The 144,179-nt window shown below is 39.4% G+C and overlaps 2 long non-coding RNA genes across 2 annotated transcripts; both read left to right on the top strand.

Annotated features, from left to right (window-relative positions):
• Positions 1–28,450: 28,450 nt before the first annotated feature.
• LOC145072902 (uncharacterized) lies at positions 28,451–29,335 on the top strand. Its single transcript, XR_013691190.1, has 4 exons — positions 28,451–28,591; positions 28,771–28,871; positions 29,062–29,182; positions 29,265–29,335. It is a non-coding gene; the product is annotated as an uncharacterized LOC145072902 (long non-coding RNA).
• A 48,399-nt stretch (positions 29,336–77,734) lies between these two features.
• On the top strand, positions 77,735–121,818 carry LOC145072896 (uncharacterized). Its single transcript, XR_013691189.1, has 4 exons — positions 77,735–77,957; positions 78,138–78,238; positions 78,429–78,549; positions 121,578–121,818. It is a non-coding gene; the product is annotated as an uncharacterized LOC145072896 (long non-coding RNA).
• Positions 121,819–144,179: the final 22,361 nt, after the last annotated feature.

The raw sequence follows: 144,179 nt of genomic DNA, 5'->3' as shown, positions 1-144,179 counted from the left end.
GAACAAGAAGTAAGGCGGAAAACACACATTTAACTATCTATTGGATATTAGTTTTATATATAAACATGGTGTATAAACTAAGGTGTTCTAGAGTTACTCACCTAAAGTCTCTAAAACTGTACTGGCTTAATAAGATGGATTAAGCCCTTATATGGGAAATCTCTAATTTTATATACCAAAAGTACTGACTTTGAAATGTAAGTTTTGTACTAGAAAAACTGTGTGTTGACTCTGTGTCCTATGACCTGATCCATACTTGGTACCCTTATGATGAGTTAATGTATACTAAACATATATATATATATATATATATATATATATATATATATATATATATATATATATATATATATATATATATATATATATATATTCGGGTAGATAATAGATTGGGTGACCTCATTCCAAGCCCACAATCCAACGAGAATAGGAAGTGAAGCGAAGAGCACACATCCTATTAGCTATCGGAATCTATTACCATATATGTGTCCTATAGTGTATACATTAAGGAATCATAAAGCTAGCATTATGATCCTAACATTTAATCGTAGCCTTCTACGAAGGCATCTTCTGTTCTGAGTTAAACCCGACTGTTCCTTTCTTAAATGTAAAAGTATATTCTCCTTAGTTTATAACTATCTTGACTAGAAAATAGATCAACTTTCAAGTGGTACTGACACTTTATGAAAGTAATGGGAAAAGTAAGTACACAAATGTCGTTTATAATGACATGTGGATGTACTAATAACCTAATAACATATTTGTTTTATTACGGTCATAATTTGAAATCTAGAACCCCTACTAAACCCTCTCAATGTAAAGATATTAAGGGAACCAAACGCGATCCCAACAATTTGTTACAAGCCGTGTAATTCACATTAAAGTTATATGATCATGTATACCCAATATAACTATCACTAATGCGTTAGTGATTCATTAGTATAATTAGATCTTGTTTGTGTGTTCTCATGCTATAGCAACCTAACTTGTCTGTTATGTTCTGTTATGGTATTGTTTGATTCTCTTCATTGTTTGTTCTGTTATGGTATTGTTTGATTCTCTTCACTGTTTGTTCTGTTATGGTATTGTTTCTTTGTGTGCTTCATTGTACTAGAAGTAATGAATAGCATTCTCCTAAACTATACCTATAATTGTTTACTAATGCTCTACTTGGACTGTTATTGAAATGAATCATTTCACTACTAAGTTATGCTTTTACTTTAATAACGGAGTTTTGTATAACTATAAAGTAACATAACTTTAAACGAGTTTTGAAATGTTTTGACAACTTATAAATAACATAAGTAACATTTTGAAAGATATTTAACAACAAACATTTACACAATTATCATTGTGTTCAACCTGTATCCCCCCCCCCCCCTTAAAAACAATTAAAATAGTTAAAGATTCATTACAGGGTATGAACTCACCTGATGTGGGTGATTCAAACGGGTATGCGTGTAAGGATGAGAAGTTCCACGAATGAAGTCCCGAGACACAATAAGTCCTAAATGACATATAAGGACACACATTGACATGAATATAGTGTTTATAAACAACTATATGAAAGATAACACCTTCCGGGACTAGGAAACACCTTGGTTAAGTGTTGGAATCACACGTGATTCAACAAAGGGAAGTGAAATGGTACTAATTGGTGTTTGAGGTTTTGTAACCAACTCCACTTGAGTTTATGGTTGTAAACCCATGAGTTTACGGTCGTAAACTCATGGTACCTTGACCATTTTGTGATTTGAAGTCCTAGAAGTCATTCTATGCATTCCTACTTCATGATTAAGCCTTAGGAAGTGATTTAGGGCATCAATTCAGTCCTTAATGGAATTTACGGCCCATGGACCATTTCTCCATGTGTTTGCTGCCATAAACTCCTAGGGACCATGGTATTTTGATTGTTTTGAGTACTAAACACATCAAGGTAAGGTGGTAGGCTAGTTTCTAGGCTTAAGGAAGGAATATGGGGCATCATAACCCTCTTTGGGGTGTTTACGATTATGGGAGCTCCCCAAACAGTAAACACATATACATGGGACATTTTTGTGGCTTTCATGTTCTAAACACATCAAAGGAAGGTTCTAGGTTTGTTTCCAAGGTTTGGCAAGAGAATAGGGACACTATAGGGACACTTTTGCACCCTTTTTAGGGTTTACGGTCCAAGAAGATTCTTGGGCCGTAAACACTTGTTCCTAGTGATCTTTGGGTGTTTTCTTGATGCTCCTAAGGTCTAAACATGTCAAGGATAGTTTCTATGTTTGGTTCCAAGGTTTATAGGGACATAAGGCACACTTTGGCCTCATTTTTAGTGTTCACCGTCCAAGAAGATCTTGGGCCGTGAACACCCTTTCCTTGGGGTATTTGGATGATTTCTTGATGTTTAACACTTGATCTAAACATATTAGGGCTAGAAACACTTACAAGTTGAAGATCTTGAAGAAAAATGGGATGATACTTGAGAGAGAAATTGCTCTAGTCTTGGAAATGTGAAAAAGTGAATAAAATATCTAATTCTCACTTATATAGTTTTTAGGGTTTACGGTCCCAATACCATTTTGGACAGTAAACTCCAAACTATTGAAGTTTTGGGCACTTATTGCTACATAATAAACCCTAGGGTATCCTCTCTCCTGATATCATCTGAAGCACTAACTTTAAACCACTCAAACTTATTCCAAAAAGCTTGAAAGTTTGCAGAATCAGTTTTGACTTCCATTGAAGTGGATGATTGTACAAAATGGAAATTTTTGGGTTGTCACATCTACACCATTCTTTATGAACATTCATGAACATATCCATGAATGTCGAGTTTGATGATGATGGTGGTAGGATTTCAACCAAAAACAACATGCATGTTGTTTAATGGTGAAATCCAAGGACCAAAACCTATGTCAAATCCTAAAATACGGATTTTTACAAGTTTTAAAGGTTCATATACCTTATGAATTCAAGTATCTCCTTTGAAAACATCACTATGACCAATATATGTCCATGCATGGTCTTCAAACCGTGATGCATGTGATGAACACAAGCTAAAGAGCTTGATGATCAAAGTACATTGTTCATAGTGCATGTAAATGATTTTATTTATAAAAAATCTAAAAATCCTCAGTTCGAAATAAAATTTCCCCAGATTCCTAGTAAGATGACATGAATATCTGGAAAATCCCAAGAGTTTTTTTTATCATTTCCTTGATTTATTAAAATTGTTACAAGAAAACAAGGGCTTAAATCATATAAAATACTTTCTGAGGTCTATAAATCCTAGATAAATTCGTGGATGACCCCTAAAATAATGATGGCACCTCATTAAGTTTCATCGATTTTTGTTACTATTTAGTATGACTTTTGATTTTCTTTTTGTTTAATCCCAATAAATAATAAAACCATTTTAGACAGTGTGAAAATGGTATCTAACAATTTTCTCAGCTCTTACCATAGTTGTAAAACTCAGAAAAATATTTTCTGAATTTTTCATAATGCATTCCTATTTTTCCCTGATTTTTGTATTTATAATGTACTAAAAACAAAAGAAATAGTTCTGCTCATCCAAAATTCATGAAAATTTACCAAAACACCTTATAATACATTAGGATACTGCATAAAACATGTTATGATTTTTCTATTTTGTATGCTATTTTTCTTCTATTTTCCCAAGATTAAATACACTTAAACCCACTTCTTGTTAGAATAAATGCACAAAAATCATAAAATTGGGTTAAATATCTTAGAAATCCGTTTTTATATTTTTCCCAGCTTAATAATGTTTAATAACAATAATACAAAAAGTTTGGTTAATTTTGGAAACTTTTTTCTATTTATTTCATTTATTATTAGAATAAATGCACAAAAATCATAAAATTGGGTTAAACAGTTTAGAAATCCATTTTTATATTTTTCTCAGCTTAATAATATTTAATAAAAACAATCCGAAATGTTTGGGTAATTTTGAAAACTGTTTTCTATTTATTATAATTTTTATTAAAATAAATGCACAAAAATCATAAAATTGGGTTAAACAATTTAGAATACCATTTTTATATTTTCCCCACCTCAAGTATGTCTAATGGCAGTATTATAAAAATGTTGGGAATTTTTATGCTTTTAATACTATTTTTCATGAATTTATGTTGTTATCAAGGCATAAAAGTTTAGAAAAATAGTTAATCACATCAAAAATTCAAGTAAAATTTTTTGGGAAACCTCTACTGTATTTAGAATGAAAATAATAGGTTTGAAAAAAATTTGGAAACTGCTTGATAATATTTTAAATTTTTAGGAGTTTAAAACACCTTTAAATGTGTTGAAATGCCCTCAATTATTATTACAAAAATCTAGAAAATTAATATCCAAATTTTTTTTTAATCACACGAGTTATAAAATTTCACCATTTCAGAAAAATTGTAACCAATTAATATAAAACCAATATTAGAACATAAATTTGGTATTTCTCTATACGTAGAGTTTAGTATATTAGCATTAGATTTCGACATAGAAACTCACTAGCATGTGTTGGATGTCATAGGATCCCGATAGTAAGGCGTTGGTGTATTCCGAGGCACCACTTGTACCTACTTGAAACATTGTGAGTATTCACGCACTCCCCTATTTTCGGTTTTTATGTTTTTGGGTGGAAAATGATGTCCGAAAAGCTACTTATTATTCATTGTATTTAAAAGTGAATTGTATCAAACTTGCTTGCTAAGTTGTGCTATATTATGCTATATATGTTTATGCATCTTGAAACATGAGGCCTTATCGTCTTAAGTCCCTTCCCTTATACTTTACTCCAACCATTAACTCTTTAAGCCAATGATCATTATGGATAGCGCTATTAGGAATTGACAACTCCTCACTCGCCTGATTGCTTGAGTGCATGATACCATATAATCTATGGAATGATAAGCATAGATCTTGATAGGACATCAATCATAGGCTTGGTTGAGAACTCATTGTTTGCTCATATACATACAAACTCGTTTATCAATCATCGCAATCAACTTAGTTTTCTCATTATAGTAATAAACTTTATTTCTACTTAAAGCAATGTACTTGTAATTATGGAAAGTCTTATACCAAATCTTGATTTTATAAACTTGTGAACTCACCAACTATTTTCATAGTTGACACTCATTTTACATGTTTTTTCAGGAAATAATTAGTAAGTGGATATAAAGATTCATCATCATAGAGCATGTTTCATCGTGTGGAAGTTATTTTACGAAGTTATCTTTTGAACAATGTCATTTTGGAAAATTTGTACTTTGTTTTGTTTAAATTATGTGTTGTAAACTTTTAACTATTACTATGTTGATGTATCTTTACCTTTTGCAATGAAACCTTTATCGTTGTCATATCTTGTGTTTCCGCCTTAGCGGGGTGTGACAGAAATGGTATCAGAGCTAAAGTTATAGAGAACATCAGTTTTCATTTAAGAAAACACAACCTATAACCAAAACTTATCAATATTCTTTCTACATCAAACATATTACTAATATAATTAGGTCGGGAGTTGTATCGTTGGACTTCAATTAAACATAGCCTGATCACCTATGTTTAATTAAGGAAAGATTTATACAAAGCTTGAGCTAATTATAATGGGAATATGTTCAACCAAATTTTTGAGAAAACTTTATTTCAAAAATTCAAAAAAATGGGTGACTTTTGGTGTGTGTAAGCATTGCATATTATAGGCATTCATTGTTATTTATTTCATATCTCATTGAAACTATGTCTCAGTCCACTATGTCGACATCGTCATCCTCTCGCGCTACCCCTCGGCTGATGAGTCCGAATATGTCACCGTTATCCCTCAACGTGAACCCCCGCCTCGGTGGAAGAAGACCCCTCGGAAGACATGGAAGACACGGGAGACTCGATGGAGATCAGCAACGACAATGCCCCGAGTCAGCAACGCGAGGCATCGCCCGCATTGGTATTACCACAACCACCACTTTATGGGCTTCGTATTCGTAGGACGGAAAGGAAGAGTGTTCCTATCTCGGGAAGCATAGCAACCAGTACAGCAGGACTTGGCACAGCAGGACCCAGTAGGGTAGGACCCATCATGCCAGGACCGAGAGCACCCCCACCACAGTAAGTTATAGGGATACCTATCAGGCAGTCAGGTATGACCCCGGAGGGGTCCCGAAGAATGCAGTGGATGGCAGCGGACCTACGTCACAGTCTCGCTGTGATAGCTGGGCATCAGGAGGTTTTGGATGAAGTGTTGACAGGGATGGACATCCTGTTTCAGCATTCGATGGAGGCTACTGATACTGCTAGTGCTGCTACACGAGAGGCAGGTCGTGCGATGACTGCATATTATGTGTTTGGATGGTTGTTACTGATTGTGGTGTGGATGTTTCTTGTTGGGATAGCGATTCGTATTTGTTCTGATTTTAGTATTTTATCATATCATGTAATGAAATCCCATGTAGGGTGTCTTTTGGGTGAAACATTAAAACTTTATTTTGGGATTGATGTATTGTTTTGGTTTTAAAACTATCTCAAATGGTAATGAAAAAGTTTATTTTTATGTTTGAAAACTTTTACTATGATGTCAAACCCTATAATTTATTTAGTCAATGGTTGAATAAAAATATTTTTCTTTTTCTTTCCTTTCTCAAATCTATATGCATAATATTGATGCAAACCATTAATTTGACAACACTTATGGTTTTCAAAATTAGTAGTGAACTAAATATTATACATTATTTTATATATTTATACGTATTTCTTCTCTTGTGTTTTAGAACCATGTCAGGAAGGCCTAATCGCGGGCGCCCACAAAACGAAACACCCGTTGGTTCTCAAGTTGTAGCACAACAACTTATGGCATCAATCCCAAACGTTGTTACTCAAGTAACTGCGGGTCTTAATGATAACAAAGGAACTAGAGGATCAAATCAGGGAAGCAATGAAAGAGAATGCAACTACAAGTCCTTTATGGCAAGTAAACCTAAGGAATTCCATGGAAAGGAAGGTGCGGTCGGGTTGTTGAAATGGATTGATAGTATCGAGTAGGTCCTTCACATTAGCAAATGTCCCGAACGCAACAAAGTGGACTACGCAACCTGTCTACTCCAGGATAGTGCATTGACCTGGTGGAATACCCTAGTGCAAACCCGAGGCCGTACAACGACATATCAGCTAACTTGGGAAGACCTGAAGAAGCTACTGGTAGAGGAGTATTGTCCCAAGGATGAAATTCAGAAGCTTGAATCTGAGTTTTGGAACCATTCTATGGTTGGAACACAAATAGAGAAGTACACAGTTCGATTTCATGAACTAGCAAAACTGGTACCTCACATGGTTACTCCTGAGAAGAAACGCATAGATTGCTACATCTGGGGTCTAGTCTTACGATGAGATTTTCAAAACAAATTTTTCATTTTTCAACCACCAAATTATATAAAAATATTCTCAAAAAGCATTCCACAATAGTTATCAATTCAAAACATATCCCAAGATCACAAAATCAAATCTCCTCTCTATGTGTACGGGTCACGCTGGTGCCTTTCCATGGTCCTCGCTAGTACCTGAAACACATAACACAACAATTGTAAGCATAAATGCTTAGGGAGTTCCCCAATATACCACATACAACACATACGCCACTCGAGGCTACTGTACGACCCTCTGGCCGATGTTTTTTAGCAGGACCCTCCAGTCCCGTAGCTCGTTGGACCCTCTGGCCCGGTCATATTTTGTTGGGCCCTCCGGCCCGATATGAATTGTTGGACCCTCCGGTCCGGTCTATTCAGTTATATATCATACTTACATCACATAGCAGATAATCTCATACATGGCACACAATCTCATACATAGAACATAAGACCTTCCGGTCAACTCATAATACCACTCTAGGTAACGTATAGTGAGAAGACTCACCTCGTGTAACTTAGTAACTCGGAAATCTCGGACTCCATGAAATAGGATCTAGCCTCTACCTAATCATACGAAATAAACACTCGGCATCAACACATTTCCCAAGGCTAGACCATTCCCTCTCTTAGCACTCTCAGGAGGGTAAAAGACCATTTTACCCCTCTCAAGGCTCAAATACTCTAAAGTTGACCAAACCCTAAAAGTCAACAAAAGTCAACGGTCAACCCTTTGACCAGACTCGCCGAGTGCATAATTGTGACTCGGCGAGTTCATTCATGAACTCACGTCCTCACAATCCCAAATGACTTACTGGGTCACTTCCCCAACTCAGCGAGTTACCATCTGCGTGATTTATGGGGAAAAACCATCCTACTCGCCGAGTCTGTTCTTGGAGTCGGCGAGTTAAAGCCATGCTCAAACTCAAATGACCTCTTGAGGTCAGATCCGTTCCTCTAACCCATATATCCTCCTTAAGCAAAATAAACACGTAAAGTTTGGATCTTGATGCCCATGCAAAGACCTAATGGCTCTATTTGAAGAAATGACCCCAATATGCCATCCCAAACTCTTATCTCCCAATGACACTCATAAAGATCGAGGAGTTAAGGTCTCTATACCACTTTGGATCCAGATCCAAAGTCTCAACCCCAAAAGGTACCGATTGCACCACAATCCATATGCTAAAGGGGCTAGAAACCCTAACTCTCAAAGATTAACACCAAACTAAAGTAGGATCGAAATATATACCTCAGTACGAAGTCCCTAGCCTCTGAAATCCACAAAATATCGCCCTATTTAGTTCCCTATTGCCTTGTCCACCTTCTTCTTGCAAAAACACCAACACAAAGATCAAAAATGACCTCTTCCTCCTTATAAACGCTCTGGATCTCTTAGGGTTCCTCTCAGGGGTCTGGTAGCCGCAAATGGTGGCTATAAGCCCCTTTAAATAGGTCCTAAACCCCGGGAATTAGGGTTTCATTAAACAACATCGACTCGCCGAGTCCACGAATGGACTCGCCGAGTCCGCCATTATATCAGTCCGACCATCCGCGATCCTACTCGGCGAGTCTGAGTGACTACTCGCCGAGTCTCTCTCCAAAAACTCAATATAAATGCATAAAATAAGATACCTAGGAATCTGGATGTTACATCTGGAACTAGAGATTCGGGGAATGGTTGCTTCAGCAAACCCAAATACCATTTAAAGTGCAGTAAGTCTAGCAAATTGACTAACCGATGATGTGATAAGAACGGGAGCCTCGACAAAGGAAAACTCTAGTAGCAAGAGGAAGCCAGTAGATCAAGGAGAGAAGAAGTATGGAGGCAAGTCAGGGAGGAAGCAGAAATTCTCAAGAAACTTTATGGTAAGAGCCCAGGAGCAAGAACCAGTTAAAACCCAGGAACAGAAAGTCGTGGAAATATAGGAGCGAAAGCATTACACAGGACCGCACCCGAAGTGCAATAAGTGTAACTTCCATCACAAGGGAGCTTGCCCTGTGTGCCAAAAGTGTAACCAGACAGGCCATTACCCGAAGTATTGTAAGCTGAATAAGGACGGGAAAAGGGCATGTTACTAGGCAAAATTTCCAAGGAAATCAAGGTGGGCGACCAAAAGGTGTAGCCTTTGTGATTGGTGCGGAAGAAGCTCCTCAGAACCCTGAAGTGATAACAGGTACATTTCTCCTGAACAATCATTTTGCATCAGTAATATTCGATGCGTGAGTAGATAGGAGTTTCGTTTTGTAACGCCCCAAAAAATACAGTCCAAAAATTTCTTTTAAAAAAAACATTACTAATTCACAGTTAAGTCGTTCAAACTTACAAAAAGGGTTTATATTACAAATCATAGTCTCCTTTCCAAACACTTGTTTAATTATCAAAGTAAAACATCCTAGGTTGACTTGTCATGGTGTGTGCACTGGAACCCTCCCGAGCTCCTTCTCTGAAAACTGGATACCTGAAACCAAAACTAAAAACCGTAAGCATGAAGCTTAGTGAGTTCCCCCATCGTACTACATGCCATACAATCATATCATATACATATTGCCAGGCATTTCTGGGGTGCCCGACCTACCCGGTATGGCCATTCTGGGGTGCCGACCTACCCGTACGGCCATTATGGGGTGCCAACCTACCCATGCGGCCATTCTGGGGTGCCATCCTACCCGTGTCTAGCCATTCTTGGGCATTGACCTACCCATGTCGAGCCATTTTGGGGCGCTAACTACCCTTCGGTCCTAACAACCGAACCTCGGGGACTATTTCACCCCTACTAGTAATATCACATATAACATGACATAAACATATTATCAGACATATCTGGGGTGCCTGAACCTAACAACCGAACTCGGGGACTGGTCCCCTCTTACTACCTCTATCGCATATAATGTAATAAGCCAGCATGCAAACATATCATCACATACTGTTAGACGTATCTGGGGTGTCTGACTACCCTTCGGTCCTAACAACCGAACTCTACTACTATCACATACAATATATCATGCTAGCATATAACATATCAGGTAGTAGAAAACCTAGATGATATCACAAAGACAATCATCTATCATACGTCTCCTACTGGTGAGCCGGCATTGTGGCCTTAGACCCACCGCTACGGGAAGGTAACTCACCTCGCACTGCTGAACTTTGCTGATAATCCTCTGGCTGCTGACCGACAACCCTGTGAACCGCTGCTCCACTAGCCCCACTAGCTGCTAGTATCAACATAACACTTAGTTCCAAACTGAACACCAGAGGTCAAACTAAGTCAACTCCTATCAAAGTCAAAGTCCTGGTCAAAGCCAACCTTCCAGGTCAACCCTACTCGCCGAGTCTGCCTACTGACTCGTCGAGTTTATATGCTCAGAGTCCTTCCATTCGCAACTCGACTCGCCGAGTCAACCCATGACTCGCCGAGTCCACCGATTTCCAAGTCTTGTCCTGTCCAACTCACTGAGTCTCCACTCGACTCACTGATTTGAGTTTTAACTTGAAGGGTTCAGGGTTTCGCGACCTGACTTGCTGAGTCCAAGAACAGACTCGCCGAGTCCAAGGAAAACTTCAACAGACTCGCCGAGTTGTTCTTCCAACTCGTCAAGTTCCTGCCCAAGTTCATCCAACTCATCGAGTTCACCCATGTGACTCGCCGAGTCGCTTCAGCTCTTAATCCATGCAGTGGATTTTCGAGCCAAACAAGGGATACAACTCATAGATCCACTCTCCTAAAGCCCATTCCCCACGTAAAGTTGCAACCTTTACATGTAACTAAGTAGATTTATGCTAAACACACCACAAACTAGGGTTTAAGACAACCATGCTTCACCTACACTCTCAAGGTTGATACTTTATGACTCTCTGGGCCAAGACACAACTGGAGCTGAAAGGATTCAGCTTGGGGACGTCCAAACCCGAAATGTATCATACTTGCTCCAAAATCTCATAAAGAGGGACATGAAATGATCAAACAATTATCAAGGCAAGGAAGGAACTTGATTGCCAAAATGAGTAACTAAAGAGATGAATCTTCTGGATCCACAACCTTCCTCTTGAACCCTCAACTCCTTCTTCTCCTTATAGACTTCAAGAACATTCCAACTCTTCAACAATGGCTCACACACTCAAAGAGAGCACTAGGGTTTCGTGGAATAGCTTCTGGACAATGGGGGCCACAAATGAGGCTGATAGAAGGAGAATGAGATGTTTAAATAGGGAACCAAGCCCAAAAATTAGGGTTTTCCAACCCAGACTTGACTCGCCGATTCGGTCCCTCCGACTCGCCGAGTCAGTCACTTAAACCCCGACACGGGTCCTGCTCCAACTCGCCGAGTTCACCCATGGACTCGACGAGTTGATCCCTTTAACTTAGGGTTTTCCTTTCCTTTCTTGGTCTTTCTGGTTCTGGGTGTTACACACTCCCCCACTTAAACTAGACTTTGTCCTCGAAGCCTGTCACGGCCAACTACCTTACCATCTGGTCGCCACTTACCGCAAGGTGCACACTCCCCCCTTTCGATCCAAACCTTGAAGATTCCATCTTCAGAATAACCTGTTACTTTCAACCTTCGAGTACAACACTTTATCCAACCGGTAATCATACCAATACTCCTAATACACCTACCCTTGATTCGCAAGGGGTTTACTCTTTCACCCTACACTGTCACTGGCCTTTCTAAGGCACTTTCCACAAGCAAAAATCTTCCCAATTTCCTTCGAGGACCAATCCTCTGCTAAAACCGCAATCCCGGCCACTCCCAGTGTCTTCCGTCAAACCAGTACTCAAGGAATAATCCCTATACAATGCTCTAACACTGAAAGCTTCACCAAATCGTTAGAATTCAGACAATCCTTCGGGTAGCAGATTCCTTTCTGCAATGTTTTGGGCTCAGCCAAGAACGGCTTCACCTAGCCAAATCCTTTACTCTGAGATCATTCGATCCCGCAATGAGCAGCTTAGCATCATCTAATCAGCTCACGGCTTTTCACACCGCATCCTTTACGATGATTCCTGTCTGTAGTCTTGTTGACTCCCATCTGCCTACCGGATGAACCGAGACCGCCCTAGTCCCAACTGGTCTACCATTACTCGGAATACCGGTTTCCCCCATGCTACCTCGGAGATACGGGCCCTCGCCCACACTCCACGAACTAAGCTACTAATCAATGCCACGGCTTACCTGCAGTCTTGTGCCGCTCTTGGTCTCCAATGACCTACCGTCTTCCAGACCCAAACATAATGCGGCCCGCTCACATCCGAACGGCTGCCCCGTCCTGAACTTATCAACCTAAAAACCCCGCCACTGAATCATACACCTGATACATCCACTCTAGCGAATAGGGACCGACGAATGTTATGGGCCACCCCCGTAATCCTACAACATTTCTACGCTGCCAGCCAACCAAAGCTACGGGCCACCCCGCAGTCTTGCTAAACCAGTGCTACGGGCCACACCGTAGCCTAACCATACTCATATATGATTGCTACGGGCCACACCGCAGTCTTACTAATCTAATGCTATGGGCCACACTACAGTCTTACTAACTATCCTCACATACGATTGCTACAGACCACACCGCAGTCTTACCACACTACTATTACTATCTGACCACTGGTGAATGCTACGGCCATCCGATAGTCTAACAACACTTTCCCACACCGGCTAACTGGTAGTGAATGCTACAACTAACCCATAGTCGATCATACAAGCACAATCTAGTACCCCCAAGTGGTACTCATTTCCCAAATGGAACTCCCAACCGATTCCTCTGTAATCTGCGACCAGACATTTCGAGAATGAGGTCTCACAATTGGCAAGTTTTCCCAACTTCCAATTCACACTGTCCTCATTTCATACAACCACCTGGGCCTTCTTTCTTCCTGATAGGAGAGCGAAACATATCCTAGTTTCAAAACCCCTTCTACTCCCATAACCTGATTGTTTCTCCCCCACTTAGCTTCAGCTAAGTCTTTACTGCACGTGAAAACCCAAAGATTTCCATTCCTTCCTTCCTTACACGATAGGCATGATAACCACCATCGCCCTATTCTTGCTAGCGATCCGTCTCTAGCCCAATCCAAATACCGAATGATTACTGAATACTAGATGAACACCTCCCGCATCCCTGATATTGAAAATCCCCTGAGCTCCGACTAATATCCTTATGGTCCGAATAACTACTGCCCAGAGCAAACTCCTCAGCGATAAGCCACTTCCTTTGATGCTTCCAACAGCTATCCCAAACGCCAAGACTAGAACCATTAAACCCTGATGATGGTGGTTGACTACTCCCTGGACCGTTTTCAGTCGTAACTGAGATGATACTGGACACTTCGCACCCGAAGTGAAAGATGACCTACACTAGCTACTAATAACTCCTGGTATGCACTTGGCAAAACGATTCCAAATACAATCCGAATACAAGCAGAGAGACAACACATTCATACTATCCCCTGAGTCCGGGGTAAGAACTTCCCTAATTCATACAAAAGTGAAAATAGCCATAGATACGTACTTGCAACATTCCCTGTTGTAATCCAAATCTCCCTCATCTGTCACTGCAAGGTCCTACCCTCTTGCCCATCCGTAATCCTCATAATCGTCAGGGCAGACGCACTCCTTGCTCCTCCCCTCATCGTCGGGTAGTCGGTCCTCTTGTGTCCCACCTGATTGTAGTGAAAAGATAATGGGCTTTCCTCCCTGTGGGTAGTCCCTGCTAACGTGACCATCACTGCCACACTTGTAGCAGCCTGAACCCCTGGAACGACACACTCCCTCGTGCGGTTTCCTGCACGTGCTGCACTGACTTCGGCCCTGCCGACCTACTAATTACTGATCTGAAGTCTTGGGTCTCTTCCTGGGACCCTCCAAAGTGTATGTCTGATCTGACCTCCTCTTCGCAATATGCTCCAAATCGATCTCCCTTGCGAGCTCTGGCAATCATAGAGCCTAGGGTCGGGCATGCCGAGAAGCTGACATGCTCCCAAATATCCGCTCCCAACATGTCATGATAGCGGGTCCTCTGCATCTCATCATCCCCTGCATACTGAGGCACTAATAAGGCCCTCTCCCGAGACTTGGCGGTAATCTCCGCCACTGACTCTGTCGTCTGTCTCATGTCTAGGAACTCTCTGGCGAGCTGCTGAAGCTCCATTGCCAGTGCAAACTCCGCCCTAAACCTGGTCACAAAGTCTGACCAGGTCATAGCCTCGACGACCAAGGCTCCCAATGAGTCACCAACTAACTACCACCAATCTCTAGCTCTGTCTCTCAAACCTCCCGCCACAAAGCGGACCTTCGACCCCTGCGGGTAGAAGCTCGTCAACTGTGCAGACTCAATGTCTGCGATCCATCTTCTGGCAGCAATGGTGTCCTTCACCCCGTGAAAATCCGGCGCACCACTACCTCTGAAGTCGTTGAAGGACAGTGTGCGCGTACTCGCCTGGCCAGACGCTACATCACTCCTTAAAGCTCGGAGGCGACCCGAAAATGATCGGGGTCGCCTCAAGTATGCCTCTCGTAATCTCAGACGCGATGGACTCGCATAACCCAACATCAACTTTCTCGGATCCCGCGCCCGAACCTGATCCTGATCCTCCTGCTCCGTGTCGCGTGGTCGCCATGCTCAAAATACATGCGTAAATGTCAGGATCATACATATTCCCGAGAGGTCTAACACACTCTCCAAGGTTCCCGGTCTCATCTTGGCCTTTATCGAATCGATTACGGATCCTCTGCTTTCAGTAGTATGGGCCCATACTACCTTCCATATCTATCCGTACTTTCCTCAAGAACTGCTTCGACTCCACCAGGTCCCTCTCTTTACTACTACAGCTCTCAGCATTATCTCATCCTAGGCTTACCCTAGGAAAACCTCTTACTCAACCCAAACTAGTCCTCAGCTGTTGATGGCCTCCTTGTGATGCCAATTAGCCATCACCTGAATACCATCACATGTGACGAGGCTCAGAGAATCCTTCGAGTAAAAGACTCGTCCCTGCAATGGTTAGACTCAGACGAGAGCTGCACAATCGGGCCAAATCCAATACTCTGAGATTATTCAACCCTGACCAAATGTGACGTGACGTATTCACCTATTGGCTAACTCCCATCACTCAGAATCCCACAATGCAGAAAGCAAGCAGCATTCAGACAAGGGAAAATCCAACCACATAATCCAATCATATTGCTCTATCCTCTACTCAGGAATCTATTCTAGCATGCATCTCATAAAGCTCATACACATAAAACAGGCACATAAGGCATCATCCTAGATCCTTAGTCCTAATCTAGCATGCAGTTCTAATAATCATATCATAACATAACTTGTATGGGTATCTTGGGATACTTACTTGAGCTCGGCTGATTGCATGTACCACACCCTTTTCTTTTTCCAAAGTTTATTTTTGCTTTTTCTAAAACCCTTTTCTTTCCTCAAAAACCCTTTTATAATTATGGTCTTTCTTTTTGAAAAATTTATACCACTTCCTCAGTTTGAGTTCAGACACACCCGAGAGTGTGCCCGAATCCCTCAAACTAAGGCTCTGATACCAACTTGTAACGCCCCAAAAAATACGGTCCAAAAATTTCTTTTAAAAAACATTATTAATTCACAGTTAAGTCGTTCAAACTTACAAAAAGGGTTTATATTACAAATCATAGTCTCCTTTCCAAACACTTGTTTAATTATCAGAGTAAAACATCCCAGGTTGACTTGTCATGGTGTGTGCATTGGAACCCTCCCGAGCTCCTTCTCTGAAAACTGGATACCCGAAACCAAAACTGAAAACCGTAAGCACGAAGCTTCGTGAGTTCCCCCATCGTACCACATACCATACAATCATATCACATACATATTGCCAAACATTTATGGGGTGCCCGAACTAGCCGGTACGACCATTCTGGGGTGCCAACCTACCCGTATGGCCATTCTGGGGTGCCTACCTACCCATGCGGCCATTCTGGGGTGCCATCCTACCCGTGTCTAGCCATTCTGGGGCGCTGACCTACCCATGTCGAGCCATTCTGGGGCGCTGACTACCCTATCGTCCTAACAACCGAACCTCGGGGACTATTTCACCCCTACTACTAATATCACATATAACATGACATAAACATATTATCATACATATCTGGGGTGCCTGAACTACCCTTTGGTCCTAATAACCGAACTCGGGGACTGGTCCCCTCCTACTACCTCTATCCCATATAACGTATCAAGCCAACATGCAAACATATCATCACATACTGTCAGACGTATCCGGGGTGTCTGACTACCCTTCGGTCCTAACAACCGAATTGTACTACTATCACATACAACATATCATGCTAGCATATAACATATCAGGTAATAGCAAACCTAGATGATATCACAAAGACAATCATCTATCATACGTCTCCTACTGGTCCATTTGGTGAGAGGAGGAAATTTTGGATGATCTCTGGTCCATTTGGTGAGAGGAGGAAATTTTGGACCATAGGATGGATCCAATTCAACATTTACCATTTCTTCCAACTCTGATTGAATGTCATCATCATAGAGCATATCGGAATTCTCCCCCTCGACAGATGATGAGCCAAGAAATCTTTCTTCAACAGGGCTTTCGGGTTGATCCACACTTTCGGTTGTTACTAGACTTTCGGGTGTTACTGGACTTTCGGGTGCATAGGGGCTTTCGGGTGCAACAGGACTTTTGGGTGCAGAGGGGCTTTCGGGTGTGTCAAAAATTGGATTCTCCTCCTGAATATGTGAGTCCTGCTCATTTGAAGAGGATAGATTCTCCCCCTCAACCGAAGTACTACTATGGGGAGGTTCTTTTCGAACTGGTTCTTCCGCTCCTATTTGTTTGGCTGCATCTTCGACGATCTTCTTAAGGTGATCAATCTTGTTGTCTGCTGCCTTGGCTTCAGAGTGAGCTGCTTTCTCAGGTTCATCAAATAGATCCATGAACTGGTCAAAGAGATTGGCGATACAGGCTGTGACTTGACCTGTTTGAGAGAAAATCTCTCCTATTGCTTCTTCAGTGGACTTCAACTTCTTGACGTAATTGTCATCGAACGTCACATAATAGGTTTCTTCAATTCTTTTAGAACACTTATTCAAAACCCTATAAGCCTTTGAAGTAAGAGAATATCCCAGAAAGATACCTTCATCAGCTTTGACATCAAACTTGTTGCGATGTTCTTTGGAGTTGAAGATGAAGCACCTGGAACCGAACACGTGGAAGAATTTGACATTCGGCTTCCTGTTGTTGATTATCTCATAAGGAGTGAGAGAGAAACGCTTGTTAAGATAAGACTTGTTCTGAGTAAAACATGATGCAGCAATGGCATCAGCCCAGAAATATAAAGGAAGAGAAGCAAAGCTTAGCATGGTTCGGGCCGCCTCACACAAGGATCGGTTTCGTCTTTCGACAATTCCATTCTGTTGAGGTGTATAAGGGGATGAGAAGTTGTGACTGGTCCCCTTTTCTGCCAAGAAGTCTTTGAATTCTTTGTTCTTCAATTCCAGTCCATTGTCGCTTCTAATATTTCAAACGACTTTCCTCAGTTGCACTTCGACCTGCTTGATAAATATCTTTAGTTTGGGAGTCGCCTCAGATTTGTGCTTTAGAAAACATACCCAAGTAAATCGTGAGAAGTCATCAACAATAACAAGAATGTACTTGTTACCACCAATGCTTTCGATTGATGATGGACCACATAAGTCGATGTAAAGTAACTCAAGTGGTTCAACAACTTTCGTGTTTATAATCGATGGGTGACTTTGGCGACTTTGTTTCCCCATTTCACATACAGCGCACAAGTGTTCACGATCGAACTTGAGCAATGGAAGACCTCGAACATGACCGCCGATGACAAGCTTGTTGATGTCTTTAAAGTTGAGATGTGAAAGCCTTCGATGCCATAACCAACTTTCGTCTGAGTGAGCTTTGGATAAAAGACATAGTGCTGGATTCCCTTTGATTGGTCTGAGATTTAGAGGAAACATTTCACCTTTTCGATCTGATTTGAGAATGACTTTGTTGGATTTCTTCTCTATAATTTTTGAACCTTCATCATCGAACGAGACTTTGAGACCGGTTCCTCCCACCAGTTGAGACACACTGATGAGGTTCTGATGCGACCCCTCTACATACGCCACATTTCTGATTGTAAAATCTCCATTTGTTATCATCTCATAACCTTTTATCGTTCCATAAGAGTTGTTACAGAACTTGACATTGCCACCATTTTGAAGAGACCAAAACTCCCTTAGCTCTTCCTTCCTTCCTGTCATGTGATGCGATCAGCCACTGTCTATGTACCATTCTTCGTCAAACTGCTCGTCACTTATAACCTGCAAAAATTAAGCAGATTTAGGAACCCAAAGTTTCTTGGGTCCTCATGAGCCTTTTATAGAAACAGGAATAGTAAGAGAAACATCAACGAGATATGTTCGTTTTATTAAGGTTGTTTAATCTTTTATTTTAATAGTAAATACTTTGATTTTATTAGAATTAGATGCAGGTGTTTTGGATTTAGGTTCTGGTGTTTGAACTTTAGCCTACTTTCGGTCTTCATCAGCTGAGGAAATTTTCCTTTTTCCTTTCAGATCCTTTGATGATCTTGAATTTGGTGTAGGACCAGAATTAGGCTTAGAGGAAGATTGAGAACGAGACGAATTAGAGGAAAAGAAATTCGAATGAGAATCTTTCCTGACTTGAGGTTTGGAATGACCCTTTCATTTGTTGTCATTTGAGGGACCGAACCTAGACTTTCGGTTGCTGATTGATGATGAACCGAAGCTTGATTTTCGGGTGTTGTAGGTTGGTGGCCCGAAACTGCGGTTTTTATTGTAAAAGCTTGACGGGCTGAAATCTGGTCTTTGCTTGTTGTTGTTTGGTGGACCGAAACTAGCTCTTCGGTTGCTGTTGCTTTCGGGACTGAACCTATCCTTTCGGTTTTGTTGTTCCTGTGGCCCGAAAGTCTTCCTCTAGTTCTTTTGAATCGGTGATTCGAAATCCCTTTTACTCCTGTTTTCTTCTCCTTTTGACTTAGAATGTTTGTCAAAGAGAGTGTAGTGAGGATTTTGGGAGTGCCAAAACTGCTTTCGCTCTGAGAGATTTTTCTTGTATCTCAAGTTTCTCTGCTGCTTTTGATTTTTCACCTGTTTCGGTTGTCTGTGGATATTTGCCTTTTGTTTCGGCTTCTTAGCAACAGGTTCACTCTTCATGGAAGAGGTTTCGCTAGTTGAGGTGACTTCTTCCACTGGAATCTCTTTTGTGCCACTGGAACTTGGTACATATCTTCCTTTGGCCTTCCATGATGTTCGCTCCGACAAACCGACTGTTTCATCTGCGTTGTCTATTGGTGCAGACCAGAAAAACTCATCACATCCATCTGCATTATCTTCATTCACTATGGCAGTGAGTTCGGATGTATGATGTTCGGTTACTCCCGTGACCTTATAAACCTGATTGGGAGTTTTTCTAACCTTTTGAAGCACAACAACCTTTTCTTTAAGGATTGGGGACTTAGTTTTGGACAAACGAGCGAATTCCATAGAATTTTTAGAAATCAGATTTTTGTGGTTTTCAGGTTTGCTCCTAATGAACTCAGAACAGTCAACAACATCCTCTACAGAAATTTCACTCATGTCATCATCCTCATTAAGTTCAGATGCATTTTCAACATCAATTTTATTTTCTGAACTCAATTTGGTACTCAATGAGTCAAATTTTTGTATGGTTTCGGCCCTGAGTTTCAACTTATCATTTTCATCCAAAAGATTTTTAAGCATGTCCTTATGGTCTTTGGACTTTATAAAAGATTCAATTTTGTCCAGACCATACATATAAGTAGGATTGACATCATCAAAAGATACAACACTTTCACAGTTGTATGCTTCGGCATCGATTTCATCCTCCTTAAACTCAAGGAAGGGTAAAATCATGCGATGTATCTTCTGTCCTACTTCACAGTTTAAATGCAGTTGAGTAATGTTAGCATAAAGCCTTTTGGCAATTAAACAAAAAACATTCCTCTGTTTTAATAATTTGAGATTGTCTCTTTGCAAATAAATGTTCTCATCCCTAGACTTAACCAGATCCAACTCTTTCTGCTCTATCCAAATCCTTCGCTCCTCACTCTTGGATGACACCCTGCTTATTTGGTCAGTTAGATTAGAATTCGTGACCCGTGTTTGAGTTAAACAACTATCTAGATTCGAAATTCTTGAATCCAAGTTATTTAATTCTTTTTCATATGATTTTTGTGGAATTTTAAATGAAACAAAAATAGATTGTACCTTCTTGATCAGTTCATCCAGCTCACTGATCTGCACACTGAGAGGTTTCACTGTAAAGCACAAATCATCTCGCTCCTTAGCCTCTTCGTTTCCACCATCAGTGTTGTATCCCCTCATCTGAGATACATCTGTCACCATCAGACATCTTCCATCAGCTTCACCACTCTTTGCTACATAAGCCTTTCCATGAGAGGGCTTTCTCACTTCATCATCTTCTGAGTCAATCGACCACACTTGCACGCCACCGAACTCATCATCATCTACCGAACCCTGCACAATAAGAGCATTCATAGAGGGATTAGTGGTAGCTTTCTTCCTCTTTATTTCTTCTAGTCTTTTCATAAGACTTGCTTCTTCATCTTTCTCCTCATCTTTCTCTGCCATCTTCTTCAGCACGCAATCTTTTGCGTAGTGATTTTTCCCACCACAGTAGAAGCAACTGACACCAGAGTCAGCTTCACCTTTCGTTTCCTTCTTTGATTCTTCAACTTTCGGCACCTCTTTCACTTTCTCAGAGCTGTAGCTTCCCTACCAATTTCGATTCTTGTTGGTAGGGAACTTCTTCTTAATGAACCTTCTGGGATTTGATACCATCATAGCATAGTCTTCAGCCGTTAAATCGTAATCTCCCAGATTCAAATCTTCTTATTCTTCTTCTACATTCTTACCTTTGGACAAGAGCGCCAAAGACCCCAAGCTTGAAACCACGCTTTTCTCTTGCAACATAATCTTTTCTTGGGATTTCAGAATCCCCACCAGTTTTGCCAAGGAATATGATTTAAACTGCTCATGCGCTTTAACCGTTGACACAACAGCCCTCCATTCGGGTCTCAAACCATTTAAGAATGTGACCTTCTGTTCGATAAGCTTTCTTTCAATGTCATGCTTGATCATCTTGCTGAGAAGATGATTGAACCGATCAAATGTTTGTGTAACAACCTCATCCGACATCTGCTTGAATTCTCCAAATTCTGAGAGAAGTAGGGTCTGAATCGAATGTTCCAGATCTTCATCTGTGGAGTACAGCTCTCGCAGCCGATCCCAGATTTCTTTTGCTGTACTACAAGAACTAACCAATCGAAACGTGTCGGAATGAAGAGCGAATCGAATTAGTCTCAATGCCTTAATGTTGCATTGGAACTTCTCCTTTTTCATCCTGAATGACGTCTTTCACATCTTTTAATAGATCATTATACTCCTTTTGAGTTTTAATGATCCTGGACGTGCTTGAGTGAGCGAAAGGGACAGAAGTGATAGCTTCCCATATCAGATACTCGTTATCTTCAGATCCAATAATGTAATCTTCAAAGTGGTGCGTCCATACTTCATAGTCTTGAGTATAGAGAATTGGAATCTTGGTGGTTGATCTGATGCTGTTTGAAATGTTGATGGGATTGGACTAAGAATCGTCCATGCTTGATCGTGTAACCTGTTATAAGATCATACTTTGTAATACGTAATATTAGGGCAAGATGAATAATTAATGAGATACGTCAATTATGGAGTGACGGCTCAATGAATATCAATGAATGCAGAATAAACCCTAATCGCTTCTTTCACAGAAGAGATGTGTACGAATTACACAGTCTCCTGCTCTGATACCAATTGATAAGTTAAATAATTCTTTGATCATTTAGATCTTTAAACAAGTTAATCATGAAAACGTAAAACAGAAATATCAAGCACAAGAGTGAATCAAAATATGTCGAATGATTCAATAGATTCAAGCCTCAGAAGAGCTCGACAAAGAACCTCCGTTGTAGAGGCTATTAGGGTTACAAACGATAAAGATAATATCTATGAATGATTGACTTCAAATCTTACGTACTAAGATGCATGCAAGCATCTATATATACTAAAACCTAGAACATAAAATCACGGATGTACAGGCCCAATCCGGATACAAAATTGGACTAAAGAACGAGCCCAAGACGCAACACCTAACGGACCCTACAATTATGATATGCGGTTGTTTTCTAAGTGGTATTTGTCTATCATTTTTATGCTTCATCATAAAATGAATGATTGACCCATTTAGGGTTTGTATTTTTATGTGCAACTTTATGAACTCACTCAGCAGGGGCTGATACTTGTATCTTTTCTCTTTTGTGCCTTGATTGGTGCATGTAGTTTAAAAGATTGGCTTTGGTGAGAGGGGTTCTTATGGGTAGTAGATTTATATTAACGATACCACTCTTGGACACGTTTTGATTCTTTACTTTAAAGTACTTTGTTTACTTTTAAACGAGATAGAATCATGATTTTGATTTTGGAGGTAATGTTGTGATTTGAAAATGTTTTAAAAACTAAGTCTTCCGCTAACGTATTCTGTTAAATAAATGTTTTAAAAAGAAAAAAAAAATTATGGTGAAAATCACGATGTTACAATTGAACAAGTTGACAATCAAGAATCGATATCCTCTTCCTGGAATTGATGACTTGTTCCAGAAGTTTTAGGGTGCTTCATACTTCTCAAAGATCCACCTCCAATCAGGATATCATCAACTAAGAGCTCACGAAGAAGACATTCATCAAATAGCGTTTAGAACCCGTTAGGGACATTATGAGTTCTTAGTCATGCCTTTTGGACTAACGAACGTGCCAACTGTTTTCATGGATTTGATGAACAGGGCCTCTAGACCATACCTGGACAAGTTCGTAATCGTATTTATTGATGACATACTTGTTTACTTGCAAACCAAGGAAGATCATGAACAACATCTGAAGCTAATGTTGGAACTATTGAAGGATAAAAAATTGTATGCCAAGTTCACTAAGTGTGAATTTTGGATTTGGTAAGTACATTTCCTTGGCCATGTAATCGGCGAAAAAGGAATCCATGTAGACCCAACTAAGATTGAGGAAATCAAGAAATGGGAAAACTCCAATTACCCCAAGATTTAAGCGCCATTCACGACACATTCCTTGTCTCCAATCGTAAGAAATGTTTAGTTGACGAAGCATTGATAGTACCTCCGGAGGAAATTAAGATCAATGATAAGCTAAACTTTGTTGAGGAACCGATAGAAATCCTTGACAGCGAGGTGAAACAACTTAAGCGGAGTAGGATTCCGATTGTGAAATTTAGATGGAACTCAAAGCACGGGCCGAAGTACACCTGGGAGTGTGAGGACTTCATGAAAGAAAAGTATCCACAACTTTTTCCAAACTATGAAAAATGATGACATAGAATGAATTTCAGGACGAAATTCTTTTTGAGTGGGTGAGACTGTGACAACTGTCAAGTTCAGGTCATTCTCGGACTCATGCATCTTTTTATAAAAAAACCATATATGCACAACATGCCATGGCCTAGTAGTATAAATTAGGTCAAAATCTTGCATAAACTAGGATCCAACTAAAATCTAGGACTAATATACTTGACTCTTATGATTCTAGTAAGTTGTTTAGCTACTGTAGGAAATGCCAATACCTGAGTTAGAATAAACTTCAAACTTTCTTACAATGGAAAAACGGTATAAAACCCTAAAAATAAATTAAAATATTCTAATTTCATTTCAATATGATGCTGAATATCAAACAATGTTCCAAAAATCCTAAAGAGCCCAAAAATCCAAATTTATAAACTTTAGAACCTAAAAACTCTATAAGATTTGCTATGAACCTCCTAATATCAAATTTAAATAATCAAATTATGGGATATAATCAAATACATAAAAATTTAAATTATCAAATATTAATCATAATTTATTAGTTAAAAATTAGGATTTTAAAAAAATTGAAGAGGGAATGCATATAATTTAAATTTTAAGAGAGAGGGAGCCTCTCTCACTCATAAAGTCGGCCACCTCCTCCAAGGCACCCATATTCCCCAAAAAAACTCAATCATTTTATTCTTCTCTTACACTTCAACTTCCCCTTCATTCTGTCTCTCACACTCCACTCTTTACAACACTCAAACTCTCTCTTCCTCTCTCCAAACCCACGAAATCCTCCAGCCATGAACACCTCTCAACCTTCAAATCTTCGTCTTCTAAGGTTGTTCTTCAAGGTAATCACAAAAATCCTTCATTTTCTTTCATTTTTCTTTCTTGTTTTAAATGTTTTTCTTGTACTTCTCATTCTTCTACACCATTCTTTATGAACATTCATGAACATATCCATGAATGTCGAGTTTGATGATGATGGTGGTAGGGTTTCACCCAAAAACAACATGCATGTTGTTTAATGGTGAAATCCAAGGACCAAAACCTATGTCAAATCCTAAAATACGGATTTTTACAAGTTTTAAAGGTTCATATACCTTATGCATTCAAGTATCTCCTTTGAAAACATCACTATGACCAACATATGTCCATGCATGGTCTTCAAACCGTGATGCATGTGATGAACTCAAGCTAAAGAGCTTGATGATCAAAGTACATTGTTAATAGTGCATGTAAATGATTTTATTTATAAAAAAATCTAAAAATCCTCAATTCGAAATAAAATTTCCCCAGATTCCTAGTAAGATGACATGAATATATGGTAAATCCGAAGAGTTTTTTTTATCATTTCCTTGATTTATTAAAATTGTTACAAGAAAACAAGGGCTTAAATCATATAAAATACTTTCTGAGGTCTATAAATCCTAGATAAATTCGTGGATGACCCTTAAAATAATGATGGCACCTCATTAAGTTTCATCGATTTTTGTTACTGTTTAGTATGACTTTTGATTTTCTTTTTGTTTAGTCCCAATAAATCTCAAAGCCACTTTAGAGAGTGTGAAAATGGTATCTAACAATTTTCGCAGCTCTTACTAGAGGTGGAAGACTCAGAAAAATATTTTCAGAATTTTTGATAATGTGTTCTATTTTTCACAGATTTTTGTATTTATAATGGACTAAAAACAAAAGAAATAGTTCTGCTCATCCGAAATTCATGAAAATTTACCAGAACACCTTATAATACATTAGGATGCTACATAAAAATTTTTATGATTTTTCTATTCTGTATGCTATTTTTCTTCCTGTTTTGCCACGGAGCTTTCTTCTTTTCATTCAAACCCACACCACTTCACTTCACCTACTTTACTCACCTGGGTTGCAATCCATGAATTAGAAGATTGATCGACGGTGGTAAGATGTTTGCGCACCACCACTAGGTACTTCGTTCTACACCCCTCTACAAATTTACATTTGTCTCCTTCAATTACATCGGTCTCAAAAAGATAAAAGAAACCCACTTTGTTTCTATGTTTTGATTTCTGCTCCATCGCTCCCTTTTTCATCTTATCCTGTTTCCATTATCATAGGGTTGTGTTCAGTACGATCTTTAGCCTTTCTTCATAAGATCCTAAGAACGGGGGAAGAGCTCAAAGCCGAGGAGAGCCCTGTGTCCTGTTGATAGAATGCTCTTGCCATACCTTTCACTCACTCACTTGAGTCGGGGGAAGAGCTCAAAGTCGAGGAGAGCCCTGTGTCCTGCTGATAGAATGCTCTTGCCATGCCTTTCTCTCACTCGCTTGAGTCGGGGAAAGAGCTCAAAGCTGAGGAGAGCCCTGTGTCCCGTTGATAGAATGCTCTTGCCACGCCTTTCACTCACTAGCTTGAGTCGGACTCAATCTCTTAGCGGTCTCTGTTTCTTCTTTAGGTATGTGTTGTAATTCCTCTTATAGAATCTCATGTTGGCAGTTTTCTCGCCTTCTAGATACTTCCAATCCATTAAAGGTATGATTTTGTTACTTCAAACTATATTTCATTTGGCACGCCAGATGTTTGATCTAATGTTCGATTAATATCAATTTTAAACTTGAAGAATGTTGTAGCTGGAAAAAAAATTGTGACGACGCTTTGACGAGAAACACATCTGATGCTACCGGTCGGTCATGTATCTATCATTCTTATATGTAGAGCACAATTCATGCAGGGAAGGTAGGAATCGAGGGGCTTATGCTCCATAATTCGACCAGTTACCTGATTATATGATGGTAATAATTGCAACACACAAGTTAATGGGTCTGTTGATAATTTGATGATCGGTGCATGTTAGGGTGGAGCTACGGTGGTTCAGCTAGCTCTGCATATTAGTGAGGCTGTTGAACATCAGGTTAGTTGCAGCAGAAAACTTGGCTATTGAACATGAGGTTAATTGCAGCAGAGAAGTCGGTTCTTTTTATTCCCTTTTATAACATACAAACATCGAAGTGTTCCTTCTTTCTGATATGATAAATCAGGGAAGAATACATAGATTCATGGACAGATCTAAACGAAAGGCTTTGTTAAATGAGAGCCATGATGATTGTTTTGAAGTTGTGAATAACGACCCTTTATTGTTTCAACTTTGTATTGATTTTTTTTTCTTTAGTAGATTGATTTCAACATATGGGTTCTCATTCAACCATAGATTGAAGATTGAAGCATGTAGAGGCTTCATTTGGTCATGAAAGGAAGGAAGTAGGTATTTTGTTTACTTTTCTTCATTTTTATAGCAAAGGTTTTTTTAAATCGATTTTACCGCTTCCTCAGTTCGTCTCTACAGTGAAGTCAACTGGCTCATAGCAGCAAAAATGTCAACCCAATTTGTCAACCTTATCTTCACTCATATCGGAAGGATCAGCGTAAAGTTTTGTTTTTCTTTTCTCTACTCAATTTTTGATTGGGGACAACAGTGGCGGAGCCAGGGTCAACGTAAAGGGGTATCCCAAACCAATGGGTTTGGTTTCTTAGCTTTTCAATTTTCCAAACTCGGTTTCGGGTTTAAACCCAAACCCATTCAAAGGTTTAACTTGTTGAGAATTGAGATTCTTGTGTTGCTTATATAACAGATGTATAGTGGCTATGTTTCATTTTATGGCCGATGTGGGACAATTTTAGAATTATAAGAAATAAGAAAAAAGTTGAAGGGATATAGGATAGAAACTGATAAACAAAAAAAAATTAACATATGTCAAACCCAAGATTCGAACTTCCAACCTCCGGAAAAACACCATGTCGTCATAACCAACTGAACCAACTAGAGCTTTTGTTATTTTTTCGCAAAACACATTTATATTAAGGAACGCAAAATAAACGAAATTTTTCGGAAAATTTATACTACTAAATTTTTTTTGAGGGGCATCCCGGGATACACCGGAATCCAATGTAGATCTGCCAGTGGGGGACAAATATTTTGCTGCTTTGGTTCTTAATTTTAGGGATGGTAAGTTTGATTAAATGTTGACTGGTTTGCCTAGCAGGTGAAAAAACTCTCCAGCCCCATCACTAAGAAGCAATACAATCTAAACAAAAAAAACTCATTCTTATTTTACACTTATTAGCCCAAAAAGGAAACAAAAATAAAGAAAAAGGAAAAAAAACTTATATGCGTCGAACCGTTTTTGAACCGGCTTTTTCTGAACCGGTTTCAGTAAAACCGAACCGGTTTATATAAGTTCGGATTTTTTTGGGGTTGGACCGCTTTGGAACCGAACCGATTTCCGGGTAAACCGGTTTTGACTTAATAATTATAGACTATTCATACATTTTTGTTTCCAACGTTCTTAACATCTTCATTATGTTCATCACCATGAGAATGAGGAAAACCATAAAGTGGCTAGACGTCGGATTGAACGTGAAAAAGGCAGCATGTGGTTCAATATTCCTCTATGTATCTAATATTTTCCGCCCAGGTTGTCTCTATCGTCGGCCCAGCCTAAGGCATGGTCGACCTGCCCAACGGATCAAGGAGTTGTTGATAAGAATTGATATTCAGTTTGATGCAGTTCATCGCTTGTGAACTTATTTGCATTTTAGGTTTTCCGACTGCATAACAGTTTCAGTGAATTTGCTAGACCTAATTATCTTTTTATTTTTGTATTTTTTTTTTTTGTGAATGTGACTTATCCTGTTGTCTTCCTTGTGGGCAGATATATGGATTCTCATGTATCAACAAATATATTCAGCAAAGTCCAAATTCTGTCTAGGTTTGATTCTTCACTGTACACCATAAAGAAAACATTTTTGACTCAGTTATCAAAATTTTCATAAGCTTCTATTAAAGGTTTCCCTTAAATGTTGATGTCTCATGCATTCCATTACTCAAAATTAAAAATTCTATAGAGAAAGCTAATATCCATTCCTTACATAACTTAGGTTACTACAGAGCTATCATAGCAACTACAAGGTGCAATAGAGAATTCCCTAAAGATAACTATGCCACTGAAGAAATTTGTTTCAAAATTAAGGATTACAAGTGTCGATGAGGTAACTTTATAATTTTTGTAACTTTTTTAATTATAAGTAAACGTAAGTATTTTTTGGTTAATTTTAGCATCTTTAAACTATTTTTAAGTAGCACCATACTTTACAGCTAAAAAATTGTATTTGCAAGTATTTTCTTCTATGTGTAAAGTAACATAAATGGACTAACTTTTCTTCCTAACCATATAAAAAGAGGATAGTCAAAATGGGCAGATGGTTAAAGATTTTGAAAAGGAGGGGCATAACTGGAAAGTTGTGGTTTAAGTTCAAGATAAGCAAAAATTCAAGAGTTGGTGTACATTAAAGTCAAAATGGTAAAGTCTCAACTTTCACATCTTAAATTTATTTATTTATTTATTTATTTTATAAATGATCTACTTTCTTGCATATGCCAAGATAACTGCTGAATGTGATGACAAAGTTCAGATTGTTGGAGATTATCTTTTGGCCACTAACCCAACGGTAAGTTTTCCAAAAGTCAATTTGAAGTTTTGTGAAGGGCAAAATCATTATTTTAAAATATTTAACGATCCATAGACCACCAAGGGGGCCCAAAAGATTAGTGTACCAAAATGACCAAATTTAATGTTCTTTTTGGGGGGTTGGTGAAGGGCAGAGTCGTGTTTTTTGAAAAAAAGTCGGTTAGGTAGTTAGATTTTAAGGGACCTTATGATTTACTCTTTAAACTATCAAAATTCCTATTTTACCCTTCTTGGATATTTTGTTTACAGACCTTTATTGTTGTAGACCATCTCTAGAAAAAGGAAGAGAAGCACAAAATCTAGTGAAGGTATCGTTTATAATTTCATAATTCAATCCACCATTAAATTGTTTTTAAATAATGTCGTTTTTTTTATAAATTTATTTAGGTATACTTGGTGAATTTGAGACTCAAAGGAGTTGAGACGGATGTAGTTATTACTGCATACGAGCCTTTCTTCAAAAAGTATATCTTCTTCTTTAGAATTGAAACATGATGTGAGCCAGGTAAATGGAATCTGTTTGTGGAAGGAATGGAATCTGTTATAGGAATCAGAATATACAAAAGTTGTAATATGTCATATGTTACTTTGGTTGGTAGGAAATGGAACGGAATGGAGTTCAATCTCATTCCTTTGCTATGATTGAGCCAATGAACAAACATGTTTGAGTTTTAATTTGTATTATGACAAATTTGTCTTTTATTAAAAAATAAAGTGAATTTTGTTTCTTACAACCCACCTTTTTTTGTTAATAAAATTTTTGGTATGAATTTATTGGCTAACATTTTCCTTTCTTCTTTTCAGCAAAGAAGAAGAAGAAGAAAGTTAACATGCCAAATGGTAGAGCTCCGGTTACTGTTATATACCTTTAGTAGCTTCTCAATTGTTCATATGGGGTCTTTTGTTGACATTTTTTATATTTTCAACAACATAAATACAGTGGAGGCCATTTCAGGACTTTGTAGCTGAAAACTATATGATGCTGCCAGGTCCTTCCCCTTACAACCCTTACTAGAATGGGATGCAGCCTGGAATGGATTCATTTATGGGGCCATATGGTAGCAGCATGTCGCCATACATGGGTGGTGGTTATGGATTTGGGCTAATGGATGTCCCCTTTGGAGGCATGTTTCCCCAAGACCCTTTTGGTGCATGAGGCCTTATGATGCCTCCTCTTTATATATATATATATATATATATATATATATATATATATATATATATATATATATATATATATATATATATATATATATATATATATATATATATATATATATATATATAGTTTCTCTTAATAAGCCCATATATTCATATCTAATATCAGATTTAAAATTATTCTGTTTTTTTGTTTGATGGATTTCATTATTTCCATGGCAAATTCTGATTCCTTTAAATACGCATTTAATCCCCAAAAGCTATAAAATTGATTTCGAAGAATCTTTAACTTCAAAATGATTTTGGAGAATATTTTTAAAAGAGAAAAGCCAAATGAGATTATGTAAATGGCCATTGAAAATGCAGCTCTTTTCCAACCGAGATATTATACGACTGATTTAGTGATTTAAGTATGTATAAATTCTAGATTTTGTTGTGTAATGATTTGGGTGTTTGCATTTTTTAGGTTTTGTTGGTTTGTTTTCGATGAAGTCAAAGAAAGACAAGATGGGTATTATGTTGTTGTTGGAGGAATTATTCCAACACCTCTTGGAGAAGGCAAGTCTACTACTAATGTTTGTAAACAATTTCAATCTTTTTTAATTCATGACATTTTTGGACTTTTCTAATTGTTTCAATTTCCAAGAGAAAGCAATATTAACATCACAAATCATTAGGAAAACCAAATTTGGATTGCAGTTGAAAGAAACTATAAAATAACAGAAATGCCCTTGCTACAACATCATTAACCTGTACAGTCAAGAACAGTTTAAAAACCTTTTATTTCTTCTCCTTTTGATCTTCTTATTCCAAAAAAAAACCTTCCCATCAGATGTTAAGTTGATCAAAATAGTAATCTCCTTCTTTAAACCACAAAAGACCAAATTGCCCTTTAGCAATTTTACTGTGCCAATCCCAGGTAAAACCAACCCACAATCTTATACTTTCATGTCTAACATTATTTTTAGCCTCCAGAAAAATCAACATAAAACCGCAGATCATAAGACACACAAATAGACCAAAATGCCCTGTTTTCTTCTCCTGCACATCTTTTGCTAATGTACTTGTCTGATGTGATCATCTTTTGCTAATATAACCTTCGCTATGTAACCCATTTCAACCTCCGTTTCATATATGTAATGCCATTTCATCAATATTATAATATGGTTGGTTATGTACTACAATTTCAGATTACCAAACAAAACAATGTACACAGCGCCAACGGCGCATCTAATTCCCTCTAGTTAGAATAAATGCACAAAAATCATAAAATTAGGTTAAATAGTTTAGAAATCCTTTTTTATATTTTTCCCAGCTTAATATTGTTTAATAACAACAATACAAAAAGTTTGGGTAATTTTGGAAACTGTTTTCTATTTATTTCATTTCTTATTAGAATAAATTCACAAAAATCATAAAATTGGGTTAAACAGTTTAGAAATCCATTTTTACATTTTTCCCAGCTTAAATGTTGAATAACAATAATACAAAATGTTTGGGTAATTTTGGAAACTGTTTTCTATTTATTTCAATTTTTATTAGAATAAATGCACAAAAATCATAAAATTGGGTTAAACAATTTAGAAGACCATTTTTATATTTTTCCCAGCTCAAGTATGTCTAATGGCAGTATTATAAAAAGTTTGGGCATTTTTATGCTTTTAATGTTGTTTTTCATGAATTTATGTTGTTATGAAGGCTTACAAATTTAGAAAAATAGTTAATCACATCAAAAATTCAAGGAAAATTTTATGGGAAACCTCTACTGTATTTAGAATGAAAATACAAGGTTTGACAAATTTTGGAAACTGTTTGATAATATTTAAAATTTTTAGGAGTTTAAAATACCTTTAAATGTGTTGAAATACCCTCAATTAATATTACAAAAATCTGGAAAGTTAATATCCAAAAATTTTCTTAATCACATGAGTTATAAAATTTCACCATTTCAGAAAAATTGTAACCAATTAATATAAAACCAATATTAGAACATAAATTTGGCATTTCTCTATATGTAGAGTTTAGTATATTAGCATTTGTGACACCCCGAAACCGAAGGCAGAAACGTTCCGGGGCGGAGGACGTCATGTAAAGTATCACAACCAATGTACATAGCAAGCATAGTAAACACAACCATTACATTACATAAGAATATTTACATTTGTTTGAAAGAAAAGTAATACATGTTATATATATACATCAATATAACAAAAGTAAAGACGTGACTTCTATACGCTCCGTCTTCTCCAAAAGAACGCGAGATACCTGTCTAACGGGAACCTGAGAATACAAGTAGTTTTAAAAATATCAGCATAAAGCTGGTGAGTTCATAAGCACGTTTGAAAGGAAAACCGGTTATTTAATCTTGTGATAAATACTTCATTTCCTTTGATAAAGATTTCTGTAATATCGAAAACCATTCTTACTGAGATATGAAATACATAAGCATGTTTTCCCAGAAAATCCCATATTTTCTAACATGTAAGTCGATTTCCATAAGATGAGAAAGACCCTGACTAATCACCAGCAAGTTAAGAAAACCATAAGTTAAGATCCCTGGAATACCCTCCAGTACGATAGTAGGTAGTTCTAATACATAAAACTATAGATTAAGAACTCTAGAATACCCTCCAGTACGAAAGTAGGTAGTTTTAATATATAAAACTATAGATTAAGAACTCTGGAATACTCTCCAGTACGAAGTTAGGTAGTTCTAATACATAAAAATATAGATAAAGAATTCTGGAATACCCTCCAGTACGAAAGTAGGTAGTTTTAATATATAAAACTATAGATTAAGAACTCTGGAATACTCTCCAGTACGAAGTTAGGTAGTCTTATTACATAAATAAGACTATAGAAGAAAGAAAGAAAGAAATCCGCGAATAAAACTAATTTGTTTAATACGTATTGTGAGTCGTATAACCATACTAATTTGACCCGTGACCTCCTTGACGTTCTTCAGGCGTCGTTCGATTCCAAAATTTGTCACCCCAGGCGTGCCTGCCTAACTGTAGCTAGCAGTTAAGGTGTGGGATTGTCAGTCCTGAATAGATCTATCCACAAATTTCATGTTCTCCCTCCAGGAGACTCTGGTTATACATCCGGAGAGGATTTACTGGTACCCCGAAGGGTATAACGAAGACAAGTCTCACAAGCTAGTATTAACTGATTCACGGAATATTAGACCATTCTCGAGTTTCGAAATTATTTGGAACAAAGTAGAGTATAAATAATCAAATACGAGATAATTTTTTAACAAGATACTCTAGATTAAACATGGATAAACTAAATCAGACATAGTTTATATTGACTTTGCATGAATCTGAATCCGTAAAATAAGTAATAAAGATCCCAAATTATTCCCATAATAATTTAAATGATTTGATAAGTTCCCACACTGTTTTGAAAACTATGTAATTATATTCAGAAAATGTCCCTTATGCTCCGCATATTACAAAAGGGATAAAGTATCTAATGTTTGTCAGAATTCGTATAATTACATCAGTTTTAAGTTTCGAAAACCTTTATGATTTGCTTGTATTCCCCCCTGAAAACATGAAAAACTCAGAAAAGTGTAGGGGTATGAACTCACCAGACGAGAAATGTGCCGGATTAGGATGCTAAGTATCAGTTTAAGGCTTGAACACGCGCGAGGTTCCTATGTAACATAAGAAGATACATAATTGTATCTAATTAGACTTTGAACTACTAATTTTGTAAGATGATTCACATCGAGGCGCGAAAACACTTTATCTCAAGTGTTAGGAATGATCCTGGTTGCATCTAAGGGGGTGTAAGGCCTAGATATGGAGTTTGCTCTTCAGGAGTAAACTCTTAGGGGAGATTGCAGCCCATAGACCATATCCCCATGAGTTTACGGTCGTAAACTCATGGGTGGTGTGTTCTTGGATGCTCAAAGGCCTTATAACACTTGGGAAATTAAGTTAGGTTCAATTCTAGGGCATAGGAAGCGATTAAACCATCAATTGGACCATTTTAAGGAGTTTATGGCTGTAAACTCTCACATGCACTTTCCTTTTGTGTTTTGATGGTCATAGTGTAAGTCCCTAATTTTCCCATGTATCAATCAGATCCGTTTGATGGTGCGGAATCCCAATCAAACCGATGATGTCAGATCAAATAGAAGAGAAGGAGAAGAAGAATATGTTGAATATTGAATGTATTGATGATATGAATTAAGTTCCTTACAAAAGATTCACACACACACGTTTCTCTCTCTCTAGGCCGTAAACTCTCTAATGTTCATTAATTAATACTCCTTACCCTAACACCTATATTTATACAAGGGGAACATGAGCTTGGTGAACATGGGCCGTAAATGGGTTTACGGCTGTAAGGTGTTTACGACCGTAAACTCAACCGTAAACATGACCGTAAACTCCAAAAATATTACAGAAAAATACAATTGGCCAGAAAAGCAAAGTATAAACCATATTTTGACCCAACAATCTCCCCCTTGGTTTATAGTTTTATTTTCTTAATTGTAAGTCCCTAATCTGCCTGTGTATCAATCAGATCCGTTTGATGGTGCGGAATCCCAATCAAACGGATGATGTCAGATCAAATAATGCTCCAAATCTGACAAAATTGACTGATACAACCAAGCTCTGATACCAATTGTAAGTCCCTAATTTGCCCGTATATCAATCATATCCGTTTGATGGTGCGGAATCCCAATCAAACGGATGATGTCATATCAAATAGAAGAGAAGGAGAAGAATAATATGTTGAATCTTGAATGTATTGATGATATGAATTAAGTTCCTTACAAAAGCTTCACACACACACGTTTCTCTCTCTCTCTAGGCCGTAAACTCTCTAATGTTCATCAATCAATACTCCTCACCCTAACGCCTATATTTATACAAGGGGAACATGGGCTTGGTGAACATGGGCCGTAAATGGGTTTACGGCCGTAAGGTGTTTACGGCCATAAACTCAACCGTAAACATGATCGTAAACTCCAAAAATATTACAGAAAAATACAATTGCCCAGAAAAGCAAAGTATAAAACATATTTTGACCCAACAATCTCCCCCTTGGTTTATAGTTTTCTTTTCTTAATTGACCCAACAAGCTCCCCTAAAAAGTAGCTGGCTTTTCTTGTTAATCTTCATCGAGAGCTTGGCTTCAGCATTTATCTTCAATGAATGACTTCATCTTGAGCAGTTGGGCTTTTCTTCAGAATTTGGCATTAAACGCACATTGGGTGAGGATGCTTGATGTATTGATTCTTGAAAGATGGCGCTTTCAGCTTGAGAGTCTTCAGAGTGAACAAATCTTCTGGATCACTTCAGCAGGTACAACGATAGCAGCAGACTGATTGAGGAGGCTTCAATGCAATCCGTCACATAATCTTCAAATTCTGCTTCACCTTGCTTCTAGGGTTGAAGGATTGAATGTTGACAAAATAATCTTCATTTCTTGCTCCTTTGAATGAGAATTCTTCGATGCTCACGGAGGAAGCCTTTAGCTCAGAAATCTTCGACACAAACTCCATGAGTCTTATCTATACCTGAAATCACTTTTCAAGACAAAACAAAACTAAAAGAAACTTAGCACACAAATTAAAACAAAAAAAATATATTTTTTTTGGATTTTTTTTTGATTTTTCTGAACAAGAAATAAAACAGAAATAACACTATTTTTTTTTAATTTTTAATTTTCTGAAGTTTTTTTATTTCTCCCCTAATATTTAAATTAGAAGAACAATATGAACAAACTTAACAAAAAAAAACCAAAGTAATAGCTAACTTTAAGAGTGATTTGGGATCAAAGTTGTTGGACAGCCTTATTCCATTTGTCGGTACCCTTTGCTTCACATCTTCGTCTGATCGATCGTCAGTATTGTGGTCCACCTAAACACGAAAAATTTGTGACAATATTTTGGACAATTTACCAATGACATGATACATGCATATATCTAATTGTAACTTTATTATCATGATTGGCCCTAATTCTTAAATAAATTTTTCTTATGACCATTTAACTGACTACAACCAGGGATATTGTTGTCCATCTAAATCGAGCAGCGAGATCTATAGACAATCTATATGTGTTCAGTTTTAAGTGTACTAGAACGTGTTTCCCGCTTCCTGATATGCCCCATCCATCAAGAACTTCCAGAGTACTCCTAACACCGAGTGAGCAGACAACCATTCAGAGAGAGGATAGATTCAGAATTCTATTACTTATTGTTTCAGAGGGGTTGAGAAGTAGAAGGTTGCATATGCTGTGTACCAGGTCGGATTAGAAGTCACGCAAAGGAGACAACATATGGCTAACAGATGAGAGGAATTTCATATATATAGCCTGCAGAGAAATAGAGTTGCATATGTTGTGTACCAGGTCGGATTTGAAGTCACACAAAGGAGACAACATATGGCTAACAGACGGAAAGAAAGAAAATGATATTCTACAGACCTAATTTATCGGAATTTACCAGTCGCCCCATCCAACCGAAATTAAGGACATAATCCGCACTTCGAGGAAAAGTGAATCCATAGTTCTAGATACGGGTTATTTAATGTGACCGGTAGATTCCCATGTATATCTCCCAACTCAACCTGTCCGAGCGTCATGACATCAGGTTAAATGGATCTAACTAGGTCAAAGTTTGTCAAGTCCTTAAATTCATTCGGTTCAACTCTCCTTAGTCAAGTCCATTTAAAAATCTTTCGTGCCTACCAGCGCATCGAACACAGAGCGTAGAAGATTCAACTTAGGCACGTTACACCGATTCAGATTGCCGTTATCACTTGCTAATTTCATTTCCCAAAACATCTCCTGCAAGAACATTCCATTAACACCACATTTTTGATTTTCTGATTTTCTAATGTTTTTGGATTTTTTAAAATTTTAAAATTTTTTTTTTGTTTTTTTTTTATTTCTCCCCCTAAATTTGTGCATAGGAGAGAAACGAAAGTAAATGCGCAAATTTAAACTATCCTAAAAAAAATTAGTCTTTAAAGCGAATCAGCTTAAGAAAAACTTAGGAATATAGAGAAGAAAACGCAAACCGTAATTCATCGATTGAATATGCATTTAGAAGGTCTGAGAACAGCATGTGTAATCTCAGAACAGATCCGAAAATTCTTTACGTCATTTAGCACTAACCCCATGAGTGATCCCTTCCTTTCTTCCCTTCCCGCAAAGGACATATACTCTCAAATAATGTTCTGAGTGTTGTACAACTGAGAGATGTCCCCAATCATATGCCAGGAGCAGCCACTACCCACAAACCGAAGTCTACTGATATGCCTCCATAGCTGCTCCGACATAGAGCAGGATCAGTTGGTCTTTGGAACCCAGTCCATTTTGAAACTGGGTCGACCTTTGTCATCAACGCATGATACTCTCTCCCATGACATATCACAAACAGAAGATGTAGAAACGTTAGAAGCATTAGGAGATTTTGGAGTTTTCACCTTTGGTACCCATCTATATTCGGGTTTAACCCATTTCTTGTTCGATCCGATGGGTGCCACGACACTTGCTTTGGAACTTGAAGCCGATCTTCGAGATGACTTTGACTTAGCCGGTCTTTGTTTCACTAGAGCATCTCTTGGATTTGGCTTCTTGGCAGGCATTTCCTTCTTTCCATTAGGATTCAGATTCTTTTCCTTGTGGGTTTGATTCTTGGCCTTCTGCGCGTTCCAGTCAGCATTGTCTGAACGTGACCTGGAAGGGTTTCTTTTGAATTATCTCCCACTTGGTGCGTTTTTCCATCCTTGTGCGCAGTAGCAAACGTATGCGCGATTTGGACAGTTTTTGGCAATGTGTCCAGGTGTTTGTAAAGCCCGTGTTTCTAGGCTAGGCATTAATATTGACATAATGGTCTAGGTTAACCTTTGTAACACATTTAGAAGAAATGAAAAGGAATTATGTGAATTATGTGTTTTCTGGTTAATTATTAGGGCTTAATTAATTAAGAATAAAAATAAGCGTCAAAATTAAAGTGTGAGATAAGCCCGATATGTTTACATAAAGTCGTAGTGGTCGAAACAAGGATTTCAGGGATATAAAGAATACCAAAATCTGAGTTATAACGAAGAAGTTATGACCTGTGAAAGTTTCGCGACAAAACCGGTACGGTGCTGAATGTCGTAAAAAGTGAGTTTTTGATAAACTACTTTTTAGCATTAGTAATCTAAATGAAATTCGTAGTATTCATCAAACCGAGAAGTTCGATAAAAAGAAAGCCCAAATCTGACTTAGTATGAGGAAGTTATGATTTTTCGAAGTTTCAGCTTAGCAGTAGACAACTAAAAACTCGAATTTTAGATCGAGCGATTTTTAGCCGACACAACCTAAACAAGAATTGAAGGTCTCGTCATTAGGAGCACAACGGTAAAAAGTCCGACGAAAACGGACGTCGGATGAAGAAGTTATGAATTTTTAACGGATTTCCTGTCCCGGTCTGTTAAAAATAATAATATAAAATTTAAAGTCAAAATTAGCCGACGAAGTCTACACGGAAGTTATAGAGCGTAATTTTAGCTACACGTGCATATAAAGAACGTCAAAAACGGAGCTCGTATGCGGAAGTTATGAATTTTAGAATATTTTGGCACAAAATTCGAGAAATTTCGCATAGATAGGCTTCACCCGGAGTGCCACGTGTCCTCGCTTCGCATGTGCCACGTATCAGGAACCTGCTGAGTCAGCGAAGCCACCTGGCAAGACGTGTTGCCTTCCCTAGCATGCGAGACTGCCCCGTGTCGCCCCATGTCCTCTTCTGATTCGACCGAAGGGAGGCCCAATCCGAAGCTCGTAGCTGGACCGAGCCTCGCATCGCGTAGCCTCCGAACCTCGCATGTGCACTAGTAGACCGCGGTCCAATCAGAAGCTGCCACCGAGCCCCTCGCACGCGCAGCCCTCGTGCGAGCCTTCCCTGCGAACCCTCAGATCTGCGAGGCGTGGCTCCTTCTCAGCCGTCCGATCAGAAGCTCTTCCCTATAAATAGAAGGCTGCGAGCCTTCTCGGATATTTTTAAGAAATTGCCATATTTAACCCCTAAACCCATATTTTCTTCATCTTAACATCCCGCAAAGCCCCGGTATCGATTGTAAAGCCCGGAATACTCCACGAAGTGCCCGAGAAGCCCGGAAAATTTATCTTTTCGGTTTCGAAGCCCGACTTTTGCAAAGCCCGGTTTCTCAATAAAACTCCCGGTTTTATTAGAAACGATCGTTTTAGGAAACGAATTGTTGCCCGATTTTCATCAAATCATGTGAGTGTATAGTCACTTTCATTTTACACATAGAAATGAAGTATTTACCTTATAATACGTGCTATGTGTAGATATATTAATTGTTTATTTGAGGTGACTATTGAGTTAACGTTTTATACAAGTTTTAAACTGTATGAGTATTTTTATCTACAAATGTGTTGGGTAGAACATGGGTAGATAGTGATGTGTGATAAAATAAAATTAAGGAGAGGCCTCGATGTGTTTTGAGATCTAGTCATCTAGCGGAGTTTGGATGACGATCACGGACTTTCTAGACAGGCAGTGGGAAACATTAGCAGGTCCGCAACCTGTAGGTGTTAATGAACTGAGAGTGTTCATTCGATGTACTCCATCCCCCTCATGGTTACCTTTAGGACATGTATGGCTGGGGAAACCCCTTAGCAGTAGTGTCCATCCCGATGATATTCTTTAGGCTAGGTCCCTTTTCATAAGTGTTTAGGGACATAAAGTAAGGATAACGGGAACGGGTAATCAGGGTTATTGTTGATTGATGAACTTAGTAAGTTTATTATTATTGTGGGTTGAAAACCCTATATGCTCACCAGGCTCCCAAGCCTGACCCACTCAGCTTTTTATGTTACAAGTAGTGGACCCCGAGCATAGTCGGAGGACAATGAGGGATTTTTGGATTATAGACCAGTAGTTGTAAATAACTGTTGAAAGGCTTATAATGTCTTGTTTATGCATTTGATCTGTATCGGAACATGACATCTCGAGGTTTTGATATGAAATGAAACTATACATTTCTTAAAGTAGGTTTTGATAAACTTTTATCATGTTTTGTTTTGGGAACAAATTCCGCAACATCTTTTAAAAAGATTTCTCTGATTTTATTATAAAAATCATAAATTAAATCGGTCTTTTCTGGCCGAGAAATTAGGGGATGTCACAGTTGGTATCAGAGCATTAGTTTAAGCGAGGGAACTACAGTGGGACTCTTGGTCAAGCCAACCCACCGATAGTTAGACAAAACAACCAGGATAGAGGAGTTGATGGACGCGGATGCAAATACAAAGATTTCATGGCATCTAAACCGCCGTGTCTATCTGGAAGTCCGACACTGGTGGAAGTCATGAATTGGATCTTTGAAATGGAGACGAAGTTTGAAAGTTCTGAGTGCAGCAACAATGTAACGCCGAAAATTTCAAAGAAATTTTTCATTTAAAATAATCGTTTAATTCTTAAAAACACTTTGTTTAAAATCTCATTCATAATCGAATTACAAAGCATAACTCCATTTCCACTTGCATGATAAACCAGGATCCTCAAAACATGACTCTTTCTCTGGTGTGTACAATCGAGCCGGTGCTTTCGCGTGATACTGTAATAACCTGAAACACACAACACAAAACACTGTAAGCATGAAGCTTAGTGAGTTCCCCAAAATACCACATACAACACACATTAGCCACTCGAGGCTATAACTCTGTTTGACCCTCTGGTCAATGCGTCTCAGTGGGACCCTCCAGTCCCACAACTCTGTGGACCCTCTGGTCCTAAGCTCGTTGGACCCTCTGGTCCGGTCTGTAAACTCCGCATAGCATAAATCACAAAGACATAATGCATATCATGTCACATACAATAGGATAACATAATACTCAATGTAAGCACATACGACCTTCCGGTCCCACATAACTACCACTCAAGGTAACATATAGTGAGAAGACTCACCTCGCATATCTCGATAACTCACAAATCCCGAAAATCACTCGCACTCGATCCTCCGAGCTATAATCCTCCTATAACACCATAGATCTCTAATTAACACTTTCTCAACTAAGGTTGACTACCCCTATCAAGTCAACACTGGTCAACGGTCAACGGTCAACGGTCAACGGTTGACCCGACTCGCCGAGTCTGGCGTGGACTCGCCGAGTCCCTACGAGAACCCGATCCCTCTGAATCTCTTCCGACTCACCGAGTCACTCACCCGACTCGGTTACTGCACCCCTGGTTCGAAATCACTGAACAACCCGCACCAACTCACCGAGTCTGGGAATGGACTCGGCGAGTGCATTCCATGCACAACCCCAAACGACCTTCTGAGGTCAGATACGCTTCACTAACTTATAGATCCAGTCTCCTTAAGCTTATTGACCACGTAAAGTTCAAGTCTTGATGCTCATCAAGCATTTAATAGCTCATGAATGGTGTTTTAGCCTCAAATACATTGATCCCAAGCCAATACCTCCATGGATGCATATAAAGCTTTGGTAAAGAGGTGCTCTGGACCTCTATGGGTCCAGATCCATGACCTTAACTCGCTATGGGACCATGAGGACACTAGATCTAGCCACAAATGGGTTCAAAAGCCCTAAATCTACATGAACATCACAATAACAGAGAATGATTCGAGATTGTACCTCATTTGTGATGTTCTGGACCTCAATCTTCAAGAATCCACCCCTCTCATGCCTCCTCTTGGCTAGATCTCTTGTTTCCTTGCTAGACAACAACTCCAAGATCAATAATGGCTCCTTCCCTCACTTGAATCACTCATTTGCTCTACGGTTTCACTCTGGGGACTGATGAGTGCAAATGACAGCCATAAGGCCCTTTAAATATGCCTCAAACCCGAGAATTTAGGGTTTCATTAAACAGCGTGGACTCGCCGAGTCCGGACTCGAACCCGCACCCAAATCGCGATCATACTCGGCGAGTCTGAGCTCCAACTCGCCGAGTCTCCTCACAAATCATCAAAAATTATAAGAATAGCTAATACCTGGGAATCTGGGCTGTTACAAACAAACAAAAGACCGCACTTGCAATTCCTTTATTAAGGTCTGGTGTGTTGAACTGGTGGAGTTACTAGCTAATTCGATGCCCAAGGGAGAAGCTAGTAAGATGTCTTGGGAAGACTTTGTACTACAACTAAAACTACAATACTGCTCTGAGCAGGATCTTCTGGAAATTAATAACGAGTTCCAAAATTTAAAGAAGGGAAAGATGAGCATTACTGAATACGCTGCTAGTTTTACTGAAAAGATGAAGCTTGTTCCTTACCTAGTTCCAACTAAACTCTCTAAGATCAACAAGTTCGCCCTTAGATTACCAGCGGACTTTGGTCCGATGGTTAAGCAAGCAACCACTTTGAAAGCCGCCATCTGGGTTGTTAAGAACGTTGAGGTTCAGATCCGAGAAAAAGGTCTGGAGAGGGCGAAAGTTGGTGAAAAGAGAAAATTTGAAGGAACTTCAGGTTCCAGCAAGAGAAGCAAATTTTCTAAGTTTAAGAAGTTTGGTGGAGGAGGAGGTGAAGTGAAGTGGTGTGAGAAGTGCAAGAAAAAGCACTCAGGGAAATTTAGTGAGGAGGTGACTTGCTTTAAATGTGGAAAGACTGGGCATTATGCCAACGTGTGTACATCCGACAAGAGGGTATGTTTTGAGTGCCATGAAGAAGGGCATGTTTTTAAAGACTGCCCGAAGAGGAAGGATGCTGCAAAGCCCAATCTACCACCAAAGCTGAAGGCGAGAGCCTTTCAGATGACACTTGAGGCAGCGAAAGAAGAAGATCAAGTTATAAAGTAGTAATGTGAATAGTAACAAGTGGTTAGGCCTATTAGAAGCATAGTATAGGGTAAACTTGAACCTTTGTGTAATCCTTTCAAGGAAATAATATATACCCTGGTTTTGTCATATGATGAATTGAATGACTATGTGAAATTCTTGTATGTTGATTTGGAGAACTGCGAGACAATACTTGGGACGAGTATGAGTAGGTGCGAATGGTAGTAGAGGCCTATACTACCGGAAGCACAAGACTCGTACTTGGATCAGGGAAAGTCACAAGGTTGCCAAGGAGCTATTATTTGATTTCGTCTTGTTCTAGTCTGTCGTTACCATCGTTTCGGTAAGGACTAAGAAGATGATTGTTATTCCGACCTTAGAGGTCATATTGAATCGAGTCCGACTAAGATGAGTATGTTACGTGGTTCAGAGAACCAAGTTCGATGTAGCATTTGACTTAAGCCAGAAGATTGAAGTAAAAGATGATTAAAGCGATCAACAGAAGTATCGCACTCATTGTTAAAGAAATTGAGATTTAGGAATAATACATGTTGAATTGTGATTGTATCACATTAGAACATGGAGGAAGGTCTAGTTTGTTCCAAAAAAAATTGTCCCAAGGAGATCTGAGTCTAAGTAGTGCAGTATACAATGAGAGATCATTAGAACATGACCCATCGGTCTGTTACAATAAACGAAGGAAAGTACTTATTCTAAGAAAAAGAAGGAGTCCTCAATAAGGATTTATTCTGTAACTTGAATGTTAGGATTGAAAGTCCTATGGAGATCTGAAGCTTTTTAGGATTAGCTAGATATTATCACTAAATTATCCAAGGCTTTTCTTAGATCGCGACTCCATTGACAACTTTGGCCCACAAAGCAGCTGTCTATACTTGGAATGAGAAGCATAGTAAGCTTTGAGAAGTTAAAGAAGACGTTGTGTGAAGCACCGACTCTCTCGTCACCTGACGGAGTTGATGACTTCATAGTTTAAAGTGACGCCTCTGGAGTTGGGTTAGGTTATGTTCTGACCCAAAGGGATAAAGTGATAGTGTGTGCATCAAGGCAATTGAAGGAGCATGAAAAGAACTACCCCACTCACGATTTGGAGTTGGCAGCGGTAGTATTTGCTTTAAAGATATGGAGGCATTATCTTTATGGTACTAAATGCAAACTTTTCACCGATCATAAGAGTCTCCAATATCTCTTTAATCAGAAGGAATTGAACATGAGGCAACAACGCTGGCTAGAGTTACTTAAGGACTACGACTGTGAGATACTTTACCACCCTGGTAAAGCAAATGTTGTTGCTGATACTCTCAGTCGGAAGGTAAACCTTGAAAAGAAAAGGCCAAGAGCGTTGAGAATTGAAGTTGTCTCGACAATTGTGGAAAGTATAAAGAAAGCTCAAGAGGAAGCTTTGGAGAAAAATCACCGAAAGGAAGAACGTTTGGGCAAAACGTTAGTGTTCGGTACAAACAACCAAGGGTTGAAGGTATTCCAAGATAGGATTTGGGTACCTAAGACGGGCGGAGTAAGAGATCTTCTGATGGAAGAAGCTCACAAGACCATGTACTCGATTCATTCCGGCAGTATAAAAATGTATCGGGATCCAAAACCCTATTACTAGTGGCCCACGATGAAGCTCGATGTTGCTAAGTATGTAGCCGAGTGTGTAACTTGTGCTAGGGTTAAGGAACAACATTAGAAACCGTATGGGAGTTTAGAACCTTTACCCATACCCATGGGTAAATGGGAAGACATCACAATGGATTTTGTGACTAAACTGCCCAGAACAAGGAACGGTCACGACATGATTTGGGTGGTCGTTGATCGCTTCACTAAGAGTGCGCATTTCATAGCATCCAAAGAGAAGTGGTCTATGGATAAACTTGCGAATTCTTACGAGAAGGAAATTATGAGGCTTCATGGTGTTCCGCTAACGATTGTATCCGATCGTGATAGCCATTTTACCTCGAGATTTTGGAGGAGTCTACAATAGGAATTGGGTACCAAGTTGTGTTTGAGTACAGCTTACCATCCGCAAACCAATGGTCGGAGCGAACGAACGATTCAAACATGGGAGGATATGCTGAGAGCATGTACCCTAGAATTTCAAGGTAACTGGGATGAACACTTATCTCTAGTAGAATTCACTTATAATAATAGTTTCCACTCAAGCATTAAGATGGCACCTTATCACGCTTTGTATGGGGAAAAGTGTCGAACGTCATCATGTTGGCTGGAAGCTGGGGAAAAACAGTTTATGGGACCTAAAATAGTCCATCAGACTACCGAAAAGTTGTAAGTGATTAGGGAAAAAGATGTTAGCTGCTCAAAAGAGCTATGCTGACGAGAAACAACAACCGATATCATTCAAAGTTGGAGATTCGGTTTCACTTAAAGTCTCGTCGTGGAAGGGACTTATAAGATTTGGTAGAAGGGGAAAGTTGAGTCCAAAGTTTATTGGACCATTTAAAGTTCTTCAGAGGATCGGGAATCAAGCTTACAAGCTAGAAACACCAGAAGAACTAGAGAGTATTCATAACACCTTTCATGTGTGTTATTTGAGAAAGTTCACGGGAGGTGTGCCCGACATAATTCCCATTTCTGAATTAAGGTTGGATGAAAACAAGAGGTTAATTGGAGAACCTGACGCAAACGTTAACCGTAAGACTAAGAACTTGTAACATAAGATAGTCGATTTAGTGCCTGTACGTTGGGAACATATAAATGGGCCAAATCCCACCTAGGAGACGGAGAGTAACAAAGTGAGTCGCTACCCGTAGTTGTTTGTCGTTGTGTGATTCAGGGGACATAATCATCCTAAGGGGGAGAGAGTTGTAAAGCCTGTGTTTCTAGGCTAGGCATTAATATTGATATAGTGGTCTAGGTTAACCTTTGTAACTCATTTAGAAGAAATGAAAAGGAATTATGTGAATATTATGTGAATTATGTGTTTTCTGGTTAATTATTAGGGCTTAATTAATTAAGAATAAAAATAAGCGTTAAAATTAAAGTGTAAGATAAGCCTTATATCTTTACATAAAGTAGTAGTGGTCGAAACAAGGATTTCGGGGATATAAAGAATACCAAAATCCGAGTTATAACGAAGAAGTTATGACTTGTCGAAGTTTCGCGACAAAACCGGCACGGTGCTGAATGTCGTAAAAAGTGAGTTTTTTATAAACTAATTTTTAGCCTTAGTAATCTAAACAAAAGTCGTAGTATTTGTCAAACCGAGAAGTTCGATAAAAACAACGCCCAAATCTGACTTCGTATGAGGAAGTTATGATTTTTCGAAGTTTCAGTTTAGCAGTAGACAGCTAAAAACTCGAATTTTAGATAGAACGATTTTTAGCCGACACAACCTCAACAAGAATTGAAGGTCTCGTCATTAGGAGCACAACAGTAAAAAGTATAACGAAAACGGACGTCGGATGAAGAAGTTATGAATTTTTAACGGATTTCCTGTCCCGGTCTGTTAAAAATAATAATATAAATTTTAAAGTCAAAATTAGCCGACGAAGTCTACACGGAAGTTGTAGAGCGTAATTTTAGCTACGCGTGCATATAAAGAATGTAAAAACGGAGCTTGTATGCGAAAGTTATGAATTTTAGAAGATTTTGGCATAAAATTCGGGAAATTTCGCATAGATAGGCTTCACCCGGAAGTGCCACGTGTCCTCGCTTCGCATGTGCCACGTATCCGGAACCTGCTGAGTCACCGATTCCACCTGGCAACACGTTTTTCCTTCCCTCGCATGCGAGATTGCCCCGTGTCGCCCCGTGTCCTCTTCTGATTCGACCGAAGGGAGGCCCAATCCGAAGCTCGCAGCTGGACCGAGCCTCGCACCGCCTAGCCTCCGAACCTCGCATGTGCACCAGTAGACCGCGGGCCAATCAGAAGCTGCCACCGAGCCCCTCGCACGCGCAGCCCTCGTGCGAGCCTTCCTTGCGAACCCTCGGATCTGCGAGGCGTGGCTCCTTCTCAGTCGTCCGATCAGAAGCTCTTCCCTATAAATAGAAGGCTGCGAGCCTTCTCGGATATTTTTAAGAAATTGCCATATTTAACCCCTAAACCCATATTTTATTCATCTTAACATCCCTCAAAGCCCTGGTATCGATTGCAAAGCCCAGAATACTCCACGAAGTGCCCGAGAAGCCCGAAAAATTTATCTTTTCGGTTTCAAAGTCCAACTTTTGCAAAGCCCGATTTCTCAATAAAACTCCCGGTTTTATTAGAAACGATCGTTTTAGGAAACGAATTGCTGCCCGATTTTCATCAAATCATGTGAGTGTATAGTCACTTTCATTTTACACATAGATATGAAGTATTTACCTTATAATACGTGCTATGTGTAGATATATTAATTGTTTATTTGAGGTGACTATTGAGTTAACGTTTTATACAAGTTTTAAACTGTATAAGTATTTTTATCTACAAATGTGTTGGGTAGAACATGGGTAGATAGTGATGTGTGATAAAATAAAATTGAGGAGAGGCCTCGATATGTTTTGAGATCCAGTCATCTAGCGGAGTTTGGATGACGATCACAGACTTTCTAGACAGTCCAGTGGGAAATATTAGCAGGTCTGCAACCTGTAGGTGTTAATGAAGTGAGAGTGTTCATTCGATGTACTCCATCCCCCTCATGGTTGCCTTTAGGCCAGTACTTGTAAATAACTGTTGAAAGGCTTATAATGTCTTGTTTATGCAATTGATCTATATCGGAACATGACATCCCGAGGTTTTGATATGAAATGAAACTATATATTTCTTAAAGAAAGTTTTGATAAACTTTTATCATGTTTTGTTTTGGGAACAAATTCCGCAACATCTTTTAAAAAGATTTCTCTGATTTTATTATAAAAAGCATATATTAAATCAGTCTTTTATGGCCGAGAAATTAGGGGATGTCATAGTGTTCCACAGTGAAAACAAGTCTTTTTCACTGTGAAGTTATTTATTCCTGTCCCTGGTGGCGTATCCTTTCCTTGTCTCTTATTTTTCCCACATGCATAGTTGGAGCAGGCACTCTGTTTAGCTTGAAATAGTGGCCTGTATTTACCAACGGCAGGTTGATTAGAAGCAACAAATTTAGAGTTCAAGGGGTCATTTGTTTGTTCAGAAGAACTCTCCTTGTTCTAATCCTCTGCTACTTTACCTAGACATGTAATAGAAACATTAGTATTTTCAACATTAATAACTCCTCCTGACACAAATCCAACTCGTTTGCCATATCGAAGATGTGGCTCCCTGTCAGTTTCGTCGTGTGTCATAGGGATGGATGTGTAGTTATGATTATAAGGAGGAGGTACACTATCATACGCTAGACCCTTGTTTTGATTTTATTTGAATTTTAATTGGGTTTCATATAAGGACTCGACCGTCTAACTTGACGCAATATAATTTTTGAAACTGACATCAGTTTTTCCACACTTAATTTTTAAAGCGTCAAGCTCTTCAGTTACAACAGCAAGTTGTCTCTTAACATAATCATAATTTTCACACTTGTTGATATACTTTTCCTGAAGTTTCCTAAAGTCCTTGGTTTTTGCTTCTAACTCAGCCTTCAGGGGTTTCTGTCGTTTCCTAAGTTGATATCCTTCATATCTCAGGTCCTCAACTTCTCTTTTTAATAAATCAATTTGTTCCCAAAGAAATTTAATCGTATCTTCACTAGATAGTGTACATGAAACTTCACATGATTGAGAACCTGAAATTTCATTGACCGAGATGTTTGCAGAACTCATTGTATTTCCACACTTCAAAGCATCAAGTTCTTCAATTACATCAGCAAGACTAAGACGATTGAGATCTTTTGTCTTCTTGATGATAGCCACGTCCATATCCCACGATTTTGGAAGTAAATTCAATAGCTTTTTATTTATCTCAGATTTAGACAAGAAGATCACGGCTATATTCATCTCAGTAGTGAGTGTAGTAAATCGCTGCAACTGAGTTTCAAGGGTTTCTCCAGGGATATAATCGAAAATGTTGAAATTTTGTCTTAACATATCCTGACGACTCTCTTTCATGTTTCAACTCCCTCGTAGACCATAAAATCAATTAAAAAGCACAACTAGAAACCAAAATTAAACTTAAAAGTCAAACCCTTTGATTATAAAAGTCAACCTTAAAAGTCAAATTTAAAAAGTTAAACTCAGAAGTCAAACTTGAAAAGTCAAACTTAAAAGTCAAACCGAAAAGTTAAATTTGAAAATTTAAAAGTTAAACGAAAAAGTCAAAATTTAAAGTCAAAGGTCAAACTTGGAAGTCAAAGTTAAAATTTAAGGTCTAAAGTGAAAAATCAAAGTCAAAAATTAAAATATAATTTTATTTATTTATTTTAATTTAAATTATATTTATATTTTATTTTATTTATTATTATTATTATTATTATTATTATTATTATTATTTTTATTTTTATTTTATTTTTATTTTTTTTTTAATTTTGGATAAAAAAAAGAATTTAAAATTAAAAGGAATTGAATTTTGGGTTAAAAGTGTAAAAATAGTGAAACTTGCTGCGAAAAAGATGCTTTATGAATTAAATGGGGAAGGAAAGTATCAAATCGTGGCCTATACAAGTTGGAAGAAGCTCTGCCTAGTGAACTAGAGGCCGTGAGTTCGAACCCCGGCACCTCTGCTTCTGCTTCCAATTTTTTATATGCGAGGCTTCTGTTGCGAGGACTCCTTCTGGCCGCGAACTTCAGACACGCTGCTGACCGCAACCTCGGACCGGCCGTAAACTCCGAGGCCGCAAGCTCGGACCGTGAACTTCGGGCAGAAAACTCCGAACCCTGAACCTCGGAAACCCTAGCTGCTGGCCGCCACCCCCTCGCAGGTTACAACCAAAAACAGTGACTTTTGCCCTTTTTTGCTCCAAAACTCGATCAAAAACCCTTTTTTATTAAAAACACAAAGAACAAACCCCCCTTATTTTTCAGAGATCTATCCAAAAGCGCAAGAATATTTCGAAAATAAGATCAAATAAGGCTCCAAATCTGACAAAATTGACTGATACAACCAAGCCCTGATACCAATTGTAAGTCCCTAGTCTGCCTGTGTATCAATCAGATCCGTTTGATGGTGCGGAATCCTAATCAAATGGATGATGTCAGATCAAATAATGCTCCAAATCTGACAAAATTGACTGATACAACCAAGCTCTGATACCAATTGTAAGTCCCTAATTTGTCCGTGTATCAATCGGATCCGTTTGATGGTGCGGAATCCCAATCAAACGGATGATGTCAGATCAAATAGAAGAGAAGGAGAAGAAGAATATGTTGAATCTTGAATGTATTGATGATATGAATTAAGTTCCTTACAAAATATTCACACACACACGTTTCTTTCTCTCTAGGCCGTAAACTCTCTAATGTTCATCAATCAATACTCCTCACCTTAACACCTATATTTATACAAGGGGAACATGGGCTTGGTGAAGATGGGCCGTAAATGGGTTTACGACCATAAGGTGTTTACGACCGTAAACTCAACCGTAAACATGACCGTAAACTCCAAAAATATTACAGAAAAATATAATTTCCCAGAAAAGCAAAGCATAAACCATATTTTGACCCAACACATAGGTTAAGTATAAATGATTCTAGTCCAATGTATAAGCCTTGGGAGGAAGTTAGGGCACCATTTGACCAATTTATATGAGTTTACGGCCAAGGAACCATTCATTGGGGGGTTTACGACCGTAATCTCCCAAGGATGTGGTTTCCTTCAAGTTTAAGGTCCCTAATGCAATGGTGGTTGGTTTTATACGTTATTCCAAGCCATGTGAGGTGTTTAAGGGGCATTTTAACAGCTTAAATGGTGTTTGCATCCCATGAAGGAGGGTTTACGGTCCAATCATGATCTTGGGCCGTAAACTCATATTTACTCCCCAATTTAGAAGTTTTTGGTGTTCTAAGCACCAGAAGTGATTTGGAAGGGTTTTGGGGCTTCAAAACCCCATTTAAGTGTGTTGATGGTTTGGGGCTGTTCCTGGGCCATAAACAACAGTTTTTGGTACTTTTGGATGATTTAAACACAGATTTGAATGTTAAACAAGCTAAACTATAATCTAGGATAGATCACTTACCAATTTGGAGCTTGAAATGGGTGATTTTGGATCAAGATTTGGATTGTAGAGAGAGAGAGTAGAGAGAGAGTGGAAAAGCTTCAAATGAAGTCCACTCACCCTTATATAGGGTTTGAGTTTGAGGCCCAGTGGAAATCTACCCGATACTGACATTAAACGAGGCGTATGGTCGTACCCGATTAAGTTGTCGTAACTCGACGTGGTCGTGAATTAGAAACATTTTTTAAAAAGAATGATAAGGGTGTTTTTTCAATGCGTTTGGACACTCATAAAGTCATAATAAAAGTCTTAATTCAATTAACCTAATTCAAAATGTTAACAGAAAAATTGAAGTACAAACGGGTTTTATTAACGGAAACGAGTTACAGTGACGGAAAATTTTCAGATTATCACAACATTTGATTTCGACATAGAAACTCACTAGCGTGTGTTTGATGTCATAGGATCCCGGTCGTAAGGCGTTGGTGTATTCTGAGGCACCACTTGTACCTACTTGAAACATTGGGAGTATTCACGCACTCCCCTATTTTCGGTTTTTATGTTTTGGGTTGGAAAAGCATGTCCGAAAAGCTATTTATTATTCTTTGTATTTAAAGTGAATTGTGTCAAACTTGATTGCTAAATTGTGCTATATTATGCTATGTATGTTTATGCATCTTGAAACATGAGGCCTTATCGTCTTAAGTCCCTTCCCTTATACTTTACACCAACCATTAACTCTTTGAGCCAATGGTCATTATGGATAGCGCTATTAGGAATTGACAACTCCTCACTCGGCCGATTGCTTGAGTGCATGATACTATATAATCTATGGAACGATAAGCATAGATCTTGATAGGGCATCAGTCATAGGCTTGGTTGGGAACTCATTGTTTGCTCATATACATACAAACTCGTTTATCAATCATAGCAATCAACTTAGTTTCTCATTATAGTAATAACCTTTATTTCTACTTAAAGCAATGTACTTTTAATTATGGAAAGTCTTATGCCAAATCTTGATTTTATAAACTTGTGAACTCACCAACTATTTTCATAGTTGACACTCATTTTACATGCTTCTTCAGGAAATAATTAGTAAGTGGATATAAAGATTCATCATCATAGAGCATGTTGCATTGTGTGGAAGTTATTTTACGAAGTTATCTTTTGAACAATGTCATTTTGGAAAAAAATTTCTTTGTTTTGTTTAAATTATGGGTTGTATACTTTTAACTATTACTATTGTGATGTATCTTTATCTTTTGCAATGAAACCTTTATTGCTTTCATATCTTGCGTTTCTGCTTTAGCGGGGTGTGACATAAATGATATCAGAGCTAAATTTATAGAGAACATCAGCTTTCAATTAAGGAAACACAACCTATAACCAAAACTTATCAATATTCTTTCTACATCAAACATATTACTAATATAATTAGGTCGGGAGTTGTATCGTTGTAAGGTGGGCAACCGTAATATTCGATGCAGGAGCCGATAGGAGTTTCGTTTCTTTAGCATTTAGACCATTAATTGACTTGAAATCAAGAAAGATGAGGAATACTTATACTATTGAAATTGCTGATGGGTATGAAATTAGGGCTAATGAAATAATTCTTGGCTGTACTCTGATCTTAGCAGATAAACTCTTTAGCATTGACCTAAGTCTCATAGATAAAGGTAGTTTTGATGTAATAGTAGGAATGGATTGGTTATCCATGAATAGAGCGGACATTGGTTGTTATGAGAAAGTCATTAGGGTACCTCTTCCCAATGACAAAACCCTAATCATACACGATGAGAAGCCAGGAAGAAGTTTAAACATTGTGTCAAGCATGAAGATTCACAAGTACCTGAAGAAGGATTGTATTGCATTCATGGGCCATGTAGTAGAAAGAGAACCTAAAGCTAAGCAAATCAAAGAGATCTCGGTGGTTCAATACTATTCCGAAGTGTTTCCGTAGGAATTACCCGGTCTACCCCCACATAGACAATTCAAATTTTGGATCGACTTAATTCCTGGAGCAGCACTAGTAGCAAAGGTGTTGGAATAGTGTCTAAGGCTGTAACTATATTAGGCAAGTATTTGATCCGCTTGTGCATGGTCCTTTTGGGTTTCCTTCACCATAGCAACTTGATAGGATGATTTAATAAGAGAGAGTAAATATTATTAATATATTATGGGAATAATATAATGAATAATATATTGTTATTTGATTAATATAAGTCATAGAATTAATTAGAATTAATTTGGTGACTTAAAGAAGTTAATTAAATAAAGGGGTATAAACTGTCAATTGTTTGATAGTTAAACTTTAGACTGTAAATCCATTTGGATATGCTATGGACGAATTCTATAAGATAAAGGATAGCTAAAATCGTCCAAAGGCTTATCTTAGGAATGGATTTGGATAGCCTTAAGAGAAGATTATCTGATAGGGACTTATCTGTAATCCTTAAGGAGTCTACAAGTATAAATAGACCCTATGGCTGATGGAATTCGACACCTGACCTAAAGTAAGGAACCTCTGGTCGAAATTCCTCCCCTCTCCTCTCTCCTAAATCATCCTTCTTGCTTTGGTGTTTGTAAGCCATTAGAGGAGTGACATTTGTGACTCTAGAAGCTCCAAGACAACAAGGTCAACAAGGAATTCAAAGGTATGATTCTAGATCTGTTTCAATGTTGTTATTGATGGGTTTTTAGCCATAAGAACTTTCCTATGTGCGCATGCAAAACCCTAATGCTCGGATCTAGGCTTTCTAATTAAACATGCTTTGAATCCAAGACTTCTAATAACTATTTAGGCTAAATAACAACATTGAAACAGATCTAGAATCATACCTTTGAATTCCTTGTTGACCTTGTTGTCTTGGAGCTTCTAGAGTCACAAATGTCACTCCTCTAATGGCTTACAAACACCAATAGCAAGGAAGATGATTTAGGAGAGAGGAGAGGGGAGGAATTCGACCAGAGGTTCCTTACTTTAGGTTAAGTGTCGAATTCCATCAACCATAGGGTCTATTTATACTTGTAGACTCCTTAAGGATTACAGATAAGTCCCTATCAGATAATCTTCTCTTAAGGCTATCCAAATCCATTCCTAAGATAATCATATGGACGATTTTAGCTATCCTAAATCCCTTAGAATTCGTCCATACCATATCCAAATGGATTTACAGTCCAAAGTTTAACTATCAAACAATTGACAGTTTATACCCCTTTATTTAATTAATCTCTTTAAGTCACCAAATTAATTCTAATTAATTCTACGACTTATATTAATCAAATAACAATATATTATTCATTATATTATTCCCATAATATATTAATAATATTTACTCTCTCTTATTAAATCATCCTATCAAGTTGCTATGGTGAAGGCAACCCAAAAGGACTATGCACAACCGGATCAAATACTTGACTAATATAGTTACAGCCTTAGACACTATTCCAATAGTCTCCCACTTGGATAAGTCTAGTAACTATACAAGTACAATTCGGTTTGCAATCGTAGCTCTCAAAGACGCTGTCAAACTCTGATCTAATCAATCTTGTCCTTTAGATAAGGGATCGTACAGTCCTCTGTTAGATATCACGCTGACAATCCTATGGAATGGTTAGTCAAGCATTTAGGTTTCTTGATCTCTGATTTATTTGACATAGAACCTAATCGAACACATCAATTCAGTTCTGACCGGGCCCGACACATAAGTCAAATCAAATCATCGAGCGGCCGAGATATCGCTTTTACCTTCTTAGATAAAAGTTACAGATAAACTTCGACTTATATGCATTTACTTATTCATTAACCAACTATACACAACAACGCGTTTTATAACACCGAGTTACTGATGCGTTTTCTCATTATCAATGTACAACCAATTAACAAATAACAAACCATATATCTAGGTTTTAAGACTATATGATATTATCGTCTTGCGATCACCCTTTTATATCTTATTCCATAAGGTGATTCCAGCAAGTGCGGGTTTGTTCCAATTCTCAAAACTAGTTCATAAGCACTCATGAACGTTGCAGCAACCCTTTGCTATGTCTAACACCACTTAGACAATCTACACACCAATTCATGACAATCTTCATTCATATCTACTTCCAACATATGAACGATTGTGGACAATTTGAACAATTCTATTATTCCTAATAATTTCAATTATTCTGGAAGTCAAAACATGCAAAGTGAAACAATAGTTAAACAATTAACATAAGACAGTAACATTACTCATAAATAAAACTCCTTTATTTAATCATCAAATGTTAATTACATTTATCTATTACACATTTCTAATACTATCTAATCTATGCTAATATCATCCTTCAACCCAATACTCCTAGCATGCTGTAAGTGCTTAACCCTACTCAGTCCCTTCGTAAGCGAATCTGCTGGGTTATCTTCTGATGATATCCTCTTCACTACGAGTTGTCCTTCTTCTACACGATGTCTGATGAAGTGATATTTTCTGTCGATATGTCTTGATCTACCATGATCCCTCGGTTCCTTGGTTAAGGCAACCGCACCTTCGTTATCACAGAAAATCTCCATTGGCTGCTTTATGGCAGGTACGACTCCAAGATCACCGATGAAGTTCTTTAGCCATATCGCCTCCTTCGACGCTTTGCTCGCTGCAATGTACTCTGATTCGCACGTTGAATCAGCTATGGTTTCCTGCTTGGAACTCTTCCATGTCACTGGTCCTCCATTTACGGTAAAGACCCAGCCCGACTGTGAACGGTAATTGTCCCTGTCGGTCTGAAAACTGGCGTCACTATACCCTCGCACCTTCAAGTCATCACTCCCTCCGAGGACTAAGAACCATTCCTTCGTCCTCCGAAGGTACTTAAGGATATTCTTCACCGCAATCCAATGTGCTTTGCCAGGATTCCCTTGATATCTGCTAACCATGCTCAAAGCGAAGGCTACATCAGGGCGAGTACAAGTCATAGCGTACATGATTGAGCCAACTACGGAAGCGTATGGTACTCGGCTCATTTATGCTATCTCAGCTTCGGTACTCGGAATTTGAGTCTTACTCAACTTGGCATTGCTTTGTATCGGTAATTCTCCCTTCTTTGAGTTTTCCATACTAAAACGTTTTAGTACCTTCTCCAAGTAAGTGTTCTGACTAAGTCCAATTAGTCTCTTACTTCTTTCTCTCACTATCTTTATTCCCAAAATGTAAGAAGCCTCTCCAAGGTCCTTCATAGCGAAGCACTTCCCGAGCCAGGACTTAACTTCCTGTAGAATCGGGATGTCGTTTCCTATGAGTAATATGTCATCTACATATAGAACGAGGAAGCTTACTATATAGAACGAGGAAGCTTACTATACTCCCACTTTCTCATCGAAGCAAAGATTCCATCTGCGAGATGCTTGCTTAAGTCCATAAATGGACTTCTCAAGCTTACACACTCTATTCGGATGCTTCGGATCCACAAACCCCTCGGGTTGATCCATGTAAACATCCTCAGCCAACTTCCCGTTAAGGAAAGCGGTCTTGACATCCATTTGCCAAATCTCATAATCATGAAATGCGGCAATAGCTAGCATCACTCTAATAGATTTAATCTTCGCAACTGGTGAGAAGGTCTCATCATAGTCAACTCCAGGAGTTTGAGTAAAGCCCTTCGCAACCAATCGCGCTTTATATGTGTGCATGTTTCCATCCACGTCGGTCTTCTTCTTGAAGATCCATTTGCACCCAACGGTCTTACGCCCGGGCACATAATCAACCAAATTCCAAACTTGGTTATCATACATGGATTGGATCTCGCTATCCATTGCCTCTTTCCATTTCACAGACTCCGGGCTTGCCATTGCTTCCTTATAGCTATTAGGTTCATCAAGATTTATTAGTGTACCATCACTAATATACGTGTCCCCTTCGGTAGTAATATGAAAACCATAAAACTAGGGTAGAACTCTAACTCTATCGGAACGTCTAAGAGGTAAGGATTCGTCAATCGGTTCAACCGGAGTTTTGTCCTCGGGTTGAGTGCCAGCGGTAGAGGTTCCTTCATCTATCGACTCTTGAATCTCTTCAAGCTCGATTTGCCTCCCACTGTCTCCTTGGCTTATGAGTTCTCACTCTCGGAAAACTCCTCTCCTCGCAACGAAGACCACATTGTACTTCGGTCTATAGAAGAGATATCCAAAGGATGTCTGCGGGTAGCCGATGAAAATACATCGCTCACTTCGAGGTTCAAGCTTGTCGTGAGTATCTCGTCTTACGAAAGCCTCGCAACCCCAAACCTTGATATGTGCCAACGAGGGAGCTTTCCCTGTCCACATCTCGTGAGGTGTTTTGACAACCTTCTTGGTAGGGACTCGGTTAAGGATATGGGCGGCAGTCTCTAAGGCATACCCCCAAAAAGAGATAGGTAGTGAAGCACGACTCATCATAGAGCGAACCATATCCAATAAGGTTCGATTACGCCTTTCTGCCACACCATTCAACTGCGGTGTCCTAGGAGGCGTCAATTGTGAAACTATTCCACACTCCTTGAGATAATCGTGGAATTCAAGACTTAGGTACTCTCCTCCTCGATCGGGTCGAAGCATCTTGATTTTCCTGCCCAATTGATTCTCCACTTCATTCATGAACTCTTTGAACTTTTCAAAGGTTTCTGACTTTTGCTTGATTAAGTAGATATACCCATATCTACTATAGTCATCGGTAAAAGTCACGTAGAAGCGGTTCCCATCCTTTGTGGTTGATCTAAACGGTCCACATACATCGGTATGTATTAGGTCCAATAGACCTTCGCCCCTTTCACATGTACTTGTGAAGGGTGATTTAGTCATCTTCCCAAGTAAACAAGACTCGCATGTGTCATCTTCCCTAAGGTCGAATGATTCCAACATTCCATCCTTTTGGAGTTGGGCTATGCGTTTCTTGTTGGCATGTCCAAGACGACAATGCCACAAGGATGCTTTATCCATACTAGTGGAAGAATCAATATTTAAAACATCATTTCCTAAGTTATCAACAATCATAACAGTTTCATATATTCCATTACATGGTATAGCTTCAAAGTAAAAGACACAATTTAGATGAGCCAAAATAGAACCATTCTCATTATTAAAAGAAAATCTAAATCCTTGTCTATATAAACCATGAAATGAAATGATGTTTCTTGCCATTTCTGGCGAATAGAAACAATTGTTCAAATCTAAAACCAAACTATTCCTCAGCACTAAAGAATACACTCCAATCTTGGTTACAGACGACGATCTTCTGTTCCCCATGATTAGATTGATCCTTCCTTGCTCCACATCCCTACTTCTTCTTAGTCCCTGCACATTAGAACAAATGTGATAACCACAACCGGTATCAAGGACCCAAGAAATAGCATGATTAGAATCGTTAGATTTAATTGCGTATATACCTGCGAAAGATGGCTTGATCTTTCCTTCTTTGATTGCTTGTAGGTACTCTGGGCAGCTTCTCTTCCAATGTCCTATCTTGTGGCAGTGGTGACACTCTGCCTCCTTCGGGTTAGGACAGCGCTGAGCGGGATCAACTTTGGTCCCACTAGAAGAGGCACCATCTCGGGCCTTCACCTTGCGATGGTTCTTCGATGAAGCTTTCCTCTTCTTTCCCTTTCCTTGACCAATAGCCAAGACAGGAGCAGCGGGCGGATTGGGAGTAGGTGCAACAGACTTGTCCTTGAAGTTGCTCTCAGCGACTCTCAAGAGACCTTGGAGTTTGCTTAGGGTGACCTCCTCTTTGTTCATGTGGTAGGTCGTCCTGAACTGGTTGTACATCGGAGGCAAAGAGTGAAGCACCATGTCGATCGCCAAGTCTTCCCCGAAGTCAACATTTAACTTGCGAAGGCGGTCGACATACCTTTGCATCTTTTGCAAGTGCACGGTAAGAGATTCTCCATGACCCATCTTCGCGGAAATCATGTTAGTGAAAATCTCATACCGCTCTTGTCTCGCGTTTTGGTGGTACCTCTCCAATAAGTCTTGGTGCATCTCGTACGGGTACATGTCCTCGTAGGACTTTTGGAATTCGGAGTTCATGGTAGCAATCATGATGCAATGTACCTTCGTTGCATCTCACTCATGAGTTTCAAAGGCGGTGATTTCGGCTGGAGTAGCGATTTCGGTGTTGATTTTCTCGAGCTTCTCATCAAGGACATACTCCTTGTCCTCATAGCGAGCAATGGTGCGAATGTATCTTATCCATTCGCTAAAGTTCGTTCCATCGAAAGTGACCTTTTGGCAAAGGCTCATCAACGTGAAAGAACTAGCAGCAGCGTTGTTTGCGTTCGACATCTATAATTAGAAAAGGACAAAGATAGATTAGAATATGAATCCCTAATTATCACCCAATAAGAAAAAATTAGGGCTAGGATCCAACAATGACATTTACATATTAGAAAAGGGATGCCGTAATCTAACATGCAAATAAATTGAAGGTAAGTGAATGACGATTCACTAATTCTCCATCACAAAAACCTAAACTATTAGTCCTAAGTGTTTTTGAGAATTCCTAGGTTCGGATGAGATTCATTGAAACTATTCAATGGCATGTTTAAATCTCGATATGCCCCTCTAGTTTGTGACTGGGATGCCGAGGATCACAAAGCGGGTGTGAATTACCATGCAAATTCACATGGTGCCTTCATTGTAACGATCACCTATTTGATGTGCCGGTAAACCACACACGCTCCATCGAACTATGATAAACAATGAATCACCCTTTGCCACCTTCGCTTAGAACCAATTAGTGTGCTGGTAAACCACACACGCACCACTAACTTCTTAGCAAGGTGCAAAGTGTAATTTCATGGGATTGCATCAATTCACTTTTCCTAAAGTAACTAAGATTGGGAATTTTAAAATATGTGTAGTTACTTTATATTTCTTATTATACTTTTAATGAGAGGATGAGGTTGCCCTATCCTACACGTTCGGCTAACGACCCTCCACCAATCAAGCAAGCAGTGGGTGTGAGTGTACACCCATTAAGCGCCATTTTATAGGCCGCAACCTTATACCCACCTTATAGATCGGCTTCGTGAATGAGGCCTACTAACGGTAAGACTAGCATTTAGTTATACATATATATATTATACTAGTAATATCATATTAGTATAGGGTTGTATTTTAAACCTTTTAAAATCTAGGGTTTTTGAAATTTAAGTTGTCTAAATTAAAACTTTTAATCATAAATATAAATTTGAAAACTTGAGGGCAAGTTTTAAACATTTAAAACATGGAGGATCAAATAACAAATAATTCCAATTAACAATTAATATCCTAATTATCTATATTTGATTTATTCAAGATTTCTTTTAAGATAATTATCAAAATAATCAAAATAATTAATTAATTATCATATAAGGAAATCAAATATTTTATTATATGATAAATATCTTTAATTAGATCAAGATTGCATTTATATTTATCAGAAAAACGAATTAACATTGATCTAATTAGTTTATGGAAAGTTTAGATAAGATAATTACAAAGAAATCCTGAATCTGGCCATTCCTGACGCCTGGACTCGCCGAGTGCACAAGGGGACTCGCCGAGTCAGGCCTACTCGCCGAGCCCACTTTGAGACTCGCCGAGTCCATGACTCAGAAACCAAAAATCGAATTTTGCAGGTTTGTTTCAGTTAATCAAGAAACAATTTAAAGAAAACCAACCTGGCTCTGATACCACTGATGGGTTTTTAGCCATAAGAACTTTCCTATGTGCGCATGCAAAACCCTAATGCTCGGATCTAGGCTTTCTAATTAAACATGCTTTGAATCCAAGACTTCTAATAACTATTTAGGCTAAATAACAACATTGAAACAGATCTAGAATCATACCTTTGAATTCCTTGTTGACCTTGTTGTCTTGGAGCTTCTAGAGTCACAAATGTCACTCCTCTAATGGCTTACAAACACCAATAGCAAGGAAGATGATTTAGGAGAGAGGAGAGGGGAGGAATTCGACCAGAGGTTCCTTACTTTAGGTTAAGTGTCGAATTCCATCAACCATAGGGTCTATTTATACTTGTAGACTCCTTAAGGATTACAGATAAGTCCCTATCAGATAATCTTCTCTTAAGGCTATCCAAATCCATTCCTAAGATAATCATATGGACGATTTTAGCTATCCTAAATCCCTTAGAATCCGTCCATACCATATCCAAATGGATTTACAGTCCAAAGTTTAACTATTAAACAATTGACAGTTTATACCCCTTTATTTAATTAATCTCTTTAAGTCACCAAATTAATTCTAATTAATTCTTTGACTTATATTAATCAAATAACAATATATTATTCATTATATTATTCCCATAATATATTAATAATATTTACTCTCTCTTATTAAATCATCCTATCAAGTTGCTATGGTGAAGGCAACCCAAAAGGACTATGCACAACCGGATCAAATACTTGACTAATATAGTTACAGCCTTAGACACTATTCCAACAGTTATTTATCCTAAATAGTTATTAGAAGTCTTGGATTCAAATCATGTTTAATTAGAAAGCCTAGATCCGAGCATTAGGGTTTTGCATGCGCACATAGGAAAGTTCTTATGGCTAAAACCCATCAGTGGTATCAGAGCCTGGCTTGGTTTTCTTTAAATTGTTGCTTGATTAACTGAAACAAACCTGCAAAATTCGATTTTTGGTTTCTGAGTCATGGACTCGGCGAGTCTCAAAGTGGGCTCGGCGAGTAGGCCTGACTCGGCGAGTCCCTTTGTGCACTCGGCGAGTCCAGGCGTCAGGAATGGCCAGATTCGGGATTTCTTTGTAATTATCTTATCTAAACTTTCCATAAACTAATTAGATCAATGTTAATTCGTTTTTCTGATAAATATAACTGCAATCTTGATCTAATTAAAGATATTTATCATATAATAAAATATTTAATTTCCTTATATGATAATTAATTAATTATTTTGATTATTTTGGTAATTATCTTAAAAGAAATATTGAATAAATCAAATATAGATAATTAGGATATTAGTTGTTAATTGGAATTATTTGTTATTTGATCCTCCATGTTTTAAATGTTTAAAACTTGCCCTCAAGTTTTGAAATTTATATTTATGATTAAAAGTTTTAATTTAGACAACTTAAATTTCAAAAACCCTAGATTTTAAAAGGTTTAAAATACAACCCTATACTAATATGATATTACTAGTATAATATATATATGTATAACTAAATGCTACTCTTACCGTTAGTAGGCCTCATTCAAGAAGCCGATCTATAAGGTGGGTATAAGGTTGCGGCCTATAAAATGGCGCTTAATGGGTGTACACTCACACCCACCGCTTGCTTGATTGGTGGAGGGTCGTTAGCCGAACGTGTAGGATAGGGCAACCTCATCCTCTCATTAAAAGTATAATAAGAAATATAAAGTAACTACACATATTTTAAAATTCCCAATCTTAGTTACTTTAGGAAAAGTGAATTGATGCAATCCCATGAAATTACACTTTGCACCTTGCTAAGAAGTTAGTGGTGCGTGTGTGGTTTACCAGCACACTAATTGGTTCTAAGCGAAGGTGGCAAAGGGTGATTCATTGTTTATCATAGTTCGATGGAGCGTGTGTGGTTTACCGGCACATCAAATAGGTGATCGTTACAATGAAGGCACCATGTGAATTTGCATGGTAATTCACACCCGCTTTGTGATCCTCGGCATCCCAGTCACAAACTAGAGGGGCATATCGAGATTTAAACATGCCATTGAATAGTTTCAATGAATCTCATCCGAACCTAGGAATTCTCAAAAACACTTAGGACTAATAGTTTAGGTTTTTGTGATGGAGAATTAGTGAATCGTCATTCACTTACCTTCAATTTATTTGCATGTTAGATTACGGCATCCCTTTTCTAATATGTAAATGTCATTGTTGGATCCTAGCCCTAATTTTTTCTTATTGGGTGATAATTAGGGATTCATATTCTAATCTATCTTTGTCCTTTTCTAATTATAGATGTCGAACGCAAACCACGCTGCTGCTAGTTCTTTCACGTTGATGAGCCTTTGCCAAAAGGTCACTTTCGATGGAACGAACTTTAGCGAATGGATAAGATACATTCGCACCATTGCTCGCTATGAGGACAAGGAGTATGTCCTTGATGAGAAGCATGAGAAAATCAACACTGAAATCGCTACTCCAGCCGAAATCACCGCCTTTGAAACTCATGAGCGAGATGCAACGAAGGTACATTGCATCATGATTGCTACCATGAACTCCGAATTCCAAAAGTCCTACGAGGACATGTACCCGTACGAGATGCACCAAGACTTATTGGAGAGGTACCACCAAAACGCGAGACAAGAGCGGTATGAGATTTTCACTAACATGATTTCCGCGAAGATGGGTCATGGAGAATCTCTTACCGTGCACTTGCAAAAGATGCAAAGGTATGTCGACCGCCTTCGCAAGTTAAATGTTGACTTCGGGGAAGACTTGGCGATCGACATGGTGCTTCACTCTTTTCCTCTGATGTACAACCAGTTTAGGATGACCTACCACATGAACAAAGAGGAGGTCACCCTAAGCAAGCTCCAAGGTCTCTTGAGGGTTGCTGAGAGCAACTTCAAAGACAAGTCTGCTGCACTGACTACCAATCCACCTGCTGCTCCTGTCTTGGCTATTGTTCAAGGAAAGGGAAAGAAGAGGAAGGCTTCATCGAAGAACTATCGCAGGGTCAAAGCCCGAGATGGTGCCTCTTCTAGTGGGACCAAAGTTGATCCCGCTAAGCCCTGTCCTAACCCGAAGGAGGCAGAGTGCCACCACTGCCACAAGATAGGACATTGGAAGAGAAGCTGCCCAGAGTACCTGCAAGCAATCAAAGAAGGAAAGATCAAGCCATCTTTCGCAGGTATATACGCAATTAAATCTAACGATTCTAATCATGCTATTTCTTGGGTCCTTGATACCGGTTGTGGTTATCACATTTGTTCTAATGTGCAGGGACTAAGAAGAAGTAGGGATGTGGAGCAAGGAAGGACCAATCTAATCATGGGGAACAAAAGATCGTCGCCTGTAACCAAGATTGGAGTGTATTCTCTAGTGCTTAGGAATAGTTTGGTTTTAGATTTGAACAATTGTTGCTATTCGCCAGAAATGGCAAGAAACATCATTTCATTTCATGGTTTATATAGACAAGGATTTAGATTTTCTTTTAATAATGAGAATGGTTCTATTTTAGCTTATCTAAATGGTGTTTTTTACTTTGAAGCTATACCATGTAATGGAATATATGAAACTGTTATGATTGTTGATAACTTGGGAAATGATGTTTTGAATATAGATTCTTCCACTAGTATGGATAAAGCATCCTTATGGCATTGTCGTCTTGGACATGTCAACAAGAAACGCATAGCCCAACTCCAAAAGGATGGAGTGTTGGAGTCATTCGACCTTAGGGAAGATGACACATGCGAGTCTTGCTTGCTTGGAAAGATGACTAAGTCACCTTTCACGAGTACATGTGAAAGGGGCGAAGGTCTATTGGACCTAATACATACCGATGTATGTGGACCGTTTAGATCAACCACGAAGGATGGGAACCGCTTCTACGTGACTTTTACCGATGACTATAGTAGATATAGGTATATCTACTTAATCAAGCAAAAGTCAGAAACCTTTGAAAAGTTCAAAGAGTTCATGAATGAAGTGGAGAATCAATTGGGCAGGAAAATCAAGATGCTTCGATCCGATCGAGGAGGAGAGTACCTAAGTCTTGAATTCCACGATTATCTCAAGGAGTGTGGAATAGTTTCACAATTGACGCCTCCTAGGACACCGCAGTTGAATGGTGTGGCAGAAAGGCGTAATCGAACCTTATTGGATATGGTTCGCTCTATGATGAGTCGTGCTTCACTACCTATCTCTTTTTGGGGGTATGCCTTAGAGACTGCCGCCCATATCCTTAACCGAGTCCCTACTAAGAAGGTTGCCAAAACACCTCACGGGATGTGGACAGGGAAAGCTCCCTCGTTGGCACATATCAAGGTTTGGGGTTGCGAGGCTTTCGTAAGACGAGATACTCACGACAAGCTTAAACCTCGAAGTGAGCGATGTATTTTCATCGGCTACCCGCAGACATCCTTTGGATATCTCTTCTATAGACCGAAGGACAATGTTGTCTTCGTTGCGAGGAGAGGAGTTTTCCGAGAGCGAGAACTCATAAGCCAAGGAGACAGTGGGAGGCAAATCGAACTTGAAGAGATTCAAGAATCGATAGATGAAGGAACCTCTACCGCTGGCACTCAACCCGAGGAGGAAACTCCGGTTGAACCAATTGACGAATCCTTACCTCTTAGACGTTCTGATAGAGTTAGAGTTCATCCCCAGTTTTATGGCCTTCATATTACTACCGAAGGGGACACGTATATTAGTGATGGTACACTAATAAATCTTGATGAACCTAATAGCTATAAGGAAGCCATGGCAGGCCCGGAGTCTGCGAAATGGAAAGAGGCAATGGATAGCGAGATCCAATCCATGTATGATAACCAAGTTTGGAATTTGGTTGACTATGTGCCCGGACGTAAGACCGTTGGGTGCAAATGGATCTTCAAGAAGAAGACCGACGTGGATGGAAACGTGCACACATATAAAGCGCGATTGGTTGCGAAGGGCTTTACTCAAACTCCTGGAGTTGACTATGATGAGACCTTCTCACCAGTTGCGAAGATTAAATCTATTAGAGTGATGCTAGCTATTGCCGCATTTCATGATTATGAGATTTGGCAAATGGATGTCAAGACCGCTTTCCTTAACGGGAAGTTGGCTGAGGATGTTTACATGGCTCGGCCCGAGGGGTTTGTGGATCCGAAGCATCCGAATAGAGTGTGTAAGCTTGAGAAGTCCATTTATGGACTTAAGCGAGCATCTCGCAGATGGAATCTTTGCTTCGATGAGAAAGTCAAAGAGTTTGGATTTGTACGAAGCGAAGACGAGTCTTGTGTATATGTCAAAGCCAGTGGGAGTATAGTAAGCTTCCTCGTTCTATATGTCGATGACATATTACTCATAGGAAACGACATCCCGACTCTGCAGGAAGTTAAGTCTTGGCTCGGGAAGTGCTTCGCTATGAAGGACCTCAGAGAGGCTTCTTACATTTTGGGAATAAGGATAGTGAGAGAAAGAAGTAAGAGACTAATTGGACTTAGTCAGAACACTTACTTGGAGAAGGTACTGAAACGTTTTAGTATGGAAAACTCAAAGAAGGGAGAATTACCGATACAAAGTAATGCCAAGTTGAGTAAGACTCAAAGCCCGAGTACCGAAGCTGAGATAGCAGAAATGAGCCGAGTACCATACGCTTCCGTAGTTGTCTCAATCATGTACGCTATGGCTTGTACTCGCCCTGATGTAGCTTTTTCTTTGAGCATGGTTAGCAGATATCAAGGGAATCCTGGAAAAGCACATTGGATTGCGGTGAAGAATATCCTTAAGTACCTTCGGAGGACGAAGGAATGGTTCTTCGTCCTCGGAGGGAGTGATGACTTGAAGGTGCGAGGGTATAGTGACGCCAGTTTTCAGACCGACAGGGACAATTACCGTTCGCAGTCGGGCTGGGTCTTTACCCTAAATGGAGGAGCAGTGACATGGAAGAGTTCCAAGAAGGAGACCGTAGCTGATTCAACGTGCGAATCAGAGTACATTGCAGCGAGCGAAGCGTCGAAGGAGGCAATATGGCTAAAGAACTTCATCGGTGATTTTGGAGTCGTACCTGCCGTAAAGGAGCCCATGGAGATTTTCTGTGATAACGAAGGAGCGGTTGCCTTAACCAAAGAACCGAGGGATCATGGTAGATCAAGACATATCGACAGAAAATATCACTTCATTAGACATCGTGTAGAAGAAGGACAACTCGTAGTGAAGAGGATATCATCAGAAGATAACCCAGCAGATCCGCTTACGAAGGGACTGAGTAGGGTTAAGCACTTGCAGCATGCTAGGAGTATTGGGCTGAAGGATGATATTAGCATAGATTAGATAGTAATAGAAACGTGTAATAGATAAATGTAATTAACATTTGATGATTAAATAAAGGAGTTTTATTTATGAGTAATGTTACTGCCTTATGTTAATTGTTTAACTATTGTTTCACTTTGCATGTTTTGACTTCCAGAATAATTGAAATTATTAGGAATAATAGAATTGTTCAAATTGTCCACAATCGTTCATATGTTGGAAGTAGATATGAATGAAGATTGTCATGAATTGGTGTGTAGATTGTCTAAATGGTGTTAGACATAGCAAAGGGTTGCTGTAACGTTCATGAGTGCTTATGAACTAGTTTTGAGCATTGGAACAAACCCGTGCTTACTGGAATCACCTTATGGAATAAGATATAAATGGGTGATCGCAAGACGATAATATCATATAGTCTTAAAACCTAGATATATGGTTTGTTATTTATTAATTGGTTGTACATTGATAATGCGAAAACGCATCAGTAACTCGGTGTTATAAAACGCATTGTTGTGAATAGCTGGTTAATGAATAAGTAAATGCATATAAGTCGAAGTTTATCTGTAACTTTTATCTAAGAAGGTAAAAGCGATATCTCGGCCGCTCGATGATTTGATTTGACTTATGTGCCGGGCCCGGTCAGAACTGAATTGATGTGTTCAATTAAGTTCTATGTCAAATAAATCAGAGATCGAGAAACCTAAATGTTTGACTAACCATTCCATAGGATTGTCAGCATGATATCTTATAGAGGACTGTATGATCCCTTATCTAAAGGACAAGATTGATTAGATCAGAGTTTGACAGCGTCTTTGAGAGCTACGATTGCAAACCGAATTGTACTTGTATAGTTACTAGACTTATCCAAGTGGGAGACTGTTGGAATAGTGTCTAAGGCTGTAACTATATTAGGCAAGTATTTGATCCGGTTGTGCATGGTCCTTTTGGGTTGCCTTCACCATAGCAACTTGATAGGATGATTTAATAAGAGAGAGTAAATATTATTAATATATTATGGGAATAATATAATGAATAATATATTGTTATTTGATTAATATAAGTCATAGAATTAATTAGAATTAATTTGGTGACTTAAAGAAGTTAATTAAATAAAGGGGTATAAACTGTCATTTGTTTGATAGTTAAACTTTAGACTGTAAATCCATTTGGATATGCTATGGACGAATTCTATAAGATAAAGGATAGCTAAAATCGTCCAAAGGCTTATCTTAGGAATGGATTTGGATAGCCTTAAGAGAAGATTATCTGATAGGGACTTATCTGTAATCCTTTAGGAGTCTACAAGTATAAATAGACCCTATGGCTGATGGAATTCGACACCTGACCTAAAGTAAGGAACCTCTGGTCGAAATTTCTCCCCTCTCCTCTCTCCTAAATCATCCTTCTTGCTTTGGTGTTTGTAAGCCATTAGAGGAGTGACATTTGTGACTCTAGAAGCTCCAAGACAACAAGGTCAACAAGGAATTCAAAGGTATGATTCTAGATCTGTTTCAATGTTGTTATTTAGCCTAAATAGTTATTAGAAGTCTTGGATTCAAAGCATGTTTAATTATAAAGCCTAGATCCGAGCATTAGGGTTTTGCATGCGCACATAGGAAAGTTCTTATAGCTAAAACCCATCAAAAGGCACCATATCGTCTTGCGCCATCCGAGATGCAAGAATTGTCCGGACAACTTCAAGAACTTCTACACAAAGGGTTTATACGACCAAGTTCTTCACCTTGGGGAGCCTCGGTGTTGTTCATTAAAAAGAAAGACGGGTCATTCCGAATGTGTATTGATTACACAGAATTTAACAAGTTGACAATCAAGAATCGATATCCTATTCCTCGAATTGATGACTTGTTCGATCAGTTGTAGGGGGTTTCATACTTCTCAAAGATCGACCTCCGATCAGGATATCATCAACTAAGAGTTCACGAAGAAGACATTCATAAAATGGCATTTAGAACCCGTTAGGGACATTATGAGTTCTTAGTCATGCCTTTTCGACTAACGAACGCGCCAACTGCTTTCATGGATTTGATGAACAAGGTCTCTACACCATACCTTGACAACTTCGTAATCGTATTTATTAATGACATACTTGTTTACTCGCAAACCAAGGAAGATCATGAACGACATCAGAAGCTAATGTTGGAACTATTGAAGGAGAAAAAATTGTATGCCAAGTTCACTAAGTGTGAATTTTGGATTCGGGAAGTACATTTCCTTGGCCATGTAGTCGGCGAAAAAGGAATCCATGTAGACCCAACAAAGATTGAGGAAATCAAGAAATGGGAAAACTCCAATTACCCTAAGATTTAAGCGCCATTCATGACACATTCCATGTCTCCAATCGAAAGAAATGTTTGGTCGACGAAGCATTGATAGTACATCCGAATGAAATTAAGATCAATGATAAGCTAAACTTTGTTGATGAACCGATAGAAATCCTTGACAGAGAGGTGAAACAACTTAAGCGGAGTAGGATTTCTATTGTGAAAGTTCGATGGAACTCAAAGCGCGGGTCGGAGTACACCTGGAAGCGTGAGGACTTCATGAAGGAAAAGTATCCACAACTTTTTCCATACGATGAAAAATGATGACATACAATGAATTTCGGTATGAAATTCTTTTTGAGTCGGGGATACTGTGACAACTGTGAAACTCAGGTCATTCTCGGACTCATGGATCTTTCTATAAAAAAAACCATATATGCACAACATGCCATGGCCTTGTAGTATAAATTACTTCAAAATCTTGCATAAACTAGGATCCAACTAAAATCTAGGACTAATATACTTGACTCTTACGATTCTAGTAAGTTGTTTAGCTACCGTAGGAAATGCCAATACCCGAATAAGAATAAACTTCAAACTTTGTTACAATTGAAAAAGGGTATAAAACCCTAAAAATAAATTAAAATATTCTAATTTCATTTCAATATGATGGTGAATATCAAACAATGTTCCAAAAACCCTAAAGAGCCCAAAAATCCAAATTTATAAACTTTTAAACCTAAAAACTCTATAAGATTTGCTGTGAGCCTCCTAATATCAAATTTAAATAATCAAATTATGGTATATAATCAAAAACATAGAAATTTAAATTATCAAACATTAATCATAATTTATTAGTTAAAAACAAAGTTTTTTAAATAAATCAAGAATTACATAAAGAAGCATTTTTATAAAAATTAGGGTTTTATCAAAAATGAAGAAGGAATGCATATAATTTAAATTGTAAGAGAGAGGGAGCCTCTCTCACTCATAAAGTCGGCCACCTCCTCCAAGGCACCCCTTTTCCCCAAAAAAACTCAATCATTTTATTTTTCTCTTACAATTCAACTTCCCTTTCATTCTCTCTCTCTCTCTCTCTCTCTCTCTCTCTCAGACTCCACTCTTTACAACACTCAAACTCTCCCTTCCTCTCTCCAAACCAACGAAATTCTCCTGCCAAGAACACCTCTCAACCTTCAAATCTTCATCTTCTAAGGTTATTCTTCAAGGGAATCACAAAAATCCTTCATTTTCCTTCATTTTGCTTTCTTGTTTTAAAGGTTTTTCTTGTACTTCTCATTCTTCTACACCATTCTTTATGAACATCCATGAACATATCCATGAATGTTGAGTTTGATGATGATGGTGGTAGGGTTTCACCCAGAAGTCCTTTATGGCTTGTAAACCTAAGGAATTCCATGGAAAGGAAGGTGCAGTCGGGTTGCTGAAATGGATTGACAGTATGGAGTCGGTCCTTCACATTAGCAAATGTCTCAAATGCAACAAAGTGGAGTATGCAACTTGTCTAATCCAGGATAGGGCGTTGACCTGGTGGAATACCCTAGTGCAAACCCGAGGCCGTACAACGACATATTAGCTAACTTGGGAAGACCTGAAGAAGCTACTGATAGAGGAGTATTGTCCCAAAGATGAAATTCAGAAGCTTGAATCTGAGTTTTGGAACCATTCTATGGTTGGAACACAAATAGAGAAGTACACAGTTCAATTTCATGAACTAGCAAAACGGGTACCTCACATGGTTACTTTTGAGGAGAAACGGATAGATCGCTACATCTGGGCTCTAGCACCAGAGATTCGGGGAATGGTTGCTTCAGCAAACCCAAATACCATTCAAAGTGCAGTAAGTCTAGAAAATAGACTAACCAATGATGTGATAAGAACGGGAGCCTCTACAAAGGAAAACTCTAGTAGCAAGAGGAATCCAGTAGATCAAGGAGAGAAGAAGTATGGAGGCAAGTCAGGGAGGAGGCAGAAAGTCTCAAGAAACTTTATGGTAAGAGCCCAGGAGAAAGAGCCAGTTAAAACCCAGGAACAAAAAGTCGTGGAAATGCAGGAGCGAAAGTAGTACACGCGACCGCACCCGAAGTGCAATAAGTGTAACTTCCATCACAATGGAGATTTCCCTGTGTGCCAAAATTGTAATCAGACAGACCATTACCCGAAGTATTGTAAGCTGAATAAGGACGGGAAAAGGGCATGCTATGAGTGTGGGTGTACTGATCACCTCCGTAATGTTTGTCACAAACTAAACAAGGGGCCTGGTAACAATGGACAAGGCCAAGCTAGGAAAAATTTCCAAAGAAATCAAGGTGGGTGACCAAGAGGTGTAGCCTTTGTGATTGGTGCGGAAGAAGCTCGTCAGAACCCTAAAGTGATAACAGGTACGTTTCTCCTGAACAATCATTTTGCATCAGTAATATTCGATGCGGGAGCAGATAGGAGTTTCGTTTCTTTAGCATTTCGACCATTAATTGACTTGAAATCAAGAAAGATGAGGAATACTTATACTATTGAACTTGCTGATGGGTATGAAATTAGGGCTAATGAAATAATTCCTGGCTGTACTCTGATCTTAGCAGATAAACTCTTTAGCATTGACCTAAATCTCATAGATAGAGGTAGTTTTGATGTAATAGTAGGAATGGATTGGTTATCCAAGAATAGAGCGGACATTGGTTGTTATGAGAAAGTCATTAGGGTACCTATTCCCAATGACGAAACTATAATCATACACGGTGAGAAGCCAGGAAGAAGTTTAAACATTGTGTCAAGCATGAAGATTCACAAGTACCTGAAGAAGGATTGTATTGCATTCATGGGCCATGTAGTAGAAAGAGAACCTAAAGCTAAGAAAATCAAAGAGATCCCGGTGGTTCAATACTATTCCGAAGTGTTTCCGAAGGAATTACACGGTCTACCCCCACATAGACAATTCCAATTTCGGATCGACTTAATTCTCGGAGCAGCACCAATAGCAAAAGCACCTTATCGTCTTGCGCCATCCGAGATGCAAGAATTGTCCGGACAACTTCAAGAACTTCTAGACAAAGGGTTTATACGACCAAGTTCTTCACCTTGGGGAGCCCCGGTGTTGTTCGTCAAAAAGAAAGACGGGTCATTCCGAATGTGTATTGATTACAGAGAATTGAACAAGTTGACAATCAAGAATCGATATCCTCTTCCTCGAATTGATGACTTGTTCGATCAGTTGTAGGGCGCTTCATACTTCTCAAAGATCGACCTCCGATCAGGATATCATCAACTAAGAGTTCACGAAGAAGACATTCATAAAATTGCATTTAGAACCTGTTAGGGACATTATGAGTTCTTAGTCATGCCTTTTGGACTAACGAACGCGCCAACTGTTTTCATGGATTTGATGAACAGGGTCTCTACTCCGTACCTCGACAAGTTCATAATTGTATTTATTAATGACATACTTGTTTACTCGCAAACCAAGGAAGATCATGAACGACATCTGAAGCTAATGTTGGAACTATTGAAGGAGAAAAAATTGTATGCCAAGTTCACTAAGTGTGAATTTTGGATTCGGGAAGTACATTTCCTTGGCCATGTAGTCGGTGAAAAAGGAATCCATGTAGACCCAACTAAGAGTGAGGAAATCAAGAAATGGGAAAACTCCAATTAGCCCAACATTTAAGCGCCATTCACGACACATTCTATGTCTCCAATCGTAAGAAATGTTTAGTCGACGAAGCAATGATAGAAATCCTTGACAGAGAGGTGAAACAACTTAAGCGGAGTAGGATTTCGATTGTGAAAGTTCGATGGAACTCAAAGCACGGGTCGGTGTACACCTATGAGCGTGAGGACTTCATGACGGAAAAGTATCCACAACTTTTTCCATACGATGACAAATGATGTCATAGAATGAATTTCGGTACGAAATTCTTTTTGAGTGGGGGATACTGTGAAAACTGTCAAAATTCAGGTCATTCTCGGACTCATGCATCTTTTTATAAAAAAAAACCATATATGCACAACATGTCATGGCCTAGTAGTATAAATTAGGTCAAAATCTTGCATAAACTAGGATCCAACTAAAATCTAGGACTAATATACTTGACTCTTACGATTCTAGTAAGTTGTTTAGCTACTGTAGGAAATGCCAATACCCGAATTAGAATATACTTCAAACTTTGTTACAATTGAAAAAGGGTATAAAACCCTAAAAATAAATTAAAATATTCTAATTTCATTTCAATATGATGGTGAATATTAAACAATGTTCTAAAAACCCTAAAGAGCCCAAAAATCCGAATTTATAAACTTTAAAACCTAAAAACTCTATAAGATTTGCTATGAGCCTCCTAATATCAAATTTAAATAATCAAATTTTGGTATATAATCAAAGACATAGAAATTTAAATTATCAAACATTAATCATAATTTATTTGTTAAAAACAAAGACTTTTAAATAAATCGAGAATTACATAAAGAAGCATTTTTATAAAAATTAGGGTTTTATAAAAATTGAAGAGGGAATGCATATAATTTAAATTTAAGAGAGAGGGAGCCTCTCTCACTCATAAAGTCGGCCACCCCCTCCAAGGAACCCCTTTTCCCCCAAAAAACTCAATCATTTTATTCTTCTCTTACACTTCAACTTCCCCTTCATTCTGTCTCTCACACTCCACTCTTTACAACACTCAAACTCTCTCTTCCTCTCTCCAAACCCATGAAATTCTCCAGCCAAGAACACCTCTCAACCTTCAAATCTTCATCTTCTAAGGTTGTTCTTCAAGGTAATCACAAAAATTCTTCATTTTCCTTCATTTTTCTTTCTTGTTTTAAAGCTTTTTCTTGTACTTCTCATTCTTCTACACCATTCTTTATGAACATTCGTGAACATATCCATGAATGTCGAGTTTGATGATGATGGTGGTAGGGTTTCACCCAAAAACAACATGCATGTTGTTTAATGGTGAAATCCAAGGACCAAAACCTACGTCAAATCCTAAAATACGGATTTTTACATGTTTTAAAGGTTCATATACCTTATGCATTCAAGTATCTCCTTTGAAAACATCACTATGACCAACATATGTCCATCCATGGTCTTCAAACCGTGATGCATGTGATGAACACAAGCTAAAGATCTTGATGATCAAAGTACATTGTTAATAGTGCATGTAAATGATTTTATTTATAAAAAAATCTAAAAATCCTTTTCAGTTCGAAATAAAATTTCCCCAGATTTCCAGTAAGATGACATGAATATCTGGAAAATCCCAAGAGTTTTTATCATTTCTTTGATTTATTAAAATTGTTACAAGAAAACAAGGGCTTAAATCATATAAAATACTTTCTAAGGTCTATAAATCCTAGATAAATTCGTGGATGACCCCTAATGTAAATGATGGCACCTCATTAAGATTCATTGATTTTTGTTACTGTTTAGTATGAATTTTGATTTTCTTTTTGTTTAGTCCCAATAAATCACAAAGCCACTTTAGAGAGTGTGAAAATGGTATCTAACGATTTTCACAGCTCTTACCAGAGGTGGAAGACTCAGAAAATATTTTTAGAATTTTTGATAATGCGTTCCTACTTTTTCCTGATTTTTGTATTTATAATGGACTAAAAACAAAAGAAATAGTTCTGCTCATCCAAAATTCATTAAAATTTACCAGAACACCTTATAATACATTAGGATGCTACCTAAAAAATTTTATGATTTTTCTATTCTGGATGCTATTTTTCTTCTATTTTCCCAAGATTAAATACACTTAAACCTATTTCTTATTATATATATATCATAAAAGCTTAAAATGTTAGGGAACAGTAAAATTTTTTCTCTTTCCTGTTTTGCCACGGAGCTTTCTTCTTTTCATTCAAACCCACACCACTTCACTTCACCTACTTTCCTCACCTGGGTTGCAATCCATGAATCAGAAGATTGATCGACGGTGGTAAGATGTTTGCGCACCACCACTAGGTACTTCGTTCTTCACCCCTCTACAAATTTACATATGTCTCCTTTAATTACATCGGTCTCAAAAAGATAAAAGAAACCCACTTTGTTTCTATGTTTTGATTTCTGCTCCATCGCTCCCTTTTTCATCTTATCCTGTTTCCATTATCATAGGGTTGTGTTCAGTACGATCTTTAGCCTTTTTTCGTAAGATCCTGAGAACGGGGGAAGAGCTCAAAGCCGAGGAGAGCCCTGTCTCCCGCTAATAGAATGCTCTTCCCACGCCTTTCACTCACTCGCTTGAGTCGGGGGAAGAGCTCAAAGTCGAGGAGAGCCCTGTGTCCCGCTGATAGAATGCTCTTGCCACGCCTTTCTCTCACTCGCTTGAGTCGGGGGAAGAACTCAAAGCCGAGGAGAGCCTTGTGTCCCGCTGATAGAATGCTCTTGCCACGCCTTTCACTCACTCGCTTGAGTCAGACTCAATCTCTTGGCGGTCTCTGTTTCTTCTTTAGGTATCTGTTGTAATTCCTCTTATAGAATCTCATGTCGGCAGCTTTCCCGCCTTCTAGATACTTCCAATCCATTAAAGGTATGATTTTGTTACTTTAAACTATATTTCATTTGGCACGCCAGATGTTTGATCTAATGTTCGATTAATATCAATTTTAAACTTGAAGAATGTTGTAGCTGGAAAAAAAAATTGTTTCGACGCTGTGACGAGAAACACATCTGATGCTACCGATCGGTCATGTATCTATCATTCTTATATGCAGAGCACAATTCATGCAGGGAAGGTAGGAATCGAGGGGCTTATGCTCCATAATTCGACTAGTTACCTGATTATATGATGGTAATAATTGCAACGCACAAGTTAATGGGTCTGTTGATAATTTGATGATCGATGCATGTTAGGTTGGAGCTACGGTGGTTCAGCTAGCTCTGCATATTAGTGAGGCTGTTGAACATCAGGTTAGTTGCAGCAGAAAACTTGGCTATTGAACATGAGGTTAATTGCAGCAGAGAAGTCGGTTCTTTTTATTCCCTTTTATAACATACAAACATCGAAGTGTTCCTTCTTTCTAATATGATAAATCAGGGAAGAATACATAGATTCATGGACAAATCTAAACGAAAGGCTTTGTTAAATGAGAGCCATGATGAATGTTTAGAAGTTGTGAATAACGACCCTTTATTGTTTCAACTTTGTATTTATTTTTTTTCTTTAGTTGATTGATTTCAACATATGGGTTGTCATTCAACCATAGATTGAAGATTGAAGCATGTAGAGGTTTCATTCGGTCATGAATGGAAGGAAGTAGGTATTTTGAAGTCAACTGGCTCATAGCAGCAAAAATGTCAACCCAATTTGTCAACTTTATCTTCACTAATATCGGAAGGATCAGCGTAAAGTTTTGTTTTTCTTTTCTCTACTCAATTTTCAATTGGGGACTAATATTTTGCTGCTTTGGTTCTAAATTTTAGGGATGGTAAGTTTGATTGAATGTTGACTGGTTTGCCCAGCAGGTGAAAAAACTCTCCAGCACCATCACTAAGAAGCAATACAATCTAAACAAAAAAAACTCATTCTTATTTTACACTTATTAGCCGAAAAATGAAAAAAAAAGTAAAGAAAAAAGCAAAAAAAAACCTTATATGCATCAAACCGTTTTTGAACCGGCTTTTTTTTAACCGGTTTCAGTAAAACCAAACCAGATTCTATAAGTTCGGATTTTTTTGGGGTTGGACCGCTTTGGAACCGAACTGATTTCCGGGTAAACCGGTTTTGACTTGATAATTATAAACTGAAAAACTATTAATACCTTTTTGTTTCCAACGTTCTTAACATCTTCATTCTGTTCATCAGCCTGAGAATGAGGAAAACCATAGAGTGGCTAAACGCCGGATTGAACGTGAAAAAGGCAGCATGTGGTTCAATATTCGTCTATGTATCTAATATTTTCCGCCCAGGTTGTCTCTATTGTCGGCCTAGCCTAAGGCATGGTCGACCTGCCCAACGGATCAAGGAGTTGTTGATAAGAATTGATATCCAGTTTGATGCAGTTTATACAGAACCCAATTTAGTTGCAACATAACAAATGATTTGTTTTTTTAAGGCCGTGATTTTTTTATTATGGGGGATTTTTTTGAGAACGCTTCTTCAAGTTCATCGCTTGTGAACTTATTTTCATTTTAGGTTTTCCGACTGCATCACAGTTTCAGTGAATTTGCTAGACCTAATTATCTTTTTATTTTTGTATTTTTTTTGTTGTGAATGTGACTTCTCCTGTTGTCTTCCTTGTGGGCAGATATATGGATTCTCATGTATCAACAAATATATTCAGCAACGTCCAAATTTTGTCTAGGTTTGATTCTTCACTGTACACCATAAAGAAAACATATGTGACTCAGTTATCAAAATTTTCATAAGCTTCTCTTAAATGTTTCCCTTAAATGCTGATGTGTCCTACATTCCAGTACTCAAAATTAAAAAAATTTATAGAGAAAGCTAATATCCATTCCTTCTGTAACTTACGTTACTGTAGAGCTATCATAGCAACTACAAGGTGCAACAGAGAAATCCCTAAAGATAACTATGCCACTGAAGAAATTTGTTTCAAAATTAAGGATTACAAGTGTCGATGAGGTAACTTTATAATTTTTGTAACTTTATTAATTATAAGTAAACGTAAGTTTTTTTTGGTTAATTATAGCATCTTTAAACTATTTTTAAGTAGCACCATACTTTACAACTAAAAAATTGTATTTGCAAGTATATGCCTCTATGTGTAAAGTAACATAAATAGAATAACTTTTCTTCCTAACCATATAAAAAGAGGATAGTCAAAATGGGTAGATGGTTAAAGAGTTTGAAAGGGAAGGGCATAACTGGAAAGTTGTGGTTTAAGTTCAAGATAAGCAAAAATTCAAGAGTTGGTGTACATTAAAGTCAAAACGGTAAAGTCTCAACTTTCACATCAAAACACCCCGAGTTCAGGAGTACAAGTTCAGGGTTCTTAGTGTAAATGAGGAAGGTCGACTCGGCGAGTCGATGGATATACTCGGCGAGTCGAGTCGCGATTCTGGTCAAGTGTTAAGTGACCGACTCGGCGAGTCGGCGGCTGGACTTGGCGAGTTGGTGCTGAACGAAAAAAAAACCCTAATCCGGGGGTTGTGCCCTATATAAATCACCTTATAACCCACCCCAGCCTCTTTTGCACTCCCTTTGACGTCCAGAAGCTTTCCCTAGCAATTTTAAACCCTAAATTGAGAGTGAGAAGGATCCAAGTGTGTTTGGAGCTTGGAGAAAAAGGATACTTGGAGCAAGAGTTGGTGGAATCATATAGGAGCGAAGTGGACCTGATTTCCTTGCTTGTTGGAATCAGATTGAAGGTAATAAGTTGTTGCCTTGACCTTGTTGTGCTTAGTTTGTTCATGGATGAAGTTTAGGGCCAGATTGTCCTATATGAGTCTCTTTTCGAGTATTGGGCTCAGATCTGTGGTTGCTACTACAGATCCATGTTGGTCTTGACTCATGAACCTGGAAAGTGATAGCTTTGGGGCTTGTTAGAGAGTGTCCTTGCCTTGAACCCCCATTTTAGTTTGATTAGAGCTTGTTGAGCCTTGCATGCACGTAAAGTTGGAAACTTTATGTGTCAATCTGGCCTTAGGAGTCCAGATCTATGTATTGGAAGCAATGGAATGGACATAGATCGTCTGAATGAAGATATTACGTATGGACTCGGTGAGTCTGGGAGATGACTCAGTGAGTCAGGCTTGATATCAGACTTGAGTCACATAGTAACTCGGCGAGTCACATGGGTAGACTCGGTGAGTTGTATGATGATGGGCAGGAACTCGACGAGTTGGAAGAACAACTCGGCGGGTATGTTGAGGATTGCCTTGGACTCAGCGAGTCTGTTCTTGGACTCGACGAGTCTGGTCATGAAGTCCTAACCTTTGCTGGTTGAGCTGTGAATCGGTGAGTTGAGGAACGACTCAGTGAGTTGGTCAGGATGGAACTCAGAGATCATTAGACTCGGCGAGTCTTGGGGTGACTCGGCGAGTTAAGTGTGTTATGAGAGTTTTCTATATAAGGGAACTCGGCAAGTCGACGGGGTGACTCGACGAGTAGAGTCAACCAGGAAGGTTGACTTTGACTTTAGATTGGACTAAGGGTTGACTAGTTTGACTTCCAAGGGTATTTTGGTAATTATTGGTGTTTATTGGTTTTGGTTATTTGGTAATGATCAGTGGTGGAGTTCGTGCTGGTGGTCGGAGCAGCATGCTCTTATTTCTTCAAGACGGCAGTTGCAGGTGAGTTATCCTCACTATATCGATAGGTTCTACGGCACCAAGGCCGACCCTTTAGTTGTTATTGTTATGGTATGCGATATGTGGTTATGATCTGTTAGATCGGAATCAGGGTAGACCGTATGTTATGCTCTTATGATCCATAGGGATTGATATGTAGTGACCTGCTAGGTCGGCACTCTAGTTACAGGAGAATTCTATGATTTATGATCAGTGTGACATATATGTTTGATGTTTATATATATGCCTGTATATGATACTATGCGCACATGGTTATTTGCTTATGGCTGGGTTGAGGCGGTCCTGCTTTGTGCTGAAGGTCAATATACCCTGTGAGCGGTCCAGGGAGACTGTAGGCCCACGTGGCAGACCAGTCATGCCGAAGGCACGGGTTAGATTCAGACAGACTGTAGGCTTGGTAGGGCGGTCCAGTTAGGCCAATGGCCCAGTATGCATGTTGATTGATTGATCATTACTGATATGGTATTGTCAGTGTCGTATTGGTATTTTGGGGGTAGCTCACTAAGCCCTTGGGCTTACAGTTTTCAGTTTATTGTTTCAGGTACTTCAGGAGATCACAGAAAGGCGAAGGCGTGACCGTACCGCTCCTCATCCTTATGTTATGATTTTGGGACACTCTGATGGAAAATGATTTGAAAACATTTTGTAAACAAAGTTATCTCGTTTTTAATTATGATTGGAAAAAGTTTAAATTTGGTGTAAATTTGATGGATGTTACAAGTTGGTATCAGAGCCTTGGTTTGAGTGAATTGGAGGAACACTTGTGTAAATCCAATCTCAAATCAAGGAGATTTTCGGAAAACAAGTTTTAAAATGGTTTTCAAAATAAAGGATGGAGGATGCAGAGGGTAAGATCAGCCGGAGCCTGTAAGTAAACCCCAAAATACCATGCAGTTATTTGATATTTTGATATGTTAGAACATCATGCTAGTGCTAGGCTAGGGATCTTCAGGAATCACATGATAGATTTGCCTGATTGCATGATGCCTATTAGCCTAGGGTTTCTTGTATGTGGAATTGACATCATAACTATGGATGTTTAGTGTATGCATCACGGCTGTGCATAATAAAGACCTTATAGCCTGAGAATGTTGATTCGGCCTTCGGGTAGGATTGGATATTCGAAAGTCTATTGGGTCCATCATTATGTGTAGCTAGCATGCAGTAGCGCTGCAGGGGAGGATGGAAGTTTCATGAATGTGTGGGTTATGAGAAGTAGGGAGATTATATGCGAGATAATTGATATTCCTCTAGATGTGAGGGTCGGGCGCATCTCTATGTTAATGATATTAGGGTGTTGTGGTGATACTTGAGACAAATATGGGTAGGTGTGGAAGGTAGTATGGGCCCGCATTATTGAAAGAACAGGACCCATACGCGTATCAAGGAAGTCACAACCCCTAGGGTTTTGTTGGGAGCTAGTTCTAGGGGTTATTATGAGGAATGCCTAATGTCTTGTGGTGTATTTCCTATATGGAGATTTCGAGACGTCTTGGGGCAGGATCCGGTTCGGGATCGAGATCAGGAGAGGGTGATCAAGATGGATCAGTACCACCCGGGGTCATTGGTCAGTTGAGTACGGATGAGTCGGAAGCCATGATTCATGAGATCCTGCATGATGAGGTTGCTGCTATGTTCCGGGCTAAGTTACCGGAGATGTTTGGGTCGGTCAAGACCGCTATGGATGAATATCTTGTCGAGCGTCATGCAGACATTGCTGAGACGGTTGCCACGACAACTTTGGCAGCTGTAACGATTGTGGGCGGAGGAACCGGTTGAGGTTTTTAGTATCGGGACCTCAAAAATACGAAGCCCCCTACTTTCGATGGAGTTCATGATCCGATTCTTGCTATGATAGGGTTGTCAGACGTGGAGGGTTGTTTCCTCTCGTGTTCATGCCCTGCGGATCAGAGGGTGGGGTGTGCTCTGATCCTTTTAAGGCTCGGGGCGAAGGATTGGTGGAGGTTGACTACGGGATCTTGTTCTAATGCGCAGCAGGCTACAGTTACTTGGGATCAGTTCCGAAAGATGTTCAACACTCGTTATGTTCCACGGGTTGAGAGAGAGAGAGATGTTGGCTCAGGAGTTCCTGGAGCTGAAGCAGGAGTCAGAGTTGGTGACGAAGATCACCAGGATGTTCATTGAGAGGGTGACGTTTTTCCTGGAGTTTGCTTCGGAGCAGGCTCAGATGTCCCGATATCGAAGTATGCTCAAGAGGGACATCAGACAATTTGTGTCCACGCAGAGGTGTCGCACCTTGATAGAGCTTCAGGAGGCCGCCAGGCGGTGGGAGTTACATATGGAGTTGTAGTTACGAGAGTAGAGGCAGGCCCCAATGCAGTCGCAGCTGGCGCCAAAACGTTCCAAAACTGTTGACTCTAGGGTTGGAGTTCAGAGCGGCCGCACCTGTGAGAAGTGCAGGAAGGGTCATGCCGTAGTTTGTAGGTCCGGTGGTGCGTGTCGCAAGTGTGGGAAGGAAGGGCACTATGCGAGGGATTTCCATCAGGCGGTCCCAGTTCAGGATTTGAGGATTTGTTATCACTTCCATCAGGTTGGACACTTGAGGGTCAACTGTCCACAGTTTGTTGCGAGACCGGTGCAGGCTCCCGCACCGGCCACTTTGAGGACTACGAGAGAAGGTTAGGGTGGAGCGGAACCTCCAAGGGCTCAGGGATACTGGAAAGGAGTGATGATTATTTTCATCTGGGGTTTTGCAACTGGAAGTGAAATGGCTAATTGATGAATTGGATTGACGTTTGGTAGGGAAAGGACTGTGCCTTCTCAATTTCTCAAGCTCAAAGGAGTGAGTAGATCTGTGACCCGGGGGCAGGTTGTTCTCCAGCATTGGGGCCAGCTGGTTGCGGAGGTTTGCAGGTAGGTCGACTTGGCATAAGTAAATGTGGAGTCCGGTTTGCCTTGGATCTCTTGCATCGTACGGTAAGGATCGATTGTACAATCTATTGCACAATGGGAGTGTAGATTATGTCTTGGGAGTAGTTGTAGCCCAGTTTAGGGCAGAGGTTGATTCAGCTGCTGCAGTTCAGCTACGAATGTTTGAGCTGAAAATTAGGTCAGGGTGTGAACCCTGAAGAGACTGATTCTAGTGCCTGGGAGCGGGAAGTTTATTGGAACACCTTTGGAAAAAGGGGTATTATAGGGGAAGTCCGCGGGTAGTGTTGATGGGTTTTATGCATAAGAACATTCCTATGTGCTCATATAAACCCTAATGCTTTGATCTAGGTTACTCTATTGAACATGCTTTGATTCCAAAACTTACAAACCCTAATCTAGCATGCAAATAACAAAAACAACATATAGAATCAGATCTAGATGTTAACCTCTTCTAATGTTGTCTTAGATCTTCTTCTCTTCTTCTCTTGAGCTTAGAGTCACAAATGCAACTCCTCTAATGGTACACAAACCCCACAAGCAAGAAGGTAATATGAGAGAGGGTGAGAGAAGCTAGAAATCGGCCTAGGGTTGTCTTAGAATCAAGTGGTTGCCGATTTCAATGCCCTAGGGGTCTTATTTATAGTTACAGACTACTAGGGTTTCATTCTAAACCCTAATGGACAACCTAGCCACCAAGCAGCCCAATGAACCTTCTGGAATAAGGCCTTGGACGAAAATATGATGGATACCCATCATAATTTCGTTCCCCTTAAGTCCATTAGGTTTCCTTAACCCAAAACTCAACTATCATACATTTGACAGTTTATACCCCTTTATTCAATTAATCTCTTTCGGTCACCAAATTAATTCCTAATTAATTTATGACCAATACTAATTAAATAAATATGATTTCTCCTTTAATATATTATTCTTATAATATATTAATAAATCATAATATTCTCTCTTTCTCCTTAAATTACCTTGTCAAGTTGCTTTGGAGAAGGCAACCCAAAAGGACCATGCACAACCGGGTCAAGTACATACCAAATATAGTTACGGGCTTAGACACTATTCCAATAGTCTCCCACTTGGATAAGTCTAGTAACTATATCTCACATACGACTTCAAAATCCGATTCGCAATCGTAGCTCTTATACTTCGCTGTCAACTCCGATCAACTTGTCCTTTAGATAAGCGATCGTACAAGCATCTATTCTGGATATCATGCTCACAATGCTTGTTGTCCAACATTTGTTCCTTGATTTCCGATTTGTTTGACATAGAATTTAGTTGAACACATCAACTTTATTCTGACTGGGCCCGACACATAAGTCAAAACAAATCACCAAGTGGCCAAGATATCACTTTTATTCTCATAGAACAAAAGGAACAAATCAACTTCGACTCATATGCATCCATTATTCACTAACTGAATCACACACAATAATGCATTTTATAACATAAAGTTACTGATGCGTTTACACATTATCATTGTATAACCAACCAGCAAACAACAACCATATATCTAAGTTTTAAGACTATATGATGTTATCGCTTTGCCATCACTTAATGGTAAAATACCACGAAGTGACACAACATACTCGGGTTTATTCCAATGCTCAAATCATACTCATAAGCACTCATGAACTTTGCAGCAAACCTTTGCTATGTCCAAAACCTTTTAGACAATCTACAAACAATTCATGACAGTCTTCATTCATATCTACTTCCAAAATATGACCAACTGTGGACCTTTTGAATAATCTTATCATTCAGGAAGTCAAAACATGCAAAATGGAAACAATAGATAAATAACCAACACAAGATTGTAGCTTTACTCATAAATAACACAATTTTATTTATTCATCAAATGTCAAGTACAAACTATCTATTACACGTTTCCTATCTAATCCAAACTCATATCATCCCTCAGCCCAATGCTCCTAGCGTGCTGCAAGTGTTTGAACCTACTCAGTCCCTTCGTAAGGGGATCTGCTGGGTTTTTTTCTGATGATACCCTCTTTACAACGAGGAGTACCTCTTCTACCCGATGTCTGATAAAATGGTATTTTCTGTCAATATGTCGAGATCTGCCAAGATCTCTCGGTTCCTTGGTCAAGGAAACCGCCCCTTCATTATCACATAAAATTTCCATCGACTCCTTTATGGATGGCACAAATCCAAGGTCTCCAATGAAGTTCTTCAACCATATTTTAACATCCGAAATTTCAGGTATTATATTTATTCGTTGAATTTCAAGTTTTCTGGAAGAACTCGGTGAGTTGATGCGTAGACTCGCCGAGTAGAGACGTGAATCATTATCCGGGTGGATGGATGGACTCGGCGAGTCGCCCCAAGGACTCGGCGAGTCCATGCTGTTTAATGAAACCCTAATTCCTCGGGTTTGGGCCTATTTAAAGGGCCTTATGGCCGTCATTTGCGGCTACCAGAGCCCAGAGAGAAACCCTAAGCGGGCTAGAGCGTTTGTGAGAGGAAAGGAGTCATTTCTTGATCATTGTTAGTGTTTTTGCAAATAGAAGAGGACCAAGACAAGAGGAGGCTGAAGAGGGTGCTAATCTAGTGATTCCAGGGCTCAGAGACTTCATTTTGAGGTATTCATTCGACCCTTCTTCAGTTTATGGTGTAATTCTTAGAGTGAGGGCTTTTTAGCCCCTTTAGAGAATGGTTATATGGATTAATTGGTCCCCTCTCATGATGGTGTTGTAGATCTGGACCCAAAGAGGTCCAGAGACCCTTTTCCCTTGAGCTTAATGCGTGTTAATGGGGGTTATGAGCTTAGGATGTCATTTTAGAGGTCATATCTTCAAATAAGGCCTTTGAGCCTTTGCATGAGCACCAAGATGTTAGCTTTACGTGATTATAATGCTTTGGGAAGCTGGATCTACGGTTTAGAGGAGCGGATCTGACCTCAGGAGGTCAGTTCAGCTTGAGGATGGCATGAACTCGCCGAGTCCAATAGCCGACTCGACGAGTAAGACGGGGGTTTTCCCGATAATCACACAGTTGGTGACTCACTGAGTTGGGGAAGTGACTCGGTGAGTTAGAGGGAATCTAGAGGACAGAGTGCAGGATGGTACTCGCCGACTCAGGAGCCGGACTCGGCGAGTTGGGTCGGGACATTTCACAGATTGTGATCAGTGATGATTTGCAGAGTTGAGGATTGACTCAGTAAGTCGAATGAGGACTAGGAGAGTGAAGAAAACGTGTGGACTCGCCGAGTCACAGTTGTCCACTCGGCGAGTTTGGTCAAGGTTGACCGTTGACTTCATTGACTTTAGGGTTAGTAAATGTTTGGAACTTAGAGTCATTGGAAGGGTAGGATAGTCTTTTACCCTTCCTAGAGGATGTATAAAGAGAGAGAGAGAGATTAGCCTAGCCCTGAGTGTTGTATTAATTTGAGTATTTATTTCATGTGATTAGGCAGGGGCTACACCAGAGTTTACCGAGTCAGAGATTTACTGAGATATCCGAGGTGAGTCTTCTCACTATACTTTACCTTGAGTAGGTAATCGGAGTTATGTGATACAGTGTTTGTATGCTATATATGTGTTATGTGTTGCACTGCATTATTCTATGTGATTTATGTTGTTCATGTTTACAGAGTTAGAACCTGAAGGCTCACAGAGATAGAACCTGAGGGTTCACAGATTTTGGGTGCACGGACCCACAGAGTTATAGCCTCGAGTGGCTAATATGTGTTATATATGGTATTTTGGAGAACTCACTAACCTTTGTGCTTACAGTGTTTCGTGTTATGTGTTTCAGGTACTAGTGAGGATCGCGGGAAGGCGCCGACTTGATCAGTACACACACGGGATTTTTATGTTATCAGATCTTGGGATTGATATATGTTATGAATTGAGTTTTAAACAATGATGTTTTTTGTAAATAATAAATGAATTATGTTTTTATAAAATGCGAAAAATTGTTTTGAAATTTACGGTGTTACAAGTTGGTATCAGAGCCTTGGTTTGAGGGATTCGAGTACACCTTCGGGCGTATTTGAACTCAAACTGAGGATTTGAGAAATATTTTCAAAAGAGAACCAAGTTTTCGAAAAAGAGTAAAAGATTTTTGGAAAACACAGAGCAGAGTCATGTGTACGATCAGTCAGCGCCCAAACGGTGATTTCCCAAAATACCCTTATGTTATATGCTTATAAGATTGATATGATTTATTCTCGTGCTAGAGTGGGCTAGGTATTCCTATTAGGACTAGAGTGGCCTGATTTGTGATGCCTTAGCCTAGGGGGAGGTGAGCTGCTATGAGATGCTTGAGAGTGAGTAGGTAGCAGTGAGGAGCTTATGAGAGATCTGTTAGAGAGTGGATTATGCATAATAGAGTACTTGGGACATGGGATCCTAGGAGGAGGACTTGGGGTGTATACTGACGTGGTGTGGACGGTAATATTTGGCCCGTACTACTGAAAACACCGGGGCGGTGTACAGTTCAAGTAAGAATCTTCGGGATGCCAGGGATCAAGGAGGGATGAGTTATCAAGTGCGAGTATGCTCGAGTGAGTTTCTAATATATCGTATGTTGTATTTCAGAGGTAGATCATGGTGAGGACACGTCATGCGCCAGAGAGCAGCGGGACTAGTGATGAGGAGATCCGCCGGATCATCCATGAGGAGGTGGCTGCGGCCATCAGAGCAGAGATACCAGAGATGTCCGGGTCTATTAAGACCATGCTGATTGAGACTTTTGACGAGTGTTATGCCGCTCTTTCTGAGGCTGCTGTTGCAGCGGCCACCGCAGCCATCGCTGCTACTAGGCCGTAGGGGGGTGACTCGTTGTTGTTCAGGGAGTTCAGCAACACGAAGCCACCAGAGTTTGATGGGACGCAGGATCCGATTGCAGCGATGAGATGGGTATCTGACATTGAGGGGTGTTTCTATACATGCTCGTGCCCAGAGCACTTGAGGGTTCGGTTTGCGCTGAACCAGCTTCGCCTGGGGGCGAAGGACTGGTGGAAGTTCACGACAGCACAATATTCTCCAGCAGAGCTTGCTGCGGTGACCTAAGAGAGGTTCACCGCCATGTTTCGTGATGAGTATGTTCCCTCGGTGGAACGGGATCGGTTGGCACAGGAGTTTTTGACCCTCAAGCAGGGTACAAAATCTATTACGGTTATTATCAGGATGTTTCATGAGAGGGCGATGTTCTGCCCTGAACACGTGTCTACTGAGCAGGCACGTATGAGCCGTTATTTGAGTATTTTAAGGAGAGATATTCGGGAGTTCATGGCGAAATCCTCATACCGGAAATTTGTCGAGCTTCAGGAAAATGCCCAGAAGAGGGAGATCGAGCTAGAGACTCAGGCTAGGGAGGAGGCGGAGACTCAGGGGAGGGATCGGCGACCATCACAGTCCCAGCTGGTAGCCAAGCAGGCCAAGCCCGCTGATTCAAGAGCAGGGAGCCAGAAGGGCCGCACCTGTGGAAAGTGCAGCAAGGGTCATGATGGAGTTTGTAGAGCTGGATCTTGCTACAAGTGTGGCAAGGAGGGGCATATGGCCAAGGACTGACCCAAGGGGTTTGCAGTGTGTTTTCAGTGCAACCGGATCGGACACCGGAACGCCGAGTGTCCGCTACTGTGAGGGTCAGCACAGGGAGCTTCTCAGGGGTCTGCCCCTGTTGCTGTTAGAGCTTCTGATAGTCGGCCGGTGAAGACGGAGACGCCGAAGGCTCGGGAGAGAGCGTTCCAGTTGACTGCGGAAGAGGTCCGCGCAGCGCCCGATGTCATGGCTGGTATGTATTCTTTCATGTATTTATTTTAACGTTTGAGATTTTGTGCTTATATTATGATATGCTTAGGTACTTTTCTTGTGAGTTCTGTACCTGCTTTGGTGTTATTTGACTCGGGTGCGAGTCGATCTTTTATATCGTTGGCTTTTAGTCAGCACATCAGTATTAGTCGGGAGGCATTGAGTCGACCTCTGAGAGTCTCCATCGCCGACGAGAGAGCAGTGTTTGCCACGGAGGTGATTCGAGGACGTGTACTCGAGATTTTTGGTGTGAAGTTTCCCATTGATTTGGTCCCGATTGCGATGGGGGACGTCTGTGTTATCGTAGTCATGGATTGTTTGAGTAGATTTGGAGCAGTTATTGATTGCGAGCGGCAGCTGGTGACTATACGAGACCCAAGTGGGGCAGTTCTTACGGTGTACGGCGAGGGTACCCGTCCCGATTCAGCGTTTTGTTCGGCAGCTAGAGCGAGGCAGAGTCTACAACAGAGTTGTAGTGGTTTTGTAGCGTATATGATGGATACGAGATTTGGTGCAGAGAGACTGAGTACGGTTGAGGAGGTTCCGATAGTGCGTGAATTCTTGGATGTCTTTCCTGAGGAGTTACCGGGTGTGCCTCCCGAGAGGCAGGTTGAGCTTCGCATTGATTTGATTCCAGGGGCAGCACCTATTGCCAAGGCGCCCTATCGCCTTGCACCTCCAAAGATGCAGGAGTTATCCTCGCAGCTTCAGGAGCTGCTGGGGATGGGGTTTATATGGCCGAGCAGCTCGCTGTGGGGAGCACCGATCCTTTTCGTAAAGAAAAAGGATGGTTCGCACCGAATGTGCATAGATTATCAAGAGCTGAACAAGTTAACGGTCAAGAACCATTATCCTTTGCCGAGGATCGACGATTTGTTCGATCAGCTGCAGGGAGCGTCTTGGTTTTCCAAGATTGATCTGAGATCTGGATATCATCAGATGAGGGTGCGCGAGGAGGATATCCAGAAGAACGCATTCAGGACTCGTTATGGGCATTACGAGTTCGTGGTAATGCCATTCGGGCTCACCAATGCGCCTGTATCGTTCATAGATCTCATGAACAGGGTATGCAGACCGATGCTAGATCGATCAGTGATTGTGTTCATTGATGACATTTTGGTGTATTCGAGATCCAGGGAGCAGCATGAGGAGCATTTGCGAGAAATCCTCGGTATGCTGAGATCGGAGAGGCTTTACGCCAAATTCTCCAAGTGTGATTTTTGGTTACGAGAGGTGCAGTTCCTTGGTCACCTCATTAACCAAAAGGGGATTTTGGTCGATCCTGCCAAGATCGAGGCGGTGATGAGTTGGGAGGTGCCGAAATCTCCTTCTGAGACTAGGAGTTTTTTAGGGTTGGCCGGCTATTATCGGAGGTTCATTAGGGATTTCTCCAAGATTGATGTTCCTCTCACCGGGTTGACCCGGAAGGGTGTGGTGTTCAGCTGGGGCCCAGAGCAGCAGGCCTCATTTGAGACTCTTTGCCAGAGATTGTGCGAAGCCCCGATGTTGGCTCTTCTAGAGGGAATGGAGGACTTCGTCGTGTATTGTGATGCATCGATATTTGGGTTGGGCGCGGTGTTGATGCAAAGGGGGCATGTGATCGCGTACGCATCGAGGCAGCTGAAGCCCCATGAGGCAAGGTATCCCACCCACGATCTAGAGTTGGGGGCTATGGTGTTCGCCCTCAAGATTTGGCGCCATTATCTATATGGGGTTCGGTGTACGATATACACGGATCACAAGAGGTTGAAGTATTTGATGGATCGGCCAAACTTGAACATGCGTCAGAGGAGATGGTTGGATGTAGTAAAGGATTATGATTGCGAGATCCTGTACCACCCGGGCAAGGCTAATGTAGTAGCCGACGCCCTGAGTCGTAGGGAAGAGAGCGCCCCGATTCGGGATATTTGTATGAAATTAATGGTGATGACTCCGGTGTTGGACACCATCAGAGGGGCCCATGCTGAGGCAGTGAGACCAGAGAACCGTAAGAGCGAGTTATCGGACAGGTGTCAGAGTTCGTGACCGATAGCAGAGGGCTTATGACCTTCCAGGGTCGGATTTGGGTACCGTTTGTTGGAGGAACGCGTACCATCTTGATGGAGGAGGCGCATAGATCGAGATTCTCGATCCATCCCGGGGCCACTAAGATGTTTTTGGATCTTAAAAGGGAGTATTGGTGGCCCTATATGAAGAGAGATGTAGTGTGTGTAACATCCCGAAATAACAAGAGTAGAGTTGAAGGGCTAAAAGAGTAAGTTGTGAAAGAGTGACTCGGCGAATCCATGGATGGACTCGGCGAGTAGAGTCGCGACTGGGTCGCGTGCTAAGTAGCCGACTCGGCGAGTCAGTGAGTAGGACTCGGCGAGTAGGCGCTGATTGGAGAAAACCCTAATTCCCAGGGTTGAGCCCTATATAAAGAACATTGTGTTTTCCTCCCAGCCTCCAGAAAACCCTAAATCGCGGAGAAGCACCATTGTTGAGTGGATTGGAGCTTGGAGAAGTAATTGTTGAAGGAATTTTGGGAGATTGAAGGCTTCGAGCAAGGGGCTTCGCTTGGGTTCGAATTACATTGCAGTTGGGGCATCTCTTGGAGGTAATATCTCGTTCTTGGGCTGTTGTTATGTTGTTTCTTCATTTTGGGAATTGTGGGAACTTGTCTATGGATGTAATTGCAAGTCTAGAGGTTAGATCTGAGGTTGCTACCTCAGATCTGGAATGGAGAAGGATCAGAGAGCATGAAAGTCCCTGTGTTGGAGTGTTTTGTGGAGCCATCATGTCCCCAAACCCTAGCCCAATATGCAAATGGCCTAGATCTCTTTGGATTCATGTAAAGTTTGCCACTTTACGTGATGGATGAGTGGTAGGAGGCTAGATCTATGTTTTGGAGCAATTGCATGGCCTGGAATGCTTCTGAATGGATTAAGACCGGTGGTACTCGGCGAGTCACATGGGTGTACTCGACGAGTTGCTTGAAGATGAGCTCGAACTCGACTAGTTGGAAGAACAACTTGGCGAGTTGGATGAAGATGGCCTGGAACTTGGCGAGTGGTATGAACAACTCGGCAAGTAGGTTGATGATAGCCTTAGACTCGGTGAGTCTGTTCTTGAACTCGGCGAGTCTTGTCGAAGGGTCCCGATATTCTCTGGTTGAGTCGAGAATCGGTGAGTCAAGGGATGACTCGGTGAGTTGTGTGCAAGTGGACTTAGAGTTGTTGGACTCGGCGAGTCTCGGGGTGACTCGGCGAGTTAGGTCGCGGATTGAGTGAAGTCCCGATTATAGGAACTCGGTGAGTCATAGGGTTGACTCGGCGAGTAGGGTCAGTCAGGGGTTGACTTTGACTGAGGACTTGATTTTTGACCAAGGGTTGACCGTTGACTTTTAGGGTTTGGTCAGCGATGTGGCCTTTAGGCCAAGAGAGGGGTAAAACAGTCTTTTAACCTTAAGAGGGTGCCATGAGAGGATTGATTCTAGTCTCGAGAGTTATATTCATGAGAGTATTTGCCTTACGTGTTAGGCGGTGGCGAGTTCGAGATTTAAGTGTGGGGATATCTGCTTTCTGCTTGCGAGGTGAGTCTTCTCACTATACTTTACCTTGAGTAGGTAACCAGAGTTATATGACAGAGTATTTGTATGCTATGTATGTTATGTGTTGTACTGCAATTATTTCTATGTGATTTATGATGTGCATGTTTACAGAGTTGGAACCGAAGGGTTCCTAGAGTTAGAACCGGAAGGTTCACAGAGTTAGAACCTAAGGGTTCACAGAGTTTGGGTGCACGGACCCATAGAGTTATAGCCTCGAGCAGCTAATATGTGTTATGTGTGTGGTATTTTGGGGAACTCACTAAGCTTCGTGCTTACAGTGTTTTGTGTGATGTTTTTCAGGTTTCTTTCAGTATCACGGGACGGCACCGGCTTGATTGTACACACCAGAGAAAGAGTCATGTTTTGGAGGATCCTGGTTTTCTATACAAGCGAAAATGGAGTTATGTTTTGTAAATGAGATTTTAAACAAGTGTTTCTAAGAATTAAAACGTTTATTTTTAAATGAAAATTTTGTTTGAAATTTTCGGTGTTACAAGTTGGTATCAGAGCCTTGGTTTGAGGGATTCGGATGCGCCTTCGGGTAATTCTGGACTCAAACTGAGGAAGTAAGAAAAGTTTTCAAAGAAATAATTTTCTAAAGCGAATAAGAGTTCAAAGAGAAAACGAGAAAGAGCAGTGTGTACAGTCAGCCAGAGCCCAAACGGTGATTTCCCAAAATACCCTTACTTTTGTGTTATGAGATATTTATGATGCACTTTATGAGATATTATTCCATGCTAGAGACAGGCTTGGTATTCCATATCTTAGGACTAGAGTGGCCTGATTTGTGATGCCTTAGCCTAGGAATTACTGTGATATGTGATGTGCTTTTGAGTATGTGATGAGTGAGAATATTTGATTGGAATCCTTTAGGGGATTTAAGTAGAGGAGTAATCTAGGGGAGATACCTAGGTGAGTACTGTGGTACTTGGAGAAAGAATAGTTAGAGCTCGCGAGGGGAAGAGTTACAGAGTTCGGTGGTACTTCCGAGGATGAGCAGAGCAAACGGAGTTATCACCCAGAGTGAGTCATATATATTCTTCGATGCTCGAATGCTGCTTGCTTCGTGCTTTGTGGAACTCTCGATGATGGGAGTCAGCTACCAAGCGAATATGACGATATTCAGGAGGTAGATGGCTGGCATCATTAGGAGCTCTTCAGCAGCTGATGGCAGAGAAGTGTGGGAATCTGAGAAGATCCTAGGGAGTAACCTTAGCCAGATGAGTGCACTGGCAGGGTAGAGAATTTCGCTGGGGAGCGAGTTCGCGACGGAATTGGTGAACGAGAAGGTCGAGCAGCTACTTAGGAGCTCCGAGATAGTCCGTGTGGAAAGTATGGGTAGATGTGGCAGGTAGTATGGGCCCGTACTACTGAAAGCAGAGGACCCATACTTACAGGGAGTATTATGAAGGTTCTAATGAGCGTATTAAGGAGTGATGTTATGGTTCGAGTACCATACATCGGAGCAGATTGAGGAGTGATGTTATGGTTCGAGTACCATACATTGGAGCGGATTGAGGAGTGATGTTATGGTTGAGTACCATACATCGGAGCAGATTGAGGAGTGATGTTATGGTTCGAGTATCATACATCGGAGCAGATGGAGGAGTGATGCTATGGTTCGGGTACCACACACCGAAGCATATTGAGAAGAGATGCCATGGGATGAGTACCATGGTTCGTAGTGAATGATGCTTGTGATTCTCTGGTTATCCGGTCACAATTGATGAGGTAGAGATTGGATGCTATGGGTTTTAGGCCTGTAGGCCATGATTGAGTTTGGAGAGGCATCCCTCGAGAGGGAAGTCGAGAGCCTATCAGAGTATTTTGGTAAGGAGTTAGAGGGAGAGGAGAATTTCGGTCTGAGTTGAGCAATCAATCGATAGAGGAGAGGTCACCTTCAATGTGAGTGGTGCTATTTATGTTCGTGTGCGGAACATGAGAGGCCTGATGTTTTAGTTTTGGGGTTTGGGGGTAAACCCTATAGGTCGTTATTGATGATGATTTCTCCCAGAGTATCAGGTAGCATGTGTGCCGCGAGGCAGTGATTTATCATGAGCAGATAGTCGGTTGGGACTGAGATAGTCGAGGACCACACTACACCTATTTGAGTATAGTAGGATGTATTGTAGTGGTATCAGTGGGGAGTTCAGACGAGTTTAGCAGTGCAGAGAGCTTTCTATCTATGTTGGGTGTTGAATATGGGAGTGGGTCCCTGTTCTTGGGATGATCCCGGTGTGGGAGCGATGTTTGAAGAGTTGAGGTGAGGGGTATGATGATTTTGTGGTTCGGTCTATGAACCAGGGATGTTATTGAGCAGTTGAGTTGTTTGGTACTAGATTGGTACGAGATTTGGAACGACTAGAGGCAGTCGTGGCGAGAAGTTCTTGAGGAGTTCATCTGAGGATCAGAGTTATGAGATCGATTAATTTCCTTAAAGGGGATTATCGGGTGTTGCGTAGCACTTTCCAGGGGCAGGTGCGTTATTGCTGGTGGAAATAGTTCGTGAGGTTGTTGATGTGTCAGATAGTGATGGTTCGAACCCTAAGTGGGGGAGAACCGGGTGGTTTATTGAGAGAACCAGAGATTTGTGCAAGAGCGGTTAGGGGTTGGATGCAGAACCTGCGGCTTGAATTCATGAGATCAGGGTCATTGGTGATTAAGGAAAGGTGCAAGGCGAGATAATGCATGTGATATATGTCTAAGAGAAGGATGGGTGTCTCCACGACGGGTGGTCAATGATCAGGAATCTGATGGTGGTCAGAGTCGTCTCGAGTGGAAGGCTCGTAATGATGGTATGGGCAGTTGAGAACTTCTGGGTTGAGATATGGGTAGCCGATTATCGAGTAGCCAATTCCCGGGCTAGGATGTGTATTCCTGCTTGAATTTTTGAGCAGTAATGGAAAGGGTTTCAGAGGATCATCAGTGTGTTCTGAAGGGTTAGCACCTTCCTTGCATTCCAACTGAGTGTTTGGATGCACTGAAGTTGCGCATCGTGTGATATCAGAAATTATTATGGGATTCAGAGGAAATGTATTGTCGTGAGTGTATGGTATTAGGAGTAAGGGAATCAGTGGATGTGGCAGGATCTTGTGATGTTCTGTTGGGATATTCCGAGGTATCCGGGTATGATACCTTTATTTTGGAGTTACTCGTAAATCTTGAGTTGAAACGATTTGTGGTGTATCAGGTATCTACGGATCTAGTGGGAGCCCTTCGAGTATGGGCATCCAGGGAGATTATTAAGAGAGTGGATCTTTGCAAGGGTGGGCATTTTGATATGTCGATTGCTTCCAGAGTCTGGAATGTGTATTCGAGTCGAGTATGGGTAGCTACCTGTGATAGTCTACGGAGCATGAGCTAGTGGAGTTAGAGGGTGTTATGATACTGCGGGGAGCCGTAGTACTCACTAGTCAGAGGGTGTTGTGATACTGCGGGGAGCCGTAGTACTCACTAGTCAGAGGGTGTTGTGATACTGCGGGGAGCCGTAGTACTTACTAGTCAGAGGGTGTTGTGATACTGCGAGGAGCCGTAGTACTCACTAGTCAGCAGGTGTTGTGATACTGCGGGGAGCCGTAGTACTCACTAGTCAGAGAGTGTTGTGATACTGCGGGGAGCCGTAGTACTCACTAGTCAGAGAGTGTTGTGGTACTGCGGGGAGCCGTAGTACTCACTAGTTAGAGGGTATTGTGATAATGCGGGGAGCCGTAGTACTCACTAGATGGCAAGAGAATGTGATGATGGAATGATCTCCGATCAGTGTATGATGTGGAAGAGTTTTGGGCTTGAGTATCCCTAGTATTGAGTTCTGGAGCCTGGGGTCACCGTCTCTGTCGGGAGATGCGGCGAGATGCGCAAGGGATATGCGCAGCAGAAACCAGAGATCAGAGTTGAGGCGATCCTCGGTTGGATTATATTTTCTCGCATGAGGAAAATAGAATTTTGTGACTTGCGCGTCCCTGGGCCGGGATAGTGGTCACGGGGAGGAAGTTAGTGGGTTATTTGGATCATGATATGGGTGCCCTTTGGAGGCTCAGCTGTGGAGTCAAAAGCTGACCTGGTGCTCAGTCTCGAAGAGGGATATGAGAAATGAGCTAGAGCTTATCATGATGATGTCTGAGGACACTTCAGAGCGAGCGAGCGATTCAGACGCTCGAAGACATGCTTCGGGCATGTGTATTAAATCTCGGAGGGTGTTGCGGCACGTATTTATCTTTGGTTGAGTTATCCTATATCAACAGCCATCTTTAGTGCATTAGTATGCCACCCTTTGAGCTGTTGTGTGGGAGGAGGTGTCGGACCCTCATTCGTTGGGGAGATGTAGCGCATGGACCCGAGGGCCCTTACGAGCAGATCCATAGCATGTGTGATACATGGATTAGTGGCAAGGTTGGCTAGTGGATTTCCCTGGGTAGGTAAGGTACTCGGCTCATATCAGCTATCTCTGCCTCTGTACTCGGGTTTTGAGTCTTACTCAGCTTGGTATTACTTTGGATTGGCAACTCCCCTTTCTTGGAAATTTCCATACTAAAACGCTTTAGTACCTTATCCAAGTATGCATTCAGACTGAGTCCTATCAGTCTCTTTTCCCCGTTTCTTACTATTCTTGTTCCTAGAATATATGTAGCCTCTCCGAGGTCCTTCATAGCGAAACATTTCCCAAGCCAGGCCTTGACCTCCTGCAAGGTTGAGACATTGTTTCCTATGAGCAGTATGTCATCAACATACAATATGAGGAAGCTCACTATACTCCAAGTGGCTTTCACATACACACAAGATTCATCTTCGCTTCGCAGAAAGCCAAACTCTTTAACCTTCTCATCAAAACAAAGATTCCATCTGCGAGACGCTTGTTTCAATCCATCAATGGATTTCTCAAGCTTGCATACTCTATTTGGATGCTTCGCATCGACAAAACCCTCTGGCTGATTCATGTAAACATCCTCAGCCAACTTTCCATTAAGGAAAGCGGTTTTCATGTCCATCTGCCATATTTCATAATCATGAAGCGCAGCTATCGCAAGCATTATGCTAATAGACTATATCTTCACAACTAGTGAGAAGGTCTCATCATACTCAACTCCGGGAGTTTGAGTAAAGCCCTTCGCAACCAATCGCGCTTTATAAGTATGCACTTTCCCATCCATGTCCGTCTTCTTCTTGAAGATCCACTTGCACCCGACTGTCTTGCGACCCGATACATTATCAACCAAATTCCAAACTTGGTTGTCGTACATGGACTGAATCTCGCTGTCCATCGCCTCTTTCCATTTAGCAGACTTCGGGCCTGCCATGGCTTCCTTATAGCTGCTAGGTTCATCCAAATTTACTAGTGTACTATCACTAATAAATGTATCCCCTTCGGTAGTAATATGAAATCCATACAACTGGGGTGGAACACTAGCCCTAGTGGAACGTCGAAGAGGTAAGGACTCGTCAACAGGTTCAACAGGAGTTTCCTCCTCAAGTTGAGTGCCAGTGTTAGAGGCTCCTTCATTGCTTTGATCTTGAATCTCTTCAAGTTCAATTTGCCTCCCACTATCTTCTTGGCTTATCAATTCACTTTCTCGGAAAACTCCTCTTCTAGCAACGAAGACAACATTGTCACTCGGTCTATAGAAAAGATAGCCAAAAAGACTTCTGCGGATAGCCGATGAAATAACACTTCTCACTACGAGGTTCTAACTTGTCGTGATTCTCTCGTCTTACGAAAGTCTCGCAACCCCAAACCTTGATATGTGCCAACGAGGGAGCCTTCCCTATCCACATCTCGTGAGGAGTCTTGGAAACTAGGGGTGTTCATTTGGATGGATCGGTTTGATCTGATCCAATCAAGTGAATCCAATTTGATTTTGGTTTTCAAAACATGGATCCGAATAGTCCAATCTAAATTCAAATCCGATCCGATCCGATCCAATTACAATTCGGTTTGATCGGTTTTTATAATTCGGTTTTCAAAAAACGAAACATTTTAAAATGATATATAATTATAATATTACCCAACTTTACAAAAGAACCAAAAACAAATTATTTAGTTGCATTTTGAAATTTTTAAAAAACTACTAAGAAGATATATTATAGTTAAATATTTTATACATAGAAAACTTTTGAGAGAAAATACATATTAATGTTTTTTTTTATCGAGTGAAACGTTTTGAACCTATTTGAAAAAATAAGTTACCAAATTAATAAATAACTATGGATATATATTATAAATAGATAAATAATAAATGTTTATTCGGTTTTTTTGGATTATTCGGTTCTTATTTTATAAACCAAAACCAATCCGATATCCAAAATAATAATTCGGTTTTGTTAAAAACCAATCCAAGAATCCGAAAATCCGAACCAAATAGTCCACTCAAAATTGTCCAATTGGATAATTCGGTTTTATCCGAATAGTGAACAGTCCTATTGGAAACCTTCTTGGTGGGAAATAAGTTAAGGATATGGGTGGCAGTCTCTAAGGCATACCCCCAGAAAGCTATTGGTAACGAAGTCCGACTCATCATACAACGAACCATGTCTAACAAGGTTCTATTACGTCTGTCAGCCACACCTTTCAATTGTGGCGTCCTCGGAGGCATCAATTGCGAAACAATTCCGCATTCTTTTAGATAGTCGTGAAACTCAAGACTTAGGTACTCTCCTCCTCGGTGTGACCGAAGCATCTTGATTTTCCTGTCTAGCTGATTCTCCACTTCATTCTTAAACTCTTTGAACTTTTCAAAGGTTTCCGACTTTTGCTTGATTAAGTAGATATATCCATATCTGCTATAATCATCTGTAAAAGTCACGTAGAAGCGGCAAGCATCCCTTGTGGTGGATCTAAAGGGCCCACACACATCGGTGTGTATGAGATCCAATAAACCCTCACCCCTTTCACAAGTGCCAGTAAAGGGTAACTTGGTCATCTTCCCAAGTAAACAAGATTCACACGTGTCATCGTCCCTAAGGTCGAATGATTCCAACACTCCATCCTTTTGGAGTTGAGCTATGCGTTTCTTGTTGACATGGAAAAGCCGACAATGCCACAAGCATGCTTTGTCTAGAATAGTAGACGAATCAATATTCAAAACATTATTTCCTAAATTATCAACAATCAACACAGATTCATAAATCCCATTACAAGGTAATGCATTGAAATAAAAGACACCATTCAAATAAACGTTAATAGAACCATTACTATTATCAAAAGAATATCTGAAACCTTGTCTAAACAACCCGTGAAATGAAATAATGTTTCTTGCCATGTCTGGCGAATAACAACAATTGTCTAAATCTATCCCTAACTCATTACTCAACACTAAAGAATAAATACCGACTTTGGTCACAGGCGACGATCTTCTGTTTCCCATAATCAGGTTCATCTTCCCATGTTCCACCTCCCTACTTCTTTTTAGGCCCTTCATATCAGAACAAATGTGGTAACCACACCCTGTATCAAGAACCCATGAAGTAAGAAATGATGAGTTATTAGATTTAATAGAATACATACCTACAAAGGTGGGCTTAATCTTCCCATCTCTTATGTCTTGCAGATATTGTGGACAGCTTCGCTTCCAGTGGCCCTTTTGGTGGCAATAGAAGCACTCTGCTTCTTTGGGATCGGAAGAAGGTTTAACAGGTCCAGCTTTGGTCCCACTTGAGGACGAACCATCCTGGGGTTTTCCCTTATGGTGGCTCTTACATGGAGCCTTCCTCTTTTTACCCTTTCCTTGACCTATTGCCATCATAGGAGTGGCCATAGCAGGGGACGGTGCAACGGATTTGTCCTTGAGGTTGCTCTCAGCAGTCCTCAAGAGTCCTTGGAGCTTGCTCAAGGAGACCTCCTCTTTGTTCATATGATAGGTCATCCTAAAATGGTTGTAGCAGGAGGGAAAGAAGTGGAGGATTATGTCGATAGCCAAATCCTCATCAAACTTAACATTAAGTTTGAGAAGACGATCAACATACCTCTACATTTTCTGCAAATGAGAGGTTAGGGATTCTCCACTCCCCATCTTAGCGGTGATCATGTTAGTAATGATCTCATAGCGCTCTTGCCTCGCGCTCTGGTGATACATGTCCAGCAAATCCTGATGCATTTCATACGGATACATGTCCTCATAGTACTTTTGGAGTTCGAGGTTCATGGTGGCCAGCATGATGCAGTGAACTTTCGTACCATCACGCTCGTGGGCCTCAAAGGCGGCCAACTCTTCAGGAGTAGCAACATCTGGGGAAGATCTTCTCAAGCTTTTCATCGAGGACATATTCTTTGTCCTCATAGCGTGTCATCATGCGAATTGGAGGAACACTTGTGTGAATCCAATCTCAAATCAAGGAGATTTTAGGAAAACAAGTTTTAAAATGGTTTTCAAAATAAAGGATGGAGGATGCAGATGGTACGATCAGCTGGAGCCTGTAAGTAAACCCCAAAATACCATGCAGTTATTTGATATTTTGATATGTTAGAACAGCATGCTAGTGCTAGGCTAGGTATCTTCAGGAATCACATGATAGATTTTCCTGATTGCATGATGCCTATTAGCATAGGGTTTATTGTATGTGGAATTGACATCATAACTGTGGATGTTTAGTGTATGCATCACGGCTGTGCATAATAAAGACCTTATAGCCTGAGAATGTTGATTCGGCCTTCGGGTAGGATTGGATATTCGAAAGTCTATTGGGTCCAGCGTTATGTGTAGCTAGCATGCACTAGCGCTACAGGGGATGATGGAAGTTTCATGAATGTATGGGTTATGAGAAGTATGGAGATTAGATGCGAGATAATTGATATTCCTCTAGATGTGAGGGTCGGGCGCATCTCTATGTTAATGATATTAGGGCGTTGTGGTGATACTTGAGACAAATATGGGTATGTGTGGAAGGTACTATGGGCCTGTATTATTGAAAGCACAGGACCCATACGCGTATCAAGGAAGTCACAACCCCTAGGGTCTTGTTGGGAGCTAGTTCTAGGGGGTTATTATGAGGAATGCCTAATGTCTTGTGGTGTATTTCCTATATGGAGATTTCGACACGTCTCGGGGCAGGATCCGGTTCGGGATCGAGATCAGGAGAGGGTGATCAAGATGGATCAGTACCACCCGGGGTCATTGGTCAGATGAGTATGGATGAGTCGGATGCCATGATTTGTGAGATCCTGCATGATGAGGTTGCTGCTATGTTCCGGGCTGAGTTGCCGGAGATGTTTGGGTCGGTCAAGACCGCTATGGATGAGTATCTTGTCGAGCGTCATGCAGACATTGCTGAGACGGTTGCCACGGTAGCTTTGGCAGCTGTAACAACGGCAGGCGGAGGAACCGGTCAAGGTTTTCAGTATCGGGACCTCGAAAATACGAAGCCCCCTACTTTCGATGGAGTTCAGGATCCGATTGTTGCTATGAGAGGGTTGTCAGAAGTGGAGGGCTATATCTTCACGTGTTCATGCCTTGCGGATCAGAGGGTGGGGTGTGCTCTGAACCTTTTAAGGCTCGGGGCGAAGGATCGGTGGAGGTTAACTACGGGATCTTGTTCTAATGCGCAGCAGGCTGCAGTTACTTGGGATCAGTTCCAAAAGATGTTCCGCACTCGTTATGTTCCACGGGTTGAGAGAGAGAGAGAGAGAGAGAGAGGTTGGCTCAGGAGTTCCTGGAACTGAAGCAGGAGTCAGAGTTGGTGAAGGAGATCACCAGGATGTTCATTGAGTGGGTATTGTTTTTCCAGGAGTTTTCTTCGGAGCAGGCTCAGATGTCCTGATATCGAAGTGTGCTCAAGAGGGACATCAGACAGTTTGTGTCCACGCAGAGGTGTGGCACCTTGATAGAGCTTCAGGAGGCCGCTAGACGGCGGGAGTTACATATGGAGTTGCAGTTACGAGAGTAGAGGCAGGCCCCAGTGCAGTCGCAGTCGGCGCCAAAACGTTCCAAAACCGTTGACTCTAGGGTTGGAGGTCAGAGCAGCCGCACCTGTGAGAAGTGCGGGAAGGGTCATGCCGTAGTTTGTAGGTCCGGTGGTGCGTGTCGCAAGTGTGGGAAGGAAGGGCACTATGCGACGGATTGCCATCAGGCGGTCCCGGTTCAGGATTTGAGGATCTGTTATCATTTCCATTAGGTTGGATACTTGAGGGTCAATTGTCCACAACTTGTTGCGAGACCGGTGCAGGCTCACGCACCGGCCACTTTGAGGACTACGGTAGAAGTTCAGGTTGGAGTGGAACCTCCAAGGGCTCAGGGACACTGGAAAGGATTGATGATTATGTTCAGCTGAGGTTTTCCAAATGGAAGTAACATGGCTAATTGATGAATTAGATTGACGTTTGGTAGGGAAAGGACTGTGCCCTTTCAATTTCTCGAGCTCAAAGGAGTGAGCAGACTTGTGACCTGGGGGCAGGTTGTTCTCCAGCATTGGGGCCAGCTGGTTGCGGAGGTTTGCAACATTATTCGAGTGTTGGAAAGCGCAGGTAGGTCGACTTGGCATAAGTAAATGTGGAGTCTAGTTTGCCTTGGATCTCTTGCATCAGACGGTAAGGATCGATTGTACAATCTATTGCACAATGGGAGTGTAGATTATGTCTTAAGAGTAGTTGTAGCCCAGTTTAGGGCAATGGTTAATTCAGCTGCTGCAGTTCAGCTATGGATGTTTGAGCTGAAAATTGGGTCAGGGTGCGAACCCTGAAGAGACTGATTCTAGTGCCTGGGAGTGAGAAGTTTATTGGAACACCTTTGGAAAAAGGGGTATTATCGGGGAAGTCCGCGGGTAGGGTTTTTGGGTTTTATGCATAAGAACATTCCTATGTGCTCATAAAAACCATAATACTTGGATCTAGGTTACTCTATTGAACATGCTTTGATTCAAAGACTTACAAACTCTAATCTAGCATCCAAATAACAAAAAACAACATATAGAATAAGATCTAGATGTTTACTTCTTCAAATGTTGGCTTAGATCTTCTTCTCTTCTTCTCTTGAGCTTAAAGTCACAAATGCAACTCCTCTAATGGTTCACAAACCCCACAAGCAAGAAGGTAATATGAGAGAGGGTGAGAGAAGCTAGAAATCGGCCTAGGGTTCTCCATAATCAAGTAGTCGCCGATTTCAATGCCCTAGGGGTCTTATTTATAGTTACAGGCTACTAGGGTTTCAGTCTAAACCCTAATGGACAGCTTAGCCACCAAGCAGCCCAAGGAACCTTCTGGAATAAGGCCTTGGACGAAAATATGATGGATACCCATCATAATTTCGTTCCCCTTAAGTCCATTAGGTTTCCTTAACCCAAAACTCAACTATCATACATTTGACAATTTATACCCCTTTATTCAATTAATCTCTTTCGGTCACCAAATTAATTGCTAATTAATTTATGACCAATACTAATTAAATAAATATGATTTCTCCTTTAATATATTATTCTTATAATATATTAATAAATCATAATATTCTCTCTTTCTCCTTAAATTACCATGTCAAGTTGCTTTGGAGAGGCAACCCAAAAGGACCATGCACAACCGAGTCAAGTACATACCAAATATAGTTATGGGCTTAGACACTATTCCATCAAGGGTTTCTCAGGATGGTCATTCAGCATTGTCGAGAATCGGTGGTATTAGCAACCGTTTATGATTGACGGACGAAAGCGCCAATGGAAAGGGAATTCGATGCTGAGGTATTAGTCGGAGCATTTATCTCTTGGCCTTCAGGGCATGAGTGTGGGGCGCTCAAGCATTAGTGGGTGACGGGTTCACTGGATTTCAGCAAATTCTCATATGGTTCTTGGAGGTGTGTGATCATTCGGGATGGGCTAGTAATGGAACACTAGTGGGGAAGAGTTGGTCGGCCTCGGATCGGTCGTTGGGAAGTGAGAAGGATTGAGAATCCTCCAGTTTCACGTAATATGAAGGCTTAGTCAAATATAAGTGGGGGAGTGTTACCCCGCGATGCGGAAGTGGGAGAGGTTTTGAAACGGGGATAAGTTTCATAACCCGATAGGGAGAATGGAGGCCCTAGTGGCTGCTTGGTTCAGGGTTATGTGAGTTGGTGGTTCGGTAAAACTCCCCATTATGTGTATCACGTCTTCTCCGTAATTGACAACAAAATTTGGGGATTCAGGTTGGAAGTCTGGTTACGATTGAGTTAAGTTCGAATATTCGCTCGAGGGTGTGCTCAACTCTGTGGGTTATGGATTGATAGATTGAAGGTTTTGTTAGCTGCCAGGGCTCAACTACATTGTAGCCCGGGTATGTGGGTTATTTGGCATATGTGATAGACGTGTAAGGCAGGGAGCAGACCATGGGTTCAGATGAGGTAGTTGATCGATGTGCGGCCTGGGTTTAGGCCGGAGGAACAATTCAAGAGACGGATTCGAAGTTCGGAACCCCTAGAGAGCTAGAACAGACTGCATGGGAGAGATTTCTGGGAAGAATGGTTCAGGGTGATATACAACGGTTTATGAGCGATCCGGATAGACTGAAGGCTCGGGGAACAGACCAGACAGGATGAAGGCCGAGGAGGGCGGCCCATACATGCTGAAGGTTCCGAGAGTGGTCCAGATAGGCTGAAGGCCTGGAAAGGCGGTCCAGTAATGCTGAAGACTCTGTATATGTTATTGGATCGGTATGAGGAGTATAAGTGAATATGTCGCAATGAGATGGTAAACGATATTGTCTGGCCCCAAGTATTGATCATGATGATGGAGTTAGCTGGAGGCTGTGCGTGGGCCTAGTTAGTATGCGATCAGATTCAGAGTATATAGGAGTTCGAGAATAGCAATTGCTCTACATGGATAGTGTAGAGTGGAGTTTAGCACAGTGGCACTTGCAAGTGTGGCAAGGATTGTTGAGTAGATTCCCTGGAAGGGGAAGGTATATAGCTCCAGAAGAGTGTGGGTCCTCTGAAAGGAAAACAGTAGTGTGAATGGATGATCGAAAGTACTTTAGTTATTAATAGTAAGCACTGAGGTTGTAGCAATGTTGGATAATGCGCAGGCATGTTTTCAGTCTCCTTGGGAGAGGAGGAGGATAGTGGTTCCAGATTGGAGGTTTGGACAAAGGAAGGTGAGACAGCATGTTAACAAACTCGGGAGTAGTCTGGACCGGTGTTGAGGTCTGTATGAGGATATTACAGTCAGAGGTCAAGGACCTAGAGGTCGCGATAGGAAGGTATGAGTGGGTTGCACTCTGTTGTATAGAACCAGAGGAGTTCGAAAGGGATGCAAGGAGGGAGCCTTGGATTTTCTGTATGGTTGTGATCAGGAGGTTATGTATGTAATGGTAATTCATCCTTGGGGTGTCTGGAGGTATCATCAGTGTGTCGGGTTTTCCAGCCCGAGGATGTGGGATCAGGTACAGCATGGGTATGTGATTACAAAGGAGAGCTCAAGGGAGTTGCTCAGGAGCTGAAGGATGTGTCATCCTGTCAGCTCGGAAAGAAACGAGTTGGATTCGGAAAGGAAAGTAGGATAAGTCCCAGGAGTGAATTCGATAAAGGATATGCCAGTCGAGGAAAGGGGCAGCAGCTTGGTACCGGATCAAGACCCGGTAGTTCAAGGTGATACCTAGCTTTGTAAAAGTCAAGTGTTTGTTGTGATTTGGAGTGATGAAAGTATCATGGGGTGAACATTGGTTAATAAGGGTTGTTATCCGAGAAAGAAGCCGGTGGCCGGTTTGAATTGGTTGTCGTAACTCTATGAGGGATGAGTCGGACTTTATAGAGGTTTGATAGCAGTGTTCGGAGGAACCTGGGTCAATTGATCCCAGGAGGTGCATTGTGGGAGTATTATCTGGAATTGTGTGCCGTAGCAGGCTTCGAGGACGAAGCCTAATTTAAGTGGGGGAGAATTGTAACACCCCGATTTTAGGAGTACAAGTTTAGGGTTCTTAGTGTAAATGAGGAAGGTCGACTCGGCGAGTCCAGTCGCGATTCTGGTCAAGTGTTAAGTGACCGACTCGGCGAGTCGGCGGCTAGACTCAGCGAGTTGGTGCTGAAGGAAGAAAACCCTAATCTGGGGATTGTGCCCTATATAAGTCACCTTATAACCCACCCCAGCCTCTTTTTCACTCCCTTTGACGTCCAGAAGCTTTCCCCATCGATTTCAAACCCTAATTTGAGAGTGAGAAGGATCTAAGTGTGTTTGGAGCGTGGAGAAAAAGGATACTTGGAGCAAGAGTTGGTGGAATCATAGAGGAGCGAAGTGGACCTGATTTTCTTGCTTGTTGGAATCAGATTGAAGGTAATAAGTTGTTGCCTTGACCTTGTTGTTCTTAGTTTGTTCATGGATGAAGTTTAGGGCCAAATTGTCATATATGAGTCTTTTTATGAGTATTGGGCTCAGATCTGTGGTTGCTACTACAGATCTAGATTAGTCTTGACTCATGAACCTGGAAAGTGATAGCTTTGGGGCTTGTTAGAGAGTGTCCTTGCCTTAAACCCCCATTTTAGTTTGATTAGAGCTTGTTGAGCCTTGCATGCATGTAAAGTTGGAAACTTTATGTATGAATCTAGCCTTAGGAGTCCAGATCTATATATTGGAAGCAATGGAATGGCCTGAGATCATCTGGATGAAGATATTACGTATGAACTTTGCGAGTCTGGGAGATGAATCAGCGAGTCGGGCTTGATATCAGAGTTGAGTCGCATAGTAACTCGGCGAGTCACATGGGTAGACTCGGCGAGTTGTATGATGATGGGCAGGAACTCGACGAGTTGGAAGAACAACTCGGCGAGTCTGTTGAAGATTGCCTTGGACTCGACGAGTCTGTTCTTGGACTCGGCGAGTCTGGTCGTGAAGTCCTAACCTTTGCTATTTGAGTTGTGAATCGGTGAGTTGAGGAACGACTCAGTGAGTTGGTCAGGATGGAACTCAGAAATCATTGGACTCGGTGAGTCTTGGGGCAACTCGGCGAGTTAGGTGTGCTATGAGAGTTTTATGGATAAGGGAACTCGGCGAGTCAACAGGGTGACTCGGGGAGTAGAGTCAAACAGGAAGGTTGGCTTTGACTTTGACTTTGACTTGGACCAAGGGTTGACCAGTTTTACTTCCAAGGGTATTTTGGTAATTATTGGTGTTTATTAGTTTTGGTTATTTGGTAATGATCAGTGGTGGAGATCGTGCTGGTGGTCGGAGCAGCGTGGTCTTATTTCTTCAAGATGTCAGTTACAGGTGAGTTATCCTCACTGTATCGATAGGGTCTACGGCACCAAGGTCGGACCTTTAGTTGTTATTATTATGGTATGTGATATGTCGTTATGATCTGTTAGATCGGAATCAGGGTAGACCGTATGTTATGCTCTTATGATCCATAGGGATTGATATATAGTGACCTGCTAGGTCGACACTCTAGTTACAGGAGAATTCTATGATTTATGATTAGTGTGATAGATATGTTTGATGTTTATATATATGCCTGTATATGATAGTATGGGCACATGGTTATTTGCTTGTGGCTGGGTTGAGGCGGTCCTGCTTTGTGCTGAAGGCCAATATACCCTGTGAGCGGTCCGGGGAGACAGTAGGCCCACGTAGCGGACCAGTCATATTGAAGGCTCGGGTTAGATTCAGACATACTGTAGGCCCGGTAGGGCGGTCCAATCAGGCCGATGGCCCAGTATGCATGTTCATTGATTGATTATTACTGATATGGTATTTTTCACACCCCAAAACCATGAACGCCGGAAACGTTCTAGGGCGGAGGATGTCATGTACAGTATCACAATAATGAATAGTAGTAAACAAGCAACAACATCATCCATTGCATTAATAATATAATTTTAATACAAGTGTTCTGATATGTCTAATAGACACTAAAGTATAAATCAAAATGAAAGACGAGTCTTGAACGAGCTCCATCTTCTCTAAACCTTGCATCGGTACCTGTCTACTGTTGACCTGAGGATACAAGTTATTTTGAAAGAGAGTATCAGCTTTAAAGTTGGTGAGATCATAAGTATTTTAGTGTCTTAATTTGTAAGAATGTATTTGTACGTATGAAATGTAAGTATTTGTACGTATATGAAATGTAAGTATGAAAACATTTTGAACATCCTAGAAAGCCCTATGCATCCTACTGAGAGTAGCCTTCTACCAAGGCATCTAGTATTTGTGTGTGTCTCTTGTAAGAGTGTATGTTTTCCAAAATCCGACTATCATTAACCAAAAGTATAGCTTCTACATTACCGTGCATCGTGTGAATGTTCACGAAGTGAATGCAATGGGAAAATGAAATAGTGCTATGGTGCAGTATCAAATAACTACGACCGTACTAACTACTTTAAATCAATTGTAATTTAAAGTAACATGTGATCAACCTGTATCCTGCTACCGACTCTAGTAAAACGACGATGTAAGACGCCGTAAGAAATGACATTTGTCACCCGTAAACTTGCAAGTCCCACTGTAGCGAGCAACAAGGTGTAGGATAGTCAATCCAGTATAGATCTATACGCAAATTCATATGCTCCCCAATTAAGGAGATACGGGATACAAAAACGGTCATGGAAGGAAGTGCCATGACCCGTTTAATGGTTCACATAAGTGCATGAATGTAAATGTAATGAATGTGCTAACCGTAAAGGGTACTCTTGCTCTGTTTAGCCTGTATCTACTGTAATGTTCTGCGTGTGCTAGCTGTAATGTGTGTTCTCTCTCTATCTAGCATGTATAGTAATGTACTGTAACGTTCTGCGTGTGCTAGCAATAATGTGTGTTCTCTCCCTATCTAGTATGTATAGACTCATGAATGAACTGACTCGTGGTATGATTCCGCATTCTAGTAATAGTATTAGTATCTTCCTAAACTACCCATATGGTAGCTTACTACTAATGTAACTGGTACGCATGAACATGGAAGTATACCCTTGCTACCTAAGGGTATTGAACTGACTGGAAGAACCTTTATGACTATCTATGTACACATGATATATAACTAATATTTAAACGACCTTCGGACGGATACCCGATACCTTACCAGACGACATCCCAACGGGGAAAAGGAAATAAAGCGGGCTAACCTTCCTAAGTCCTTTAAACATTACTTTTGTAACTATACATATATAGGCATGCAATTGACAATATAAATGCATAAAAGAAGTTTTTTACAACCATTGAAAAGTGTAGTATCTAAGAAACGATGAGTTGGTGTCAAATTGTAAAACGATTTGAAAGCAGTTTGTTTGATAAGAACAGTGTAAAGTATAAGGAAAACATTTGTTTTGAATCACAACTGTAACAAGGTTTGAAAAGATACACTCAGTATGCAAGACAGTTTAACTGTAGCACCTGGTTCCTGGTATGTAAAAATTTATCTAAGTGTTTTGCATTTTTAGCCTTGGACTTGGCGAGTTGTAGGCCCGACTCGCCGAGTAGAGACGGCATATGGAGCACGTTTATGTTGGCGACTCGGCGAGTCCATATTCTGGACTCGGCGAGTCCCCGCTGTCTGATGAAACCCTAAATTTCAAGGTTTTTCACCCTATTTAAGTCATCTTATGCGCCCCCAAGCTCGCCCCCTTCACCCTCAGAGCTCCCTATATCGTCCAACCCTTGTTCCTTGTGAGATTGAAGTGTTTTGGTGTGTTATCTTGAAGATTTTGGGCGAAAAGGAGAGTAGATCAAGAAGAGAAGAAGGAGGCCATACATCTTGGTGTTATTTCAGTGATTTCCTTGAGGTATAACTCAGTTTCCCTCTGTTTTCATGATATTAGTCCCTTATAGCTCCATTAAAGTCTTTCTTGAGCCATTTCCAAGCTTGATTATGAATTAGGGTTTGTAATAAGTTGATTAACCTTTAGATCTAGGCATGATTGAGCTCCAGGAGCTCGGATCTACTGCCTTTATGGAGCCATATTGCATGAAAGCCCTAGATCTACTCTTTTAGTGCATTTTGAGCCCTAAAACCTTCATTGGTGTTTATTTACACGTAAAGTTGGAAACTTTACGTGTTAATCAAGCCCTAGAAACCCAGATCTATGAATGGCATGAGCTGGATTCAAACAAAATCGTGTATATAGTATTTGCATGTGAAAGACTCAGCGAGTCGTTCATCGGACTCTACGAGTCGAGTCGCGAGTCCCCGAGTTTTCCCCTTTTTCGTGTTTGCGGAGTGGAGTAGTGAGTTATGGGGTGTGACTCAGTGAGTCGGAAGCCAGACTCACTCATGAAGGAACTCGGCGAGTCAACGCCCTGACTCGGCGAGCTCAAGGCAATCTTCTTGCCTCAAGAACAGACTCGGCGAGTTGTTCATACAACTCGGCGAGTCTCAGCATAGAATGTTCTTCGGATGAAGATGAACTCGACGAGTTGTTCATAAAACTCGGCGAGTCTCATCATAGAATGTTCTTCGGATGAAGATGAACTCAACGAGTTGTTCATACAACTCGGCGAGTAGGATGAAGGACTATTGGACTTTGGTTTAGAAGAAAAACTCATCGAGTCAATGCCTAACTCGAAGAGTAGAGACGGTATTATGGTCAATCGAATGGATAGGGACTCGGAGAGTTGGCAAGCTAACTCGGCGAGTCGGGTCAACTGGAAGTTGACTTTGACTTTGACTCTTGGTTTGGTTAAGGGTAAATGGTCATTTTACCCTGAGGTCGGTTAGCAGTATTTGACTGAGTGTTTTGTGGGGATTATAGCCGGAGGATTTCCGGGGCAGCAACAGCAGAAGACAGTCAGTTCCCATGCAGATCAGCAGCTACTTTGAGGTGAGTTACCTTCCAGTAGTGGTGGGTCTACGGCCACAATGCCGGCCCACCAGTAGGAGTTGTATGATAGATGATTGTCTCTGTGATATTCATCTAGGGTTGCTACTACCTGTTATATGTTATTATGCTAGTATGATATGATGCTATGTGCTAGTAATAGTAGGGGGAGATAGTCCCCCAGATTATTGGTCGATAGGGCCGAAGGGGTGGTCATGCCCATCCATGCTAGATAGATTATGTGATATATGTGTTATGTGTTAGTAGTAGCGGGTGAAATAGTCCCCATTACCCGGTCGAGAGGACCGAAGGGCAGACCAGCACCCAGATATGCTAGTCAGTATCCAGTTAAGAGGACCAAAGGGGAGGCAAGCTCCCAGATATACTGGTCAGTATCCGGTCGAGAGGACCGAAGGGGAGGCCAGCTCCCAGATATACTAGACAGTATCCGGTCGAGAGGACCGAAGGGGTAGGTCGGGCACCTAGATTTGCCTGACAATATATGTATGTTATGTGATTGTATGGTATGTGGTATGTTGGGGAAAGTCACTAAGCTTCGTGCTTACAGTTTTCAGTTTTGGTTTCAGGTACCTCTTCTTCGAAGGGGAAGGAGCTGGCGCGGTAGCGACACATCACACACATGCCTTGTATTCCGCACTATGAGATCTTCCTGGGGATTTGTACTCTTACATTATTATGTTTTATAAAAATGTTTTCCAGACATGCGATATCTTTTATGAAATGATATGATCGGTGAACGTTTAAATTCTAATGTTTTGCTAAGTATATGTTTCAAAAATGAAATTTTTGGCTCGTATTTTTGGGACGTTACATTAACAAAGAGTTTTAACTGAGTAAAAATGTTTTGGAAAGTCATTCGAAGAAACCCTTACGACTTTGACTCAGCAAGGAGTGCTACTTATTAATCACATGTGATTAATATAATAACTAGCATCATTCAACTTGTATCCCCCTATAAAAGCATTTAAAAACATTTAAATCATTGATTAAGGGGTATGAAGTCACCTGTAGCAAGTGGTTGGGATGAACGGACGGTATAGGATGCTAGGTGTCAAGTGAAGACTTGTACACACTCTATGATCCTAGATAACATATGATATCACATATATGTAACCAATTAGCCTTTAAACAACTAATAAACAAAGCGAAGACACTCTAGCACATGCTAAACACCTTATATAAGTGTTATAGGTCCCAAGGAGTGCATCTAAGTGTTGTAGGACAAAGCTATTGAGCTTAGGGTTCAAGGGAACCCTCTTTGTGAATTTACGGTTTTGGAGACCATAACTCATTGGGTTTACGGTCGTAAACTCTTGAGATTACGGCCGTAAACTCATACTTCTTTGACCATTTTGTGATTTGAAGTCTTCTAAGTCATTCCAAGTATTCCTACATTGAACTATAAGCCTATGGAAGTGGTTGTGGCATCAAAACACCCCTAAATGGAGTTTACGGCCCATGGACCAATTCTCCATGAGTTTTTTGCCGTAAATTCCTATGGAACTAGTTTCTATGATGTTTTCAAGTCCTAAACACTTCAAGGTAAAGGTCTAGGCTTGATTCAAGGCATAAAGAAAGAATTCAGGCCATTTATAATCACTTTGGGGTGTTTACGGTTTTGGGAGATCCCCAAACTGTAAACACATATAAATGAGGGATTTTGGTACTTTTTATGTGCTAAACACATCAAGGAAGGATTCTAAGTTAATACCCAAGTCCTAGGAAGGGATAAAGCACACTTTGGCACCTTTATTTGGGGTTCACGGTCCAAGAACTCCTTGGACCATAAACACCATGATCTTGGTGTTCTTGGGACTATTTCTTGATGTGTAGAAGTGTAACAAAGCTTGTAAGACTCTGGAATAGAAGCACTTACAAGTTAGAAGCTCGAAAAGGTCCAAAAGGCCAAGAACACAAGTGTGTGTTCTTGGTGTTCTTGGTGTAAATTGAAGACTGACCCTTTTGGAATGATTTCACGGTTAGAAGTGCGTTAAAACACTAGATTAAGTCATACAACAACTTAAGAAAGCTAGAAACACTTACTAGATCGAAGATCTCCAAAAACTTTTGGATGATACTTGAGAGAGAAAGGGGACTTGGATCTTGAGATTTGGAAAAAGTGTAAATAATGACCAATTCTCATATATATATATATATATATATATATATATATATATATATATATATATATATATATATATATATATATATATACCCCCAAATTCAGGGTTTTTGGCCGAAAATATTATTCTGGCTATAAACTCAAATTTCTTGGAGTTTTGGAATAACAGTGTTGCACAATAATTATTAGGGCATCCTCTCTCCTGATATCACCCGAAGTGTAAATCCTACAATACTCAAACTCGTTCCAAAAAGTTTGAAACTTAACAGCAACTGTTTTGACTTGAATCGAAGGGTTTGTAGAAAATAGAAATTTCGGGTTGTCACATCATCCCCCCGTTAGAAGGAATTTCGTCCCGAAATTAAAATTTAGGTAAGGAAGTCGGGATGAATAATCGAGCCTTGAAGTGGGAATACCTCCTAAATGATTGATTCTCGCGCTCCCAAGTGAATTTGGGTCCTTGGTTGGCATCCCAGTGGACCTTCACTAAAGGGAAACGACTATGAATCTTTTGCGTGACCTCTCGGCCCATGGTCACTACAGTTCTTCCACGTGGGTGAGGCTCTTGTGGGACTCGATCTCTTCGAGTGGGATTTCAAGAGTCCCGTCAGATCGATGCTTTTTACAAGTTCGAGACGTGAAGGGCAGAATGTACGTTACTAAGCTCGCGGAGTAGGTCTAGTCTACGAGGTACAGGACCGATTCCGGTAAGAATCTCGGAGGTCCTGACTATCTTGGATTTAGCTTTCCACGCTTTATGAACCGTATTAAGCCATTCCCAGAGTGAGATTTCCTATAGAATTTGGTCTCTCACTTGGAATTTCATGTTTTCTTGCTTATCTTCCCAATCAAGGACCACTCCTTGCTGAGTCAAAGTCGTAAGGGTTTCTGTAATTTGTGAGGAGTTCTGAATGGACTACGATAGTAAGTCTGCAAGACCTAGAATTTGGCGAATTTCTTTCGGCGTCTTCGGTGCCGACAAATTCCCAACGGTTTTGATAAATTTACAGAGTACTCAAGAATTTCACATCACTAATAGTGTCTTAGGAATTTGACTCTTAAATTCCAAAACTCGTGTTTAGAGAACTTCACGAAGGGTTTCTCTGAGGGTAATGTTTCCATGGTTTCCTTCTTACTGCGAGAGTAGATAAGTAAGTCATTTACAAAAAGAATGACGACTGATCCCAATAAGAATGGCGTACTCTATTCATTAAGCTCATGAATACTACGGGCATATTGGTCCTATCCGAGGGGTATCACTAAGGACTCTAAGTGTCCGTATCGAGTTTGGAAGGTAGTCTTAGGGACATCCTTTGCTGACACTCGAAACTGCTGATATTCGGATCTCGGTCCATTTCTGAAAGGTAATTCACCAATTCCTCTATGCGAGGCAGAGATAACGATTTCTAATGGAAATCTTAACGGAGTCCTCAATAGTCGAGGTACATATGATGCAATCCGTCTACTTCTGGGAGAATAAGACCGAAGCTCTCTAGGATGAGAAGCTTGGTCTTTCTATTCTAGTGCTGAGTAGTTCGTTAAGTTGTCCGGACTGTTCTTGTCTCTCCGCGGGTGTTTAAACTGTAGGGCGATCTGGTTACAGGAGTCGTAGTGGGTTCTAAGTTTGTTCACATGGCAATGCGATTACTCGTAGTCTTGGGCAGTCTCCGTCCTGAAGTTCATATTAGAACTCATACACGGTTCAACGATTACAATCTTGTGTATACGAGTCGTATATAATTAAGATTGAAAAGATAATTGAATAAATGATTCTTCTTTACATTCACATCCCATTGAGGAAAATAAGTTAAAGTGGAATCATCAATTCTAAACCTGTAGAACCTTGATTATATACCACCCCTATGTATACATTCCTCAGCGATAGATCAATCGTAGGGATCTTTGGGTTGAACTTGACGTACTGTATGAGTGGTACCTCGGGGATTTCTTCGGAAAGGAAAAGAAACATGAGGTACTCTATGCATGAGTACTTCTAAGTTCTGAAATGACGGATTCGCTAAAAAGACGTTTACTGAGAAAGAGATGTACGTATGAAGCTGGTATTGTGCAGATCAAATTGAATCTAGTCGTATGGTAATGTCGGAATCATATGGGAACTAAAGACATTAGATTTGAACATAAGGAATTATAGACAAATCACAACCGTGCAACCATCAACAGGGTTACAGTACTTTAGACATAATACAAGACTATTGCTACAAACAAGGTATACTACAAAAGACAAGTATACACAGCACGAGCATCCCTTTACTGACGGGATCTCGCAAAAGAAAAGACTCTAGTTGCACTAGTTTTGGATGGTTTTATAAGTCTGTTACAACGAACATCTTAGATACTCTAACGAGGGTCCGACATAGTTTCTCCTACAGCTGTGATCCTGAGGATCTTCCCATCTATGCTCGAGTTCTTTTCTATTGGACAGTCCTTCTTGAGATGTCCCATCTCTCCACATAAATGACATAGCTGGCTAGTGCCAGCATCGGTAGTGGAAGTGGAGTGTTGGGTAGGAGTTATGGGGACACAGTTGCTTTCGTTGATCTTTTCTTTTGGACAATTTTTGTAATAGTGCCCTGCCTCACCACAATTATAGAAAACTAGGCTAGCTCTGGTGGTGGGGGTAGTTCTACAGAAATGAGCAATGTGTCCGATCTTGTTGCAACTGTTGCATTTCCTTGCTCGGCAAATTCCTGTATGGTGATAGTTGCACCGGTCACACTTCGGGAGTGTTTCCTCGTATCGTTTGACCGGTGTTGTGATGGCAGGGGTTGCCATTGATTCTTGTTGCATGGCCGTCCTCTGAAATCGCTTGCATTCCACTTTGGCTTGACGTTTTCTTTTCTTAAACTCTGAGTTGTTGTTTTGGGCGGTGGCGACTGTTACTATTTGTTGATTTCTCGGATCGTTACCACGATCGGGCTTTTCAACCCCTTCGACCGCATTGATTTCTCTGATAGCGCTACGATGTGCAAGGACAGCTGTCATGGCAGCCATCACGGCAGCTGTAACTGCGGTTTGAAAAGTAGCGGCGTCCATAGGAAAAACAGGGGTTTCATTGTTCGGCTGACTGTTTCCGGATGACGACATGATTCTGTAGTATGAAAGATAAGGATTTTGTGAGCGATTCTGGTTGACCCTAGATGTACTTCGATTGTTCACGTAAAGAGTAAGAGTATGTTCTCGAAAGTTTGACCTACATCCCTATGATGCAGTCCTAGTACGGATTGGAAGTATGTTTGCAAAGGTTCGACCTACATACCTATGATGCAGCCCTAGTAAAGAATGGAAGTATGTTCGTAGTATGGTCTTATGATGCTTGATGTCTAAAACAGGGTACCATTGGGTGGTAAATAACATGATCCAATCCTTGAAGAAGAATTGGGAATTATCCCTGAGCTAGAATACCCTAGTTCAATAACTCAACTAGAGTGGGTTTTCAAATAGACTCCCATGATAGCATGATGAAAGTATTTGAATAAAGAATGACACAGAAGTTAGCCGACTATCAATATCTTTGATATTCATGACGTAAAAGTTCGGGAAAATGACCTTGTAAATGGTCTTACATGATATCCAGAGTAGAAAGTCCTTGACAACATAAAGACCTAACTAAAAGTACTTACAGTACAAGATAGTTTCATAGAAAATGCCACATCGGGCATAGACAGAAAGAAAACGATTCCTTTTAACAAGGAAAATAAAGTAAAGCATCTACTACTGGCGACGGTCATCCCTCTGGTGAACTCTTAGTTCAGCCAGTTGGCGTTCCACATCAATTAGGTGTCTTTCGTACACCCTCTGGTGTAGTCAGAGCTCTATGACTTCGGCTCATGATTCATCTAGTGCTTGAAGCAGGGCTTCATGGTCTCTTTCAGATCTCTCACGAGCATCTTCGAGGCGAATGGTGCGAAGGGTATGCATTCTCGCATTGGTGACAACTTCTGTGATCTGATGTTGGGCTGTCCTGCCTTGAATCTCATTTCGAGCCACTCTGCGGACCAGGATTGGCAAGATTCTGTCTGCTGAGCCCCCATTGCTCAGGTCATAAAAGCTTCGGTCACCATTAAATGGCATGGGCTGATCTTGTCCTTGGCTCCATGTTTCCAAGCATTCCACCCATGGAGGCATCGGGCTATGAAAAGCCAGACGAGGGTTAGGATTTGGAAAGTGGCCTGGGGTAGGTTCTCAACCTCGGGTTCAGAGTTAGCACAATCCGAAAGGTCTTCACCTTGGTGATCATTCAAAGGGATCGGATGATCATTCTTTGGTTCTTCTCCAAACCATCCAGCAATGACCTCGTTCGGAAGGTACGGATTGTCGTGGGGATGGAGTCTAGCCATGTTATCTATGCGAGAATTGGTGTAAGAAAATAATTATTAGACGAACTATCTAGATACTTATTTAGGAAATCTTCATTAGTTAAATCACTATTTGTGAAGTGCATACCAGTTATATGTAATCAAAACAGGATAGGCCTTCGAATAAGTAACCTTAACTCCAAATTCACAAAGAATAGGGGTAAAGCAAAATTTTCACATATTCTAAGTCTATAACATCCTAGTTACATATAGCTTTAGTGTATCCACTTAGCAACTATAAACTTAGTAATGAAGATCCCGTTTAGTTCTCAAGTATGAAGTACTTATAGTAACACCAAATACCCCTATAGTATTTTAGGTTTATGTTCTATTGTTATCATTGTGGTATTGTTGGTAAGATTTTAGACTTGTTGCAACCTCACAACTACACTTAGCCACATGCTAGTCAACCCTCGGATAATATAGTTGATCAGGCTATATCTTCCCAGTTTTGACTATATGTCTCTAAGTCCACTTGTGTTGCCCAACAATCGTAATTCTTTTGTACTGTCCTAGTGACACTGATTTTAGTGTGAATGCAGGCACATATACTTAATTAAATATTTTATTATTTAAAGTATAATTCTGGGTCAGAGTATTTTTAATCCCATTGTATTTATAGTCTGTATATATTTTATGCGTTGATGATATACTTAATTCACTATAAACAATGCTCTGATACCAATCTGTCACACCCCAAAACAATGAACGGCGGAAACGTTCTGGGGCGGAGGACGTCATGTATAGTATCACAACAATGAATAGTAGTAAACAAGCAACAACATCATCCATTGCATTAATAATATAATTTTAATACAAGTGTTTTGATATGTCTAATAGACACTAAAGTATAAATCAAAATGAAAGATGAGTCTTGAGCTCCATCTTCTCTAAACCTTGCATCGGTACCTATCTACTGTTGACCTAAGGATACAAGTTATTTTGAAAGAGAGTATCAGCTTTAAAGCTGGTGAGATCATAAGTATTTTAGTGTCCTAATTTGTAAGAATGTATTTTTACGTATGAAATGTAAGTATTTGTACGTATATGAAATGTAAGTATGAAAACGTTTTAAACATCCTAGAAAGCCCTATGCTTCCTACTAAGAGTAGCCTTCTACCAAGGCATCTAGTATCCGTGTGTGTCTCTTGTAAGAGTGTGTATTTTCCCAAATCCCACTATCATTAACCAAAAATATAGCTTCTACATTACCGTGCATCTTGTGAATGTTCACGAAGTGAATGTAATGGGAAAATGAAATAGTACTATGGTGCAGTATCAAATAACTACGACCGTACTAACTACTTTAAATCTATTGTAAGTTAAAGTAACATGTGATCAACATGTATCCTGCTACCGACTCTAGTAAAACGACGATGTAAGACGCCGTAAGAAATGACATTTGTCACCCGTAAACTTGCAAGTCCCACTGTAGCGAGCAACAAGGTGTAGGATAGTCAATCCAGTATAGATCTATACGCAAATTCATATGCTCCCCAATTAAGGAGATACGGGATACAAAAACGGTCATGGAAGGAAGTGCCATGACCCGTTTAATGGTTCACATAAGTGCATGAATGTACATGTAATGAATGTGCTAACCGTAAAGGGTACTCTTGCTCTGTTTAGCCTGTATCTACTGTAATGTTCTGCGTGTGCTAGCTGTAATGTGTGTTCTCTCTCTATCTAGCATGTATAGTAATGTACTGTAACGTTCTGCGTGTGCTAGCACTAATGTGTGTTCTCTCCCTATCTAGTATGTATAGACTCATGAATGAACTGACTCGTGGTATGATTCCGCATTCTAGTAATAGTATTACTATCTTCCTAAACTACCCATATGGTAGCTTACTAGTAATGTAACTGGTACGCATGAACATGGAAGTATACCCTTGCTACCCAAGGGTATTGAACTGACTGGAAGAACCTTTATGACTATCTATGTACACATGATATATAACTAATATTTAAACGACCTTCGGACGGATACCCGATACATTACCAGACCACATCCCAACGGGGAAAAGGAAATAAAGCGGGCTAACCTTCCTAAGTCCTTCAAACATTACTTATGTAACTATACATATATACGCATGAAATTGACAATATAAAAGCATAAAAGAAGTTTTGTAAAACCATTGAAAAGTTTAGTATGTAAGAGAGGATGACTTGATGTCAAATTGTAAAACGATTTGAAAGCAATTTGTTTCATAAGAACAGTGTAAAGTATAAGGAAAACATTTGTTTTGAATCACAAATGTAACATGGTTTGAAAAGATACACTCAGTATGCAAGACAGTTTAACAAAGAGTTTTAACTGAGTAAAAATGTTTTGGAAAGTCATTCGAAGTAAACTGTTTGGTAAAACAGCTAAAATAGTAGTAAATCCTTTTGTATGCTACTTATTAATCACATGTGATTAATATAATAACTAGCATCATTCAACTTGTATCCCCCCATAAAACCATTTAAAAACACTTAAATCATTGATTAAGGGGTATGAAGTCACCTGTAGCAAGTGGTTGGGATGAACGGACGGTATAGGATGCTAGGTGTCAAGTGAAGACTTGTACACACTCTATGATCCTAGATAACATATGATATCACATATATGTAACCAATTAGCCTTTAAACAACTAATAAACAAAGCGAAGACACTCTAGCACATGCTAAACACCTTATATAAGTGTTATAGGTCCCAAGGAGTGCATCTAAGTGTTGTAGGACAAAGCTATTGAGCTTACGGTTCAAGGGAACCCTCTTTGTGAGTTTACGGTTTTGGAGACCATAACTCATTGGGTTTACGGTCGTAAACTCTTAAGCTTACGGCCGTAAACTCATACTTCTTTGACCATTTTATGATTTGAAGTCTTCTAAGTCATTCCAAGTATTCCTACACTGAAGTATAAGCCTATGGAAGTGGTTGTGGCATCAAAACACCCCTAAATGGAGTTTACTGTCCATGGACCATTTCTCCATGAGTTTGCTGGCGTAAATTCCTATGGAACTAGGTTTTATGATGTTTTCAAGTCCTAAACACTTCAAGGTAAAGGTCTAGGGTTGATTCAATGCATAAGGAAAGAATTTGGGCCATTTATAATCACTTTGGGGTGTTTACGGTTTTGGGAGATCCCCAAACTGTAAACACATATAAATGAGGGATTTTGGTACTTTTTATGTGCTAAACACATCAAGGAAGGATTATAAGTTAATACCCAAGGCCTAGGTAAGGATAAAGAACACTTTGGTGCCTTTATGGACCGTAAACACCATGATCTTGGTGTTCTTGGGACTATTTCTTGATGTGTACAAGTGTAACAAAGCTTGTAAGACTCTAGGATAGAAGCACTTACAAGTTAGAAGCTCGAAAAGGTCCAAAAGGCCAAGAACACAAGTGTGTGTTCTTGGTGTTCTTGGTGTAAATTGAAGATTGACCCTTTTGGAATGATTTCACGGTTAGAAGTGCGTTAAAACACTAGATTAAGTCACACAACAACTTAAGAAAGCTAGAAACACTTACTAGATCGAAGATCTCCAAAAACTTTTGGATGATACTTGAGAGAGAAAGGGGACTTGGATCTTGAGATTTGGAAAAAGTGTAAATAATGACCAATTCTCGTATATATACCCCCAAATTCAGGGTTTTTGGCTGAAAATATTATTCTGGCTATAAACTCAAATTTCTCGGAGTTTTGGAATAACAGTGTTGCACAATAATTATTAGGGAATCCTCTCTCCTGATATCACCCGAAGTGTAAATCCTACAATACTCAAACTCGTTACAAAAAGTTTGAAACTTAACAGTAACTGTTCTGACTTGAATTGAAGGGTTTGCAAAGAATAGATATTTCGGGTTGTCACAGTATTGTCAGTGTGGTATTGGTATTTTGGGGGTAGCTCGCTAAGCCCTCGGGCTTACAGTTTTCAGTTTATTATTTTAGGTACTTCAGGAGATAACGGAAAGGCGAAGGCGTGACCATACCGCTCCTCATCCTTATGTTATGATTTTGGGACACTCTGATGGAAAATGATTTGAAAACATTTTGTAAATAATGCTATCTAGTTTTTAATTATGATTGGAAAAAGTTTAAATTTGGTGTAAATTTGATGGATGTTACACACATCTTAAATTTATTTATTTATTTATTTATTTTATAAATGATCTACTTTCTTGCATATGCCAAGATAACTGCTGAATGTGATGACAAAGTTCAGATTGTTGGATATGATCTTTTGGCCACTAACCCAACGGTAAGTTTTCCAAAAATCAATTTGAAGTTTTGTGAAGGGAAAAATCGTTATTTTAAAAGATTTAACGATCCATAGACCACCAAGGGAGCCCAAAAGATTAGTGTACCAAAATGACCAAATTTAATGTTCTTTTTGGGGGTTTGGTGAAGGGCATACTCGTGTTTTTTGAAAAAAAGTTGGTTGGGTAGTTAAGTTTTAAGGGACCTTATGATTTACTCTTTAAACTATCAAAATTCCTATTTTACCCTTCTTGGATATTGTGTTTATAATTTCATAATTCAATCCACCAATAAATTGTTTTTAAATAATGTCATTTTTATTTAAATTTATTCAGGTATACTTGGTGAACTTCATACTCAAAGGAGTTGAGACAGATGTAGTTATTACTGCATACGAGCCTATCTTCATAAAGTATATCTTCTTCTTTAGAATTGAAACATGATGTGAGCCAGGTAAATGGAATCTATTTTTGGAAGGAATGGAATCTGTTAAAGGAATCAGAATATGCAAAAGTTTTAATATGTCATATGTTACATTGGTTGGTAGGAAATGGAATGGAATGGAGTTCAATTTCATTCCTTTGCTATGATTGAGCCAATGAACAAACATGTTTGTGTTTTAATTTGTATTATGACAAATTCGTCTTTTAATAAAAAATAAAGCGAATTTTGTTTCTTACAACCCACCTTTTTTTTAATAAAACTTTCGATATGAATTTATTGGCTAACATTTTCCTTTCTTCATTTCAGCAAAAAAGAAGAAAAAGAAGAAAGTTAACATGCCAAATGGTAGAGTTCCAGTTACTGTTATATACCTTTAGTAGCTTCTCAATTGTTCATATGGGATCTTTTGTTGACATTTTTTTATATTTTTTTATATTTTCAGTAGCAGAAATATAGTGGAGGCCATCTCAGGACTTCGCAGCTGAAAACTATACGATGCCGCCAGGTCCTTCCCCTTACAACCCTTACTAGAATGGGATGCAGCCTGGAATGGATGCATTTATGGGGCCATATGGTGGCAGCATGCCGCCATACATGGGTGGTGGTTATGGATTTGGGCCAATGGATGTCCCCTTTGGAGGCATGTTTCCCCAAGACCCTTTTGGTGCATCAGTCCTTATCATGCCTCCTCTTTATATATATATATATATATATATATATATATATATATATATATATATATATATATATATATATATATATATATATATAGTTTCTCTTAATAACCCATATATTCATAACTAATATGATATTTAAAATTATTCTGTTTTTCTGTTTGATGGATTTCATTATTTCCATGGCAAATTCTGATTCCCTTAAATGCGCATTTAATCCCCAAAAGCTATAAAATTGATATCAGAGATTTTTTAACTTCAAAATGATTTTGGAGAATTTTTTTAAAAGAGAAAAGCCAAATGAGATCATGTAAATGACCATTGAAAATGGAGCTCTTTTCCAACCGAGATATTATACGAATGATTTAGTGATTTAAGTATGTATAAATTCCAAATTTTGTTGTGTAATGATTTGGGTGTTTGCATTTTTTAGGTTTTGTTGGTCTGTTTTCGATGAAGTCAAAGAAAGACAAGATGGGTATTATGTTGTTGTTGGAGGAATTACTACAACACCTCTTGGAGAAGGTAAGTCTACTACCAATGTTTGTAAACAATTTCAGTCTTTTTCTAATTCATGACATTTTTGTACTTTTCTAATTGTTTCAATTTCCAAGAGAAAGCAATGTTAACATCACAAATCATTAGGAAAACCAAAATTGGATTGCAATTGAAAGAAACTATAAAATAACAGAAATGCCCTTGCTACAACATCATTAACCTGTACTGTCAAGAACACTTTAAAAACCTTTTATTTCTTCTCCTTTTGATGTTCCTATTCCACAAAAAAAACTTCCCATCAGATGTTAAGTTGATCAAAATAGTAATATCCTTCTTTAAACCACAAAAGACCAAATTGCCCTTTACCAATTTTACTGCGCCAATCCCAGGTAAAACCAACTCACAATCTTATACTTTCATGTCTAGCATTATTTTTAGCCTCCATAAAAATCAGCATAAATTCACAGATCATAAGACACACAAATAGACCAAAATGCCCCTGTTTTTTTCTACTGCACATCTTTGGCTAATGTACTTGTCTGATGTGATCATCTTTTGCTAATATAATCCTTGCTATGTAACCCATTTCAACCTCCGTTTCACATATATAATGCCATTTCATCAATATTATAATTGTTGGAATAGTGTCTAAGGCTGTAACTATATCCGGTTGTGCATGGTCCTTTTGGGTTGCCTTCACCATAGCAACTTGATAGGATGATTTAATAAGAGAGAGTAAATATTATTAATATATTATGGGAATAATATAATGAATAATATATTGTTATTTGATTAATATAAGTCATAGAATTAATTAGAATTAATTTGGTGACATAAAGAGATTAATTAAATAAAGGGGTATAAACTGTCAATTGTTTGATAGTTAAACTTTAGACTGTAAATCCATTTGGATATACTATGGACGGATTCTAAGAGCTTTAGGATAGCTAAAATCGTCCATATGCTTATCTATGGAATGGATTTGGATAGCCTTAAGAGAAGATTATCTGATAGGGACTTATCTGTAATCCTTAAGGAGTCTACAAGTATAAATAGACCCCATGGCTGATGGAATTCGTGACCTAGCCTAAAGTAAGGAACCTCTGGTCGAATTCCTCCCCTCTCCTCTCTCCTAAATCATCCTCCTTGCTATTGGTGTTTGTAAGCCATCAGAGGAGTGACATTTGTAACTCTAGAAGCTCCAAGATAACAAGGTCAACAAGGAATTCAAAGGTATGATTCTAGATCTATATCAATGTTGTTATTTAGCCTAATTAGTAATTAGAAGTCTTGGATTCAAAGCATGTTTATTAGAAAGCCTAGATCCGAGCATTAGGGTTTTGCATGCGCACATAGGAAAGTTCTTATGGCTAAAACCCATCAGTGGTATCAGAGCCTAGCTTGGTTTTCTGTAAATTGTTGCTTGATTAACTGAAACAAACCTGCAAAATTCGATTTTTTGGTTTCTGAGTCATGGACTCGGCGAGTTCCAAGGTGGACTCGACGAGTAGGCCTAACTCGGCGAGTCCCCTTGTGCACTCGGCGAGTCCAGGCGTCAGGAATGGCTAGATTCGGGATTTCTTTGTAATTATCTTATCTAAACTTTCCATAAACTAATTAGATCAATATTAATTCGTTTTTATGATAAATATAACTGTTATCTTGATCTAGTTAAAGGTAATTATCAACTAATTAAATATTTAATTTCCTTATATGATAATTAATTAATTATTTTGATTATTTTGGTAATTATCTTAAAAGAAATCTTGAATAAATCAAATATAGATAATTAGGATATTAATTGTTAATTGGAATTATTTGTTATTTGATCCTCCATGTTTTAAATGTTTAAAACTTGCCCTCAAGTTTTGAAATTTATATTTATGATTAAAAGTTTTAATTTAGACAACTTAAATTTCAAAACCCTATATTTTAAAAGGTTTAAAATACAACCCTATAATAATGATATTACTAGTATAATATATATATGTATAACTAAATGCTAGTCTTACCGTTAGTAGGCCTCATTCACGAAGCCAATCTATAAGGTAGGTATAAGGTTGCGGCCTATAAAATGGCGCTTAATGGGTGTACACTCACACCCACCGCTTGCTTGATTGGTGGAGGGTCGTTAGCCGAACGGGAAGGATAGGGCAACCTCATCCTCTCATTAAAAGTATAATAAGAAATATAAAGTAACTACACATATTTTAAAATTCCCAATCTTAGTTACTTTAGGAAAAGTGAATTGATGCAATCCCATGAAATTACACTTTGCACCTTGCTAAGAAGTTAGTGGAGCGTGTGTGGTTTACCGGCACACTAATTGGTTCTAAGCGAAGGTGGCGAAGGGTAATTCATTGTTTATCATAGTTCGATGGAGCGTGTGTGGTTTACCGGCACATCGAATAGGTGATCGTTACAATGAAGGCACCATGTGAATTTGCATGGTTATTCACACCCGCTTTGTGATCCTCGGTATCCCAGTCACAAACAAGAGGGGCATATCGAGATTTAAACATGCCATTGAATAGTTTCAATGAATCTCATCCGAACCTAGGAATTCTCAAAAACACTTAGGACTAATAGTTTAGGTTTTTGTGATGGAGAATTAGTGAATCGTCATTCACTTACCTTCAATTTATTTGCATGTTAGATTACGGCATCTGTTTTCTAATATGTAAATGTTATTGTTGGATCCTAGCCCTAATTTTTCTTATTGGGTGATAATTAGGGATTCTTATTCTAATCTATCTTTGTCCTTTTCTAATTATAGATGTCGAACGCAAACAACGTTGCTGCTAGTTCTTTCACGTTGATGAGCCTTTGCCAAAAGGTCACCTTCGATGGAACGAACTTTAGCGAATGGATAAGATACATTCGCACCATTGCTCGCTATGAGGACAAGGAGTATGTCCTTGATGAGAAGCTCGAGAAAATCAACACCGAAATCGCTACTCCAGCCGAAATCACCGCTTTTGAAACTCATGAGCGAGATGCAACGAAGGTACATTGCATCATGATCGCTACCATGAACTCCGAATTCCAAAAGTCCTACGAGGACATGTACCCGTACGAGATGCACCAAGACTTATTGGAGAGGTACCACCAAAATGCGAGACAAGAGCGGTATGAGATTTTCACTAACATGATTTCCGCGAAGATGGGTCATGGAGAATCTCTTACCGTGCACTTGCAAAAGATGCAAAGGTATGTCGACCGCCTTCGCAAGTTAAATGTTGACTTCGGGGAAGACTTGGCGATCGACATGGTGCTTCACTCTTTTCCTCCGATGTACAACCAATTTAGGATGACCTACCACATGAACAAAGAGGAGGTCACCCTAAGCAAACTCCAAGGTCTCTTGAGAGTCGCTGAGAGCAACATCAAGGACAAGTCTGTTGCACCTACTCCCAATCCGCCCGCTGCTCCTGTCTTGGCTATTGGTCAAGGAAAGGGAAAGAAGAGGAAAGCTTCATCGAAGAACTATCGCAAGGCGAAAGCCCGAGATGGTGCCTCTTCTAGTGGGACCAAAGTTGATCCCGCTAAGCCCTGTCCTAACCCGAAAGAGGCAGAGTGCCACCACTGCCACAAGATAGGACATTGGCAGAGAAGCTGCCCAGAGTACCTTCAAGCAATCAAAGAAGGAAAGATCAAGCCATCTTTCGCAGGTATATACACAATTAAATCTAACGATTCTAATCATGCTATTTCTTGGGTCCTTGATACCGGTTGTGGTTACCACATTTGTTCTAATGTGCAGGGACTAAGAAGAAGTAGGGATGTGGAGCAAGGAAGGATAAATCTAATCATGGGAAACAGAAGATCGTCGCCTGTGACCAAGATTGGGGTGTATTCTTTAGTGCTTAGGAATAGTTTGGTTTTAGATTTGAACAATTGTTGCTATTCGCCAGAAATGGCTAGAAACATCATTTCATTTCATGGTTTATATAGACAAGGATTTAGATTTTCTTTTAATAATGAGAATGGTTCTATTTTGGCTTATCTAAATGGTGTCTTTTACTTTGAAGCTATACCATGTAATGGAATATATGAAACAGTTATGATTGTTGATAACTTAGGAAATGATGTTTTGAATATTGATTCTTCCACTAGTATGGATAAAGCATCCTTGTGGCATTGTCGTCTTGGACATGTCAACAAGAAACGCATAGCCCAACTCCAAAAGGATGGAGTGTTGGAGTCATTCGACCTTAGGGAAGATGACACATGCGAATCTTGTTTACTTGGAAAGATGACTAAGTCACCCTTCACGAGTACATGTGAAAGGGGCGAGGGTCTATTGGACCTAATACATACCGATGTATGTGGACCATTTAGATCAACCACGAAGGATGGGAACCGCTTCTACGTGACTTTTACCGATGACTATAGTAGATTTGGGTATATCTACTTAATCAAGCAAAAGTCAGAAACCTTTGAAAAGTTCAAAGAGTTCAAGAATGAAGTGGAGAATCAATTGGGCAGGAAAATCAAGATGCTTCGATCCGATCGAGGAGGAGAGTACCTAAGTCTTGAATTCCACGATTATCTCAAGGAGTGTGGAATAGTTTCGCAATTGACGCCTCCTAGGACACCGCAGTTGAATGGTGTGGCAGAAAGGCGTAATCGAACCTTATTGGATATGGTTCGCTCTATGATGAGTCGTGCTTCACTACCTATTTCTTTCTGGGGGTATGCCTTAGAGACTGCCGCCCATATCCTTAACCGAGTCCCTACTAAGAAGGTTGGCAAAACACCTCACGAGATGTGGACAGGGAAAGCTCCCTCGTTGGCACATATCAAGGTTTGGGGTTGCGAGGCTTTCGTAAGACGAGATACTCACGACAAGCTTGAACCTCGAAGTGAGCGATGTATTTTCATCGGCTACCCGCAGACATCCTTTGGATATCTCTTCTATAGACCGAAGGACAATGTTGTCTTCGTTGCGAGGAGAGGAGTTTTCCGAGAGCGAGAACTCATAAGCCAAGGAGACAGTGGGAGGCAAATCGAGCTTGAAGAGATTCAAGAGTCGATAGATGAAGGAACCTCTACCGCTGGCACTCAACCCGAGGAGGAAACTCCGGTTGAACCGATTGACGAATCCTTACCTCTTAGACGTTCCGATAGAGTTAAAGTTCATCCCCAGTTTTATGGCCTTCATATTACTACCGAAGGGGACACGTATATTAGTGATGGTACACTAATAAATCTTGATGAACCTAATAGCTATATGGAAGCCATGGCAGGCCCGGAGTCTGCGAAATGGAAAGAGGCAATGGATAGCGAGATCCAATCCATGTATGATAACCAAGTTTGGAATTTGGTTGATTATGTGCCCGGACGTAAGACCGTTGGGTGCAAATGGATCTTCAAGAAGAAGACCGACGTGGATGGAAACGTACACACATATAAAGCGCGATTGGTTGCGAAGGGCGTTACTCAAACTCCTGGAGTTGACTATGATGAGACCTTCTCACCAGTTGCGAAAATTAAATCTATTAGAGTGATGCTAGCAATTGCCGCATTTCATGATTATGAGATTTGGCAAATGGATGTCAAGACCGCTTTCCTTAATGGGAAGTTGGGTGAGGATGTTTACATGGCTCAGCCAGAGGGGTTTGTGGATCCGAAGCATCCTAATAGAGTGTGTAAGCTTGAGAAGTCCATTTATGGACTTAAGCAAGCGTCTCGCAGATGGAATCTTTGCTTCGATGAGAAAGTCACAGAGTTTGGATTTGTACGAAGCGAATACGAATCTTGTGTATATGTCAAAGCCAGTGGGAGTATAGTAAGCTTTCTCGTTCTATATGTCAATGACATATTACTCATAGGAAACGACATCCCGACTCTGCAGGAAGTTAAGTCCTGGCTCGGGAAGTGCTTCGCTATGAAGGACCTCGGAGAGGCTTCTTACATTCTGGGAATAAGGATAGTGAGAGAAAGAAGTAAGAGACTAATTGGACTTAGTCAAAACACTTACTTAGAGAAGGTACTAAAACGTTTTAGTATGGAAAACTCAAAGAAGGGAGAATTACCAATACAAAGTAATGCCAAGTTGAGTAAGACTCAAAGTCCGAGTACCGAAGCTGAGATAGCAGAAATGAGCCGAGTACCATACGCTTCCGCAGTTGGCTCAATCATGTACGCTATGACTTGTACTCGCCCTGATGTAGCCTTCGCTTTGAGCATGGTTAGCAGATATCAAGGGAATCCTGGCAAAGCACATTGGATTGCGGTGAAGAATATCCTTAAGTACCTTCGGAGGATGAAGGAATGGTTCTTAGTCCTCGGAGGGAGTGATGACTTGAAGGTGCGAGGGTATAGTGATGCCAGCTTTCAGACCGACAAGGACAACTACCGTTCGCAGTCGGGCTGGGTCTTTACCCTAAATGGAGGAGCAGTGACATGGAAGAGTTCCAAGCAAGAAACCGTAGCTGATTGAACGTGCGAATCAGAGTACATTGCAGCGAGCGAAGCGTCGAAGGAGGCGATATGGCTAAAGAACTTCATCGGTGATCTTGGAGTCGTACCTGCCATAAAGGAGCCAATGGAGATTTTCTGTGATAACGAAGGTGCGGTTGCCTTAACCAAGGAACCGAGGGATCATGGTAGATCAAGACATATCGACAGAAAATATCACTTCATCAGACATCGTGTAGAAGAAGGACAACTCGTAGTGAAGAGGATATCATCAGAAGATAACCCAGCAGATCCGCTTACGAAGGGACTGAGTAGGGTTAAGCACTTACAGCATGCTAGGCGTATTGGGCTGAAGGATGATATTAGCATAAATTAGATAGTATTAGAAACGTGTAATAGATAAATGTAATTAACATTTGATGATTAAATAAAGGAGTTTTATTTATAAGTAATGTTACTGTCTTATGTTAATTGTTTAACTATTGTTTCACTTTGCATGTTTTGACTTCCAGAATAATTGAAATTATTAGGAATAATAGAATTGTTCAAATTGTCCACAATCGTTCATATGTTGGAAGTAGATATGAATGAAGATTGTCATGAATTGGTGTGTAGATTGTCTAAATGGTGTTAGACATTGCAAAGGGTTGCTGCAACGTTCATGAGTGCTTATGAACTAGTTTTGAGCATTGGAACAAACCCGCGCTTGCTGGCATCGCCTTATGGAATAAGATATAAAAGGGGTGATCGCAAGACGATAATATCATATAGTCTTAAAACCTAGATATATGGTTTGTTATTTGTTAATTGGTTGTACATTGATAATGCGAAAACGCATCAGTAACTCGGTGTTATAAAACGCATTGTTGTGTATAGTTGGTTAATGAATAAGTAAATGCATATAAGTCGAAGTTTATCTGCAACTTTTATCTAAGAAGGTAAAAGTGATATCTCGGCCGCTCGATGATTTGATTTGACTTATGTGTCGGGCCCGGTCAGAACTGAATTGATGTGTTCGATTAAGTTCTATGTCAAATAAATCATAGATCGAGAAACCTAAATGCTTGACTAACCATTCCATAGGATTGTCGGCATGATATCTAACAGAGGACTGTACGATCCCTTATCTAAAGGACAAGATTGATTAGATCAGAGTTTGACAGCGTCTTTGAGAGCTACGATTGCAAACCGAATTGTACTTGTATAGTTACTAGACTTATCCAAGTGGGAGACTGTTGGAATAGTGTCTAAGGCTGTAACTATATCCGGTTGTGCATGGTCCTTTTGGGTTGCCTTCACCATAGCAACTTGATAGGATGATTTAATAAGAGAGAGTAAATATTATTAATATATTATGGGAATAATATAATGAATAATATATTGTTATTTGATTAATATAAGTCATAGAATTAATTAGAATTAATTTGGTGACTTAAAGAGATTAATTAAATAAAGGGGTATAAACTGTCAATTGTTTGATAGTTAAACTTTAGACTGTAAATCCATTTGGATATACTATGGACGGATTCTAAGAGCTTTAGGATAGCTAAAATCATCCATATGCTTATCTATGGAATGGATTTGGATAGCCTTAAGAGAAGATTATCTGATAGGGACTTATCTGTAATCCTTAAGGAGTCTACAAGTATAAATAGACCCCATGGCTGATGGAATTCGTGACCTAGCCTAAAGTAAGGAACCTCTGGTCGAATTCCTCCCCTCTCCTCTCTCCTAAATCATCCTCCTTGCTATTGGTGTTTGTAAGCCATCAGAGGAGTGACATTTGTAACTCTAGAAGCTCCAAGATAACAAGGTCAACAAGGAATTCAAAGGTATGATTCTAGATCTATATCAATGTTGTTATTTAGCCTAATTAGTAATTAGAAGTCTTGGATTCAAAGCATGTTTATTAGAAAGCCTAGATCCGAGCATTTGGTTTTTGCATGCGCACATAGGAAAGTTCTTATGGCTAAAACCCATCAATAATATGGTTGGTTATGTACTACAATTTCAAATTACCAAACAAAACAATATGCACAGCGCCAACGGCGCATCTAATTCCCTCTAGTTAGAATAAATACACAAAAATCATAAAATTGGGTTAAACAGTTTAGAAATCCATTTTTATATTTTTCCCAGCTTAATAATGTTTAATAACACAAATACAAAATGTTTGGGTAATTTTGGAAACTGTTTTCTATTTATTTCAATTTTTATTTTAATAAATGCACAAAAATCATAAAATTGGGTTAAACAATTTAGAAGACCATTTTTATAATTTTCCCAGCTCAAGTATGTTTAATGGCGGTATTATAAAAAGTTTGGGAACTTTTATGCTATTAACGTTATATTTCATGAACTTATGTTGTTATGAAGGCTTACAAATTTAGAAAAATAGTTACTCACATCAAAAATTCAAGGAAAAATTTCTGGGAAACCTCTACTGTATTTTGAATGAAAATACAAGGCTTGACAAATTTTGGAAACTATTTGATAATATTTTCAATTTTTAGGAGTTTAAAACACCTTTAAATGTGTTGAAATACCCTCAATTAATACTACAAAAATCTGGAAAATTAATATCCAAAAAATTCTTAATCACATGAGTTATAAAATTTCACCATTTCAGAAAAATTGTAACCAATTAATATAAAACCAATATTAGAACATAAATTTGGCATTTCTCTATATGTAGAGTTTAGTATATTAGCATTAGATTTCGACATACAAACTCACTAACGTGTGTTTGATGTCATAGGATCCCGGTAGTAAGGCGTTGGTGTATTCCGAGGCACCACTTGTACCTACTTGAAACATTGTGAGTATTCATGCACTCCCCTATTTTCGGTTTTTATGTTTTGGGGTGGAAAAGCATGTCCGAAAAGCTATTTATTATTCATTGTATTTAAAAGTGAATTGTATCAAACTTGATTGCTAAATTGTGCTATATTATGCTATGTATGTTTATGCATCTTGAAACATGGGGCCTTATCGTCTTAAGTCCCTTCCCTTATACTTTACTCCAAACATTAACTCTTTGAGCCAATGGTCATTATGGATAGCGCTATTAGGAATTGAAAACTCCTCACTCGCCCGATTGCTTGAGTGCATGATACCATATAATCTATGGAACGATAAGCATAGATCTTGATAGGGCATTAGTCATAGGCTAGGTTGGGAACTCATTGTTTGCTCACATACATACAAACTCGTTTATCAATCATAGCAATCAACTTAGTTTCTCATTATAGTAATAACCTTTATTTCTACTTAAAGCAATGTACTTGTAATTATCGAAAGTCTTATACCAAATCTTGATTTTATAAACTTGTGAACTCACCAACTATTTTCATAGTTGACACTCGTTTTACATGTTTTTTCAGGAAATAATTAGTAAGTGTATATAAAGATTCATCATCATATAGCATGTTGCATCGTGTGGAAGTTATTTTACGAAGTTATCTTTTGAACAATGTCATTTGGAAAATTTGTACTTTGTTTTGTTTAAATTATGGGTTGTAAACTTTTAACTATTACTATGGTGATGTATCTTTACCTTTTGCAATGAAACCTTTATCGCTGTCATATCTTGCGATTCTGCTTTAGCGGGGTGTGGCAAAAATGGTATCAGAGCTAAAGTTATAGAGAACATCAGTTTTCATTTTAAGAAAACATAACCTATAACCAAAACTTATCAATATTCTTTCTACATCAAACATATTACTAATATAATTAGGTCGGGAGTTGTATCGTTGGACCTCAATTAAACATAGCCTGATCACCTATGTTTAATTAAGGAAAGATTTATACAAAGCTTGAGCTAATTATAATGGGAATACGTTCAACCAAATTTTTGAGAAACATTTATTTCAAAAATTCAAAAAAAAGGTGAATTTTGGTGTGTGTAAGCATTGCATATTATAGGCATTCATTGTTATTTATTTCATATCTCATTGAAACTATGTCTCAGTCCACTATGTCGACATCGTCATCCTCTTGTGCTACCCCCTCGGCTGATGAGTCCGGCTATGTCACTGTTATCCCTCGACGTGATCCCCCCGCCTCGGTGGAAAAAGACCCCTTTGAAGACACGGAAGACACGGGAGACTCGATGGAGATCAGCAGCGACAACGCCCTGAGTCGGCAACACGAGGCATCGCCCGCATTGGTGTTACCACAACCACCACTTTATGGACTTTGTATTCGGAGGACGGCAAGGAAGAGTGTTCGTATCCTAGGAAGGATAGAAACTAGTCCAGTAGGCTTTGGCATAGTAGGACCCAGTAGGGTAGGTCCCACCATGGCAGGACCGATAGAACCCCCACCACAGCGAGTTATAGGGATACCTGTCAGGCAGTCAGGTATGACCCCGGAGGAGTCCAGAACAATGCAGTGGATGGCAGCGGACCTACATCACAGTCTCGTTGTGATAGCTGGGCATCATGAGGTTTTGGATGAAGTGTTGACAGGGATGGACATCCTGTTTCAGCATTCGATGGAGGCTACTGATATTGCTAGTGCTACTACACAAGTGTCAAGTCGTGCGATGACTGCATATTATGTGTTTGGAGGGTTGTTACTGATTGTGGTGTGGATGTTTCTTGTTGGGATAGTGATTCGTATTTGGTTCTGATTTTAGTATTTTATCGTATCATGTAATGAAAACCCATGTAGGGTGTCTTTTGGGAGAAACATTAAAACTTTATTTTGGGATTGATGTATAGTTTTGGTTTTAAAACTATTTCAAATGGTAATGAAAAGGTTTATTTTTATGTGTGAAAGCTTTACTATGAGGTCAAGCCCTAGAATTTATTTAGTCAATGATTGAATAAAAAGATTTTTCTTTTTCTTTCCTTTCTCAAATCTATATGCATAGTATTGATGCAAACCATTAATTTGACAACACTTATGGTTTTCAAAATTAGTAGTGAACTAAATATTATACATTATTTTATATATTTATACGTATTTCTTCTCTTGTGTTTTAGAACCATGTCAGGAAGGCCTAATTGCGGGTGCCCACAAAACGAAACACCCGATGTTGCTCAAGTTGTAGCACACCAACTCATGGCAGCAATCCCAAACATTGTTACTCAAGTAACTGCGGGTCTTAATGCTAATCAGGGAAGCAATGAAAGAGAATGCAACTACAAGTCCTTTATGGCCTGTAAACCTAAGGAATTCCATGGAAAGGAAGGTGCGGTCGGGTTGCTGAAATGGATTGACAGTATGGAGTCGGTCCTTCACATTAGCAAATGTCTCGAACGCAACAAAGTGGAGTAGGCAACATGTCTACTCCAGGATAGGGCATTGTCCTGGTGAAATACCCTAGTGCAAACCCGAGGCCGTACAATGGCATATCAGTTGACGTGGGAAGCCCTGAAGAAGCTACTGATAGAGGATTATTGTCCCAAGGATGAAATTCAGAAGCTTGAATCTGAGTTTTGGAACCATTCTACGGTTGGAACACATATAGAGAAGTACACAGTTCGATTTCATGAACTAGCAAAATTGGTACCTCACATGGTTACTCCTGAGGAGAAACGGATAGATCTCTACATCTGGGGTCTGGCACCAGAGATTCGGGGAATGGTTGCTTCAGCAAACCCAAATACCATTAAAAGTGCAGTAAGTCTAGCAAATCAACTAACCAATGATGTGAGAAGAACAGGAGCCTCGACAAAGGAAAACTCTAGTAGCAAGAGGAAGCCAGTAGATCAAGGAGAGAAGAAGTATGGAGGCAAGTCAGGGAGGAAGCAGAAAGTCTCAAGAAACTTTATGGTAAGAGCCCAGGAGCAAGAACCAGTTAAAACCTAGGAATAGAAAGTCGTGGAAATGCAGGAGCGAAAGTAGTACACAGGACCGCACCCGAAATGCATAAGTGTAACTTCCATCACAAGGGAGCTTGCCCAATGTGCCAAAAGTGTAATCAGACAGGCCATTACCCGAAGTATTGTAAGCTGAATAGGGACGGGAAAATGGCATGTTACGAGTGCGGGAGTACTGATCACCTCCGTAATGTTTGTCCCAAACTAAACAAGGGGCCTGGTAACAATGGACAAAGCCAAGCTAGGCAAAATTTCCAAGGAAATCATGGTGGGTGACCAAGAGGTGTAGCCTTTGTGATTGGTGCGGAAGAAGCTCGTCAGAACCCTGAAGTGGTAACAGGTACGTTTCTCCTAAAACAATCATTTTGCATCAGTAATAATCGATGCGAGAGCAGATAGGAGTTTCGTTTCTTTAGCATTTAGACCATTAATTGACTTGAAATCAAGAAAGATGAGGAATACTTATACTACTGAACTTGTTGATGGGTATGAAATTAGGGCTAATGAAATAATTCCTGGCTGTACTCTGATCTTAGCTGTTAAACTCTTTAGCATTGACCTAATTCCCATAGAGCTAGGTAGTTTTGATGTAATAGTAGGAATGGACTGGTAATCCAAGAAAAGAGCACACATTGGTTGTTATGAGAAAGTCATTAGGGTACCTCTTCCCAATGACGAAACCCTTATCATACACGGTGAGAAGCCATGAAGAAGTTTAAACATTGTGTCAAGCATGAAGATTCACAAGTACCTGAAGAAGGATTGTATTGCATTCATGGGCCATGTAAGCGAAAGAGAACCTAAATTTAAGCAAATCAAAGAGATCTCGGTGGTTCAATACTATCCCGAAGCGTTTTCGGAGGAATTACCCGGTCTACCCCCACACAGACAATTCGAATTTCGGATCGACTTAATTCCTGGAGCAGCATCAGTAGTAAAAGCACCATATCGTCACACGCCATCCGAGATGCAAGAATTGTCCAAACAACTTCAAGAACTTCTAGACAAAGGGTTTATACGACCAAGTTCTTCACCTTGGGGAGCGCCGATGTTGTTCGTCAAAAAGAAAGACGGGTCATTCCGAATGTGTATTGATTATAAAGAATTGAACAAGTTGACAATCAAGAATCGATATCCTCTTCCTCGAATTGATGACTTGTTCGATCAGTTGCAGGGCGCTTCATGCTTCTCAAAGATCGACCTCCGATCAGGATATCATCAAATAAGAGCTCATGAAGAAGACATTCATAAAATAGCGTTTTAGAACCTGTTAGGGACATTATGAGTTCTTAGTCATGCCTTTTGGACTAACGAACGTGACAACTGTTTTCATGCATTTGATGAACAGGGTCTCTAGACCATACCTCGACAAGTTCGTAATCGTATTTATTGATGACATACTTGTTTACTCGCAAATCGAGGAAGATCATGAACGACATCTAAAGCTAATGTTGGAACTATTGAAGGAGAAAACATTGTATGCCAAGTTCACTAACTGTGAATTTTGGATTCGGGAAGTACATTTCCTTGGCCATGTAGTCGGTGAAAAAGGAATCCATATAGACCCAGCTAAGATTGAGGAAATCAAGAAATGGGAAAACTCCAATTACACCAAGATTTAAGTGCCATTCACGACACATTCCATGTCTCCAATCGTAAGAAATGTTAAGTCAACGAAGCATTGATAGTGCCTTCAGAGGAAATTAAGATCAATGATAATCTAAACTTTGTTGAGGAACTGATAGAAATCCTTGACAGAGAGGTGAAACAAGTTAAGCGGAGTAGGATTCCGATTGTGAAAGTTCGATGGAACTCAAAGCGCGGGCCAGAGTACACATGGGAGCATGAGGACTTCATGAAGGAAAAGTATCCACAACGTTTTCCATACGATGACAAATGATGACATAGAATGAATTTCGATACAAAATTCTTTTTGAGTGGGGGATACTATGACAACTGTCAAATTCGGTAGGAAATGCCAATACCCGAATTAGAATAAACTTCAAACTTTGTTATAGTTGAAAAAGTGTATAAAACCCTAAAAATAAATTAAAATATTCTAATTTCATTTCAATATGATGGTGAATATCAAACAATGTTCCAAAAACCCTAAAGAGCCCAAAAATCTAAATTTATAAACTTTGAAACCTAAAAACTCTATAAGATTTGCTACGAACCTCCTAATATCAAAATTAAATAATCAAATTATGGGATATAATCAAAGACATAGAAATTTAAATTATCAAACATTAATCATAATTTATTAGTTAAAAACAAAGATTTTTAAATAAATCAAGAATTACATAAAGAAGCATTTTTATAAAAATTAGGGTTTTATAAAAATTGAAGAGGGAATGCATATAATTTAAATTTTAAGAGAGAGGGAGCCTTTCTCACTCATAAAGTCAGCCACCTCCTCCAAGGCACCCCTTTTCCCCAAAAAAAACTCAATCATTTTATTCTTCTCTTACACTTCAACTTCCCCTTCATTCTCTCTCTCTCTCTCTCTCTCTCTCTCTCTCTCTCTCTCTCTCTCTCACACTCCACTCTTTACAACACTCAAACTCTCTCTTCCACTCTTTAAACCCACGAAATTATCCAGCCAAGAACACCTCTCAACCTTAAAATCTTCATCTTCTAAGGTTGTTCTTCAAGGTAATCACAAAAATCCTTCATTTTTCTTTCTTGTTTTAAAGGTTTTTCTTGTACTTCTCATTCTTCTACACCATTCTTTATGAACATTCATGAACATATCCATGAATGTCGAGTTTGATGATGATGGTGGTAGGATTTCACCCAAAAACAACATGCATGTTGTTTAATGGTGAAATTCAAGGACCAAAACCTATGTCAAATCCTAAAATACGGATTTTTACAAGCTTTAAAGGTTCATATACCTTATGCATTCAAGTATATCCTTTGAAAATATCACTATGACCAACATATGTCCATGCATGGTCTTCAAACCGTGATGAATGTGATGAACACAAGCTAAAGAGCTTGATGATCAAAGTACATTGTTAATAGTGCATGTAAATGATTTTATTTATAAAAAAATCTAAAAATCCTTTTCAGTTTGAAATAAAATTTCCCCAGATTCCCAGTAAGATTATATGAATATTTGGAAAATCCCAAGAGTTTTTATCATTTCCTTGATTTATTAAAATTGTTACAAGAAAACAAAGGCATAAATCATATAAAATACTTTCTGAGGTCTATAAATCCTAAATAAATTCGTGGATGACCCCTAAAGTAAATGATGGCAGCTCATTAAGTTTCATCGATTTTTGTTACCGTTTAGTATGCATTTTGATTATCTTTTTTTTAGTATCAATAAATCACAAAATCACTTTAGAGAGTGTCAAACTGGTATCTAACAGTTTTTGCAGCTCTTACGAGAGGTGGAAGACTCAGAAAAATATTTTCAGAATTTTTTATAATGTGTTCCTATTTTTCCCTGATTTTTGTATTTATAATGGCCTAAAAACAAAAGAAAAAGTTCTACTCAGCCAAAATTCATGAAAATTTACCAGAACACCTGATAATACATTAGGATGCTACATAAAAATTATAATGATTTTTCTATTATGTATGCTATTTTTCTTCTATTTTCCCAAGATTAAATACACTTAAACCCATTTCTTATTATATTTAATATAAAAGCTTAAAAGGTTAGGGAACAGTAAACATTTTCCCTTTCCTGTTTTGCCACGGAGCTTTCTTCTTTTCATTCAGACCCACACCACTTCACTTCACCTACTTTCCTCACCTGGGTTGCAATCCATTAATCAGAAGATTGATCGACAGTGGTAAGATGTTTGCACACCACCACTAGGTACTTCGTTCTTCATCCCTCTACAAATTTACCTCCGTCTCCTTCAATTACATCAGTCTCAAAAAGATAAAAGAAACCCACTTCATTTCTATGTTTTGATTTCTGCTCCATTGCTCCCTTTTTCTTCTTATCCTATTTCCATTATCATAGGGTTGTGTTCAGTACGATCTTTAGCCTTTCTTCGTAAGATCCTGAGAACGGGGTAAGAGCTCTAAGCCGAGGAGAGCCATGTGTCCCACTGATAGAATGCTCTTTCCAAGCCTTTCACTTACTCGTTTGAGTCAGGGGAAGAGCTCAAAGTCGAGGAGAGCCCTGTGTCCCGCTGATAGAACGCTCTTGCCACGCCTTTCACTCACTCGCTTGAGTCGGACTCAATCTCTTGGCAGTCTCAGTTTCTTCTTTAGGTATGTGTTGTAATTCCTATTATAGAATCTCATGTCGGCAGTTTTCTCGCATACTAGATACTTCCAATCCATTAAAGGTATGATTTTGTTACTTCAAACTATATTTCATTTGGCACGACAGATGTTCGATTAATATCAATTTTAAACTTGAAGAGTGTTATTGCTGGAAAAAAAATTGTGACAACGTTTTGACGAGAAACACATCTGATGCTACTGATGCTACTGGTCGATCATGTATCTATCATTCTTATATGCAGAGCACAATTCATGCAGGGAAGGTAGGAATCGAGGGGCTTATGCTCCATAATTCGACCATTTACCTGATTATATGATGGTAATAATTGCAACGCACAACTTAATGGGTCTGTTGATGGCTTGATGATCGGTGCATGTTCGGGTGGTGCTACAGTGATTCAGCTAGCTCGGCATATTAGTGAGGCTGTTGAACATCAGGTTAGTTACAGCAGAAAAATCGACTGTTGAACATGAGGTTAGCTGCAGCAAAGAAGTCGGTTCTTTTTATTCCCTTTTATAACATACAAACATCGAAGTGTTCCTTCTTTCTGATATGATAAATCAAGGAAGAATACATAGATTCATGGACAGATCTAAATGAAAGGCTTTGTTAAATGAGAGCCATGATGATTGTTTAGAAGTTGTAAATAACGACTCTTTATTGTTTCAACTTTGTATTAATGTTTTTTTCTTTAGTAGATTGATTTCAACATATAGGTTGTCATTCAACCATAGATTGAAGATTGAAGCATGTAGAGGCTTCATTCGGTCATGAATGGAAGGAAGTAGGCATTTTATTTACTTTTCTTCATTTTTATAGCAAAGGTTTTTTTAAATCGATTTTACCGCTTCATCAGTTCGTCTCTACAGTGAAGTCAACTGGCTCATAGCAGCAAAAATGTCAACCCAATTTGTCAACATTATCTTCACTAATATCAGAAGGATCAGCGTAAAGTTTTGTTTTTCTTTTCTTTACTCAATTTTCAATTAGGGACTAATATTTTGCTACTTTGGTTCTTAATTTTAGGGATGGTAAGTTTGATTAAATGTTGACTGGTTTGCCCAGCAGGTGAAAAAACTCTCCAGCACCATCACTAAGAAGCAATACAATCTAAACAAAAAAAAAAACTCATTCTTATTTTACACTTACTAGGCGAATGCCCGCACGTTGCGCAAGAACGCCTATATAGTTGAAGTCTTTACAAATATATGATTTTTTTAAATATAACAATAACGTTGTTGTTAAATTTGATATAATAATTTGTATATAGTAAATTGATATAATATATTGATTATTTTGAATTATACGATAATATATATACATTTATTATAACTTCATAATCTCAATCGTTTGAATGACTTCTTCCTGCGAGTTACAAATGAATAAAATTAAATATAATATATGATTTGATGTTATTTGTAGTTGTTTTTATTGTTAATTAATTTTTTTAAATTTATTTGCTTAATGCTTTAATTTCTATCATTATAATTATTTAAAACATCAAACATTGTTTTTTATTTTAAAGCTAACAATATAATCATTTATATAGAGTTGTTTTTAACTATTGTTATTGTAAGTTATTTTAAGCTATTTATTTGGAAACTTTTAACGATTATAAAAATATATTTTAGAAATATTTTATTTAAATTGAGATTACTATTTAGTTTTTGCTATTATCACTACAATTTATCAATTATAACTATTTACAAAATATTCTTTTGTTTTTTTAAATGGAACTGAAATTTATATTTGCGTTGACATTGTAATGCGCAGAAACACCTATATAGTTGAAGTCTTTATAAACATATATTTTTAAAATATAACACTAACGTTGTTGTTAAATTTGATATAATAATTCGTATATTAATTTGATATAATATATTGATTATTTTGAATTATATGATAATATATAAATCTATTATAACGTCATAATCTTAATCGTTTGAATGACCTCTACTCGCGAGTTACACATCAATAAAATTAAATATTATATATGGTTTAATATTATTTATTGTTATTATTTTTAACTAATTTTTTAAAATTTATTTGCTTAATGTTTTAATTTCTATCATTATAATTATTTAAAACATCAAACATTATTTTTTGATTTTAAAGGTAACAATATAATCATTTATATAGAGTTATTTTTAACTATTGTTATTATAAGTTATTTTAAGCTACCTATTTGAAAATGTTTAACGATTATATAAATATATTTAGGAAATATGTTAGTTAAACTGATATTACAATTTAGTTTTTGCATTTATCACTATAATTTATAACTTTTAACTATTTACAAAATATTATTTGGTTTTTTAGTGGAATTGAACTTTATATTTAAGTTGACACTGTAATGTTATATTTAAATTAACAATTTAAGTATTTTTTTCCAAACTGTTCAAAAATTGTAGTTTTAAACTGATCATGGTTTACATGCAACAACATTTTAAATCTAATAAATTAAATATAATATGTCAAAATTTAAAGACATAACTTTATAAATAGAAGTAAGATATTATTTTATAATTGAAATTTAGTCTATTTATGATTACACTTTAGGTTTGATATTTACTTAACCTTATTAACCAACTTACAATCATTATTAGAAAGACAATACAATTTATCACTTTTAACTATTTAGAAAATAATCTTTGGGTTGTTTAAGTTAAATAAAACCTATATTTAAGTTGAGCCTATAATGTTATATTTTAATTAATAATTTAAGTATTTTATACAAATTCCTCAAAAATTATACCTTTAAAAGGATAATGGTTTACATCCAACAATATATTAAAACTAATAAATTAAGTATAATATGTTAAAAGTCAAAAAACATAATCTTATAAGTAGAATTAAAGATATTATTTTAGTATTGAAATTTAGTTTACATATGAATACACTTTAGATTGATATTTATTTAACCTAATTACCAAATTATAATTATTATTATAAAGAACTTGAAAAGTCATGGGAGTTTCAAATCAATGTGGTGAAAGGAAAAAAGAATGGAGGTTTCAAATGCATGAGATTCAAGAAAAAATGTTAGCTTTATAAGTATGTATGATGTCGGTCATGAATGGAAGGAAGTAGGTATTTTTGTTTACTTTTCTTCATTTTTATAGAAAAGGTTTTTTTAAATCGATTTTACCGCTTCATCAGTTCGTCTCTATAGTGAAGTCAACTGGCTCATAGCAGCAAAAATGTCAACCCAATTTGTCAACATTATCTTCACTAATATCGGAAGGATCAGCGAAAAGTTTTGCTTTTCTTTTGTCTACTCAAATTTCAATTGGGGACTAATATTTTGCTGCTTTGGTTCTTAATTTTAGGGATGGTAAGTTTGATTAAATGTTGACTGGTTTGCCCAGCAGGTGAAAAAACTCTACAACACCATCACTAAGAAGAAATACAATCTAAACAAAAAAAACTCATTCTTATTTTACACCTACTAGGCGAATGCCCGCGCGTTGCGCAGGAACACCTATATAGTTGAAGTCTTTACAAATATATGATTTTTTAAATATAACAATAACGTTGTTGTTAAATTTGATATAATAATTTGTATATACTAAATTGATATAATATATTGATTATTTTGAATTATATGATAGTATATACATTTATTATAACTTCATAATCTCAATCGTTTGAATGACTTCTTCCCGTGAGTTACATATGAATAAAATTAAATATAATATATGATTTGATGTTATTTATAGTTGTTTTTATTGTTAATTATTTTTTTTAAATTTATTTGCTTAATGTTTTAATTTCTATCATTATAATTATTTAAAACATCAAACATTGTTTTTTATTTTAAAGCTAAGAATATAATCATTTATATAGAGTTGTTTTTAACTATTGTTATTGTAAGTTATTTTAAACTACTTATTTGGAAACTTTTAATGATTATAAAAATATATTTTAGAAATATTTTATTTAAATTGAGATTACTATTTAGTTTTTGCTTTTATCACTACAATTTATCAATTATAACTATTTACAAAATATTCTTTTGTTTTTTTAAATGGAACTGAAATTTATATTTGAGTTGACATTGTAATGCGTAGAAACACCTATATAGTTGAATTCTTTACAAACATATATTTTTTAAAATATAACACTAACGTTGTTGTTAAATTTGATATAATAATTCGTATATTAATTTGATATGATATATATTGATTATTTTGAATTATATGATGTTCTGGTAAAATTTCATGAATTTTGGATAATCAGAACTATTTCTCCTATTTTTAGGCCATTATAATTACCAAAAATTCGGAAAAATAGGAAGGCATGATGAAAAATTCTGAAATTAGTTTTCTGAGTCTCCCACCACAGGTAACAACTGCGAAAATTATTAGATACAATTTTCACACTTCCTAAAGTGGCTTTGTGATTTATTATACCCA

Source organism: Lactuca serriola, chromosome 1, assembly GCF_051521515.1.
Source record: "Lactuca serriola cultivar US96UC23 chromosome 1, Lser_US96UC23_V15, whole genome shotgun sequence".
Classification (NCBI taxonomy): domain Eukaryota; kingdom Viridiplantae; phylum Streptophyta; class Magnoliopsida; order Asterales; family Asteraceae; genus Lactuca; species Lactuca serriola.
The sequence above is the reverse complement of the archived record's forward strand: the minus strand, read 5'-3'. Positions and strand labels throughout refer to the sequence as shown.